Source organism: Filicampus tigris, chromosome 16 (genome assembly GCF_054856515.1).
Source record: "Filicampus tigris isolate MCC_2025a chromosome 16, RoL_Ftig_1.0, whole genome shotgun sequence".
Taxonomy (NCBI): domain Eukaryota; kingdom Metazoa; phylum Chordata; class Actinopteri; order Syngnathiformes; family Syngnathidae; genus Filicampus; species Filicampus tigris.
The window spans coordinates 17,597,199-17,720,663 of NC_141232.1; the positions used below are offsets into that span (position 1 = coordinate 17,597,199).

Sequence of the window (123,465 nt, forward strand, 5' to 3'; positions counted from 1 at the left end):
ATATGATTGGGTTGACTTACTCTTTAAAGACAAAGTTCAACCCAAACATTTTTTTTCCAAGAATGTCTTATGCAAGCCCACTAGTTGAAACAAGGCATTCTGATAAATATTGCGCTTGTGGAATAAGAGTTAATCCACCCGATTTTAGCCCTTTCTGGGGGTGGCCATTTTGTCACTTCTGTCGACTGAAAATGACATCACAAGTTGCTCAGGTAACGACCAATCACAGCTCACATTTTTCTGAAGCTGAACCATGATTGGTTGTTATCTGAGCTGAGCATCTGTGATGTAATTTTCAGTCGACACAAGTGACAAATGGCCACTCCAAGATGGCAACAAAAAAAAAAAAAGGGTGGATTTGCTGCTTCACTCATATTCCACAAATGCAATATCAGAATGCCATGTTTCAAATTGTGGGCCTGCATAATGACCAATCACAGCTCAACTTTAGAAACTAGGTAAGCCGTGATTGGTCGTGATGTCATTTTCAGTCGACATAAGTGACAAACTGGCTGCCCCCAGAGATGGCCAAAAACGGGTGGATTAACTGATTCCACAAACGCAATATTTATCAGAATTCCTTGTTTCAACTAGGGGGCTTGCATAGGACATATTCTTGGAAAAAAAAAATGTTTGGGTTGACATCTACTTTAACAATGTTCAAACCTGGGCTGTTTAACCACAAAAAAAACAAAAACAAAAACAAAAACAAAACACAACAATGTTTTTAATGTTAAGAAACAAAAATTAAAAGAACAGCTAGCAGACATAAATACTTTTTTCCCTCCCATGATTTTCCAAACATGTCAATTTAGGAGGGATAAAAAGGTTTTGACCTTTGTATGCAGTCCCTCGCAAAAAAACAAAAGAAAAAAACTTCTAGTTATCTTGCAATGATTAAGAGAGAATCTTTGTTAAGGACTTCAAAGTTTTTTTTTTATTTTTAGGAAACGTTAAGGGTCCCGAGGGAGGACTAGATTCTTTACCGGTGGTGTTCATTTCCAAACTGATAACTTAAAAAAAAAAAATCCTTACTAACAAACTACGATTGGGGACACCTGTCTTTGAATACCCATGTAATCAAAGCACAACACAAGTCCTCGTGTCTCTGTTGGTGCTTCTGTTGTACATGATGAACTGATTGTAAGTGATTACATAGAGAAGGCTCCATCAACAGTTTTTTATTGAAAATGAAGAGTGGTAGTGGGCTTAGGCAATGCTGCCAGCATTTGATGCAATCCTGGGCCAAAGATCAGCACACTCCTTGGCTACTGGGCCAGTAATAGCAGATCCTGGGGGCATAAAAAGAGAAATAATTCACAACTCTCACACTTCATTGTCAGACTGCATTTCCATTTAACGCCCATTAGAATATGGATAACCACAGAGTGGGTACATGTACCTAACTTCCCTGCTGCACAGAAAAACTGTACCCGCATAAAGACAGGCAGATCAAGCAAGCATGTTCAGTCAACAACAGTACAATCAGCCACAATTCAGCTCCGATATAAATGTTGCATGGTCATTACCAAGTTACTTACAGACGATGTTTGAATAAGAACGAACTACAAACAGGCAGTTGCCTGCCTGTGGCTGGGGTATTGCATCATGCAGCCACACGCGTAAGGAGGAGCACACTCAGCAGAGAGGAGAGGAAGACAATTACGACCGAATACATAAATACTTTTGGAGACTTGGAAACATTCTCCATGGTCGGGGATAAATAAAAGACATATTAAAGCGATCTACAATCGTTTTGGTGAGTTTAAAGTTATCTTACCGTAACTTTATTGTATGCTACATGTAGCATCGTAGCTCGGTGGAAATGATGTGTACTAAGCGCACAATTTCCTCCCAAAATGCGACTTACACTCCAGTGTGACTGTTTTTTTCCTATTATGCATTTTATGGCTGGTGCGATTTATAATCCGGAAAACACGGTATGTATTTTTTTTTCCCCATCACAAAAAGTGTATATATGTACTGTAATGACAACTGGTCTTTAACCTGAATACTTAGATGTTTCATAGGCTGTTGCTGCTGAGTGTTTAAAGATTTCAGTGTCTTAATTTACAAAATTGAGATATTTATTGTTTGTGTATTTTTTATTCTGGTGTAATTTCTTAGAGTATCACCCGAATAGTTCGATTTTATTTTTTTCAACAAAAAAAAACCTACCGTTTACTTGTCATCAAAAAAAAAAAAAAAAAAAAAATCTGGGTTTTTTGTACCGTGGGAGCGTGATGTGGACGCAAGGCTACACTTTTATTCTTTTTAATCCCTTCGGCGCTGATTAGTGGGACGTCGGCGTTGATTAGTGGGACCGTCCACAGTAGCATGCCGCTGATTGATGAGCGTGGGGGTTAACAGCCCTTTAGAAAAACGGCAGGTTTGACGATCTTGAAATGAGGTTGTCTGAGATTGCGATTTTGGTCCCAAAACGATAAATCGTTCAGCCCTATGCAGCAGGCAGAACTTTGTCTCATCACTGATTGAGACAGCAGAAACTGTTTTAAACTACCATCTCACCCACAGTGATGACCTCTATATCCTCTTGCGCGACAGCTCACACTTGTCACTGATCAGACAAAGCAAGTGCTTTTAGAAGAGGGTAGCGTGTGTGCAGGCACCTAAAACATCCTTTATTTACAGGTGAACTTAATTTGGCCGCTAAACTTCAATCTTCGCCATGTTTAAGTACTTTTTGAACAACTTGCTGTTCTCAAGCCAAGGAGCTTAACAGCAAAATTCACAATAGATGCGTGGTCTATGAACATTTCCAAGTACAACCACACCTATTGCCTTACTGTGACTCAGTCACTATCTGTAGCAACTTGCTGATGACATTGTCAGCAAGCTCAGTGTCCTCTTCCCTCTGAGAACATCCCATTAGAAGCCTCACAATGGCAAGGTATTGTACTGTTGATACATTTTAAGTAAGAAAGTACAATTAAAATCCCTTGTAGCAGTTAAACTGCCATTAGGTACTGAAATTAAAATCAAACACCTAATAACTGAGTAGGCTTTATACTGAATACAAACAGAACATATACAAATGGGGGAAGAGAATGAGAACTGAGAAAATAGTTGGACAAACGTACTGGGCGAATGGGGAAGGTGGGGTTAGCTTCCAACTTGGATACTAATGTCCTTATCAAAAACACCAAAAAGATATAAAGGCACATTAACTGTTAACAGGCACAAACGACAATATGCGCTAGGCCAATTCAGCGCTTGCTAATGCTAACATTAGTGCATGCCCATCAGTAACAACAGGAGGAATTTAACCTAACCAATAAATGAACACTAAACATGAAATGGCAATGCCACTCACCTCTCATGGGCGCACACTGGAAAAGGTACAAAAATACCTCACTTCAAATACCAACACCTTTGACAAGTGATAAATCTCTTAACAGTGCCCCACGCTTAAATTGCTTAATAACCTGCTCGCAGCACAGGTCACTCCCTCTCTCACTCACCCGCAATGCCAGGAGCCGAACCACCCCCCGCGTCCCCAAAGATTTCTCAGCGGATTTGCGCTCATTTTGAGAATATTCATTTTGGTCAGTAAAAATAGGAAATCCGTTCATCGGAAAATTCTCATGCTTGATACATACATTTCTGCAGGCACACACATGCACGAAATAAAAATGACTTAAAAGCTGGCAGTTGCATGTGAGCCTAAGGAGACTGCTTTTAACATCAAAATTGAAAAAAACTAAAACAAAAATACAACCCACCTTTCATTTCCCCTTTATTATTTACAATGACACCTGCATTGTCCTCAAAGTAGAGAAAGACTCCATCCTTTCGCCGATAGGACTTCCGCTGCCTGATCACGACCGCAGGATGCACTAGGGAGAGGGAACATTATTTAATTTAGTTAGGGTAATGCTTAAGAGCAAAAACAAAACAATTCACAAAGTTTTTGCATATTGACAGTTAATCTGCAATAAATTAAGTTACTGATTTTGCATTTGGCCCATTTCAAGTAAAAGACTTGCTTAAACTAATCCTAAAATAAATACAGTTGAAAGCAGGTGCAGGTGAAGCATCTATCACAAACAGACTTGTCATAAATCATGATTCTCAACTGGCGTGTCACAACCCAAAAGAGGACTGGGAAAAAAAAATACCCGAAAAGGTCGTTTTGCGTGGCAAGTACGTGTAGCAATCTAGCACCGTGATTGTAAATTTACACTACAGTTCAGAGGCATGATAGTCAAGTATGCTAGAGCAGGGTTTTTCCTACATTCAAAATTGAGAGGCTGCTGCTTCCAGCTAGTTGTGTGCCCGCCTCCAGCCAGAGCGATTGATATTGCTCAACACAGTGCGATTGATTTCCCTCAGCGGCAGCAACGTATTTTAACTGCAGTTGCAGCGTTTGCTACTATGGAGGCGGTATATGAGGCCTGCCCAACCCGCGCCTCGCGAGCCGCATGCGTCTCTTTGCCTCACCCTTTCGCTGTGAACTTGCAGCGCACCGTTGTCAACCCCATTCATGTGTATGTGGTGATGGGCGGCACCACAGAATGGAACGTTGCTGGGCGGCGCTGTGCATGCATACTATATCGACTGCCAAGACTCTGTCATCGGCAACAGCAACCCTCTCTGATTTCGAACAGATTCTGAATACTTTGGCATAGTTGGTTATTGTATGCTTTGTACATTTGTGCTGTTTTAGATTCGACCAAGTTGTAGAATTTGAATGTTTAATTTGATAAATAATGGGTTGGATTGTTCTAGATAATTTGAGCGGTTGATAATTCGCATGCTGCGATTGGCTGGCAACCAGTTCAGAGTGTATCCCGCCTGCTGCCCGTAGACTAGGACAAGCTTCAGAAACGCCTTGTGAGAATAAGCGTCTTGGATAATGGATGGATGGATATTTCGTATGGCTCTTTTTTGTAGTTTATAGATGGGCTGAGCATTTGTTTTATATGTATTTCCCCAAATCTCCATGTAATAAGTCAGGTATGGCAGAAATAATGAACAGTATAATGTGTACTATTTTATATAATTTACTATTTGAGATTTCCAGCATAATTTTGCATCAATAATGCCAAGAAATTTTATTTCATTAACTCTTTCAATTTCAATTGAGTCGACGATTGTTTTGACTTGGGGTTTGATTTGAGTGGTGCCAAAGGCTATACATTTTAATTTAAATTCAAAGACAATTTATTTGTACTAAACCGTTGTTTTTTTTTTTAAACACATTTTATTCATTTTCCAGAGTAGTCAGAATCTGCTCTAGATTTTTTCCGGAACAATACAATTTATTTAATTTTAAAGACTTAACAGAAAAAGCAGATATCATTGATATATTGTATCAATAGGAACCAAGCACAGACCCTTGGGGAACCCCGTGAGTTATCTTCAACTGGTTTGATTTTACGTTGTTTAACTGCACATAATTTCTATCATCTAGGTAACCTTTTATATGCCAAACCTCATATACCACGTGTCTCTAATTTTTCCATTAATATATTATGATCTATGGTGTCGAAAGCTTTTTTTTTAAGTCTATGAAAATCACAACAATAGATTTTTTTTTTAAATCTATGCTAGTAGCAATTGCTTCCACTAGTTCCATTAATGAGGTGGACCCAGTGTTTCCCACAGATTTGAAATTTACTTGGGTCGGTGGACGGGCGGGGCAAATTCTTTTTTTTGTTTTTGTTATTTTACGCTTCATATCGTGTATTCTAGTTAATTTTCAGAGTAAAAATTGTTACATTACTCAGCGACGCCACATTTTTTGCACTTATTTTGTATTCAAATAGAACAATAATAAAATAAAGCTGTCATTGGATCGTAAGAGAAAAAAACTGGATGGGGACAGCGAAAAACAAACATACTGAGCCTTAAAACATATAACACCATGTTGTTTGGGATGTTAATCCACAATCCCAAAGCACAAAGTGCTTTGCAAGCATGAAGTGCACAGTCTGGTTGACAGAATTTGAATGACCACATAGCAGAACAGCTACCACAATCTTCATCGAAGGTGACAAAAATATTCATGAAAAGTATGGTGTGATCGACTTACCCCAAGTATGGTTTAAGTTAGCCTATTGAGACCATTCAAACATGGTCTGTAGTTGAGATTTTGCACTTTTGAGGGAGGTTTGAATGTAAACTCTGCGAGGCTTCCTTGCAAAGACAACAAACCGCACCGCGGCAGCTTTGGATTTTGGAGAGGTGCGGCGGCAACGCGGCTGCGTAGGTGTGGAGCGCTCCACGAGAGCGACGAATTCGCCAACTCGTCACATTTTGCTACGCGCCGCAGAGGTCTAAACCAGGCTTGAGCGACGGCGAATTAACATGACATGCGGTATCTTTGGTCGCAACCAGTTTTGTTAGGGCTGCTAGATTATGAAAAAAAATTGTTTTATTATTTTGGTAATAATTGAAATTGCGATTATTTTTTGCTACAAAAAAAAGAACAGGTTTAAACATGCAAAAAATATTAAGACAAAATTCTTTGAAACACTATAATTTAAGTTCCCAACAACATAAAATAAATTATTCTAAAAATTTTAAAAAGTGCAAATGTACAAATTAAAGTATGGTTTCCTTGTATAAACAGTGCATTAGAGTTAAGTTGCTAATCACTTATAAATTGCCAATGTAGTAAACTGCTTGGAATAAAATGCCAATTTTGACAGCATAACAGACATGCTAATCATTTAGACCTTTGTCTGAAGTCTTTTTTCTTTTGTTTTTAAAGTAATATTTATATAAAGTAAACGAAGTTAAATTTACTTCTGATAAATTATAAATTAAATATGATGGCTGGGTCAAACTAATTTAAATGGTGACTGTTACATACTAGTCTATACAATACTTCTAAATTACAGTAGGCCATATATAAACTGCATTATAATATGACCAATAATATGTTTGCAAATTGCATTTGAAGCAATTTGAAAAAAATAATCACCAAAATCTGACTTCATATTATAGACTACACAAGAAATATAACTTAAGTCACAGTAATAATGTTTACCATGGTTTCTATTGCTGTGCTAGTAAAAGTAGTGTATATTTGCATAAAACATGTTATTTAAAATAAATCCCACATGCCGATGGCCAAGTGGAGTCTGTGCCCGAACAATAGATTCTGTTATGTTTTTGTGTCCCGAACAATAGATTCTGTTATGGTGTGGGAAACATTTTGGACCTTTTTTCTCTGAAACCATATTGACTGTGATATTGGTCTATAGTTTGTGAACAGATGTTTATCTCAACTTTTTTATATATTGGAATAACTTGCAGTTTCAATTTTCGACTGTAAAATACCAGTTTTGAAGGACAGGTTACAAATCAATGTATTCTATCATATATTTTTTTTATTAATATATCAATGTTAAAACATCTATTTATTAATATGTCAATGTTAAAACAGTCAGTGAACTTATTTTTTGGACTTTTTATTTTTTATTCTTTTTACAACATTTAAATACTTCTATATCATTTACAGCACTAAGGATTATGGTATGGGAATTATTCAATACATTTCTTTCATATTTATTTGTTGGATCATTGCTAGTGTACTGACAACTTGAATAAAATAATTAAATTCATTTGTTATAGGTTATTTTGTCAAGAACTGTTTTTATCTGCTATAAAATATTCAGGATAGTTAGTTTTTTTTAAAACCATTATTATATAATTTACTATTCTCTATGTTTCCTGTGTGGTATTTCTATTTTGTTCTAATAGTACATGGAATGTTCTCGCTTGCTTGTTCTTAAAAGATTTACTAGTTTATTTCTATATTTCTTATAATTTCATTCAGTTTCTTTAGTTCTTAATTTTACATGCATTTTCTATTCACGGTGTCATCCATGGTTTATTAAAGTAGTCATCCACCTCATCCCTCTAAAATGGTCAAAGAGGATGGTTTTTAACCTGAATTTAAAAGCATTTAAAATTGATTGGTATGGTTTGCATCTTTATTCATTTATATTCAATGTGATAAAGGATATCAGCAAATTGGGGCACCTTATTATACACAAGTACAGAGAAAAAAAAAAAATCAAGGGTGATTTTGGGAGGTGCATTATACAAGGGTGGGTGTTATTCACAAGATTTTACGGAATTTCATATTTTTGAGGGTAAAGTTCTGGATTTAAAAATTTCAATCTCCCAAAATTATGTCAGTTTATACTTTTCACAAATTTATCAACTGCTATTTGATTAAGTTAATTAGTTCTGTCTTTGTGCATGTGAAGACCATTCTTCTGAGATGACTTACCAGAATTAATATGCAAAATTATGTCAGCCGTCTGTGAGAACTGACCACTCTGATTGGCTGTTCGAACCAGAAACACCTTTACATTTTATTTCATGATACGGTGACTGTGGATGGTCTGTTTAAAGGACTTCTTGGCCATGTTCAACACTTGGAAAAGTTAATGGATAACTATCAATGTGTAGTCATGAGAGCGTGCGTGCACATCCTCACACTTACAGTACACACGCTCGCATAAGCTCTTGAAGTTGAAATCAACCCAAACTTTTTTTCTTCAATATGTTCTCTGCAGTAGTTGAAACAAGGCATTCTGATTAATATTGTGTTCGTGGAATATGAGTTAAGCAGCAAAATGTAACCATCTCAGGGATGGTCAATTTGTCACTTCTGTCGACCGAAAATGGCATCACAGTTGCTCTGGGCTCAGATAACAACCAATATGGCCCAGCTTCAGAAAACAGGTGAGCTGTGATTGGTCGTTACTTGCGCCCTAAGCAACTGTGATGTCATTTTCAGTTGACAGAAGTGACAAAATGGTTACCCCGAGATGGCTGAAAAACAGGTGGATTTTGCCGCTTCCACAAACGCATTATTATTCAGAATGCCTTATTTCAACTAGTGGGCCTGCATAGAACATGTTCTTGAAAAAAAAAAAAAAGGCATGGTTACGGCCATTTTAACCCCTCTAACTCTCCCCCCTTCTCCAAATCGCATCTTTTGCAATTTGAAAATTAAAATCTACTACATCGCAATGTCGGTTCAATTTCGAATCATTCAGCCTTCATAAAATACTAGTATTATCATGTTATATGATACAGCACTGTCATTCTACTTAAGTTTCGCCAGTGTTTATTGATCTATTATCGAAACGTGGTAGTGCCAGTATTGTTTATCAATTGGTGTATCCCTATTCAGAAATATTTACATCTGCATCACGATTCACTTGATAACTTCTCCCACTACTTCATCACCGTATTTTCCGGGCTATAAGCCGCACCGTTATATAAGCCGCGTCCACTCAATTTTTAGAACATTTAGGAAAAAACCTTAAATAAGCCGCACCTTTATCTATATCTATGTTGAAAACGTTTTGAATTACTGCATTTACAGAACGATTATGAACTGTAAATGTACATGTACCTGAGCAGATTCTTTTCCAACAGTGCCTTTTAACACTGCAGCATCGTTGCTGATTAAAACAGAAGAGAACCAAGAGAAAATAAACAGTACTTATCTTCATTTCACTGCAGACTGCCGCTCCAGTTTGTCAGCTAATGTCCACCAGACTCCACCATCTATTGTTCTACTACATTCTACATATGTACCTGTCTTGTTTTATGTGAATAAAGCCAGCCAATCTAACACACGACGTGCTAAATCAACAACAGCATTTCACATGGAAACAACAGAACAGACATAGTAACATTAACCAATCGCATTCATGTGCACATCAGGGACCTCTAGGAAACATAAAATCAAAGCATTACAGCACCTAATGCAATAACCTAGTCTAGGGTGCCCTCGCCTGTTGAACTCCTCCACCTTCAGTCACATCCAGTTAATGGGAAATTTATTGTATTGAATTGTACTGTCATTGCTGTTAGACACCCCGAGCGGCGGTAGAAAAATCCACAGAATAGCCGCACCGGACTATAAGCTGCATGGTTGAAAAAAAAAAGTTGGAAAAAAGTCACGGCTTATAGTCCGGAAAATACGGTAATTAAAAGTGACAGCCAACAGGAAGAGATTAAACAGAATGCAACAGGATTTGTCTCATCACTGATTGAGACAGCAGAAACTGTTTTAAACTGCCATCTCACCCACAGCGGTGAACTCGATATCCTCTTGCGCGACAGCTCACACTTGTCACTGATCAGACAAAGCAAGTGCTTTTGGAAGAGGGTAGTCTGTGTGTCTTCGGTTTGTGTTAACCCATTAAGGCCTAAGGCGCCTAGCGAAACATCCCCCCAAAAAAACGGAGGGCAACTTTAGAATCATCCTCTAAAGCAGGGGTGTCAAACTCAGGTCATTGGGGCCGCCCTCCTGCGTGTCTTACAGGTTTCCTCGTCCAACACACCTGATTCAAACGATCGAGATCAAGATCATGGTCCTGCAGAACTTGCTGATGAGCTGATCATTTGAAACAGGTGTGTTGCAGCAGGAAGAGATGGAAAACAGGCAGGACAGCGGCCCTCGAGGACCGGAGTTCGACACCCCTGCTCTAAAACCTCAGGTTTTCCCGGAAATTCAACAAGTACAATATAATTAATATCTCAGCCCCTGTAGCAGATAGAAACATAATTCCAAAAGAATTTGAGATGTGTGGCTTGCACATAGCAACATAGTTTACTGTTTCAATCCAAAATGTGAAAATGTGTCAGTGCGAGAGAAGCACTATTATCAATTCAAAAAAATATCAAATGTTAATTACTATTCTCGATTCTGTTTCAAGGCCATCGATACCATTGTTGTCTACAAACATATATATTAACTATATATTAAGATCGACCTGGATCCACTGGTTCAAAGTCCACAAGCGCGTCGTCTATATCACTACCGTCACCTATTTCAGAGCTCCGGCAATTGTCTGCGTCCGCCATTACTGTTCGAAAAAATTCCGGGACATGTACATTTGTTTAAAAAATATATATGAAAAGCTTTATATCTTAATAAACAAAAATACATTAGTCATATCAATATGGATGAAATAAATGACATCTTAGTCCAGTAATCTGTAACCATCAAGAATGAGCAGGGGTAATTTCTTTTAATACCATTTGGTAGTCGCAGTTGTCTTGTGTTTTCATTGGTGATCTAAAAGTAAATATATTCTCTTGCTGCAAAACCAATACACCATTGGGTACTAAGGAACTAAAGAAGGTATAATTGATTAAAAATGGTCACATTTTGTTTGATCACAGGTCTTTCGGAACCAATGACGCAATGAGTAATTTAGGACAAACTGGTATCTAATCCAGTTAAACCCAAGTAAAATTAAAATAAAATAAAACAAAAACAAACACCCTGTGTATTGTTAGCATCATTTTATTTGAACTCACCCTTCTTCCTGAGCTCAGGCTTGCCTTTCTTGACTGTCGCCATCACCATGTCACCCACTCCAGCAGCAGGCAGACGGTTAAGACGTCCTTTGATGCCCTTCACGGAGATGATATAAAGATTCTTGGCACCTTATAAACAAGGACCATGAGAATTAAACTGGGGATTTTATGGGGCATTGAAAAGTTAAGCAGAAAAACAAAATACTGCATATGGGTTAAAACTTTGTAGTACCTACACTGTGCTCGGTTTGATTTCTACCAAAACACAAAGCTTTCTTGAATTTCCCAAAATGACAATCTGTAAAAACGAGTTCAGTGCACCAAGACCTTTAAAAATCGGATAAAAGGTTCTAGAGAAATTGAGCTTTTTGTGTGGAGAAGAATATTGCCTTTTTGGGAATGCTTTTGTTTTATAATATACTGAAAATCTGGTCCAAAAATGCACCTGTAAATTAGAGTAAGAGTGTAACTAGGGCTGGGGGACAAAAAGTGAACCAACTCAGTTGAGTCACTGTTTGCATTGTTTGTTAAAGCTTGGTTCACACAGCAGGGTAATCGGCCCGATTTTAGCCTTCCGACAACCGTAGGTCGGCCCCGATTCTCGTAATGGCTCCAAAGATAATCTTATCAGATAATCCTGCCATGATATATAATGAGGGAAAATGGTATGGTTTGATTTTAATATGGATCCAAGTGATGCTTGGAAAAGGACCCTTGAACGTGTGCCGCGGAAGTAAGGCTGCATTTCATTTAATATCCACTTGATAGACGCGGTGAGTCGGCTCATTTTCACTCATGGCTTTAAACCCGTAAGAAGGCGTTTTGTGAGGCACGATGTGGGCTTCACATGAGCATGGACTTTGAAGTACTTGGCTGCTACCAGCTTGGTTTTTGTCCTCTTAAATCAACGCATGCGTTAAATTAGCATTTGAATGTACTTTTTACGTCATATTATGTGGACGTGAGTGTGCTACAGCAATATAAGGTATAATACAACTTGAGCAAAGCGGTTCCTGGGAACTCAAACAAGCTGGCATTTTTTTTTAACCTCCTGTAAAGTTGTGATTTTGTCACGAGGATTTCACCTGACGGCGGCGGCATGAAACTTGGCACACACATCAATCACACTTGGCCAAATAATATTTTATGAGTTCATTGCGCAGTTAAAAAACAAATGGCTTAGTTGCACCCTCTACAAATACTTGAAGGGGATGTCAACCCAAACACTTTTTTCAAGAATATGTACTATGCAGTTTGCAGGCCCATTAGTTGAAACACAACATTCTTTAATATTGCGTTTGTGGAATATGACCTTCTCAGACAACACAACCTTTTTGTCGTTCACAATGGCCGCGCTTCAGACTATTAGATATCGTTATGTGTCTTGGACCGCGTGAGACGTCAGACTACACGTCCGTCACCTACTCATCCGCGCCCAGTCATTGCGTACTTCTGTCAAAATTATGTCCATCGGCGTGGGTCCGCCGGGCAGGCGGGACAAGCAGCTGTGTTGTCATATCGACGGAGGTATTATGTACATGTGTTTGTTCTCTGCTCTGAAAAGGCAAAAAATAAAAAAGACAGACTATGGACCTATTCCTGGATGGTAGTGAGAGGACAGTATCGACTGTCTATTCTCCAAAAATAAGGTAACAAATTTGTTTAATGACGCACATTTGCTAATCAGCTACTGGCTTCGCAGTTGGCAAACATAGCATGAGTTGAAATGCTATTTCCCTCCTACTGCTCGTTCCTTTTTTCCGGCATTTTGATTGTTTGTATGTTCATGATACGCCCAGTCTCTCGTCATAAGTAGAAAGGCACTGTCTTCCTATTGGTCAACGCTGAAGAACCAATCGAAGGACGACGTAGGACATGTCACACTATGCGGGAAGACAAAAATTAAGACATGCTAGACTTTCGTCGTGAGGTGTGTAGTGTGACATCGGCATAAAGAAGCAAAAGCCACACGTTTTAGCCATCTCGGGGGGTAGCCCTTTTGTCACTTCTGTCAACTGAAAATGACATCACAGATACTCAGGGCTCAGATAAGGACCAATCATGGCTCAGCTTCAGAAAACAGGTGAGCTGTAATCGGTCGTTACCTGGGCCCTGAGCAACTGTAATGTCATTTTTAGTTGACAGATGTGACAAAATGGCCAGCCCCAGAGATGGCTAAAAACAGGTCAATTAACTCTTATTCCACAAACGTAATATTAATCCGAATGCATTGTTTCAACTAGTGGGCCTGCATAGAGCATATTGAAAAATATGTTTATGTTGACTTCCCTTTAACAAAACAGCCCCGGTTGAACATTTCACAAAGCACAAGTTGGAGGCACATGTAACAGCCCAAGCCCTACAAAAAGTCTCTGGAGCCTTAGTCTAAACTCAAAAGGAAGTTGACCATTTTTAATTTCTATTTAAAATTTTACCAAAATATTTGGCCTTTTATAGGTCGTCATATTTTATCAAATTAGCTTTTAATCAGATGTACTTCATTTTCATAAGTCATGCCAGAACAGCAATGTCGCCAGGGACCATTATAGCTGCTTTTAGCTAGTTCATATTGTAATATTTATATATAAAATGTGCTTTTTACTCGAGCTACAAGCAGCAGTTTTTTTTTTAATCTATTACTTTATACAAGCCAAGTTGTGTGTACTTTAAGACATTTGCTATTTTGATTGTACTAGATCATTAGTTCAAGCATACCAGTGTTGTCGGCGCAGTTAATAACCGCTCCCACTGGAAGACCCAATGAGATTCTGAACTTTGCTCCGGATGAACCCCCACGTCCTGTAAAAATAAACATTTTGTTCAGCACACAATACAATCAGTATTTCACTGAGTAGCAAGACACCTAAAATATGCATGAGGAAAATATGTATATGTACTTTATAATTACTTGACAAAAAACGGTTAAGTCTCCAGGGCATCCCCACCCACCAATTGTGAAATGAAGAAAATCTTATCTGTGCTTTCCAAATTACTTTAACAGCTACACACAGTTCCTCCATTTACGAGTTGCCAGCTTTGCTGGGTGAAAAGCCATCATTTTTCAAGGAGCAGAGTGACAACACGAAGACGCTACCGTGTCAAAACCAAAAGGCTCACAGAACTGTAATTTTATCACAAGTAAGCCTCATACAACAGCATTAGCCTCTGCAGCACATATAGTACAGGGGCTAAATCAACGGTGAAGTATTTTACTTTATTTGCAACCTCTCTGTTTCCATGTTAGCTACTCCCATGAAATCCTGACGAGGACATTAACTGCAGAGGAGGATCAAATATTTGGAGGAATTCTCATTTCTCTGCAACTCAAACGTCGCCATTTCAGACGCATCAATTTTAGATGACTATGATCACAAATCAATCGCCTTCATGAGTGAATTACTACAATCACACCACCAACTCAAATATGATCAACACTGCGACTCTAGACCAGGGATGCCACAAACTATTTTGCCAGTCGACTAATCACCAACTATAGTCGCCATTCGTTGATTAGTCGGATCAAATGTAAATTGAGGTATATCGCACCAGCAAGTAGCTGCTCTAATAACCATCATTAGCTTACAGCTTGAAGTTTTTAAGGTATGTACACATTAACTATAGAGACAAAAAAATAGTACATTCAACTTTTATCAAACTTTGCAGCTTGAACCAACATTCATGACGTTTATAAATGAGGGAGCAACTTATATTGAAGGCAATACTGTAGCCTTTATTTTTTTCCCGCTGTAATTGTTTGGTGCATTTTAAAATGAAACTAAAACTATACACAGAGTTGTAATAATACAGTGCAGCTATCTATAGTAGGGCTGCTCAATTATGGAAAAAAAATATTAATTATTATTATTTTGGGAATAATTGAAATCACACTTATTCAAATGATCATTTATTTTTTGGTAGAAAACAAGAAAATTGTAATGCATGTAAAAAAAATAAAGTAGGGCTGTCAAAATTAAAGCATTAACTATGGAGATTCATTTAAATTTAATAAATTCATAACATAATCGATAATTAATTTAAGTCATCGACGGGTCGTTTATTTATATATTTATGTAATTGGTGCATTACTTTTCTCTTGAAACAGCCTCGTTTCCCCGCTGGCTGTTTGCCTGTCTAGGGCGCACATGCGCAGTTGCGGTCATCCGGTTCAGTACACAGGAGCATTGTGGGTAGTGAGGCGGTGTGTCATGGCTAGTTAGCCATGTGTGGTGTTATCAACAGACTCCTAAAGTTACGGCAAATTTCACCCACAAATACTTACGATGCAAACCTCCCTTTCATGGCAGCACAACGGGGATTCTCGAGAAAGGAAGCACGTTGTGGCTGATGTTTTTTTTTTTCATTTCTGACACGTTCAGTCGTGTCTGAAGACTAGCTGTAGTTGGCACACTGTGTGTTTGAAAAGGACACAATGTCCTTTTTGCTACGCTAACATATTGTAGCGTCTAACGGATTAAGGAGGCATTAGACATGACATCGAAGCAGAAAGATCTCTTGCGAACGGAGTGATGCATTCATGAGCTGGTAAATTCCAGTACTCAAATTAACAAAACATGACATAATTGCAACATACTATATTATAGTACAAACAAAAAATAATTTAAAAAATACTTTTCCTCCTAATAGTTAAAGACTTTTCCCCCTATTGCATTGATTGTGCAGACCAATTTACTACTATTAAATATTAGTGAAGAAAAACAAAACGTTTGGGATAAAGGTTAAATGAAAACAAATTAAATTATTTGAGTTTTCTTTAGCATAGTGCTTTTTCCTCATTTACTCCTGATTTCACTACCTTCTATATTTAAAAATAATGCTTGGTGCCAAAGAAGAGTGAAATTAGTTTTCAAGTATTTCTTTTTGTACAATTGCAGCCAAAACCTATAAGGCCACAAAATTTACTTCAATTTAATCTGCACCATCATTTATGAACATCTCAGAACTGCTGGTACAAGTTGCAAAGTTTAATCAAAGTTGAGTGTTGTATCATCTCATTAATTTGTACATAGATAAAGAATCAAGCTGTAAACTGATTATTGTTATATAAGAGCAGCTGCTTTCTGGTGCGACATGCTGCAATTTACATACGATCCGATTAGACGACTAATCGCGACTACTGTTGGTGATTAGTCGACTACCAAAATACTCGTTCGTGGCAGCCCTAATGATGAGTTGAGTGAGTGATTTAAGAAGTGAATTCCACGTTTACATATTATGTTTCATGAAATGAAGTGACGTGTAGGAAGTGGTAGAGCCACTATATTATTGTTTTTCGGTCTATATTAGGAGTTGAGCGATTAAGAAGTGGAGTCCACCTTTACATTATGTTTCATGAAACAAAGTGAAATGTAGGAAGTGGCAAAGCTACTGATTTGTTTACATTTCTGTGACCTCACTTCAGTTTGTGCCTTTACCCTTACAGTATAGCACGTCTGTTTACAACACACCTGTGTGGCAGAATTATGTTGCCATGGTGAATGCTTCCCAAATTGCACGTCAAAATAGATAAACTCTTTCATATGAATTAATGCTTCATATTACCTGAATTAATGCTTCATATTACCTTTACCACAGTATTCTCTAATGCATAAGAGATCTGATATTGTTTGTTGCAATAAAGATTTATTGTTAAAAATTACATTAGAGAGAGGAAAAATATATAAAATATATATATATTTTTAAATCGCACCTCATATCACAATCGCAATTTTTAGGGAAAAAAAACAATTCGATTATTTTCCATAATCGTTCAGCCCTACTCGCTGGTCAATTGAAGCATGCCAATGACACGCCGCGGAATCAACATTTGCACAACGTATCTCTATACAAATTTCCCGCAAGAAGCAGCTTTGTTTGCATGAGCTAGCACAAATAATTCGAAATTTTAGAATCGTGTCATAAACTTAATTTATCTGGAATGCTCATTTTACAGCATTGGAAGCAGCATTAAAGTCTTTTTCTTTCTACGTATGCCTAGACACGGAGTTTACCGCGAGGCCTCTTATGCAATCCTAACTGCTATACAAAGGAAGATAAATCAAATAACAACAGAAATAACCGAATTATAGCTAATAAAGTTGATGAAATACACAACAACTAAAAAATATAACCCGATGGCAAATTGTAAATAGCTAATGAATACGGATTGAACGAGACATTTTTCATACCTCTCTTCGACATGGCTGCAGTAGGGGGAAAAAAGGGCGAGGGCAGGAGGAATTGTGGGAAATAAAGTATTCTTCATCCGGGTCGTGTCGGAAACTCGTGCTGCTTTCAGAACCTCGGAAAGAGCAGCCCTTTAATGTGATTTTTTGGTGACTGCTGTATGAACGTAAGAGGTCACAACATAGTAGCAAACGATAAATATGAAGTTGTTGTTGTTTGTTTGTTTGTTGTTTTGATTAGAAACCGTTAGAAAAATCGTGTTTGCTTGCTACACAATCACAAGGGTCCGTGCCTCTTTTGGTCATTGGATATGTCGTTGGGATACAGATAACAAAAATAGAAAAAAGACCCGTTATTTGATTTTCATTTAAATATTGAAACACCAAAATTGAAATCTAGCTTGATTTTCTATTTTATTGTCTGGAACGAGTAAGTAAAAGTATAGAACAGTTTGATTTTCAACTTTTAAATCTAAAACGAAATTAGAAATATACCACTAGACACAACTCGAAATACGGCATGTATATTTTTTTTAGATTCGCGGAAGTTGTCACTAACAGCATTTCTCCTACTGACCAGGAGATAGCAACAGCGTAGCGCCTGGAGACGATATCGTGAACTGACTGTAATGCTCCATTTGCTCCATCAATTACCATAACTTATTCAAACGCTAACTACACGTATAGAAAATTGTTGGTATCACTGATAAATAAATAAATAAATAAATTAATTAATTAATTAATTAAAAAAAAAATAAGAACATGTGTAAAAAAACAAACAAACAAACAAACAAAAATCACAAAAACTTCCTAATGTAATCACAATGCATTCATTCAATTTGTGAAAAAAGCTTGGTGGCAGGCTGGCAGTAATGATGTTTTACTTTTTTGTTGTTGTTACCCATTCTGCATTATTCTATTATCTTGAGACTTGTGCTTCATTGTCATTGTGTTTTAACTTCATGGCCATTGTGAGTTAAATTTGCATGAACAATTTTGACATCTGGGTTTACAAATGCCGCACACCTTTGATGGAAACCTCAGTGTCTGGTGTCCTCAAAGCAGCACTGGGCAAGAATTAATAAAACATTTTCACAACTCTTTTGATGAAACATTGACTTACAGGTAGTTGAATGGGAATTTGTCATGCCCTGCGGAGGTGTGTATCGTTTTTACTGGCACTTAGCAACATTGAGGAGGATGGGGTCAACCCTGGCACACACAAAAAAATACAAATGTCCTGAATTGCTTTACGGCATACTCACTTTCTCCTTTTGCTATAGGGACGGAAGTCGATTCAAACGTCTACACTCTATTACTGGTGTCATGGCAGACACCAAAACAAAACAAACAAAAAAAGTATTATTTAAACTAAATTAGATTCATTACCTCTATCATCTTTCACACAGCCACTGGAAATAGAAATGTAATTCAGTCCAATGTGCAGGCCAGCGAGAGCTCAGGATTTCACGACACTACGCGCTTGCACGCGTGAGAAATGTGGTTGACTTTTGTCAAAACACTACCGTTTTTGTCCACATGAAGCCGTCATAATCAACAATGACACAGTGTTGCTTTAAAGCCAAGTGTTATTAAATATCCCATATAGCAAAATAGGGGTTAATCAATGTTGAAAACATGGTTCGGTTTAAGGATTGAATCTACATTGAGCCCTAAAGTCAAAATTATACAGAAAGCTCAAGGTTGATAAAATGGTGAGTCAATGTTTGCTTTTCAACCATAAATGTTGATTCAACCATAATCCAAACCACAATCTTCATGCACATTTTAGTTGTTTTTATTTATTGAATCAATGTTAAGGAAACAGTATTGATTCAACCATCATCTCAACTGGTAGTGGCTAAGTATCTTTCAGCCACTGAGGGTGATTAGACATGGTGTCAGAAATCTGGGCATGTCAAGGGCACAATTGCAGGGACTGGAGACAATTTGGGAAATACAACTGCCAAAAGTAAGATAATCCAATTATAATAATATGCAAATAAGATACAGGTTTTTTTTCCGCTGTTACTCATAACACGGTTTTAGAAAAAAAAAAACGCTCCAGCAGGCAAAAATGTGTTTCCCCCCACTTTTCCCCATCCATTTTTAGATATGTTACAGTACTGTACACTGTAATATCCTCGTTGCCTCGTTTTAGCTCTGATGATTTTCATGCAGTATTTCTATTGTTTATCGCAGGCAAAAGACGTACGGGAGATTGTTGTCCTGCCGATTATTCATTCATTCATTCATTATCCATACCGCTTATCCTCACAAGGGTCGCGGGCGTGCTGGAGCCTATCCCAGCTGTCTTTGGGCAGTAGGCGGGGGACACCCTGAATTGGTTGCCAGCCAATCGCAGGGCACACAGAGACAAACATCCGCACTCACAGTCACACCTAGGGGCAATTTAGACAGTCCAATCAACTTACCATGCATGTTTTTGGAATGTGGGAGGAAACCGGAGTACCCGAAGGAAACCCACGCAGGCACGGGGAGAACATGCAAACTCCACACAGGGAGGCCGGAGCCGGGATCGAACCCACGACCTCTGAACTGTGAGGCGGACGTGCTAACCAGTCGACCACCGTGCCGCCCCCTGCTGATTAAGTTTTCTTTAAAAAAACAAAAACAAAAAAAAAACTCACAGACCCATTCAATTGTTTTGAGTTTGAAATGGGGTTATTATTGTCAATTTCTTCACTCTTTAACCATTTCATGCAAAGTGGTCACTACAGTGGACAGCTATTTAAAAGTTGCTTTTGCCTATATTAATTAATCTAAAAAATATATTTATTTTTTAAATAACAACATTAAATCATAATTAATGCATGGAAGGGTTAAAAATATTTTTTTAAATTTAGATTAATTAATATAGGCGAAAGCAACTTTTAAATAGCTGTACACTGTAGTGTCCACTATGCATGAAAGGGTTAAAATCATTTTTGTTTTGGCATCTTTTCAACATGCCAAAAGTAAATTAGCCAGATAATGATCTTTAAATAAACCTCTTCCGTTAGCATCTTTCCCGTCACGCACGGACACTTTTTTTTTTTTTTTTTTTTTTGGAATGGGGTCGGGAGCTGACAATGTTTATGAATAAGGCCGGAGGGTTGAGGCCGGAAGGGTACCCAGGTCGGACCGGACCGGCAAAAAACAAAAATTAAATAAGTAAACATAAAAAATGCCAGGGGGTCCTAAATAAAAACTAAGACTCATTGAAAACATTAAAATGGGAACACATTTTCACAGTTTTAACAGATTTCTTATTCTTACAACCAGATATAGATCCATCTCTTTCAACAGCCCACAAGATGGGTTTTGATTTTGAAAATTTACATTTGTGAATATAAAACTTTGTAAGAACAATACAGGATTAATTAAATAATATTCTTTTTCAAATGACACGTCATAATTAAAAAAAACAAAAATATGTTCTGTAAGGGTGGCATGGTGGTTGACTGGTTAGCACGTCCGCCTCACAGTTCAGAGGTCGTGGGTTCGATGTGGTGTGGAGTTTGCATGTTCTCCACGTGTCTGCGTGGGTTTTCTCCGGGTACTCCAGTTTCCTCCCACATTCCAAAAACATGCTTGGTAGGTTGATTGAACTCTCTAAATTGCCCCTAGGTGTGATTGTGAGTGCGGATGTTTGTCTCTGTGTGCCCTGCGATTGGCTGGCAACCAATTCAGGGTGTCCCCCGCCTACTGCCCGAAGTCAGCTGGGATAGGCTCCAGCACGCCCCGCGACCCTTGTGAGGATAAGCGGTATCGATAATGAATGGATGGATGTTCTGTAAAGAAAGTTCAAAGTTACATAAGATGTCCAAGATGAATCTACAAATGTCTTGCCACAGTTTGCGAATATATTCACATTTCCAGAATACTGTAGGTGTATAACAATCTCAGGATGGGAGTCACAGAAGGCACAGATCAGTCCAATATTACAATTAAACTAAATAAAAAGGATCTCACAGGGTAACATCGATGTATAATTTTAAATGAAACTTCTTTCACCTTATTTACTAGAAAATATTTTTGAGGCAGGGTCCAGAGTTCTCCGTTCATCGAGCTTCGTCGTCCCCCTCCCGCCCCGAGCAAATGAGCGTCGAGGTAGCCATTTCCAGTCCAGGAGGGGGCGTTGATCTGGCTAAAAACTGTTTGAGTATCCTTAAAAAGAGAAGAAGAGGTGGTTGCTGTGTCACTGCTGGTTACATTGGGAGTTACAGTATTCCGGAATTATGAGCGTGCTTTTTACGGTTAGTACTCCTGTTCACCATTTTATTCAAACGTACACAACAGAACAGTTACAATACAAAATGAATATATACATAGGTATTCGCTAATGCCCGTCTACCGTTATATCAATGACCCGGTGCGAGTTCATGGTCAATTGTGTTATGAAAGTACTGATGATGCACGTTTCTCCAAAGGCGAAACATTTTAAAACCAGGAAAACGGACAACTGTGAACCAAGGCATTTCCATAACACAACATGGCGACAGTTTGAACAACATCTGGCCCATGTTAAAATTATGGTACGTTTTTTTCCCCATTATACCCAAGGTCTCATACAGGAAAGGTCCTGTGGTTGAGCGAGCCACTGTTCTACATAAATGCTGAGGAATTGAATGTCAAAGTCAAGTTAATATACCTGCTAATTTAACAACAAAGACAATGGGGTGTTTGCGTTTATGAAAGTGACGTCTTTACTGTGTGCTCTGCAACTAAAATGTGCAGCTCATCGTAAAAACCTGTGAAACCACTACTCATAGTTCTTTTCAGTGGTGTCAAAAGTTTTCACGTAGAAGTAGAAATATTTAGGATTTAGAAATACTTAAGTAAAAGTTGAAGTATCAACTCAAGCTTTTTGATTAAGTAAAAGTACAAAAATAATGGTTTCAAAACTAATTCCAGTATATAAATAGTGCAAGAAGGGAAAATGCATTGAATCGGTATAGTCAAGTACAAAACAATGTTATTTTCAATATGTTCTATGTACCTTTATAGTCTAAACATCGTTTTTTTGTTAAATTAATCTGGCATTCGTAGAATAATAATTAATGAGATTAATCCACCCCACCCCCAATTTTGTACTTCACCTTATGACAGTCCTTCTCAAATAGCAGAGCCTGCACCCCCCTCCCCGCCAAAACCGTCGATACCAGGGCTACCTGTTTCAGCTGCATGTATGCCACCATCTTTGGGTGTGTACAGGCCCACCCAGATTGACAGACTGCCCACCCAGTGAGATTCATGAAAAAATATATACTTTTCAATTTTTTTGTAAATTATGAAATTATTTTTGAATTTGTGTTTTCTTGTTTTTTTTTATTTTTATTTTTTTTATTTGAATATACGATGTGTTGGGATAGGAGGATTGTGCTCAGTGAGAGAAATATTCAGGCCCACCCATTAGCCACGTCCTGGCTCCGCCCCTGATATATGCTCTTTAAAAATGATCACATTTAGGTCTACAACATAAATACAGTGGATCCCGCATAACGCACAACTTAAAAAAAAAAAAAAAATTTCAAGTTACGCACTTGTTTTTTTTGTTCCTTATGTGAACCGTCTCGGCATGGATGAGTAGACAGATCAGTGCGTTGCTTCTTGTGCTATTAATCATCATTGGCTCTGTGTGTAATGCATTTCATAGTTGTGCTGTTTTTTTTTAACTCTTTAATTTGACCTCAGAGTGACTTAAAGTTACTCTTGACTGTAAACGACCCGAAAAATCCACATAAATCTAGGGCTGAAAGATAAATTGCATTTGCAATACAATCGGAATTTGAGAGCGCGATTTTGTAATCACGATGGCTGCGGTTTAATTGACAGCGGAGGGGAGAGGGGGATTCACCGAATGCTAAGATAACGCTGCCTTGCTTGCTTTTATCCGCCCTAGCTTTCAGCTTTCTAAGATGCTTGATCCTTTTCATATCGCATCGTTAAAACTTCCCACGTGTGGAAAAAAAAGTCACTGTGTACGTGTGTTGTCTATTTAGTGATGTTCTGGCTGCCGTCCCTCCGGCCCGGCTGGATGCCCATTTTTGGGGCGGAGGGGTGAGGAGTGACAAATTTTAAAAAATGGCTGGACTAAGCATGGCCGGAAGTGGATTTTAGTTCGGCCCATTAATCGGCCCTCATGCGTGTGACGTGGTCGCGAGGCGGCCAAATTTCATCTCAGCCTACTCGGTGAAGGGCTTCATTTTAGGCTTCTTTCTACTCCCGCGTCGGCGCGAGCGACAACTGCTGTTATAGGGATTATGGTATTGCCCCCCGGGCCCCTCTTGTAATGGTATTCCCCAGTTGCAGGTGGGGCGCGGGTTACATGATGTGACAAGAAGGAAATACAAACACGCTTGAACGCATGTTGCTGTCTCATGTCTCTTCTTGCACAACTGCCGCATTAATTAAGTTGACCGACGCATTGTGCTGTTGGCGGGTCTGTAACACATGCCACGCACACATCAGGAATTGTTGCTGCTCTGATTGGTCCATTATGTCACATGTTGCGATGACATACAGTTTCCCACACAGAGACGGATGTCCCACGCAGCTCGTTGCTGCTGCTGCAACTACTCACCCACGTTCCCCCTTCCAGATCGTTTTCGCAATAAAATTAAATGCATCGTCTAGTCATCTCGGTCCCTTTGTGGTTATAGCAGGCGCGAACGATATCCATTGTTGTCGCTGTCTTTTTGAAGCGACGGCCCCCCGACTTGTTTCAAAACAACTTGTGTCCACGAGTATATTCAAGCTGCGCGCCGCGCAGCACTGACTCAAGGATGACGCTGGCATGTCAAAGTGGAATTCATGCACTTCTGCCGTCTTCCCATTTCCGGAAATACGCCATAGCAAACCTGCTGTGTATCGTGGTTTGCTGGTACGCTTTTGTTTTGAAGGTGAAGGAGGGGAAGTGTGGAAAATAAATAAGTAGCTTGTTGACTCGACTTTTGGTCGGTTGGAACCAAATAATTATACAATACGACAAATCCAATCTCGGGTCTCGCAATGGAAGTAAGCACACGCAGTTGGGTAGGTAGTAAAGTACTAGTGGCGCATTTAGAAGCGTGTTTGAAGCATGTCCACAGCGGGTTTGAATAGTAAATTAGGCAACTAATGATCCTTAAAAAGCCTCTGCTTTTAGCATCTCTCCCGCAGCGACGTCCATCATGGACGCTTTTTTAAATTTTTTTTTTTGGGCAGTGGAACGGGGTGGCGGCAGACAATGTTTATGAATATGGCAGGAGGGTCGCGGCAAAAAAGGGTCAAGTGCCTGCCCAGCTCTGCGTGCACACGCAGTCACACACAGACGATAGTGTGCGGCTCCTTGAGCTACGACAAATAAAAAGGCATCCATGCAAAGTTTTCAAGCGGTCAAATATTAACTCATTCACTGCCAGACATTTTCAGACCCTCTTTTACCCTAACGTTTGAAATTAAAAAAATATATATATATAAATAGGTTGCTGGGATTGAATGGCTGGACTGTGAAAAGACGAAGAAGAAGTAAATTTGTCAATGGCAGTGAATGAGTTAAGAGGATGAATTTCGCCGTATGTTCCGAACCAAAAGACAGATGAGACGTTGCCAACTGGTAATGCCCGCTGGTGCTTGATATGATGTCATAAGTAGGCATTATCGTACTTTTCTTAACAGGTGGCGTGTGTTATATTACAAGTGTAGATAGGGTAAGCTATAATTTTATACATGTATGTTTTTTTTAATCCATCTATATGATAAATTGAGTGTGTGATTTAACAAGTGCAGTCCAGGTTAGGCTGTGCAATTAACCGAAATTCAATTACAATTTCCATTATTACACTCCGCGATTACAAAATTGGCATAATCGTAAAAAATCGATTATTAATACTAATATTGAGTTGTTTTGAGGCATGCGCACACAAGTTACTCCGCCGCCCTCTCCAAGCAAGCTAGCTTGGCTAGCCAGCCAGCCAGTCAGCCAGCCAGCCAGCCAGCCCACACCCCGCACTCCGCAAGTCACACTGCACACACTCCTACTCAACGTTTTAACAGAGTAACAGACCTAAAAATGGCACAAGACCCGCCACAGCACTGACTTGTAAACAAGCAAGGCAAGTCGAAATCGCTTATTTCGTTACATTTTGGGTTTGCCGTGGAAGACGGTGAGCAAAGACGTATAAAGTGCAAGTTGTCTCTGCATCCACCAGCAACACAACAAATCTATTCAACCATTGTTTGGTTTACAATGATGATGCACCAAAGCAAGAAAACACCGAGTTAGATTTGGCATCGTCCGCAACACAAATCACAGTCATTGAAACACTGTACGCAGCAACTGCCACCCATCAACATCGGAGAGACACAAAAAGATAACAGAATCTATTGCCCGGACAAGGCTTCCAAATGTTAAGGGCACGAGGGATTTATTTTAAATAACATATCTAATGCAAATATACACTACTTTTACGAGCACAAAAATAGAAACCATGCTAAACATTATTATTGTGACTTAAGTTAAATTTATTGTGTAGTCTATAATGTCATGTCATGTCATCTTCCAAACCGCTTATCCTACATAGGGTCGCGGGGAGTTGCTGGAGCCTATCCCAGCCGTCAATGGGCGAAGGTAGACTACACCCCGAACTGGTCGCCAGCCAGTCGCAGGGCACACATAGACACTGTCACTGAGCGGGAATCGATCCCACGCTGCCCGCACACAACTCAGGCGTGTGTACCACTACACTATCAGCGGACGTAGTCTATAATATGAAGTCAATTTTTTTGTGTTCATTTTTGTTTCAAATTGCTTCAAATGCAATTTGCAAACATATTCATTATATCATTATCATTATATTGTAATATAGTTTATATATGGCCTACTGTAATTTAGAAGTATTGTATAGATTATGTACTAGTATGTAACAATCAACTTAAATTAGTTTGACCCAATCAGCATATTACATTTATAATTTATCAGAAGGAAATTACTTTAACTTTGTTTACTATGTGTAAATATTACTTTAAAAACAAAACAAATAAAGGCTACAGACAAAGGTCTAAATGTATAGATGAATTGCATGTCTGTTATTCTGTCACAATTGGCATTTTACTCCAAGCAGTTTACTACTAATTTTTTTTTAGAACAATTAATTTAATAAATGTTGTTGGGTTCAAAACGAACTTCAATTATTATAGCGTTTCATAGAATTTTGTCTTCATATTTTTTTACATGTTTGAACCTTTTCTTGTTTTGTAGCCAAAAATAAATAATCGATTGAATAATCGTGATTTCAATTTTTGCCAAAATAATGATTAATATTTTTTTCATAATCGAGCAGTCCTAGTCCAGGTTTACATATCACGTTTCATGAAATGAAGTGACGTGTAGGAAGTGGTAGAGCCACTGGATTGTTTATTGGTCTATATACAGTGGGTGCGGAAAGAATTCAGAACCCTTGAAATTTTTCACTTTCTGTGTCATTGCAGTCATTTGCCAAAATCAACTAAGCTCAATTTATTTCTCATTAATGCACACCCCATCTTGACAGAAAAAATCAGAATTGTAGAAATTTTTGCAAATTTATTAAAAAAGAAACACTGAAATATCATACAGTCATACGTATTCAGACCCTGTCCTCAGTATTGAGTAGAAGCACCCTTTTGAGCTAGTACTGCCATGACTCTTTTTGGGAATGATGCAACAACTTTTTCACACCTGTATTTGGGGTTCCCTTTCATTCTTCTTTGCCGATCCTCTCCAGTTCTGTCAGGTTGGATGGTGAACGGTGGTGGGCAGCCATTTTCAGGTCTCTCCAGAGATGCTCAGTCAGGTTTAGGTCAGGGCTCTGGCTGGGCCGGTCAAGCACGATCACAGAGTTGTTCTGTAGCCATTCCTTTCTTATTTTAGCTGTGTGCTTTGGGGCATTGTCGTTGTTGAAAGGTGAACCTTTGTTGTTGAAAGGTGAACCTTTGGCCCAGTCTGAGGCTCTGAAAACCATCCCCACAACATGATGCATCCACCACCATGTTTCAGCTGCAGGGACAGGACGACTGGTTGCAATTGAAGGAACGATGAATGCGGCGAAGTACAGAGATATCTTGGAGGGAGGAAAACCTCTTCCAGAGTGCTCAGGAGCTCAGACTGGGCCAAAAGTTCACCTTTCAACAGGACAATGACCCGAAGCACACAGTTAAACTAACAAAGGAGTGGAGTTAGCCCTGACCTAAACTCGATTGAGCCTCTCTGGAAAGACCTTAAAATGGCTGTCCACCAACGTTCTCATCCAACCTGACAGAACTGGAGAGGATCTGCAAGGAAGAATGGCAGGGATCCCCAAATCCAGGTGTGAAAAACTTGTTGCATCATTCCCAAGAAGACTCATGGCAGTACTAGCTCAAAAGGGTGCTTCTACTCAATACTGAGCACAGGGTCTGAATACTTACAACCATGATATTTCAGTTTTTCTTTTTTTAATAAATTTGCAAAAATGTCTACATTTCTGTTTTTAATGTCAAGATGGGGTGCTGTGTGTACATTAATGAGAAATAAAATTAACCTTTTTGATTTTGGCAAATGGCTGCAATGACAGAAAGTGAAAAATTTCAAGGCGTCTGAATACTTTCCGTACACCCACTGTAAGAGGTTGAGTGATTAAGAAGTGCAGTCCACCTTTACATTATGTTTCTTGAAAACAAAGTGATGAAGTGGCCAAGCCACTGATTTGTTTACATTATTGTTGTAATCTGCACTTGAGTTTGTGCCTTTACAGTATAGTATAGTATAGTATATACTGTAGTATAGTATACTATCAGTATAGTATATATAGTACTTATGTTTACACCACACCTGTGTGGAAGACTTATATTGTTATCTTACCAAACTGCACATCAAAATATTTAATACATTTATACTTGTAATTGTAGTGGATAAACTGTCTTTTATATCAATTAATGCTTCATTTTGCCTTTACCGCAATATTCTATAATGCATAACAGATCTGATAGTTCATTGTAATAAAGATTAATTGTTAAAAAAAAAGACATTAGACAAAGGACCTTGGGGGGAAAAACAATCACAACTCATAACGCAATCGCAGTCTTTAGGGAAAAAAAAAATCGCCATTTGATTATTTTCCATAATCGTTCAGCCCTACTCTTTAGCCAGTGAAACAAAGGAGTAATACGTGCATGCAAAACATTTAATGTGTTATGAAATGTCCTCGACACTGTTGCTTTGTCCAAATGAAATGTGGGCAACGTGTTCCATTGGCAAATTTAAAAGCAGGCCACAAAACACATGTAGACTGGCCAGGCTAACTCCGATGCATCCTTGAGGACCCTGCCAAGGGTGTAGAACTGGTCCACCATTTCACGACCAGGACGAAAACCACTCTGCTCCTCCTGAATCTGAGATTCGACTTCCCGATAAACCCTCCTCTCTCCACTGGATGTGATTCCCTCATTTGCTCCTAGTCTTTTAGTTTTACACCTGATATAATAAGCGTATCGTCCAATATCTATAGCTCCAACATTGCAGACAAACAAAAACAGATCACGTGATTTGTACAACTTGTACTCATTAGGGTCGCGGTTGAGCTATAGTAGGCCGGGGTAAATTCTGTGTTTAAAAAAAAGAAAAAAGTATTTTTGGTCTGTTTTGACTATGTGTGCTGGTAGGCTATATTCATTCCTCTTTAAGACGGCCGGTGAGGTGCGTGTGTAGTCACATGACTCCACCCATCCAGTCTGAACAAGAAGGGAAACAGACTGTAAGGAAATGGCTGAAAGTTCATAAGAAAATGCGGCTGACACAACTGAAGACGAATTAACGTTAACCAAAGTTGATCCTGTTGCGTTTGTCCCGAAAAGAAATTTGACATCTGTCGTTTGGAAATATTTTGGGTTCCACAAAGATGATGTCGAGCAAGAACACGAAATGCAAAGTTTGTTTGAAAACCGTCTTAACCACCCAAAGCAACACGTCCAACCTTTTTCACCACCTACAGCACAACCATGCTGTTGAGTTTGAAGATGTGTGTAAAGCTCAAATTGAAAAGCAAGGTTTGAGAATTGCCATCCCCAGACAGCAGCTCATAACGGAGGCATTTACAGGACCGACACCATACTAGAGCTCGTCTAAGAGGTGGATAGAAATAACCAACGCGATAGCCTACCACATAGCTAAATATATAGCTCCCATGGCTACAGTGGAGCGCACAGGGTTAAAACGGCTCATGAAAGTAGCCGATAAGAGGAACACCATACCATCGCGAAAATATTTTTCACAAACTGTGCTTCCCAGTATGTACAACACTGAGAGGGAGAAGGTCGCTGCCGAGATTAAACATGTCAAGCATTTTGCAGCCACATCCGACCTGTGGTCAAGTCGCACCATGGAGCCCAATATGAGCCTGACTGTGCATTACATAAACGACAATTGGCAACTGCGCACCAGAGTGCTCGAGGCGGCATATTTTCCTGATGATCGCACAAGGCCTGAAACTGATGCTCTCTCCATGGGACCTCAAAGAAGAGAACCTGGTCGCCATCACAACTGATATTGGTGCTAACGTTGTCAAAGCTGTAGAGCTCAACCAGTGGATTCGGGAGCAGTCCTTTGGACACAGATTGCACCTGTCAATCGGTAAGTGTGCACATCTAATGGGGATATGTTTTGGTGGTGACTCAGCTGACTTAATATAAAATATTAAATAACCTACTGTGTTACTAGCACATAAGAGCTACAACTGTGTGTGTGTGCCATGACTATGACAATGACTACAATGTAGAAAAAACATTAAATGATGTCTTATCAGCATAAAGTATCATTCAACAGTGTAGGTATAAAATGACACTTAAATGGCTACAACTATTTTTCTGTGTGTGCTATGTTCTGTGTGTGTGTCATTGTACAATGTAGGCCATATTAAAATATTAAATTATGTTTTATCAGCACATAAGAGCTACAGCAGTATAGCTTTAACGTGAACGTGTTTGTTTCAGAAAACGTTCTGAAAAATCAACCCGCTCTGGATCGGGCCACAAAAATCTGCAAAAAGATCGTCAGCTCCTTTTCCTACAGCTGGAAGAAGAAGAAGGCGTTGCGCAAGGCACAGAAAGAGCTGAACCTGCCACAACACAAGCTCAAAACATCATGCCCCACCAGTTGGGGATCAATGCAACTGATGACTGCAAGGCTTCTTGAGCAAAAGAAAGCCATCACATAGGTAAGCTATGATCCTTGGTACTTAATTTTTTTATGTGTTTTACTGGCTGGACTCAGATGCTGATTTTAGTCTTTACTGTAATTGACTAAAAGTTGAAAAGCGCTGTATAAATGTATTATTATTGTTACAGGTCCTCTCTGATGACAGAGCATCAAGGCATATTGTTCCAAAATGGTCTGACCTGGATGTGTTGGAGGCCGTCAGCAAAGCTCTCGCTCCTCCGATGTTATTCACAGACGCCCTGTCGAGCGAAGAGTATGTGACAATTTCATCCGTGAAGCCTGTCATACACATCCTCCATTCACGAGTGTTGACTGAGGAAGATGATGATGTAGAGCTGACTAAAGCCATCAAATCTGACATACCTTGATGAGATGTTCTCAGATCTCACCACTGAAGAACTTTTAGAAACAGTAGGAACAATGTTTTGTTAATCCCAGATTCAAAGCATCATACATTTCTGCAGACCATGTCTCTGCCATTCAGGAGAAAACAAAAATGGAGATGGAGTCAGACCACACAGGACATACCGGAGGGAGCACCGTCACCGACTCTCAGCCTTCTGCATCTTCATCAGAGGCAAAGAAGCCAAAGAAATCATTTGGATGCTTTTTCAAAGGAAGTGAGGCAGCCCCCTCAACTGCACCCACTGTGTCATGTCAGCAAGCAGTAGAAGCAGAGCTGAGCAGCTACTCGGTGTCCCCTGTCCAGGGTAGTGAGGGAAATCCACTAGATTGGTGGAGAGAACATCATGCACACTTTCCCACTGTGAGCAAAGTGGCAAAAAGTACCTTTGTTTACCAGCCACTTGCTCCCCATCCGAGCGGGATTTCAGCACTGGAGGAAATATTGTAACATGCCTCAGAGCCTGCCTGAAACCAGAAATGGTAATCATGCTAGTGTTTCTTAGTAGTGCGTAGCACATGTCACAGCAGCCATGAGTCAGATTCACATCTACAGATGTGCTCCTTTTTGAACTGCACTGTTCAAGCCCCTTCTGTTTGTAATCATCAGTGTTACATTGCCATTTTAGCACATGGGCCATGGCAATATTTAAAATGTTTGTTAACCCTTAGATGCATGAGTGACTGGACCCTATACTCTTCCATAAGTGGGTCAAAAATGACCCATATTAGAATCAATGTGTTTTTATGCCATTTTTGTCATTTTGGTTAAGAAAAATCACTTGTATAGTATTTAGTATTATATTTAGGACCACACAACAATGATTTCATGTTTGAAAAATCTTCATTTTTTTCCCTTTTAAACATTTTTGATGTTGCAACCTACGTTTCTAAATCTACTACACAACTGATGTTTTCCCCCAGATTCTTCTGAACTTCTTCCCGTGGTTCTCTCCCCGTGTAAACTATACCATCTATTGCATCATAAACCCAGATGATCTTTAGGCCGTACTTGGCAGCTTGCTTGGCATGTACTGTAGAAACTTTCACCTACCCCTGAATGGCACAAGCTGGCCATCCACAGTGACACAATCACTGGGGATGAATCGCTTTTTGCAGTTGACCAGGAATAAGTCCCATACATTGCGGAATGTTGCCATATGGTCTGTTACCAGTCAGAAGGCTCTGGTCCTCTGATCATCCAAGCGCAAGGTATGGTGAATGTCTGCAAATCTCCAAAAAGCCATAAAGGCCTTATACATGGGGATATGTAGAGAACTCCCAAATAGCTCGCGGACTGATACATCCCAGTTCTTCTCACTTCCTGCAAGCAGGGTCAATCCAATGAAGGTCATAAATTCATCTTTTTTCCATTTTTTTCCAAGGTCATATTTCCATTCTTTTCCTCTAGCTGTTGCTACTCTACATCCATTCAAGTTTGGTCACTTCATCACCTCTTGTATTATATCATCAGTGATAAAGAACTCCCATGCATCTTCTGGTGAGGCAGTGGTGCTAAGCCCTTGTGCAGGCCCTGACTGACTTCTGAGGGTGTTGTGGCTCTGTGGTCTGCACTGGTTGGGAGGTAACTCGCTCCAGTAAAAGCTCTTCCAACTCATTCTGTTGGACATGATTTGGACATTTCTTCTTCAGAGGACACATAAGAGAAATTTTCGGAATCAGATTGATTCTGTTCAGTTGTATTTCCACTTCCACTTCCACCTGGACAATAGTCATCAGAAATTTCAGACTCAAAGAGTCCAACCCCGTTACTGGCCGCCATCATCTAGCATCTGTAGGACTAAGCTCTGTATCTAGCAGCCATGACACATTGGATGAGGAAACATAAAAGTAATGTGTCCAATAGATCAATATGTAGCTATATTAATAAATACTCACACACACACTGCATATAGTAATGTTGGCTAACTCTAGTTATGATACATCAGCACCACCTGCTTTGTCAGCACGGCCAGAAAACGTTTTTACATATACACTAGTGATGAAGTAGGCTAATATGTTGACAAACAATAATAACATACTCTTTCACACACCAATCAGGAATGACACGCACACACGCTAACGTTAACATAATGCATATACTGTTAGCGATCTTTGTTAGCTAGTTATAAAGTAGGGTAATTTTTATAAATAATAATAACAACAATCATGACACACACAATATTATATGAAGATAATACTTGTCACATGTCAGCTCTTGCTGTGTGAAACGATCTTCCTGAAGGGTGAAACGTTTGATACAGTCTGTGTGGTTCACAGTTCATTAATTTCTGACAGCCAAAGTTGATAAAAGTTGATAAAAATCAATGGTTCCCATTGAATTCCATAGAAAATGCATGAGGGTCATTTTTGACCCACTTATGGAAGCTTGGGGTAGTAATACAAAAACTGTAATTTCTTAAAAGGTAAGTTAAAAATGTGAATGGCATTATATCAAAAACATGTTTTTTGAGGAATACCTGGAACATGAAATCTTAAAAAAAAATTAATTACGAAGATATTTAAAGAAAACAACCTCACCGGGTCATTTTTGACCCACTTATGCATCTAAGGGTTAAAAAGATGGAAAACATTGCCTACCTTTCATTTGGTAGTATTTATTTGCAGTTCTTTATTGGTGTTGCATTGACATTTAAAAAAAATCATTTTGTTTACAAGTCACACTACCTACTTTGCACATGGCATTATTTATATTGCGTATAAGAGACATTACCCCCCACAAAGACATTATCACCTTTACACAAATACGTATAGACCTTTACGAAACAAAAATCCCACAAGAAGAGATGTCTCACGAGATTGAGTCCGCGAGAACGAGACGGGATGAGATTTTTGCAAAATTTTCTATATAAAAAAATACCTAATGTAATTTTTTCAGTTTTTAAAATGTTTTTTATCGAACAGACTGCAAGAAAATTAATCATCTAGCTCTAAAGTGCAAATGCAAACAGGAGTCACTTTCGTTACATGCTCTCAAATATTGCTGCAATAACAGCTAAAGCTGAGATCTTTCCTCTTACTGAATACTTTGACAAAATCCAACTGTGCTCATGGGGTAGTAACTCAATTGTATATAGTGTTTTATGTTAATTTATTGGCTTTGTTTATTTACATTTTTATTTATATTGTATATATTTGTTAATATTTATTAATAGATGTATCACTGCCTCTTATTGTTTTTTTTTGGTTTATTGTATTGTTTTTAAAGTGCTTTGTTACAGCTCTAGCAGTTATGAAATGCGCTAAAATTGTATTGTATTGTAGAGTTCAATTTGTTTCTCAGTCGATCTTCAACAAGAGGAATGTCACTGGGTCTGTGTCAAGATTTCTGCAATTCGTCGTAGTTCTGGGTTCCTCAGAGCTGCAGATACGGCACCCCGCTGCTCTAGATCGCGAGCCATTATGTCCAAAGAGTTGTTCTAGCGGGTGATTACGTCCATAATTAGTTTGTACGTGGGCAGCTCGAGCTTTTCTTATTTAGACGTCAAAAGTGCTGCTGCTGTTGAGCATCGGTGAAAAAAAGAAACTATACGCTTGACACGTCTAAACAAACATGATACGCGGCCAACTTTGGACCAGCTGTACTAGCGTTGGGTTCATTGCCTGCACGATAAGCACTTAATGTGTGGCTCAAAGCCAGCCTCACGTATCGCCACATCCGTGTTGTGAGCGTTGTCGGTCACAACAGCGACTCCGCGATTTGGCCTCGGAAGTTCCCATTCGGTGACAGCTCCTTTTAGGACATCGGCTATATTCACCCGGACTCCAAAACACAGTCAAAAGAAAATAGATCTCGTGCTGTGCAGGGACGAGAAATCTTGTGGTGTTCTAATCCCTCGAGATGGCATCCCTAATAATAACAATAATAAATTTATTTTATAATACACTTTTCATCAGGATAATCTCAAAGTACTACAAAAGTTAAAAGTAGTGTTGTTGCGATACCACTTTTTGACCCCGATACCGATTGTGCTACATGGCTGTGCAGTACTGGCCAATGCCGATACTGTACCGATACCGCGCCTTTTGAAAAATCTAAATATAAGCGCAACTTTTCTTGTAATTGTGAAGAATTGCATACTCACTTGGATGTAAAATTATTCATATTTAAGTCATCACTTGAGAAGTATCTGTAGTAATATATATATAAACAGAGAATACGTGTTGAATAAACAGCCTATTTTCATATCTCTTCGTGCTGGTGAGAATGAGACATGGGCTGGAAATTGACATGAACGTGCATTTGTTATAAAGCAAAGTGCAGCATTTGTACATATAAAATATATTCAGTGATTCTTATCGACTCCCGACTGTGTGAGGTCACATATGTATGCTGCCTGAGGACAGGTGGTCGAGTGAGTGAGATAACAGAAGCAAAATAGTCGCTAAGTCCGTTTCATTTCTAAAAATGGTTAACACATGTGCTGTTTATGGTTGCTCTAATTGGTCAGTTAGAGATTTTATTTTGCGATACCGGCAGTGATTCCAATTAGCCGGAGGCAAAAACAGTTGAATAAAAGTTGTTTGAAAGAAGACGTGCACAACGGCTCTCAAATCTTTAACGTGACCACCATCACAACATACAAGGATATTCTCTGATCATTTTATATCAGTTTTCTTTTTTATGTGCGGTTGGTCATAAGATAATCTTTGATTGTAAATTCGAGGCAGACATGATGCTTACCTGTTTACATACCCATTCAAGATTTAGTTCGCATTGCCGTTCAACACTAATCTGTTAATTATGTAGGTACACACGTTTTATACGTTTATGAAACATTATAGAACATTTTTCGTCTGTCTTGCACACATTTTCACTCAAATCACAACTCTTTACACTAAGTCTAGTTCAGGGGTGTCAAACTCATTTTTGTCGCGGGCCACATCGTAGTTCTGATTTCACTCGGAGGGCCGTTACGACTGTCAACCCGTGTAAATGTATGATCATCTTAGACACAAACAATTGATGGATCACTAGTTTTTAAATCAGAAGCCATCGGGAAGATGTCTTTGTTAGCAGTTAGCAAGCTAATGCTGGCTCGAATAGCTTCGACAGGTCACAAAGACGAGTTCATCTGGACACAAACCTTTGCCAACATCATTCCCCCATCGGGAAGATGTCTTTGTTAGCAGTTAGCAAGCTAATGCTGGCTCGAATAGCTTCGACGGGTCACACAGACGGGTTTATCCAGACACAATCCATTTCATGAGGGAGGTTTTGCACCATTAAAGTAGTGATCGATGTACTGTGTCAAACGAAAGCAACATATTTTTGCTATGGGACAACAATCCAGCCAACATGCCCCCAAATTAATTGCAGTCTCTTGACAGCATCAAAGTCCCCACAAGCAACTGCCTGCAATGTGGCAATGTAATGGACAAGTGTCCTTATAGCGAACTTTTTCACCAAACTAGACATAAGTAGACCACTACCAATGGATACGGCTCCTCTTATACTTTCCTTCTGCACCCGCTGCCTTCAAAGAATGATACCAATATTGATAACCGGCATCAGCGCTTTATTTGGTAGTACTCGCCGATGGCGATCAGGATACTTCCTGATACCGGTACCACATTAAAACACTGGTATCGGTATCTGCAAGTACTTACAAATAGCGTGCCGATGCCATTTCGCGATGCTGCACTAGTAAAGAATGTTGAATGCAGCGCTTTGTATCTTGCTCCCTGCTGCTTTTTCATGTATGTGTGTGTGTGTGTGTGGGGGGGGGGGGCAGTGGGGTATAGGAGATATAATGTCGGCTATATTTAACTACTTCAACATAGAAACTCCAGCTAGAGCGATAGTTGCAAGGGGCGGAACCAAAGTGGCCAGGTTCAATACGGTAAGCCTGATGCAACATTTGAGAACGAAACATGTGAACGAGCACCAAGAGTTTGCGGCAGCGGTGGCAGCGAGCATTAACAAGGGGAATTGAACAACAAACCCTGCTCTATTTACATTGAATGCAGTGCCTTGTATCTTGGTCATTCACGACACTGGTGTGTGGTGACTGTTCAGTATTAGCCGTCGCTATTGGCCCAGAGCGGACGCTCTTAACCAATGGCGGGGCTGCTTTTTCATGTTGAGAGAAAAAAAACAGTGAGGTACAGGAGAAATAATGTCGGCGGCGATATGGAACTACTGTACTTCAACATAGAAACTCCAGCGAGTACAACAGCTAAGTGCAAAATTAGCGGTGCGAAAGTTGCAAGAGGTGGAACTAAAGTGGCCAGGTTGAATACGTCAAACCTGATAAAACATTTGAGGACGAAACATGTGAACAAGCACCAAGAGCTTCCGGCGGCAGCGGCAGCGAGCATGAACAAGGGGAATGGACCGCAACAACAAACCCTGTTCAATTTTGGATTGTGGAGTTGAACTTGTTGGATTTTTCTACTGCTTGTTTTTGGTTTTGAAAGTGGATTTGGGAGCGAAAGTTGTTGCGATGGGTCACTAATACTCAAAACAAACTTTTATAATAATGTCCTATAGCTTTTATAATTAATCCGACACAATCTCTCTCAAAGATACCTCGCGTATATTATTTCTTATTTTTTCCTGTTTCACAAAGGGTTTTAAGTCTGAACAACCCATGATAGCAATGGTTTTACATCCAAGTGAGTAGGCAGTTCTTTAGAATTACAAGAAAAAAAATGCTCATATATATCTTTTTTTTTCTCTCTCAAAAGTCTGGTATCGGTACGCACAGCTAGGTATTGGAATCGGTATTGGGGCCAAAAAATGGCATCGGAACAACACTAGTTAAAAGTAAACACAAACATACATAGTCGGAAAAGCAACAAAATGACAGGATTCAAATCATATTAATAATTAAAAGTTATATATTGTAGCTTCTGGGTGGACTTGAGAGGTATCCCGATGCAGAGTTCGTCCAGCATTGAGGAAATTGGCATGTGCCAATTGTTAAGCTGTTGGGAGGAATAGAGCAGGATAGAGTCTTGATATATTGCTTAGGCTGTAAAATAATGTTTTGCACAAGTGTTTTATATGGGCTTTGAAGGTCAGATGGGGTTAGAACCTTACTCCAAGGTTTGTTGCTGAGAAGGAGAGGGGAATGGCTTGTCAAAGGCAAGTTGAGGTATGACTGAGGAATGAATCTAATGTGGAGTACCAACAAGGAGTGCTTCCGTTTTACTGCTGTTTAAATGGAAGGAGTTGTTGTTCATCCATGCCTTGAATTCTTCAAGGCAGGAGGTGAGAGATGACAGTGCTATGGAGCGGTTTGAGGCCATTTTAATGTAGAGTTAAATTAGTACAGTAATATATAAATATGTACAGATATGCAAACCGAATTTTAAAAATGAGCCGAACATTTTGTGGTTCTGGTTGTTGTTCATTTTCACTCCAAAAATATATTCATATTTCTTCTGTCTTGCTTGCTTCTTGTCTTTTAGAGGGTGCTTCGAACTGCGGGACAGGGCCTGAAATTGGCAAGATCAATCCACTACAGTCCTGCATGGAGAAGTCCTCTAATACCCATAGTTATAGAGCAAACGGTCAGTGAAATATCCTCCTGCTTGGAATTACTTTGTATTACATGGTAGTGTTGTCACAATAACATACTTTTGACTTCAATACGATACCTGCATAAAGTACCGCAATACTGGTGCTGATATGATACCAAGGCAAACCCTTAAAACATCAGTAAAAAGCAGTGGAATAATAGCTCACGCCTAAACAACTTCAAACTTATTTTTAATTGTATCAGCTCAATCAGTATATATAGGGGGTTGTTGTTACACCTTCAGGAGCACAAGTGACTTTAAAAAAATCAAGATAAGAACTAACAAATATTAGTCTCTGTTGCAAATGTGTGTCTCTGTTAAAGGTGTTGATTTATGGAATAATTATGAAAATGACTTGACAAGTTGTGAATCACTGCAGTGTTTAAAAGGAAGTTTAAAAATATAGTGTTACAAAATTATATAGATCAAGTAAATATGAATATATAAATATATATATATATATATATATATATATATAAGATAAGATAAGATAAGAATGCCTTTATTGATCCCACAGTGGGGAAATTTTCGTTGTTACAGTAGCAAAGATATAGGTCACACAGGGGCGGCGGCTTAATGTGGCCATTAATGTATAACATTGACGGCAAACATTTAGAATCAAACCTATGTAGATATACGCAGTAACATGTGTATATACACGTGTATACACACCAACCTACATCTACATAAAAAATATGAGGAACACTCATTTCGGCCTGTACATAGTACAGAGGAAAAAATACTCTAAGTGACAGTGCTGCAGTGCTGTAGTGAAATGTAAGGAACAGCATTGGATAAAAATAAAACTAGACTAACAGTAGTGGGGAATGTTGAGTATTGCACGGTATTATGTAGTGGGGAATATTGGGTATTGCACGATATGAGCTCAGGTGCAGGACTGCACAATTGCACTAATGACCGCCAGTTTGTAGAGACTACACAATGTTCTTGTTAAAGAGTCTGACAGCAGCAGGCAAGAAGGAACGGCGGAATCTCTCCTTTGCACAGCGAGGGTGTAACAGTCTGTCACTGAAGGTGCTGTGGAGTGCTGTTAGGGTGCCCTGGAGGGGGTGGTCCGGGTTGCCCAGCATTGATGACAGCTTGGCCAACATCCTCCTGTCCCCCACCGAGTCCACAGAGTCCAGGGAGCAGCCCAGGACAGAGCCGGCCCTCTTGACCAGTTTGTCCAGCCGCTTCTTGTCCCGGGCCGAGACGCCGCCTGCCCAGGTGACCACTCCCTGGAAGATGACCGATGCAACCACCGAGTCATAAAAGTTCCTGAGGAGTGTCCCCTGAACCCCAAAAGACCTCAGTCTCCTGAGTAGGAAGAGTCTGCTCTGACTCTTCCTATAGAGGTTGTTGACGCACCAGTCCAGTTTATTGTTCAGGTGAACACCCAGGTACTTGTAAGTTGAGACTCTCTCAACATCTGTTCCCCGGATATTCACTGGTGCAGGTGCAGAGTGCTGGCGCCTACCGAAATCCACCACCATTTCTTTGGATTTCCCCGCATTGATCAGGAGGCGGTTCTGCTGGCACCAGTCCACAAAACCCTGAGTAAGTTCTCTGTACTCCCGATCATCTCCGCCTGTGATGAGGCCGACAATCGCAGAGTCGTCAGAGAACTTCTGCAGGTGACAGGTAGGGGTGTTGTAGTTGAAGTCCGAGGTGTAGAGGGTGAACAGGAAGGGAGCCAAGACAGTTCCCTGTGGGGCCCCCGTGCTGCAGAGGAGCACGTCAGACACACAGTCCTGTGTTCTCACATACTGTGGCCGGTTTGTGAGGTAGTCCTGGATCCATGTGGTGAGGTGGTGCGCCACCCCCGCCCGCTCCAGCTTGTCTCCCAGTAGTGTGGGCTGGATGGTGTTGAAAGCACTGGAGAAATCAAAGAACATGATCCTCACAGTGCTCCCCGCCTTCTCCAGGTGGGAGAGTGAAGTGTGGAGGAGGTAGATGATGGCATCATCCACACTGATGCCAGGCTGGTATGCGAACTGGAGTGGGTCCATTGAGGAGCTCACCAGGGGGCGCAGGTGGACAAGGACCAGTCTCTCCAGGGTCTTCATCAGGTGAGACGTCAGCGCCACTGGTCTGAAGCTGTTGAGCTCCTTCGGGTGGGGGGTCTTTGGCACCGGGACCAGGCAGGATGTTTTCCATAGCTGGGGGACCCTGCCCAGCTTCAGGCTCAGGTTGAACATGTGCTGGACAATTCCACACAGCTGGTCTGCGCAGGATTTGAGGAGCTGGGGGCTGATGCCATCTGGACCCGCTGCCTTCCTCGCCTTCATCTTCTTCAGCTGGTTCCTCACCTGAGATGTTGTGAAGGCCAAGGCTGGACAGGAAGGAGTGGTGGCTATCTGGTGTAGCTGGGAGCTGGAGTCTGTGGAGAAAAGAGGGGAGGGGGTGACACGCCCAGCAGGAGGAGTAGGTGGAGACTGCAGCAGGAGAGACTGAGTGGAGGCAGGCATCTGATCGAACCTATTGAAAAAGAGATTCAGCTCATTTGCCCACTGCAGGTCCCCCTCAGTCCGGGTCTTGGGTTGTCCGTGGCCTGAGATGGTCTTCAGGCCCCTCCAGACTCCCCTGGCGTTATTCTGCAGCAGCTGCTCCTCCATCCTCTTCCTGTAGGACCTTTTCCCCTCTCTGATCCTCCTCCTCAGCTGGCGCTGCACAGTCCTCCGCTCCTCTATGTTGCCTGACGCAAAAGCCCTCCTCTTCTCCTTCAGGAGAGCTTTTATGTCTGGTGTGATCCAGGGTTTGTTGTTGGAGAAACACCTTACTGTCCTGGTGGGTATGGTGTTCTCCATGCAGAAATTTATATAGTCTGTAACAGTGTCCGTTAGACTACTAATGTCTTCCACGTGAGCATCGCTGAATACTTCCCACACAGTTGTGCTGAAGCAGTCCTTTAAGGCCTCCTCGGCCTCTCCAGACCATCTCTGAACCGTGCGGGTCACAGCTGGCTGCCTGCGGACCAGAGGTTTGTACACAGACTGGAGAGCCACCAGGTTGTGATCAGCTTTGCCCAGCGGGGGGAGGGGCAGTGATGTGTATGCCTCCTTGGTGTTGGCATAGAAAAGGTCCAGTGTTTTATTGTCTCTGGTGTGGCAGGTGACATACTGTGTGAATGAAGGCAGAGAGGAGGAAGGGGAGGCATGATTGAAGTCACCAGAGATGAGTACCAGGGCATTTGGGTGCTGTGTTTGTAGCCTGCTCACTGCTGCAGTCAAGACATCACAGGCTGTGTCGCTGCTGGCAGCTGGTGGGACGTAGACGGTCACCGCGATCACGTGACTAAACTCTCGCGGGATGTAGAATGGCCTCATGCCAACAGCTAGCAGCTCAATATCCCTGCTGCAAAGCTGCTCCTTAATCGTGATGTGCCCAGGATTACACCATCTATCGTTCACAAACACAGCCAGCCCTCCTCCTTTCCTCTTTCCACTCTCCAGCGTCCTGTCCGCGCGTATGATTTGGAAGCCGTCCAATTCTACGACCGCGTTCGGCGTTAGCGTTGTTAGCCACGACTCCGTGAATAGCATCAGGCTAGCCTCCCGGAAGTCCCTCTCGTGCCGGGTAAGCGCCGCTAGCTCGTCCATCTTGTTGGGGAGCGATCTAACATTCCCCATGATAATAGACGGGAGGACGGGATGGTATCGTCTCCTCCTTTCCCGGCGTTTAACCCCCGCACGAGATCCCCGTCTCTTCCTCCTCAGATCACGGGGGATATCGGGTCTCGCCCCGGGAGCCGGCGCATGGCTAGCACGGAGTGCTAACAGCTGATTCCGGCTGTAAACAATGGGGGCTCGGCTCCGAGCCAAGTCGCCGGACACGATCGCGCAAAAAATAGCAATCAGCAGCAGCAAGAATACCGCAGTTTGGGTGTCCATTGCTACGCAAGTTACGACTATCAATTATACGAAAAAGGTAGGAGGTAGAGTAATATTAAAGAACAAAAACACACGAAAAGGCTCACCGATGAGCCGGAGCTACTGTAGCGGGCTGCCACTCGCGCGGCGCCGGAAGTCGAATATATATTTATGTCAAGTGATTAAAATGTTTAATCGTAGTTGATCGCATTTTTTCATAGTTAACTGATAGTTAATCGCATATTTTATTTATTGTAAAAAAAAAATCCCTTGATTTTTCTGTCCCATTATTTTCTTGAATTTTAATAGCCTTAAGATGACTAAGAGGATTGGTTTTCTTATGCAAATACTTTATTAAAGCGAAGTCAACCCAAATATATTATTTTTTAAAAATATGCTCCATGCAAGCCCACTAGTTCGAAACAAGGCATTTTGATAAATATTGCGTTTGTGGAATAAGAGTTAATCCACCTGTTTTTAGTCTTCACTGGGGGTGGCCATTTTGTCACGTTTTTCAACTGAAAATGATATCATAGTTGCTCAGGGCTCACGTAACGACCAATCACAGCTCACTTGTTTTCTGAAACTGAGCCATGATTGGTCGTTATTTGAACCCTCAGCGCATCTGTGATGTCATTTTCAGTCGACAGAAGTGACAAAATGGCCGACCCCTGAGATGGTAAAAAATGGATGGATTTTACAATTTAACTCATATTCCACAAACACAATATTAATCAGAATGCCTTGTTTGGCCTAGGGGGCCTGCATAGAACATATTCTTGAAAAAAAATGTTTGGCCCCCCGTGAGCCGTCACCTTATCGTGGTGGAGGGGTTTGCGCGCCCCAATAATCCTAGGAGCTACGTTGTCTGGGGCTTTATGCCCCTGGTAGGGTCACCCATGGCAAACAGGTCCTAGGTGAGGGACCAGACTAAGCACGGCTCAAAATGACCCTTTATGATGAGTAAAATTAACGGACCACGTTTTCCCTCGCCCGGACGCGGGTCACCGGGGCCCCCATCTGGAGCCAGGCCTGGAGGTGGGGCTCGATGGCGAGCGCCTGGTGGCCGGGCCTGCACCCATGGGGCCCGGCCGGGCTCAGCCCGAAAAGGATACGTGGGTCCCCCTTCCCATGGGCTCACCACTGGTGGGAGGGGCCAAAGGGGTCGGGTGCCGTGTGAGCTGGGCGGCGGCGGAAGACGGGGACCTTGGCGGTCCGATCCCCGGCAGCAAAAAATAGCTCTTGGGACATGGAATATCACCTCTCTGGCAGGGAAGGAGCCTGAGCTGGTGTGTGAGGCTGAGAGGTTCCGATTAGATATAGTCGGGCTCACCTCCACGCACAGCTTGGGTTCTGGTCCCAGTCCTCTCGAGAGGGGTTGGACACTCTTCCACTCTGGAGTTGCCCAGGGTGAGAGGCGCCGAGCAGGTGTGGGCATACTTATTGCCCCCCGGCTTGGCGCCTGTACATTGGGGTTTACCCCGGTGGACGAGAGGGTAGCCTCCCTCCGCCTGAGGGTGGGGGGACGGGTCCTGACTGTTGTTTGTGCTTATGCACCAAACGGCAGCGCAGAGTACCCACCCTTTTTGGAGTCCTTGGAGGGTGTGCTGGAGGGCGCTCCACCTGGGGACTCCATCGTTCTGCTGGGGGACTTCAATGCTCACGTGGGCAATGACAGTGAGACCTGGAGAGGTGTGATTGGGAGGAACGGCCCCCCCGATCTGAACCCGAGCGGTGTTCGGTTACTGGACTTCTGTGCTCATCACGGATTGTCCATAACGAACACCATGTTCAAGCATAAGGGTGTCCATATGTGCACTTGGCACCAGGATACCCTAGGCCGCAGTTCGATGATCGACTTTGTAGTCGTATCATCGGACTTGCGGCCGCATGTTTTGGACACTCGGGTGAAGAGAGGGGCGGAGCTGTCAACTGATCACCATCTGGTGGTGAGTTGGCTCCGATGGTGGGGGAAGATGCCGGTCCGACCTGGCAGACCCAAACGTATTGTGAGGGTTTGCTGGGAACGTCTGGCAGAATCCCCTGTCAGAAGGAGTTTCAACTCCCACCTCCGGCAGAACTTTTCCCACGTCCCGGGGGAGGCGGGGGACATCGAGTCCGAGTGGACCATGTTTCGTGCCTCCATTGTTGAGGCGGCCGATCGGAGCTGTGGCCGCAAGGTGGTCGGTGCCTGTCGTGGCGGCAATCCCCGAACCCGCTGGTGGACACCAGCGGTAAGGGATGCTGTCCAGCTGAAGAAGGAGTCCTATCGGGCCTTTTTGGCCTGCGGGACCCCGGAGGCAGCTGACGGGTACCGGCTGGCCAAGCGGAATGCAGCCCTGGCGGTTGCTGAGGCAAAAACCCGGGTGTGGGAGGAGTTTGGGGAGGCCATGGAAAATGACTTCCGGACGGCTTCGAGGAAATTCTGGTCCACCATCCGGCGTCTCAGGAGGGGGAAGCAGTGCACCATTAACACTGTTTATAGTGGAGATGGGGTGCTGCTGACCTCAACTCGGGACGTTGTGGATCGGTGGGGAGATTACTTCGAAGACCTCCTCAATTCCACCGACACGCCTTCCGCTGAGGAAGCAGAGCCTGGAGACTCTGAGGTGGGCTCTCCTATCTCTGGGGTTGAAGTCACCGAGGTAGTCAAAAAGCTCCTCGGTGGCAAAGCCCCGGGGGTGGATGAGATCCGCCCGGAGTTCATAAAGGCTCTGGATGTTGAGGGGCTGTCATGGTTGACACGTCTCTTCAGCATCGCGTGGACATCGGGGACAGTGCCTCTGGATTGGCAGACCGGGGTGGTGGTCCCCCTTTTTAAGAAGGGGGACCGGAGGGTGTGCTCCAATTACAGAGGGATCACACTCCTCAGCCTCCCCGGCAAGGTCTATTCAGGGGTGCTGGAGAGGAGGGTCCGTCGGAAGGTCGAATCCCGGATTCAGGAGGAGCAATGTGGTTTTCGACCTGGCCGTGGAACAGTGGACCAGCTCTACACCCTCGGCAGGGTCCTCGAGGGTGCATGGGAGTTTGCCCAACCGGTCTACATGTGTTTTGTGGACTTGGAGAAGGCGTTCGACCGTGTCCCTCGGGGAGTTCTGTGGGGGGTGCTTCGGGAGTACGGGGTACCGAGCCCCCTGATAAGGGCTGTCCGGTCCCTGTACCACCGATGCCAGAGTTTGGTCCGAATTGCCGGCAGTAAGTCGGATTCGTTTCCTGTGGGGGTTGGACTCCGCCAAGGCTGCCCTTTGTCACCGATTCTGTTCATAACCTTTATGGACAGAATTTCTAGGCGCAGCCGAGGTGTCGAGGGGGTCCGGTTTGGTGGCCTCAGTATTGCATCTCTGCTTTTTGCAGATGATGTGGTACTGTTGGCTTCTTCAAGCCGCGATCTCCAACTCTCGCTGGAGCGGTTCGCAGCCGAGTGTGAAACGGTCGGAATGAAGATCAGCACCTCCAAATCTGAGACCATGGTCCTCAGTCGGAAAAGGGTGGCGTGCCCTCTCCGGGTCGGGGATGAGATTCTGCCCCAAGTGGAGGAGTTCAAGTATCTTGGGGTCTTGTTCACGAGTGAGGGTAAGATGGAACGGGAGATCGACAGGCGGATCGGTGCAGCGTCTGCTGTGATGCGGACCCTGTATCGGTCTGTCGTGGTGAAGAAGGAGCTTAGCCGAAAGGCGAAGCTCTCAATTTACCGGTCGATCTACGTTCCTACTCTCACCTATGGTCATGAGCTGTGGGTCATGACCGAAAGAACAAGATCTCGGATACAAGCGGCCGAAATGGGTTTCCTTCGCAGGGTGTCCGGGCTCTCCCTTAGAGATAGGGTGAGAAGTTTGGCCATCCGGGAGGGACTCAAGAGTCGAGCCGCTGCTCCTCCGCATCGAGAGGAGCCAGTTGAGGTGGCTCGGGCATCTGATTAGGATGCCTCCTGGACGCCTCCCTGGTGAGGTGTTCCGGGCATGTCCCACCGGCAGGAGACCCCGAGGACGACCCAGAACACGCTGGAGAGACTATGTCTCCCGGCTTGCCTGGGAACGCCTTGGGATCCTTCCGGAAGAGCTGGAGGATGTTGCTGGGGAGAGGGAAGTCTGGGCTTCCCTGCTGAAGCTGCTGCCTCCGCGACCCGACTTCGGATAAGCGGGAGATAATGGATGGATGGATGGAAAAATGTTTGGGTCGACTTCCCTTCAATTGTAAAAACAAGCATTGGATTCAACTCACGCGAACAGCCCCTCAGCCCTTCTCAAACTCACACACGCACGCGTGCGTCTTTCAGCTGTTACTAAAAGCATGCTACTGAACACCAATTGAATGCTAACCTTGTCTTGCTTTTGAGAGTAAATATATATGACAAACACAACGCAGCATTTTAAGGGCAAGCAAGGAAAGTTTATGTAATCTAAGCAGCCTATGTAACCATGGGATGTATATGTATGTACAGTATTTATGTATAGGCTGCAGCTACGTATGATCTAAGCTAAATATTAGCTGGATATGTGCATTCGTGTGTTGAACTTGTTGGTTCAATGTTGCAAGTAGACTTACTCAGCCGATTCTGACTTTGGGTCATGAGCCGCATCGCGTCATTCTATGGCTAGGCGTCGGCCGAATGAGCCGGGCGGGCCAGATGACCGACCCCGTGAAAGGCGACTGCTGCCACCGCGGTGTCATCGCTGCCGCTGCACACGCTTGCCGGCCGGGACGAAGCGAACCGAGGAGCTGAGCGCGAGTTGGGGTGACGTGATATTGCTACGTAGCTTCGGAGGCAGGAGCCCGAGGCTGCGCAGATGCGCGCACACATTTTTTTTTAATCGGTCGTACTCTGTTCGTAGCTCTTCCGCGCGGCTAACTAGGAATCGAAACTCAGCACCGACATTCTAAAATCTGAACGGTTCCTGGTGAACCGGAATGATGGAACTGATTCCACTCGAATCCGGGGTTTCGGTCCCCACCATAAGCAAGTGACAACCGTGCATGTCTGCCGAGCAATTCATCCTCATCGTCAATATTTTGAAGCAGATGTAACGCCTCCTCTACTCTAAAGCTTTTTTTTTCAAGATACATGTATAGATCATGGTGACCAGTAGCCTTTATCAATGCAGCCGCTGGTTGCTATGGAAACCTTAATCACGCAATCAAAAAAATTGAAGGCGTCAAAAGGGGGTTCGATTAACTTTGAAAATAATGCGCTAAATTGACAGCCCTAATACACATGTTCAATTAAGATATGAATCTGGTATAAGAGTGTTTGTTCTATTTGGGGATCTTTTGAATTTAAATAGCCTAATAGTGGAATAATTTGATATGTGAATTAGGGGTAGGACTAGATAAGTATTGTACTTCTTCCTACTCCCTTTGAACATGTAAACTGAGTTGATCAATGACATCTAGTGATGATTTTTCTTTTTCTTCTTTCCTTTCTTCAAAATGTGTTTTTTATCTCATAATGTGTTTATATGTTCAATCAATCAATCAATCAAATGTATATATCATCACTGCCCTGTGAAAAACACTTAAGTCCAATTTTGGAATTTAAAAAAAAGAATTCACATTAATGCGATACCTATTACACAGAAAAAACATTCACGTACAAATAAGAAAATTGAAAAAAACTGACATACTGTAAGTGTTTTTCACAGGACAGCGGCGATATGTATGTATGTACAGTGGTACCTCTACTTACGAAATTAATTGGTTCTGGAAGAAATTTCTTAAGTAGAAAATTTTGTAAGTAGTAATTTCCCATGTAAATGCCCTAATCTGTTCCAAGCCCCCCAATATTAAGACATAAATGTTTTCTAAAGCATAAAAATGCATGAAAACGTGTAACAAATACATGTTTCAATTAGATTATTGCACAATAAATCAGAGTTGTGCATAATGTACAAAAACAAAGAATAGAGTAAGGAATAAAAATGATGGTCGTTTACCATTTAATTGCTGTCCTCATTGCGTTTTGCCCTCTTTGGTTCATGTTCTCTCTCAGAAGTGGTTTTTGCCTGGCGTTTTTTAAACGACTGATTTAATAACGTGGCGACTGTCGATACATTACGGTCATATTCTTTGGCGAGATCAACCAAACGCATCCTCCTTTCATACTTTTCTATTATCTCTTGCTTTGTTTGTATGGACAAAAAAACGATTTTCTCGTTTTTTTCTTTTCCTCGTTTCTCATTCACGTAAAACTATCGGAAGACCTCATGGCCCGAGGGGCGAATGACAAGGACGCTGCATCTATCTATTTACCTGTCGATCCACACACATCAGGAAGATGCAAGGCTAGCCAATGGCAGAGCAGCTATGAGTATGTTGTGTTCAGTAAACTCTGGAGCTGCGAGTAGCAGCCCATACTGCGAGCATCAACCCCATACTTTTGCCTTTCGTATCCTGAAATTTCTTTCGGAACGAGAGGCAATATTTTCGTGTTGGGGCGTTTCGTAACTTGAAAATTTCGTATGAAGAGACGTTCGTAAGTAGAGGTGCCACTGTATGTATGTATAAATGTATGTACACTCAACAAAACTATAAATGCCACACTTTTGTTCTTGCTCCCATTTTTCATGGATGAATGCAAAGGTCTAAGACTTTATCATCATATCTCTCAAATATTGTTCACAAACCAGTCTGTGATAGTGAGCACTTCTCATTTGCTGAGATAATCCATCCCACTGAACAGGTGTGCCATATCAAGATGCTGATTAGACACCTTGATTAGTGCACAGGTGTGCCTAAGACTGCCCACAATTAAAGACCACTCTGAAAGGTGCAGTTTTGTTTTATTGAGGGGGATAGGGGGTTTGGGGGTTTGACTCAGAAAACCAGTCAGTATCTGGGGTTAACCACCATTTGCCTCATGCAGTGCATAGAGTTGATCAGGTTGTCGATTGTGGGCTGTGGAATGTTGGTCCACTCCTCTTCAATGGCTGTGTGAAGTTTCTGGATATTGGTGCTCAGAAAGTAGTAATATAATAATAATAATAATAATAATAATAATTGGTGAAATTGGTCCTGATACCGGTACACAATGTTGTATACGCGGATCCAGAGCATCCCAAACATGCTCAATGGGTGACATGTCCCGTGAGTATGCTGGCCATGCAAGAACTTGGACGTTTTCAGCTTCCAAGAATTGTCTACGGATCCTAACAACATGGGGCCATGCATTATCCTGCTACAACATGAGGTGATGTTCTTGGATGTATGGCACAACAATGGGCCTCAGGATCTTGTCACAGTATCTCTCTGCATTCAAAATGCCATCAATGAAACGCACCTGTGTTCTTTGTCCATAACAGATGCCTGCCCATACCATAAACCCACCACCACCATGAGCCACTCGATCCACAACATTGACATCAGACAATCGCTCACCCACACGACACCACACACTGTCTACCATCTGCCCTGAACGGTGTAAACCGGGATTCATCCTTGAAGAGAACACCTCTCAAACATGCCAGTCACCATCAAATGTGAGCATTTGCCCACGCGAGTCGGTTACTGCGATGAACTGGAATGAGGTCGAGACCCCGATAAGGACGACGAACATGCAGATGAGCTTCCCTGAGACTGTTTCTGACAGTTTGTGCTGAAATTCTTTGGTTATGCAAACTGATTGTTTCAGCAGCTGTCCGAGTGGCTGGTCTCAGACGATTTTGGAGGTGAACATGCTGGATGTGGAGGTCCTGGGCTGGTGTGGTTACGCGTGGTCTGCGGTTGTGAGGCTGGTTGGATATACTGCCAAATTCTCTGAAACACCTTTGGAGACTGTTTATGGTAGAGAAATGAACATTCAATACACAAGCAACAGCTCTGGTTGACATTCCTTCTGTCAGCATGCCAGTCGCATGCTCCCTCAAGTCGCATGCTCCATCAAATCTTGCGACATCTGTGGCATTGTGCTGCGATAAAACTGCACCTTTCAGAGTGGCCTTTTATTGTGGGCAGTCTGTGGTACACCTGGGCACTAATCATGGTGTCTAAATAGCATCTTGAAATGGCACACCTGTGAGATGGGATGGTTTATCTCCGCAAAGGAGAATTGCTCACTATCACAGATTTAGACTGGTTTGTGAACAATATTTGAGAGAAATTGTGATATTTTATCTGTGAAAATTGTGAAATTTAGACCTTAGAGTTAATCTCATAAAAAATGTGAGCAAGAACAAAAGTGTTGCGTTTATATTTTTGTTGAGTTTATGTATGTACTGTATGTATGCAGAGCTGGGCACTTGACCCTTTTTGCCGGTCCGTCCTCCGTCCGTGACCTGGGTACCCTTCTGTCCTCGTCCCTCCGCCCTTATTCATAAAAATGATCATCCTCTGACCCCGTCCGTCCCTGTCCTTTTAAAGCACTTCTGTCCTTACATGTCTGTCTGTCTGTCTGTCTGTGTTCGTACGGGTGCTTGAAAAGCTTGAAAATGCTTGGATTTTAATATTGTGTTTTCAAGGTTTGAAAAATGCTTGAATTTTGGGTGAAGTTCGTAAATGATTGGAAGTTGTTGTTATCCTTTCGGCTTTTCCACTCAGGGGTCGCCACAGCGAATCAATTGCACACTCGATTTGCATCATTGATTTGGCAAAGTATTTTACGCCGGATGCCCTTCCTGACGTAACCCTATCAGCAGGGCACACACACACAGACACCATCACTGAGCGGGAATCGATCCCACGCTGCCCTCACACAACTCGGGCGCGTGTACCACTACACTATCAGTGACTCCTTGTAAATGATTGGAAGTGTTCATCATATTTCTCTGCAGTTTGTCTCAATAGGCTAATTATAAAATGGCGTGGACAAATAAAATAAGGGTCCTTAAAAATGAAAGCTTCGCTGTTGATTGCAGATCTTCTCTATGGCAAGCGGATATGATCATACAACGCATATCGCATTTACTTTGAAGAGCGCCGAACGGTGTTCAGAATGCCACTTTTTATGCAGAGTGGCGTCCAGCGTCACTTTTGACAAACGCTGAACAGTGTTCGGAATGCCGCTTTATTTGCCGAATGCCGACTGCCGTTTGAAGAGACACTTAGGTGAGCTTAACATTGGCACTTATAGCTTTTCATGTAAAAATGACATCAGTACTAAAGTGATTTGCCCCCCCCAAAGCTCTGTAGTGATTTAAGGTCTTTTTTGTGATTAGATTTACAAACAAATTGCCCCGCCCCCTTTTGGGGCGTAGCTTATGTTATGCTTTCAGTCTCAGTGGTCTATGTCACGGGAGGGAGGCTAGCGTGGTAATATTGCTCGCTTTGTCAGTTCTGTTATTTACAACGGCGACCGATCGCCACCAAAATGCAAATGCACATTACTACACTTGTCCACTTCAACCTGTGAAAGTATAAAAGTGTTCTGCACAATGTTTGGATTTATTGACATAAAATGTGATCTCATCATGATCACCTCCACAAAATCAAAAATACCATGGCAATTGCTCCTCCACTTCCATAAGATGAAGCGGACAAGAGCATGAATGCACACACGAATCCCGACTGGTCATATTTTGGACATTTAGCTACGCTAAACTCGTGTCAACTCTCAGGAGGGAGACGGCGGCTTGCAGCGAGCAACAGGCAGATTGGAGCTTTAGAGCTTTTCAGATTTGGAGCCACTTCCCTCCCTGGCTAAAGGTAGGATAATAGGACGGCTATTAGCAACAACTGGCTTCAGGTCGTTAAAACAAAAAGTGATAGCACAACAACATTAGCTCTTTACTCTGCGTCCAGCCTGCGTCGATCTTCAAGTCGCGGGGTTGCCTCCCAAGCAGTCACGTACGTTGTCCGACAGAGAGCCGCCAGAGAGTGCGATAAGCCCTCATCAAACAAGCGTCAATGTTCAGCGAACAAAAAGTTCCAGCGAGGCTGATCAATACCACAATCCCTATAACAGCAGTTGTCGCTCGCGCCGACGCGAGAGTAGAAAGAAGCCTAAAAAGAAGTCTTTCACCTAGTAGGCTGAGATGATTTTTGGCCGCCTCGCGAGCACGTCACACGCATGAGGGCCGATTAGTGGGCCGGACTAAAATCAACTTCCGGCCATGCTTAGTCCAGCCATTTTTTAAAATTTGTCACCCCTCACTCCTCCACCCCAAAAATCCCCAGGCCGGAGGGTCCGACCGGTCCGGCCCAGGGACGGACTGCCCAGCTCTGTAAATCAGCCACAGAGAGGTTAATCCTTTTGATATGTTGAAGTGGGCATTAGTACAGATGTCCACATAATTTTTGGTGCCAATTGATTGCCGTTTTTGGACGTTATAAGCAATGAAAGTACAATGATTTCCAATGGAGAGTTTGGAATCGGTTCCTCCCGGGACTCTGGCCGAACAAGGATAGAACAGTAGGGTCCGTTAACGAGAGGCGTTAATCATGGAGTCACTTATTTCCTAATTCCTCCAAAATGAATGGATAAAATAGAAAATGGCAACTCTTTTCGTTTTCCTGATCAAAAAATATAGGAAATGAACTTGTTAGTGAAAACATGGCCATCCCGGCCCCACCGTCCCTTTAACTTAAAATGCTGTTCCGAACGGCGGTGTCTTATATGGTAATGAGGAGCTAATGAGCTCCGCCTCTCTCTGGCAAGTCCAGACAAACCGTTTGATCGTCACTGGATTTTAACAAGGAGGATTTAAATTGTTTTCGTCGACTGTCACAGAACAAAACGGTGCTTTATTGTACCACTGATGCAATGTATGGATGAATGAATCTTGTACCAGTCTAGTCGCACATTAAAAGTTTATTTGGCCACGGAGATGATGTAATTGTGATAGGATAAAAACGCTAGTTAGCAGTAGCTTGAACCTGTTAAAGTGCTTGCTCATTTGTTTGCATTAGTGCTAGTCATCTTTACCAATAGTTTTGAGTCAAACCATTACATAAATCAAGACAGCAGCTGATTACATCATTCCCACCGAATGCTGATAAACATCTAATCTACAACTACATTGATAGTTGGTGTGATTATAGAATGTATTACATGGACAGTGCCTTGTAAGCATAACATCTAAAAGTTAGCCATGTTTTTTTTTTTTATATAAAAATGGCTTAAATTTTGTTTAAAACAACATTAGTTTTCGCTTTGTTTTTAGACAGGGGAAGCGACACACAAACAAAACCCCAGTGTACTCTCCTCCAACCTAACCAACATTTGAATGTTGTCGGACTCATTTACCATAGGTTACTATAATTAATTTTTTCTTGTGTTCTTCTTCATTTCAGGGCAGAGGAGAACGAGCTTATGACATATATTCTCGCCTACTTAGAGAGAGAATAATTTGTGTAATGGGTCCCGTAAGTGTCTTGCTTTAATGATTTTCTTCAGATGTTTTTGTTTTGTAATATGCTTTTATGATGGTTGACAGTATATTCTTTATCCCTGCTGAAATTGCCACCCCGTCTAAGATTGATGACTCTGTTGCCAGTCTGGTTATTGCGCAACTGCTGTTTCTTCAGTCTGAAAGCAACAACAAACCAATCCACATGTACATCAACAGCCCTGGTAAGTAATCAGAGATCTTCAAGTAATTCTCATTATTGTCACATTGCAGGGACATTAGAAGCAAGTACTGTTATTGGTCTTTGAATTGGACGTTTTCAGAAGGAAATTTTGAACTGTCTTTCCATTTCATTGCTGATCACTACTCCAGTGGTCCCACTGCTGCCTTAGTTTCTTTAAACTTGCGCTCCTGTCTTGTGTGGCTCATGTCAAAATACAAATGAAAAAAAGAATTCAACATTTTGTCAATATTAATGTTGAAACGTGCAAAAATCTAATGTATTACTGCTATCCAATTATTTGAATCCCATTGTAAATTGCATTTACATGTAAAATGTAAAGACTCTTTTACATGGGCGAGAAATCACGAGCCATTTTTTATTCCCACTGTATCAACACCTTATTCCCACCAACACGTCTTCATGTGAGGAAGCAGTTTTGGGAGTCTCTGGGGCGAAGATTGCCATGGTGCTTAAAAAGGTCCGCATTGGGAGGGCCTCTCGGGCGTATGACATTTGACCAGAATTCCTTAAGGCTCTAGATTAGGGATGTCAAACTAATTTTTGTTGCGGGCCACATCATAGTTATGGTTTACTTCAGAGGGCTGTTATGACTATGAACCCAAATAATATGATATGATATTATCGCCTCCAGTGATGTGCGGTCAGGGGCGGCAAGTGAGGCTCACTAGAACTATCTGCTTAACGTCCTCTTCATGTGAAGAGTTTAAAAAAAAAAAAGGAAAACCAAGCCACAAGCCCTTAACGGCAACACTTAACAATAAAATACAGAACCTACCTAAATTGTTAGAATATTTTAATTTGCAGTTCTAAAAAATTATGTATAATTATATTGTTTATTTTCATTCCAGGTGCATAACATATTTTGAATGTGTAGGTATGAGAATGAACAAAATGCTTTGGATTGAGGTTAAATAAAAACAAAATAAAAAATCAATTCATTTTAATTTGCTTTAGTTTCTTTAGTTTTCTTTATCACAGTGCAATTCCCCTTATTTTACTCATATAATCTAACTCCCTTCTACCTAAAAAAATGTTTGGTGCCCAAGAAAATTGAAATATGTTTTAGTATTTCTTTGAGTATTTATAGGTAGTTTCATAGTATTAGTTCAACTCAGCATAGTGTATAGTTTTGGGTTCTATTTTAAAATGCACTAAATATTTACAATTAAAAAAATTAAGGCCACAGTGTCACCTTCAATTTCAATGACTCCTTAATTTATAAACATGTCAGGAATACTGGTGCAAGCTACAAAGTTTTAATACAAGTTGAATATCCTATCATTTTAATTGTCTGTATTATTCATTTGTACATACCTTAAAGCAGGGGTGTCAAAGTCAAATGTAAGGAGGGCCAAATAAAAAATTTTGCGACAAGCCGAGGGCCGGACTGATAGAATGTTCATTGAAATTGTTTAAAATGTCCAGATTGGTTCGGGTCCTTCGCACCTGCTGATGATGTCACGCTTTATATATCTGTAAAATCTTTCTTTGCCTCTATGCTTGTCAACCCCCTGACTGTTGTGCTCATATGTTCAGAGTTACTAAATGAAAAATAAGTAAGTACATTACTGCTACTTTTGCGAGGCAGCTCGTACGTCACTTCCGCTTACGACCCGAGAAGAAGCCGCTGCCCGTCTTGTGAAACAAGATCAGTGGAACGTTTGCGTTTCTCCTGCCAAACTAGAAACAATTTTCTGGTTGGCTTGGGCTGCAAGATTGTATGAACTGTACATAATATGAACTAAAGCGGAGAGGATCATATCATTGGTATGATGTCTCCGGCTGACTCTATTTTAGAGTGGCAAGGTATGGATGTAGGTGCTCCTGTCAGAGAACACAGGCCCGTATTCCACTTGACACGTCTATTTACTGTGGTCTGCAACAACACAGACAAAGAATAACCTAGCAACATCGTGCAATGCATATCCATTAGTTAACAATATGCCTAAACATTACAATTCACTGTATTAAGCAATTAAAGAGCCAAACAATACATACAGTAACAATACACATCCACACGTTTCATCACTAGAATAGTAATAATTATAGTAATAGTAAGCCGAAATAAGTAACTAGTGTTCATCAATGTGACATCACTCACGAGAACATATCTAGGCTATTATGTACAGCAGTTACCTGACACGAACCTAAATGATTAAACTCACCTTTTAACATTTGCACACAACAACAAACATGGTGAAACACAGGAAATCTGCAACTACTGCATTTGCTGGCACGAACAAACTACTAGCTAGCTGTGTCGGAGGAGGAGAAAGAAAAGAAACCACGTCTCTCGCTATCAATACTTAGTGATCGAGGAGCGTTCAATGCCTGATCACGGGGTGGGACATCTCAGTACTTCATCGAAACTCAATGAAAATATCAAATGCCAATAATTACTAATAATAAAACGTGAGATTTAGTTAGTAGAAGTATTTCTTAATAAAGTGTGTTTTACTCCGAATAACTTTTCACCACAATCCGATTCTGAAAGCCACGAAAAGTGACGTGAAGTCTTGAGTCAGCATGTAGACGACCGAAGGACGATCCTCGCGAAAGTAGCGGTAATGTTTGTTTTAACAACAGCCAGGGGATGGCAAACATAGATGCAAGGAAATATGTTACAAAAATAGTGTAACGAATTGGGTTGTGTGTTGTGGTCGAATTTGTGTGACGTGACATTTAAAGCCAAGTGGGGAAGAAAAGAAAAAAAAAAAAAGCCCCAAAAAAGATGTGTTGTTTCCGAGGAAACATGAATGCATTGTGCGGCTCGCTTGATGGGAGGGCATGGCAGTGACAGTAGCGGAGGATGAAGAGGAGAGCATGACTGAACAGTTGTCGTACTGTATTGGCGTCGGCTGCGGCCCACAGTAGCCGGTTGGACTAATAAAATGTGATAATTAAACTACATCTGTGTTCTTGGAAGACGCTACAATATATTTTAAAGCGCGGCGTCATCAGCAGGCGCGAAGGACCCGATCACTTCTGCTACCCACACCGGCTTGCTGCGGGCTGCGGGCCAGATCTAATAATAAAGCATTATCATCCCAGGGGCCGTAGAAAACCTTCTCACATCCGGCCAGCGGGCCTTGACTTTGACATTTGTGCCTTAAAGAATTAAAGCTGTAAGATACCGCTGGTCATATAAGAGCACCTGCTTGCTGGTGCGATTATGCCGCGATTAACATATGACCCCATAAGTTAACTAATCGCGTCTACTTTTGGTGATTAGTCGACTAGCAAATAATCGTTTGTGGCAGCCCTGCAGGAGAGCACTCACAGTGACCTGGCTTGCAGTTCTACGTTTTACTGCTGCTAAGTATGGCCAATGCGGTGGCGGCAGGAGGGCCAACCAGCCAGTCTTGTTCATGTTAATAAACATAGTTTTTATGCTTGTTTCAAGTAGGGATGTGCGCGACTAGTCGTTTAACCGTCTACGATTTATTAAATGTTTTGGATTTTACTAGTTAGTTAAACACGGTATCACACATCTTGTTCCACACGCCTCGGCCTCTGTAAACATGCTGAGCACCAAGAGAGAGAATTGCTCCCTCCCCCCCAACCGCCCCACCCCTGCACCCACACACACATAGTAGGGGGCGGGGACACCACAAAAAAAAAAAGCACCGTTTGGCAGTACTGTATTTTGACGCAGCATATGACAGTGGGCATGGCGGCGGGATCAGGCAGACGAGCATGAGAGCGTTTGTTCCAACTAGGCGCCGCATGCTCGCCGCACAGCAGAGATTACCCAACTAATTTGTGGAATGACTGCCCGCGATATGCTGCCACTTTATTTTGTTAAAGGCAAAGGGTTCGAAAAATGTATGCTGTATATCGAGCCTGAGTACGCGGTGCCAAGTCGTAAAACAATCACGTCCCAACTCGAGAGTAGCCATAACCAAATGAAAGAGGAGATGCTACGAGCGTTTGAGCGGGTCAACTATGTGGCCATAACTACAGGCGGATGGACGTCCATAGCCACCTAATCTTACATGACTATACCGTGTCATTATGTGGACGAAGGACATCTCCGCTGCTGTGTGCTTCAGACATGTGCCTTAGAGGAAAGACACACAGCTGTAAACTTGACTGCTCACCTGCAGAGTGTGATGGGTACGTGGGCACTATAAAATAAAGTCGTTACCTGTGTGCATGACAATGCAGCTAACATGGTGCTAGTGAATGATCCCCTGCTAGACTGGGACTCGGCACCATTACTCATTACATTATTCATAATAAATGCCATGCATTGCATTGGAAAATGTATCATAAATGTATTTCTCTTTCAATTGTTCACCTTTATTCAGTCAGTTGTTGTTACATCAATAGAATTTAAATTAACAAACTGTCCTGAATGTTTGGGCAAAATAGCCCCTAAATACACACCTTTGCTTTTTAAACTTTGAATTCAATATGTATTAAAATTAAAGTTTTCTTCTTTATAGACTAGTCGCAAATAAAATTTGAGACTAGTCGGCGGGCAAATTAGTCGAAATTCTCATCCCTAGTTTCAAGTATTATTTTTATTTATTTTTGTATCCCTGTGGTATATAAATGGCATTGAGTATTGAGTATTTTCCTGGGTATTGATATTGAGTTTTAAATTTTAGTATCGTGACAACCCTATGACAGACTCTTGTCATGTACACAAAATGACACGATAATAACACGTGGATAGGATTTCACCCAGTGTAATATAAGGCTGCTATTTCAACATCTCGGATGACATAGCAGGACCTGTGTGCATTGTTGTCTGGTCTGGCAGCCACCACAGGCACTGGAGGCAACATAAACAAAAGCGGGGCTGCCGAGATGTGCTAACTAACGACAACTTTATTGCACGCTTGTGACCCTGGTGGGCATAGGTGGTTCAGAAAATGGATGGATGGGTGGATAGCAAACTCTTTGACACTGCACTGTGTCGTTACTGACAAAATGAATACTTGTTGGAAGACAAACGGCCACGGCTCATTGAAGTGCAGCTATGGTAAGTGATATTTTTAATCATCTGTTTTATTTGGCCACTGAAAATGTTTTCACATGAAATTGACCATTAGCCACAATGTCAATACTGTACACTTGTACGCGGCGCGGTCGGATGTGTGGACCGCTGCGGCTAACTTTGTCGGTTCTGCGTTCCTTTTTCTGTAAATAAAACGGCACTCATAAAAATCACTAATGACCTTCTCATGGCAGTAGATTCTGGACTACTCACTATCCTTATCCTTTTCGATCTGAGTGCGGCCTTTGACATGACCTGTCACTTCACCCTCCTCAATAGACTGTCATCCATTAGTGTTACCCATACTCCGCTCAAATGGTTCACATCCTACCTCTCTGGCCACACTCATTCATTCAGCTTAAATAATTTAAGTCAGTTCTTTCCCCTGTTACTACATCATCATCTACCTTCTTCCTCTTGGCAATATCTTCTGTAAATTAAATGTTAATTTCCACTGCTATGCTGATAACACTCAGCTCTACCTCTCCACAAATCTCTCATCTACTCTCCCACCCACTTCCCTCATTGACTGCATTGCTGAAATAAAATCCTGGTTCACCCTTAACTTCCTTAAACTAAACAGAAACAAAACAGAGGTTCGCCTCATTGGCACTAAATCCACATTATCCAAAACAAGCAGCTTTTTATCACTATCGACAACTCTTCTCTCACACCCTCTCCTCAGGTTAAGTCTGTGTGTCATTCTTGATAGCACACTATCATTTCAATCACACACCCGATCAGCTTATATCCACTTAGGTAACATTAATCATCTCCGTCCCTCTCTCACCCGTCACTCTGCTGCCATCCTGGTCAACAGCCTCGTCATATCCCGTCTTGGCAACTATAACTCCCTTCTTTTTGGCCTCCCCAAATAAAGCCCTCCATAAATTACCTAGTCCAGAATTCAGCTGCCTGCATCATCACCAGAACCCCCTCTATGCACCACATCTCTCCTGTTCTCCAGCAGCTTCCCTGGCTACCCATACAATCTCATATCCAGTTCAAAGTTCTCCTGTTGGCGTTCAAGGCCATCCACAAACTCTCCCCCTATATTTGTCTGACCTCCTCCATCTTCCCTGTCCTTCACACACTCTCAGATCCTCCTCATCATTACACTTGTCTGTCTCATCTGCACGTCTAACTACAATGGTGAGCAGATCATTCAGCCGATATGCTCCTTGCCTCTGGAATGCTCTCCCACCCCACCTCAGAAGAATTGCCTCATTCTTTCATTTCAAGTCCAAACTTAAAACACATCTCTTTAAAGAAGCCTATTCACTATAACACTCACCTGTTTATGCAATTTCAATCTATTTTAATTTATTTTAAAAGCCCTCTTTAGTATTTTCCTGTTAGTTTCCTTTATGAATTCATGTTTTTACGGTGACCTTGAGTGACAGCAAGGTGCTTTGAAATAAAATATATTTTTATTAAAATTGAAATATAGACTATAGAGCTGCCTGATATTGGAAAAACGAAAGAAATACATTTTTTTCATGCGGCAAAATAAGCAAGATCAATTTGTTCTTAGCTAATTCATTGTAATTGCCCTCGATAATGTTCGACTATGGGGTGGCGATTTAAGTTTGCAGCTGACTTGTCGAATTCAAATAAAAGCATACAATTCCACAAGAAAATTATGTCTTTGTGATATGCATTTTGCATAGGCCAATATTGCACTATTGATATTTGGTCAATATATTGTGTAGCCTTAATAGGCTAATCTGTTTTGGCTTCATATTTTTATATCTGACTCCACACACCTGATTCAAATGGTCAAGATTGTTATCAGGCTTCTGCAGAGCTTGCTGATGAGCAGACCATTTGAATCAGGTGTGTTGGAGGAGGGAAACATCAAAGACATGCAGGATAGTGGCCCTCGAGGATCAAAGTTGTCCATCCCTGCTCTGCAACATTGCGTGGCCACTGCCTCTGAATTGGCAGGCCAGGGTAGTAATCTCACTCCAGAGAGTGTTTTCGTAATACTGGTGATTGCAGTCCTCAGCATCCCTGCGCGTAATACTGGTGATTGCAGTCCTCAGCATCCCTGCGTAGGTCTATTCATGAGTCCGAGAGATAAAGTTCCGTTGGAGAAGGTGAAGGTGGTCACCCATGTCCCTGCAGCAGCCACTGAGGTTTCAGGTTTCATAACAAAGCGAAGTACACACACCGATTTTATTTTGAATGTGAGTGACCCAAAACATAAGAATAAAAATATTACCAAGACTTAGTTGTGAGAGGCAGCATGATGCCACACAACATCCAGACTAGGGCTGTTCGATTTTGCCTAACAAGAAAATCCCGATTATTTTCTCTCATACCCGATTTTACGATCACGATTTCTTTGTAAAAAAAAAAAAAAAAGAATTAAGGAAAAATTAAGTATTTTGAATGTCTTATTTAAACTTTATTTTTCTTTCTTTGAACTCAAAATGCCAATCAATTTAACTCAATACACAGAACAATCCATTGGAATTAACAACATTTTACTTAAACAATAGATTTCAGATCTGTTCTTAAACCAATAATGTAAGAAGAAAGTGCATATACCATCTGAAACGAAATCAACAACATGAGAGAAGGTAGACAGTCAATTCTGTAAACCAAACAGTTTGTCAGCAAGTCATTTTGCCAACCAGCTAGTGACTAGCCTTTCACCTTTCTCCCTGGTCTTACTTGAACATAAATCAATGATTAGTGCAAAACTGTCACTCAATAATACAATGCACTGTCAAGCTTAAAAATACGGATGCACCGGGTGGCCAGAGGTCCGTTGTAAAGAGAAAAAAAAAGGGACGCCTTTCAGACGTTGAGTTACTTGCTCGCGGGTTGTATTATATATGCGGGGCACACACTACACTACAGACCTATATTTGCCCGATTTATTAAATAAACGCTCACTTTCCTGAGCAAATAGCAGAATCGCCGGTAGCCATGGATGGTGTTGTAGTTTTTTCCGGTTTGCGTGCTCGTGGGAGGAAGCGGAAATGCAGAGGAAACTACGGTGGCTTAGATGCACCAAAAATAAATAAAAATCGAACGTGCTGATTCAAACGTTTTTAACATCGTTTTATCCAGAAAGTTCGGTTTCGGTTCAAAATCGCTTAAAGGGACGGTGGGGCCGGAATGGCCATGTATTCACTAACAAGTTCATTTTATATATTTTTTGATCAGGAAAATGAAAAGAGTTGCCTTTTTCTCATTTATCCATTAGTATTGGAGAAATTAGTAAATAAGTAACTCCATGAATAACGGCCCTTGTTAATGAGGAGAATAACCGCGCCCCCTAGCGTTCTATCCATGTTTGGCCGGAGTCACGCGAGGAACCGATTCCAAACCCTCCATTGGAAATCATTGTACTTTTATTGCTTATAATGTCCAAAATCGGTGATCAATTGGCACCAAAATTTATGTGGACATCTCTACTAATGCCCACTGCAACATATCAAAAGGATTAACCTCTCCATGGCTGATCTATATGAGGATGAGGAAATGTGGAAGTCAGCAGAGCTACATAGATTTAGGCTGGGACGAGCGCACACTGCTTCTTTGCTGATCACAGTTAGAACGGGTGAGGCATCAAACACCAGCCCGGATATTTACAGAGACTGTAAATGAGTAGGGGGAATGAGTAGACGTGCACATTTATTTGGATGAGGAATGGACCCAATTTTTCGACTTAGAACGCGCCATCCAATTTGTAAGATAACAGTCGAAATGGCACGATCCAATGCGGCCACACTCGTCTGTGCAGTCAGCCTCGCCGAAACTTTTTGTTCGCTGTTCGATGAGGGCTTTCGTCACTCTCACGCCGCTTCACTCAGGCAGGTTGCGGCTGCAAGCAGGGACACCGCACGCAACTGCTTGCGAGGCGACATGAAGACACAGGCTCATCTTCACCTCCACACGCTGGGCGGACAGTAAGGAGCTAATGTTGTTGTGCTAACGCCTTTTGTTTTAACGGCCTGAACTTAGTTGCTGCTATTAGCCGTCCCAATCCTACCTTTAGCCGGGGAGGGAAGCAGGGGGCTCCAATCTGCCTGCTGCTGCTGCAAGCCGCCATTTCTCTCCCTCCTGAGACACGAGTTTAGCGTCGCTAAATGTCCGAAATATGACCAGTCGGTGATCATGATGAGATCACGTTTTATGTCAATAAATCCAAACTATTGTGCAAAACAATTTTATACTTTCACAGGTTGAAGTGGACAAGAGTAGTAGATAAGAATGCCTTTATTGATCCCACAGTGGGGAAATTTTCATTGTTACAGTAGCAAAGATATAGGTCACACAGGGGCGGCGGCATAATGTGGCCATTAATGTATAACATTGACGGCAAACATTTAGAATCAAACCTATGTAGATATACGCAGTAACATGTGTATATACACATGTGTATACACACCAACCTACATCTACATAAAAAATATGAGGAACACTCATTTCGGCCTGTACATAGTACAGAGGAAAAAATACTCTAAGTGACAGTGCTGCAGTGCTGTAGTGGAATGTAAGGAACAGCATTGGATAAAAATAAAACTAGACTAACAGTAGTGGGGAATGTTGAGTATTGCACGGTATTACAGTAGTGGGGAATATTGGGTATTGCACGATACGAGCTCAGGTGCAGGACTGCACAATTGCACTAATGACCGCCAGTTTGTAGAGACTACACAATGTTCTTGTTAAAGAGTCTGACAGCAGCAGGCAAGAAGGAACGGCGGAATCTCTCCTTTGCACAGCGAGGGTGTAACAGTCTGTCACTGAAGGTGCTGTGGAGTGCTGTTAGGGTGCCCTGGAGGGGGTGGTCCGGGTTGCCCAGCATTGATGACAGCTTGGCCAACATCCTCCTGTCCCCCACCGAGTCCACAGAGTCCAGGGAGCAGCCCAGGACAGAGCAGCCCCTCTTGACCAGTTTGTCCAGCCGCTTCTTGTCCCGGGCCGAGACGCCGCCTGCCCAGGTGACCACTCCCTGGAAGATGACCGATGCAACCACCGAGTCATAAAAGTTCCTGAGGAGTGTCCCTTGAACCCCAAAAGACCTCAGTCTCCTGAGTAGGAAGAGTCTGCTCTGACTCTTCCTATAGAGGGCGTCTGTGTTGTCGCACCAGTCCAGTTTATATAGTAATGTGCATTTGCATTTTGGTGGCGATCGGTCACCGTTTTAGACAACAGAACTGACCTTTCGAGCAATATTACCAAGCATGCCTTCCTCGCATGACGTAGACCGCTGAGACCGAAAACATAACATAAGCCAAATAAGGGAAATTTGTCAGTTAACCTAATCACAAAAAAACACCTAAGATCACTACAGAGTCTTTTGAGGTGGGCATTTTAGTACTAATGTCCTTTTTACATGCAAACCTATTATATAAGTGCCACTGTTAAGCTCACCCATGTGCCCCTTTAATCGAGCAGCCCTAATCCAGACTGTATGAAAATATAAAGTAATAGTGGTAGAAGAAATAGAAAAAGCTAGACCAACAGTTAGCTTTTCTGGTAACTACATTTCAATTGAAAATTTGTCATTTTGTCATTATGTGGTGACACTCAGCATTTTGTCTGTTGGTGTAAAGGCTAGTGACGATCAGCATTATGTCTGTAGAAGGAAGACTGAGACATTTGCGGAAAAGATCCCCCTGCCTACAGTCTACACATGGTAGGGGCTCATTGATGTTCCTGCACTGCTTTCAAACCTGCAGGTTGTGAAGGGCAAGTGTATCAAGAATGCTATCAGAAAATGTCATGTTGTCTATGAAGAAGCTGAAACTTAGATGTCATTGAATATTCCAACAAGACAATGAGCCAAAATACTGTATGTCTCAAAAGTGGATCTAGGCTTTGTTTCAGAAGAGTGTCAGTGTCATCTGGCCCATTGGAAAGTCTTTGGTGGGATTTAAAGAATGCTTGGCTTTGTGAGACCCTTGTCCATTAGGAACATACTAAACTTACTCAGGAACGCTGGCAGAAGCTGGTGTCCGGGTAGGTATCATGTTTGCAGTAGCTCAAAAGAAAATGTTTTTGTGTGGATCATACAAGCTATTTAATTGATTAAAATTTGCATATCAATGTAATTTACATCCATCCGTTATCCACACCGCATCGAACCCATGACCACTGCACTGTGAGGCGGACGTGCTAAACCAGTTGACCACCTTTCCGCCCATGTAATTTACATAAATATAAATATTGCAACTGTAAATGTTTGCTGTACCCTCTTCACTATTTAGCAAGTTATGAGCCAATATCTAGTGGAATGGTGTAAACCACATTAAAGCAAAAGCTTTAGGCATAAAAATGGATTAATCAATTGATTGTTTCTGAAGAATGCTACTGATTGTTTATAATATATGGTTGTATTACCAAGGCTAGTATTGTTGAATAGCTCTTACTCTGGTTAAAAAAAATGGAAAAGAAAATATGTACATTTTTATGTATTCACTGCTTTAAGAAGGTTCTCAATTCCCCTAGGTGGTGTGGTAACAGCGGGCCTGGCTATATATGACACCATGCAGTATATCCTTAATCCCATCTCCACTTGGTGCGTTGGTCAAGCAGCGAGTATGGGTAGTTTGCTGCTGGCAGCAGGGACAACAGGCATGAGGCATTCATTACCTAATGCCCGTATCATGGTCCACCAGCCATCTGGAGGTGCTAGGGTAAGAGATTTCATTACTAGGCGATTATCTGAGACTGTTAGTGATCAAATATTTGATACATCTTACATTGCAATGGAATTATTCTTCTGTTCCAGGGTCAAGCCACTGACATCGCCATCCAGGCTGAGGAGATCATGAAACTGAAGAAACAAATAAACAATCTCTATACCAAACACACTGGGCAGCTGCTAGAAACCATTGGTAAGGTTCCTCTGCCACATCTGCTCTCTCTGGGTGGTTTGGGTATAAAATGTTATGGTTTCATCACATTTGCAACACTTTTTTGCCTTTTTTCCTGGCTTCCCAAGCTAATTCTTAGCAAGCATTAGCATTGAGAAAAAAAACAATCCTAAAAGATTTCCTTTACTTGCAAACAATTTCAAATGGGTTTACATTGTGGAAGATTTTGAAACGTTCTACTGTCTTCATGGCAAAACATGCACGTTTGTTCATGGAGTTCAGGTCACATGGCGAATGGTCGTGAGGGGCAGACGAGTGAGGAGTCTGCTTTCTCTGGTGCGATACAAACCTTTTTCACCACTGTTGATGGTAAAATTGTTGTGGAAGAGAAGTACCGGTATTTTTTTTTTTAGTCGTTAAAATTAAGATGAGCTTGTGCTTTTAGCTCTCTTGCATACTTTGACAAACTCCTACTTTGTATGGCTTTTAAGCTTATAGTCACTGTCCTTATGAAAAACGCTTATGTCCAATTTTGGGGGAAAAAAATAATTTTCACGTTAATGCGATGTCTGTAACGTGGAAACACCATTCACGTAAAAATAAGAACGTTTTAAAAAATGGACATAAGATATGCTAGTTTTTCTGTGTATTTGTGGTGTTGCTGTTTTTGTTTTTTTGTTACTCTTTTTTTTTTTGTGGGGTTCCCATTACATTCAACAAAAACTGTTAAAATGTCCTGTGTTGAACTTCATATTTTTGTTATGATCAGATTTTTTTCCCCTACCATGTTGAAAGTGAAGTTGGTAGGAAACACTACTCAACATTTTTTCCCTCAATCTCATTTGCGTAAAAGTTCATGCATGATATGCACGTAGCTGGTACCTCGCTTGCCTTATGTCATCTGTTCAATCGCCGCGTTCAGAAAAGCCCTTTATCATATGTGCAACAGCGTACGTTAAAGTGAAATCAAGAGGAGACAGGATGTGTCTTTCAGTGTTAATACAGTAAATGCCCTTTATTGTGTGAAGGCGAAGGCCTTAACACATCAATCAATCACATTTTATTTATATAGCACTTTTCATACATAAAAATGCAACTCAAAGTGCTTTAAAACATTCAAAGCAAAACACAGATAATTAGAAAAAAAAAAAAAAAAAATCCGTTCATGCCCTCCCTCCCAACAAACCCAAGACAGATATCCATTAGTACATCAGCAATCCTTCACACACACACACACACACACACACACACACACACAAAGTGCACAACCTGATAAAATGTGTTAAAAAGACATGACAAGGCACAGAGAAACCATATGAGGAAAGGGTACTCAAGGGGAGCTCTCCGCGCCGAGGGGAATGACAGCCCACGGCCACAGGGGCGCCACCACCATAGAGGCCCGGATTAGACAGGCGGACCCCACACAAAGTGTAGAGGCCGCCGGCCACCCAGACCCAAGGGGTCCCTGCGATGACAGCCCCCGCGGGAAGGGCAGCCACTCCTCCCTCAAAGCGGAGGCTCCCCCGTGAGAAACACTGGAGCTAAAAGCTGACAACGGCAGAGAGCAACAAAACTAAAAGACAGAACAGTAGTATAGTCTAAGAACTAGAATCAGTAAGATAAGATAGACAAAAAAAAAAAAAAATATCTTCAATCAAAAGAAAAGATAAATTATTTAAAAGTTGTTGAAAGCCAAACTAAAAAGGTGTGTCTTGAGCTTCCTCTTAAAAATATCAACAGTCTCTGCAGACCTGACGTCCTCTGGCAGGCTATTCCAAAGGTGAGGACCAAAACGGTATGTTATTCCTACACTTTAAACGTATTATTCTATTTTATTCCGACCACTTTCGATGTGCAACTCCTTCCACATTTTTCATCCGATTGACTTCATTTAAAATTCAAAACATTCATAAAATTTATGCCTTCTAGGGTAGTATTTTTTTCCGTTCCCCAAATCTACCGTTTCCCCAATATTTCCCGTTTTTCACCCCAAAAAACCCATTCATTTCCAATGGCATATTCAACATTTCCCATTTCCACCATTCACAAGATTCAACTCATTCAACTCAAATTGGTAAAGCTTTTCAGCACACCCACAATTCCTACTTCTCCAAAATTCTACTTATTCACCTGTAAAAAAACCACAAAATTCCACCATTCATTCCCATTGCCATATTTAACAATTCACATTTACATCATTCCAATTTGAAATGGACAACATTCATCTCATTCAACTCATATTGGTCAAGCTTTTCAACACCCCCCAAATTCCTATTTCTCACACATTCAACTCATTCACCCTTAAAAAACCCACAAAAATTCACCATTCATTTCCATTGGTACATTCAACTTTTCACATTTACATCATTCCAATTTCCACAAATTCGAGTTATTCAACTCATTCAGCTTACATTCAGCTTTTCAACACCCACAAAATTCCTACTTTCCACACATTCAACTCATTCACACTTAAAAAAAAACCCCACAAAAATTCAACTATTCACCATTCATTCCCACTGGAACATTCAACTTTTCGCATTTACACCATTCCAATTTCCACAAATTCAAGTCATTCAACTCATTCAATTCACATTCAGCTTTTCAACACCCCCCAAATTGCTACTTTCACACATTCAATTCATTCACACTTAAAAAACCCACAAAATTCAACTATTCACCATTCATTCCCACTGGAACATTCAACTTTTCGCATTTACACCATTCCAATTTCCACAAATTCAAGTCATTCAACTCATTCAATTCACATTCAGCTTTTCAACACCTCCAAAATTCCTACTTTCCACACATTCAACTCATTCACACTTAAAAACCCCCACAAAAATTCAACTATTCACCATTCATTTCCATTGGAACATTCAACTTTTCACATTTACACCTTCCCAATTTCCACTAATTCAAGTCATTCAACTCATTCAACTCACATTCAGCTTTTCAACACCCCCAAAATACGTACTTCCCACACATAAAACTTATTCACACCTAAAAAGCCCACAAAAATTCAACTATTCACCATTCATTTCCATTGGCAGATTTACCTTTTCGCATTTACACCATTCCAATTTCCACAAATTCAAGTCATTCAACTCATTCAACTCGTATTCAGCTTTTCAACACCCCCAAAATCCGTACTTCCCACACATAAAACTTATTCACACCTAAAAAACCCACAAAAATTCAACTATTCACCATTCATTTCCATTGGCAGATTTACCTTTTCGCATTTACACCATTCCAATTTCCACAAATTCAAGTCATTCAACTCATTCAACTCACATTCAGCTTTTCAACACCCCCAAAATTCCTACTTTTTACACATTCAGTCTCCTTCACACTTAAAAAAACCACAAAAATTCACCATTCATTTCCAGTGGACCAGTGTTGTTGCCCCGTTGTCTCCCCAGTGCGGCGACCATCTTGGACAGGGACACTAGCGAGACTGGGGATACTCACCCCGAGGTCTCCCCAGTGCGCAGCCATCTTGGAAAGAGACATTAGCTAGACTGGGGATACTCACCCTGAGGTCTCCCCAGTGCGGCGGCCATCTTGGACAGGGACATTAGCTAGACTGGGGATACTCACCCCGAGGTCGCCCCATGCGGCGGCCATCTTGGGAAGGAACATTAGCTAGACTGGGGATACTCACCCCGAGGTCTCTACAGTGCGGCGGCCATCTTGGACAGGGACATTAGCTAGACTGCGGTTACTCACCCCGAGGTCTACACAGTACGGTGGCCATCTCCCAAAAGTATTGGGACACCCAGAGTTTCCATCCCCAGGTGTCCCTAATGAAGCTGCAATGCTGTTCAAATGTATTGGGACACCCAGAATTTTCATCCCCAGGTGTCCCTAATGAAGCGCCCATTTTGTTCAAAAGTATTGGGACACCCAGAATGTTCATGCTCAGGTGTCCCTAATGAAGCGGCCATTTTGTTAAAAAATATTGGGACACTCCGTTTTCTCATCCCCAGGTTCCTTCCTCCCCGAGATTCCTTGTTTCCTTCCTTCCTTGCTTCCTAGTGTCCTTTCTTCCTCATTTCTTCACCTCATCCTATCCTTCTTACTATTTTGCATTCTTTTTCTTTCTTGCTTGTTTTCCATGCTATCTTGGTTCCTTGCTTCCTCCCTTCCTTTGAGTCCATCATTCTTTGTTTTCCTTCTTTTTTTCCCCTGACTGCCTTCTTTCATTGTTTCCTTACTTCCTCTTTTCTTGTTTCCCCTCTGATTTTTTTCAAGGTCATTCAACTTCATTCAAATTCATTCAACTTCATTCAAATCCATTCAACTTCATTCTACTTCATTCCAACGCATTCCATGGATTCCATTCAGCTTCCATCGCTTTCACGCACAATTTCTCCAAAAATTGCATTCTCTAGTTTATCAAGGCTTCCTCCATTGTCCGTATGCCGCCATAATAGCAGTAATAATAGCTTGCCAGCCCCTCTCCTATTGGAAATGCTTTCTGACGTTACAACGACGGCACATCCGTTAAGTAGAATGTGTCAATACGAGACGATTTTCCGTCGTGGCAGACGTCCCAGTATGCGCAGCGCCGCCCAGCAACACTCTATTCTGTGGTGCCACCTCACCCGTAGCACATTCATAATGAATGCTGTTGACAACGGCGCGCTGCAAGTTCACAGTGAAACGGGCTTTAAGAGCCACATGAAACTTGGCAAAGAGCCGCTGGTTGGCAAGGCCTGATATAGCTCCTCCATAGCGGCGCACGCTGCAACTGCAGTTAACAGACACTGCTGCTGCCGCAGAGCAGTGCCGCTGTTGAGCAATATCAATCGCTCTGGCTGGAGGCGGCTGCCTCGCAAATTTGAATGCAGGAAAAACCCTGTATATAAATGTATATATGTATGTATGTACGTAACGTATTTTCCGGACTATAAGTCGTTCCGGAGTACATGTCACACCAGCCATAAAATGCATAATAAAGAAGAAAAAAAACATATAAGTTGCACTGGAGTATAAGTCGCATTTTTGGAGGAAATTGTGCGCTTAGTACATATAAGTCAGCACTAACAAGCCATGAGTAATACTGTGTTAATAATTTCACACATAAATCGCTCCAGAGTATACGTCGCACCCCCTGCCAAACTATGAAAAAAAAACACGACTTATAGTCGGGAAAATACTGTATAATGGAATGTTCACATTGAAGACGGCAGAGGCATTCATGTTGGGTTTGACAGAAAACTTACACTGGGCCTTGTAAGAACCCTTTAATAATCATGTTCAATTGCAGTAATGTGTTAACATATTTCTATGCGGTGATATTACAAATAACTTCTGCCACTGAGAAATGTGAGTCTTTAAATTGTGTCTTCCAGAGAATGTAATGGAGAGAGACCGCTACATGAGCCCCATGGAGGCCCAGGACTTTGGTCTTATTGACCTGGTCCTGGTTCACCCACCTCAAGCTGGTAAAGATGAGCCCGAGCTGGTTCAGAAAGAGTCTGGCACAGCAACTAGTCCTGCTGCAACCCTGGAGTCTCCAGCACTTGACAATGCCTCAACTGGGACACCCCAGCCTGGCCCGCACACAAACCTGAACCATAAGTGATCATAGCAGAGTTGTCTAAATTCCATATACCTTTTGATTATTAAACATTTTTAATATTCTAAGTTGGCTTTCTATCCTTTCATGCAGCATCAATTCCTCCTTGTCTGTGTAAGAACCATGCAGCCGTCACGCATCTGAAAATATATGCAGTAAAGCCGTCACGCAACTGACATTACGAGATGTAGTAAATCTAACATCAATTATTTTTTGGGTTGTAATGAAGTCAATTAGAATAAAATAAAATGCTGTTTTGGTTAACAGTGAATGGAGACTTTGTCTCTGAACATTAAAATATTATAATAGTATGACTGCTTTAGGCTAATCTGTAGAATTCAATTCACCTTTAACCCAAATGATCCCTGTAGAACCCAGGTCCAACTGAGATTTAGAATTTCAATTTATTTATTTTTTTTTTTACATCCCTGGGCCCATGTCCATTACGAATCATAATTCAGTGCACCCCTGCATACTCGCGGTTCGGCACAAACGATTCACCTTTTCACAATTTTTTTTTTCACTATTCGCGGGCCATCCTGGTCTCTATCCTCCGAGAAAAGCGGGAGTCCACTGTACAGAGAGTGTCTCCAAGTGACACAATTATCTGTGATCTACAATTCAATCCTTTGTAGACAAAATATATTCATTGAGCATCTTAATCCTTAGAAATGCTCCAAAGCTTTGTAATGAAAAATGGAGTGGAGAGTAAGACTTGTAGATGTACACACAGTGACTAGGCCATGGGTCTCTAACCTTTTTTGAAACTGAGAGCTACTTCTTGGCTACTGATTTGTGTGAAGGGCTACCAGTTCCCTCGAGCCATCACCTTATTCTGGTTGGAGGGGTTTGATTGTCTCAATGATCCTAGTAGCTAAGTTGTCAGGGACTTTATGCCCCAGGCAGGGTCACCCATGCCAAACAGGTCCTACGTGAGGGACCAGATACCCTTATGATGAATATGAAAAACGGATCCAGTTTTCCCTTGCAGGTTACCAGGGCCTCCCTCTGGAGCCAAGCCTGGAGGTGGGGCTCGAAGGCAAGCGTCTTTGTGGCTGGGCCTGCACCCATTGGGCCCAGGCGGGCTCATTTCCCTCCCCATTGTCTCACCACACCTGGCAGGGGACAAAGGGGTCGGGTTCATAGAGAACTGGGCGGCGGCTAACAATGAGGACCTTGCCGGTCCAATCCCCAGCTACAGAAGCTGGGGATTGGACCGTAAAATGTCACCTCTCTGGCACGGTAAGAGCCTGAGTTGATGTGAGAGGCAGAGAAGTTCCAACTAGATATAGTCGGACTCGTCTCCACACACAGCTTGGTACCAGTCCTCTGGAGAGGGTTGGAATTTTTTCCACTCTGGAGTTGCCCACGGTGAGCGACAAATTAAAACATAATTTACTAATATTTACTACAAATTTAAAAATATATATTTTTTTATGAATCTCACTAGGTGGGCAGTCTGTCAACCTGGGTGGGCCTATGCCCATGGCTCCGCCCCTGCCTGTGTTTATGAGTGACAAAAATTTCAGTCGTGTGTATAAGAGCGTTCCACTTTTGTGTATGAAAACATTTCGCTAGCGTGTATTTAAGCATTTCACTAATGTATTAGTGAAAGCATTTCAATAGTGTATGAGTGCATTTCACCTGTGTTTATGAACAACAAAAATTTCAGTAGTGTGTATGAGAGCATTTCATCTGTTTTTATGAGCAACAAAAACGTCAGTAGTGTGTATGAGAGCATTTCACTAGTGCACCTATGTCAAAGTCAAGGCCCGCGGGCCTCATCTGGCCCGCGAGAGGGTTTTCTACGGGGCCTGGGATGATGTTTCTTTATTATCAGATCTGGCCCGCAGCAAGCCGGTGTGGGTAGCAGAAGTGATCGGGTCCTTAGCGCCTGCTGATTGACATTTAAAATATATTGTAGCGTCTTTCAAGAACACAGATGTAGTTTAATTATCACATTTTTATCATCAGCAAGCGCGAAGGACCCAATCCAATCTGGACATTTTAAAATATTTCAATGAACATTCTATCAGTCCAGCCCTCGGCTTGTAGCAACATTTTTTATTTGGCCTCTTGGCCCTCCTTTTTTATTTGGTCCATTTGACTTTGACACCCCTGCACTAGCGTGTATGAGCGCATTTCACTTGTGTTTATGAGCAAAAAAAATTTCACTGGTGTGTATGAAAGCATTTTAGTTGTAAGTGTGAGAGCTATTCCTGAATTATGTCCCTCATATCAAGCAGAGCTGCTGATTGGTGAACATGAGCTGCGCTACTGGGAGCGCAGCACACTCCGCCTCTGCAAACACACACACACTCAGAGTTGTGCTCTAGAGTCAAGCTTAATTTTCGAACACGCCCCAAATCAGTCTTTGACCTAATGACGTCATCCAACAACAGTTAAGGAAAGGGGGCATAAAAGTTAGCATATTTTACGTTCCGACGAGGCCCTTAGTCATCATTTGCACTTCAAATACATTTGTTTTATTTTTCGGGCACAAATCTGATTCCATACCCTCCCTGCAAGTGAATCGCGCTCACATCTGCCACCGGAGTTAAAGTAACAAGACTTGTTTTTCAAGAGCCACCGAGAAAAAAAACAAAAAAAAACGTCCCACCCACTCGATGTTTATAGTAGAACGAACTACAACACCCGGAAATAACCATCATTAATGTTTTATGTTTCATTAATGGCGGATTCCAAGAACTCGACAGGCGTTGAAGTCCCCAAAACAGGTTGGTGAAATATCCAGCATTTATTCAAGGCTGTCTGTTCATTCTAACGTCGATTTAACACAAACGAACTTCACTGTCACGTCGGACCTTTCCGACATCCGACTCGGAAACGTGCTCTTGAACGCCCCTTTGAACTGAGAGCTAGGTCCGTGTTGCGAAGTCGGAACAAATAAGGACCCGAGCTCACAGATCGACTTCAATATGACGTCACTGAACAATGGCGACCCCGATGGAGACGCGGACCCGAATGGCAAAACATAATTTAGAAGAATATAAACTTATCTTTATCCCTCTATATTCATCTGTCAGACAATGCCGTTGTTATGCATTGTTACTTGTTACCTTGCATCGTCTGGATGTGCCGTTTGACAATGTCGTTTGCTACTGCAGTGGCGCGGGGAGCGTCCGGGCTAATATTGATTTCAATTGTTTCTATACTTCAGTTAAATAATTATAAATATTAAGCATGCGGTCCTGTTTGCTCATTTCCACCACCTTTGCGAAGCAACGCCGCTTTGTTTAGATCCGGGATCAATTTTTTGGGTACTTGATGTCATTTTTTTCAGTCTTTTTATGTTGATTTCACTTTTCTGACAACCTACCGGGGCTGTGTTTTATTTATTTATTTATTTATTTTCGTTTCAAACTTTATTGAATAAAAACAGCAAACAAGATAACTATCATATATTCAATTCCAAAATTTAAACATAAATCAAAGTTATATGATCAGGAAATCCAATTAGTAGTTCCATTGTGATATCACTATTAAACAAAATAGTCTCAACAAAAAAAGAAGACAATAAACATAAAAAGTAAAGCACAGTAAAACAGGACAGCTATCTCTGGATATTTGTAACAAAGGTTTTATAGGGGAAAAAATAAATATCTTACTGCTTTTCTTATTGTTAATTAATTTGATAGTGTTAAATACAGAATTCAACTCTAATGGGAAAGACACAAATCTGGGAGGAGATCTTGAAAATTCCTGTTTGTGAATAAATGGCTGTGTCTTCCTTGTTTGGGCCTTTGGGTGAAGTTTACGTCAAGATTTCAGTTTCGTTCGAGCCTCAGTCATGGTCGCATTGAACTCCATGCCTTAGCATTACTGATATCTAGTGGTAGAAATAGTGCACAGCACATATAGATAGACTGGGGCAGGGGTCGGCAACCTTGAAAGGGATCAGAGAGCCGACAAGGTCTGTTTTTCAATAACACGATCAATTTATGTATTTTTCTATCAGGAAAATGATATTAGCTTGCGTTTGAACTTTTATCAATTTGTTGTGGAGAAATCATTATAATACTAACGTGTTTAGGAACGCCTCCAATTAATGAGCAATTTCACCACAGCCACTCCCCTCCCTCTATGCCTTGTGTGACGTCACAATAGGGACCGATTACATTTTGTCATTCAGTCATTGTAAATAACGTCGCTAATATTGTCAAAATAACGGGGATCAATCGGCCCCAATACATGTGGACATATCTACTTAGGCCCACTTCAACCTCTGAAAACATCACAAAACATTTAGCCTTTCCTTGTCTGACCAAAGAAAGAAATGATCAGCCGACATGCATCTGAGGTGCACTTGTCACATAGGTCGTTTCATGTCATAAGTCACCAATATACTCAAACACATTGCGTGCTGAGAAGCTTTTTCGTTAGCTGAATTGCTCATAGGTTGTTATAGATTACATTTAAAGTGTTAGCTTGCCTTACTTTTTCTCCGAGGTCCACCCCTGCGCCACCTATCCGAAAATGAGGTGCGCTAAATGGCCATACTCGGCTGAAGGGACGGCCTCGCTGGAAGTCCGGTGCTCTTAAATCTTTCCAAGTCCAAATTTGACATTTCGACAAGCCGACCTCCGAGGCTTGTATTTATCCGAAATTGGCGCACACGGGCCGACCCACTCGCACGGTGACGCCGCTGTATCTCTAGCTGGACAGAATTAAAGTGTTCGCCACGAGACCTCCTCTGTAGCAAACATGGTGCTCCTTGCTGGCTGACTGTATGGACAGTAAGAAGATCTCCTTCTGCTAAATTTGACTGTTAACAATCAAAAGCTAATTCTGCCTCAACTAGCCGCGGGCGCTAGCGGGAGCCACCAGCCATGTCTGCTTGGCTGCTATGGGAAGATAACAAAGCATCACTAAATGTCCGAAAACTACGATCAATTGTCACTAAAATTCATATGCACATTCCTGGTATTGTCCACTCTAACCGGTAATTTTTAAAAAAGGATAGAAAAAACGATAAGCACAATATGTTTTGATTTTGTGGAGGGAGGTGATAGTGTTTTTTTCTCATAGGAGCTCACATTTGATGTTAATAAAAATTAAATATTGTGCCGCTTTTATATTTTCACAGTTTGAAATGGACAAAAGTAGGGAATGTACAAATGAATTGTAGTGGCAATTAATCACTTTCAGGCACTAGGTGACAACAGAACGTGACAAACTAAAACAAGGAACAACACGGATCAAGCCTCTCTGCGATGACATTGACAGCCTGAGATGGAGACCAAAATAAATCACGCTCCAAAAGTGGGCGTGCCAATTTGCGGCTTTAGTCATCACAAAAAAGCCCATAAATCACTACAGATTCTTTTAGGGGGGTGGATTTTAGTGTTGACATAAATTTTTCATACAAACCTATTATATAAATATTGATGTTCAGCCCAATAAAGTGTCCCTTTAACACTCAAAGAGCCATTTCGACCCAGTTTCCACAGAAAAGAAAACACTGGGAGCCGCAAACACTTTTTGACATCTGAAATGTTAGCCGATAGATATCTTTGCACTTGTAAAATAATGTGTTGCTTATGAAATCCATGCAGTCCATCCATGTTTCTGAAAATTCCATTTTATTTATTAAATGAACACATTATGAACTCTTAAACCAAAAAATAAAAATCGCAGAGTTGAAGGTCTCTTTCAAATGAATTAAAAAGCTGAACTTAAAGGGACGGTGGGGCTGAGATTGCCATGTTTTCACAAACAAGTTCATTTTATATGTTTTTTGATGAGGAAAATGAAAAGAGTTGTCATTTTCTATTTTATCCATTCATTTTGGAGAAATTAGGAAATAAGTAACTCCATGAATAACGGAGAATGGCTGCGCCCCCTAGCGTTCTATCCCTGTTCGGCTGGAGTCACAGGAGTAACGATTCCAAACTCTCCATTGGAAATCATTGTACTTTCATTGCTTATAACGTCCAAAAACGGCGATCAATTGGCACCAAAATTTATGTGGACATCTCTACTAATGCCCACTTCAACATATCAAAAGGATTAACCTCTCCGTGGCTAATTTATATGAGAATGAGGAAATGTGGAAGTGAGCAGAGCTACATAGCTTTATGCTGGGACGAGCGCACACTGGTCCTTCTTCTAAAAAATAAATAAATAAAAAAACACTGCTTCTTTGCTGATCACGGTTAAGACGGGCGAGGCATTAAACACCAGTCAGGATATTTACAGGATATTTACAGAGACTGAAGTGGGAATGAGGAGACGTGCACATTTATTTGAATGAGTTATGTCCCCAGTTTTTCGACCGACAACGCGCCATTCAATGGAACTTAACAGCCGAAATGCGTTCCAATGCGGCCACACTCGGCTGTGGAGTCGGATGCGCACGTTCAAGACACCCCCAGTGTTCGATGAGGTCTTACCTCACTATGACGCCGCTTCACTCTCGCAAGCGGTGTCGTACAACGCACGCGACTGCTTGGGAGGCAACCCCGCGACGCGAAGGCGCAGGCTCATGAACACCTCCACACACTGCGCGGACAGTAAGGAGCTAATGTTATTGTGCTAACGCCATTTGTTTTAACGGCCTGAAGCTAGTTGTTGCTATGTACTATTATCCTACTGTTATCTGGGGAGGGGGGTGAATGGGTGGGGGGGGTGATGAGTTGGGGGATGAAGATCCATGCTTGCCTGATTGCTTGCCCACTGCCAGTCACCGTCTGCCTCCCAAGAGTTGATACGAGTTTAGCGTCGCTAAATGTCTGAAATATAACCAGTCGGGGTTCGTGTGCGCATTCATGCTCTTGTTCGCTTCAGCCTGTGTAAGTGGAGAAGCGATCGCCACGGTATTTTTTGATTTTGTGGTGGTGATCATGATATCACGTTTTATGTCAATAAATCCAATTGTGCAGAAAACTTTTATACTTTCACAGGTTGAAGTGGACAAGAGTAGGAATGTGCATTTGCATTTTGGTGGCGATCGGTTGCCGTTTTAGACAACTGAGCTGACAAAGCGAGCAATATTACCACGCGTGACTCCCTGACGTGATGTAGTCCGCTGAGACCGAAAACAACATAAGCCACGCCCCAAAAAGGTGCGGGGCAATTTGTCGTAAATCTAATCACAAAAAATACCCTTAAATCACAACAGATTCTTTTGAGGGGGGCATTTTAGTTCTGATGTCACTTTTACATGCACACCTATTATATAAGTGCCAATGTTAAGCTCATCCAAGTGTCTCTTTAAATGATCCATCTAGCAAAAAAAAAACGCTTGAATTTAAAAATACAAATACAAAAAATACAAATACAAAAAAAGAGCACTATATCACTGAACAATGAAAATTAATATTTGCAAAATACCTGCCTGAATATTTATTTTACCTGGTTAATGGGACTTCTGCTCCTGAACCACTGCGCACAGCGTCTGCAATTCAAGTCACTCTCATCTTTACACAGGACTGTAAGCTTTTTTGAAAAAAAAAAAATCAGATTTGTGTGTGTAAGATTTCATATCACATTATAAAAGCGACCTCAGTCTCTTTCGTGTGTGAACATAATGCGTCCCTAAAGTGATCCGCATGCGCAGAAGAAGAGATGACGTCACTCACGACGTAGTGTTTACCAGAGCTGGGCATTTTATTAAAAATTTGTACCTGGAAAAAAAAAATGTACTTGTAAAAAAAGGAAAATTTGTACCTGTAGAAACGACAACTTATATGTGTGAAAAAAAACCGACTTGTAGTTGTGGGAAAAAAATTGTACTCGAAGCAAAATTTAATTTGTACTTGTGGGGAAATACTGATTTGTACCTGTATGTATGGCAATTTGTAGTTGAAGAAGTCGCCACTTGGGGTCACAAGTGTTTTTCTGCTACTGGACGCACACGTGACTTTTGCACCACATTTACCTACCATGTGGAGCAAAAGAGATTTGTACTTGTAAGATTCATGATTTGTACTTGTACACGAGACGTGGGTGCTGGGGGCGGGGCTAGGTGAAGTGCGCCATCTCGACCAATCAAGTGCGACGGATTTGGGCGGCTGAAGCTCAACTTCATTGGTTAACCTTGGTCGCCCAGCGGGAGCGCGCACGCTGGAGCACCCTAACCACCACTTGGCGACCTATTTTTTTTTTTTTTTTTATTTTTATTTTTTTTTTTTAATTGAACTTCAAATGTACAAAACGTATTGGCATAGTACAATGTTATTATAAAACAAAAAAGGTAACAGACAAGCCTCAAGAAGGGTCACAAGACACCATCATAAAATTAAAATAAATAGAATAAACAATAACCAATAAAGAAATAAAAGAAGAAAGGAAGGGGCACGCTAGGGGTTTTTGGCAAGGTTCAGCTCCTCTACTAATCTACACAATGTCACAGCATTTTTCTTTATCATACATTTCAATGATGAAAAGTAATGACACAGTTCTTTATGGAAAACAAAAAATTTAGGTTGAGATTTGATATCTATTTTTATATATAAAATCTTTTCCGAGAATTAAAAGTTTGTTAATTATTAGGTCATGGGTTGACTCTTTGACAGAAATACCATACAAAACATTTTCTTTTGACAGAGTAGAAAGATTGGGCAATTTAGGGAACAACCAGTCATACAGATCTTCCCAGAAGGCATTAACAAATTTACAGTCATAAAATAGATGTTCAGTTGTTTCAATGTCTTCATCACAGAATACACAGTTGTTGTGGTCCAAGTTGAAGCGATTCCTTAAAAATTCAGACGATGGGTATACCCTATTGAGAATTTTAGAATGAATTTCCTTTGCTTTGGGGGGAATGGGGAATTAAAAAAAAATTGATCTCAAACTTTGAACTTCTTTTTTGGAAAAAAAATTGTAAAATTGAAATTCGGTTTGATGAGAATGGATACAGTTCTTTAACAAAGAATTGTCGGATTATGACATTAGGTATATTAGGATCCGTGATATTGTGTCCATCCACCAAAAGTAAAGGAAGTGAGGGGTTCACCTTACTTTGAAACAAATTATAAGACATCACAACAACAGATTGAGGAATTGCTTTGATAATATTATTATATTGCTTTTTGTCAATCAGGTTATACTTATTACAGAAAAACTCAAAGGGTAAAATGTTTCCAGTATTATCCAAGAGGTGCATCACTGACCAAATTCCTCTCTCTAACCAGTTCTGCTAGAACAATGATTTCTTTCTAAACAAAATGTATCTACAATTCCATAATGGGGTGTTGTGGGGACTAAAATTGTTTTTATAAATCATTCTCCAGTAAAGTAGAACCTGTTGATGGAAGGTGGACAATTTGATAGGGAGTTTATTTATGTCAAAGTCACATCTCAGTAGGAAGTCAAAACCTCCTAATTGGTCAAAAATATAATTTGGGACATGAAACCACAAGCTGTTTTCATTCTTCAAAAAAGATCTTAACCAATTAACTTTAATGGTACCGTTTATACAATCTATATCAATGGCTTTAAGACCTCCTTCTTCATAATCTTTAACCAACGTACCTTTTCTAATGTAATGTGTTTTTCTCATCCAAATGTGATTAAAGTTAGCCTGATTTATTGATTTAATTGCTTTTTTTGATAGTGACAGAGAATAGGCCGGGTAAATGAACCTGGATAGGCATTCCATTTTTGTAATAAAAATTCGACCAATGATAGAGATGTCCCTTTGAGACCACAGATTTAAAAGCGATTTACATTTGTCGAAATTGTTCCAAACATTGAGATTATTTAGAGTGTCACTATCCTTAGTAATGTGCATGCCTAAGTATTTAACCATTGATTTTACAGGAATATCATTTATTGTTTTAAGAGGAGACTCATGAATTGGAAATAGAATGCATTTTTTAAGGTTCAGTTTTAAACCAGATGCTTTAGAAAAAAAATCAATCGTCTTGATAATTTTAGAGACCTGGTCACTATTTTTCATGAAAATGGCTGTATCATCAGCAAGCTGGCTAATCACCAGCTGTCTGCCGAGTACGGCCAATTTTCAAATTCTGTATTTTTAATAAGAATTGATAGCATTTCTGCTGCTGCGATAAAGAGTAGGGGAGAAATGGGGCAACCTTGTTTAATGCCTTTATTTATCGAGAATCTTGGACATGCACCCTTTGGTAGAATGATAGTACTATTCGTATCCTTATAAATTAATATAATTATGTTGATGACGTTTTCTCCAAAACCAAATTAGTTCTAAAGTACTGAATATGAATTGATGTTCAATCGTGTCAAATTCTTTAAAGAAATCTAAAAATAAAATAAAACCCTCTTCTTCAATTAAATAATTGTATTCAATTAAGTCAAACACCAATCGTAAATTATTATGAATCGATCTCCTTTTATAAACCCGATTGTTTGTCTGACATAATTTGAGTAATGCCAGATTTCAATCTGTTTGCGTATATATGAGTTAAAAGTTTATAATCATTATTGAGTAATGTTATAGATCTAAAATTATCTATTACTTTATGGTCTTTTTCAAGTTTAGGGATGAGTGTGCTTATTCCTTGCTTCATAGTAGTTGGGAGAGTGAGGGATTCAGATATTTCTCTTAACATATGTAAACAGAGGTTTTTAAGATGTTCCCAAAAATGCCGATAAAAATTACTTGTTAGACCATCTGATCCTGGCGATTTATCCAGTGCTAAGCATTTCATAGCCTTTTCCATTTCTGCCATATTAATGTCCGCCTCACAAACATTTTGAAACACTCATCAATTCTGGGGATCCATCCCTTAACATGTGAAATGAAAGTATCTGCATCTCGGGATGAATAAGAGGATGAATACAGTTTACTATAGAATTGAAAGATTTCTTTAGAAATTAAGTCTGAGTCATGTCATGTCATCTTCCAAACCGCTTATCCTATATATAGGGTCACGGGGAGTTGCTGGAGCCTATCCCAGCCGTCAATGGGCGAAGGCAGACTACACCCCGAACTGGTCGCCAGCCAGTCGCAGGGCACACATAGACACTGTCACTGAGCAGGAATCGATCCCACGCTGCCCGCACACAACTCAGGCGTGTGTACCACTACACTATCAGTGGACGCAAGTCTGAGTCAGTGCATTCTTGATCATCTATCAGTAAGGTCCTTGTAGAATTCCGTTCTTGTCTTCTCTTTTCTAGCCTACAAAAGTTTGATGAGCTTCTTTCCCCTTCTTCTATCCATTTTGCTCTTGATCGAATATATGCTCCTTTGGCTTTAGATATGTAAATGTTATCTAATGAAGATTGCAAAGGTAAAAGTTTTTGTCTGCTATCATCATTTATAGAAGGTTTATTACAGATATTGTTTATTTCTTTGATGATTTCAAGTTCTTTTCTCTTACTAGTTCTGCTTATTAATTTACTTTTTGCGATAGAAATCTGGCGTACTTTATAGTTCAAGTACTCCCATTTTCCTATATAAGTCTCAATATTATTGTCTGTAATCACATCATTTATGGCATCAATTACTTCTTGACAGAAAGGTTCATCTTTCAGTAAATTTGAATTAAATTTCCAATAACCTTTTTTAAAATGTGCGTTTGAAGATATAAAACTAAGCGTAATCATATTATGATCTGTTAGAGGAGCATCTGAAATTGAAACTGCAGATTCAAATCCAGGGCCAATATCTGATATTAGCCAAAAATCAATCCTGGATTTAACTGAGCTATTAGGTTTGAAACACGTATAAATTTGGGAATCTGGATTAGCAAAGCGCGAGACATCTTTCAGATTAAACACACTGCAAAAATCAAACAAAACAGGATTATAAAAATGACTTTGGTATTTAGAAGGAAATCTATCAAGCCATTCGTCCATGACCATATTATAATCGCCACCAAAAATACAATTTTTAGTAGGATATCTCTGGTAAAGATCATTCACGCACTGAGTAATTTCAGAAATCATTTTTTTGTTTTGGTTAAGGCTGTTGTACCCATAAATGTTTCCAAGAATTAGAAAATCTTCGTTTGCTTCTAAGACACAAATTAACCAGTGACCTAATGGGTCCCTGTTTGTGGATAGAATTCTACCAGGGAAGTTGTTCAAAAGTTAAGCCACACCTGCCGACTTATTTGTACCGTGACTAAATACAATTTTGTCTCCCCACTGATTCAACCAGAATTTTTCATCCATATCGTTCGAATGTGTTTCTTGTCGGTGAACACATTGTGCTTTTTCATTTTTGCAAAACAGAAATGTTGATTTTCTTTTAATAGAATTTCTGAGACCCCTAGCATTAAGAGAAATAAATGAAAACTTAGAACTAAAAAAGGGCATAAAAAGGAGATAGAACTATAACTACAGATATAAACGTTAGTTTGAAACTAAGCTCTGTAGTATATCGCCCCTACATAATACTATTAATTACAATGACATTTGTAAAATAGTTCTTGTTAAATATTAATTCAACATGAAAACGTATACTTTAGTAAACTTTAACAAATCAAGTACACAATTAAAAACCCAATCTAACGCATAACCTTCAAATTTAAACTGTAGAAAATTTACCAAACCCTCACTAAACTGCCATATATGCTATAAAACCTTTGTATCAAAATTGAAAAATCTAAGATGAAAATGTAGACACAAAACTGAGCATTGAAAAGATGAGAATTTGACTGCATTTTCTAGACTCCAAAGGAAGGTTCAAATACCTGAGAGAGAAAGGCACATAACATGTTGCATAATGTCGACAATCTAGTTTAGCGCAATCCTGTAGCCGTTAATGTACCCCACGTGACCTCTGAAGTACACATTCTTCCCTGCAGCCCTGACTTGCTCCATCATCGGCCACGCCGCAGCACGAGCCTCCCGGTCAGCTTTGCAGAAATCTTGCTTGAAGTGGATTCCGAGTCTTTGCAGACTTTACAGTTCTTGGACAGCTTCCAGAAGACATCCCTGTAGTGTCTCATTGTGAACTGCATGATGACTTGGCGATGCTTTCCCTCCTCACTTCTTCCAAGGCGATGTACGATGTCAATCATGGTCTCCATCGATGAAGCCTTCTGCGGTGCAATCTTGGACAGGATCTCTATGATGGTGTCTCGGATGTGTTCGTCATCTTTTTCTTTCAGTCCATGTATTTTGAGATTCCAGCGTCTCTTGTACCTTTCCAACTCCAACACTCTTTCTTTAAGTTTCTCATTTTCTTTAATGAGACCTGGCATGTCTTTTTTAACTGCATTAATCATTTGTTTGCATTCTTTAATCTCAGCAGCATTTATTTCCACAGCTTTAGTGATATTGGCCACCATGACGGAGTTTTCTCTTAGCTGAACACCGAATGTATCCATCTTATCTGTTAGCTTTTCTATAGCCTTGACGAGGGCCTCATTTGATACTGCAGGCAGCTCTTGTAAAGATTTTAACTTCGCTAGAGGCTCACCACTTTTTGTAGGAGTACCAGGAGGCTCCTTTCTCTTCCATGCACTTGTGGCTGTAACCTCCATCTCCGAGTAATCGTGGTCACTCCGGTTAGCTTTGTCCGAAGCTGCGCTAGCCATTAGCTTGGTTTGTGGTTTTCCGGACGGCATGTCGGCACAAAATTACTTTCTCGTTCTCAAACTGTATTTGAAGGCAGAGCAAACGTTCACATAGACACTCACTTAAACGTCCGTTCAAGTCTGATATCGAATTTTAGACTTTCCTTGCAAATTTCGGGGCTTTGACGCGAGAGCTTAGAAACGGTGGCTTGTCTGATCCGCCATCTTGCCGACCTCCACTTGGCGACCTTCTATTTGATGTTTGATGCTTCCGGGTACGTACGTAGTGTCTCTTACCGGTTATTTTGGTGCCATGCAGGGATAGAATTGCATCTACCGCTGTGAAATACTACGGTTATAGTACAACAATAGTCAACACGCGTACGCTGGTCCCCTGTATTGGTTAATACATTTCTTAGCTGACCAACAAACGGCTAACGCTAACGCACGTGCCGTTCACAGGTGCACTCGGTAGTAATTACGGTGTGTGTGCATTGACTTCATATTCTTTATTTGAGTTATGCAGAAGGCTAAACGTGCACAAAGTTGTAATCCCGATGTACCGTTAATCGCAGCACTGGAAAGTACTTGCTCTAAATTGTCGTATAGCGCAGGTGACTTCCATGAGTAGCACTCGACGTGAAATTAACTGAATTTAGCTTGGTAAGAAGAAAACCAAAGGGGTTAACGCCATTCTGTCCTTCAGCCTAACTTTTTTTTTTTTTTTTAACTAGGAGCACAGTGGCACATAACCTGGAGTTTCAGGGGCGCAAGTTAAAAATTCTAGGGCCCATGCCACAAGCAGACTTCCATCCATCCATTATCCAAACCACTTATCCTAAAATTGAAAAGAAAAAAAAATATTTTTTTTAAATCTTAAGGGGAAATGCCAACAGAGAACGTAGTCCTGCCTTATTGGCAGACACAATTTCTACAAGAATTACATAAGAGCATTTGCTATTATTATTATGAGTTGCAAAGTGGAATTTGCAGTACAGTATAACCACTACACTGAAGAAATGGTCTTGAGTTTACTCAATTTTATTTTGTCAGTACAAACAGTTGATTGTGCACTATATAAATAAAGATGTACTGTATTGTATTATGGCGGCACGGTGGTCGACTGGTTAGCACGTCCGCCTCACAGTTCAGAGGTCGTGGGTTCGATCCCGGCTCCGGCCTCCCTGTGTGGAGTTTGCATGTTCTCCCCGTGCCTGCGTGGGTTTCCTCCGGGTACTCCGGTTTCCTCCCACATTCCAAAAACATGCATGGTAAGTTGATTGGATACTCTAAATTGCCCCTAGGTGTGATTGTGAGTGGCAACCAATTCAGGGTGTCCCCCGCCTACTGCCCAAAGACAGCTGGGATAGGCTCCAGCACGCCCCGCGACCCTTGTGAGGAGAAGCGGTACAGATAATGGATGGATGGATGTATTGTATTATAGGAAATACGAGTAGTGTAAATGGCTACAGTACTTCTCACTGTGTTGCATGCACTTTTTTTTTTGTCATCAGTTTTTTTCCCACTTACTTTTAGTCTCCCAAGAGGATCTTAAACAGCTCCTCATGTTTTGGGTGAGGTGGGAGATAACCCATGCCCGATATGAAAATGGACGGTGGTGAGAGTGGAACATCCCACTTCAGCAACGTACTTCTGATTGCCTGGCCATTACAGAAATTATACAGAATTTTATGATCATTTCAAGAGGAAGTCAACCCAACGTTTTTTGTTTTTTTTCAAAAAATATATTCTGTGCAGGCCCACTAGTTGAACCATGCCATTCTGATTAATATTGCGTTTGTGGAATATGAGTTAAGCAGCAAAATGCACCCCTTTTTAGCCATCTCTGGAGACAGCCATTTTGTCACTTCTGTCAACTGAAAATGACATCACAACTGTTCAGGGCTCAGGTAACGACCAATCACGGCTCAGCTTCAGAAAAACAGGTCAGCCGTGATTGGTCCTGAGCCCTGAGCAACTTCAATGTCATTTTCAGTCAACGAGTGGATTAACTCTTATTCCACAAACGCAATATTTATCAGAATGCCTTGTTTCAAATAGTGGGCTTGCATAGAACATATTATTGTTTGGGTTGACTTCCCCTTAAAAAGAACTGCAATGCCACAACTGATAGTGGCTTTGGGTTGTTATAGACTGAGGTTTTAATTTTGCAAGTTTAAATCAAGTAGAACTGATTTTGTGATCGACAGTTCAGTTACAGTTTATTCAACATTTGTGCAGTTTGAAAACATTTACCAAGCTAGTTTTTTTGTTTGGCCACACAACTAATTACCCAATTGTCACTTTGTCACACAAGCAAATAAACACTTACTTGTGCAGTTTTTTCTCTTTACTGGAATTGAAATAAATACAGGTATAGCAATGACAAAAAGAATATAAACTTAATACAATACATTGTATTAAGTTTCAGGCCACAATTTTGCATGAAGACTGAAAATTTGACTGAATGTTGGCAATATGGACGGTAATATTCCGTCACATGGGCAATCAATGTAGTAGTGGAGGTGGTTACATGTTTACACAAGTTTTGCATAGTTTTCAGTCATCACAATCCTCATTTGGCCCGTGAACAAAAGTAGTTGCAAAAGGATTATACTATGTTTTTCTTCTGGGATTAGACATATATGTATGTATATGTATGTGTGTGTGTATATATATATATATATATATATATATATATATATATATATATAAAGTCCGCTGATAGTGTAGTGGTACACACGCCCGAGTTGTGTGCGGGCAGCGTGGGATCGATTCCCGCTCAGTGACAGTGTCTATGTGTGCCCTGCGACTGGCTGGCGACCAGTCCGGGGTGTAGTCTGCCTTCGCCCGTTGACGGCTGGGATAGGCTCCAGCAACTCCCCGCGACCCTGTATAGGATAAGCGGTTTGGAAAATGACATGACATGACATGACATATATATATATATATATATATATATATATATATATATATATGTATGTATATATGTATAAATATGTATGTATATATATGTATATAAATATATTTATTTATGTATATATGTATGTATATATATATATATTTATGTATGTATATATATGTATATATATGTATATGTATATATATATATGTATGTATATATGTATAAATATGTATGTATATATATATATATGTATGTATATATATGTATCTATATATATATATGTTTATATATATATTTATATGTATGTATATATATATATGTATATATATATATATATATATATATATATACATATATATATATATATATATATATATATATATATATATATATATATATATGTATGTATAAGTCTAAACTATTGTGCAGATCACTTATACACTTTCACAGGTTGAAGTGGACAAGAGTAGTAATGTGCATTTGCATTTTGGTGGCGATCGGTCACTGTTTTAGACAACAGAACTGACATAGCGAGCAATATTACCAAGCATGCCCTCCTCGCGTGACGTAGACCGCTGAGACCGAAAACATAATTAAGCCACGCCCCTTTTTGTGGCGGGGAAATTTGTCGTAAACCTCCATCCATCCATTATCTGTACCGCTTATCCTCACAAGGGTCGCAGGGCGTGCTGGAGCCTATCCCAGCTGTCTTTGGGCAGTAGGCGGGGGACACCCCGAATTGGTTGCCAGCCAATCGCAGGGCACACAGAGACAAACATCCGCACTCACAATCACACCTAGGGGCAATTTAGAGTATCCAATCAACTTACCATGCATGTTTTTGGAATGTGGGAGGAAACCGGAGTACCCGGAGAAAACCCACGCAGGCACGGAGAGAACATGCAAACTCCACACAGGGAGGCCGGAGCCGGGATCGAACCCACGACCTCTGAACTGTGAGGCGGACGTGCTAACCAGTCGACCACCATGCCACCCTTGTCGTAAACCTAATCACAAAAAAGAACTTAAATCACTACAGAGTCTTTTGAGGTGGGCATTTCAGTACTAATGTCATTTTTACATGCAAACCTATAATATAAGTGCCAATGTTAAGCTCAACCAAGTGTCGCTTTAAGCAGTTAAGTAGGGGCGGAGCTATGGGTGGGCCTGGGTGTGCACTGGCCCACCCAGATTGACAGACTGCCCACCCAATGATATTCATGAAAAAAATATATACTTTTACATTTTTTGTAAATTATTATTAAATTATTTTTGAATTTGTGTTTCGTTGTGTTTTTTATTTTTATGGAATATTGAGAGTGGCATAATTATAGTTATCCAAGGAAGATCTGATCTTCATATTATTCAGTCATTTTATTTGAATATACGGAATAGGAGGATTGTGCTCAGTGAGGGAAATATTAAGGCCCACCCTGATTTTTCCAGGCCCGCCCATCAGCCACGTCTGGCTCCGCCCCCGGCCTTAAGTGCCTTAAGGATTGGAGCATGCTGTCTTCTATCTCCTCCTTCCCTCTAGCGCACCGCTTACACTTCCTTTTTCCTGTATGAAATGTGAACACCATATTTGTCAATAAGCAGATTGTAAAGTTTATGTTTATTACAATATTGACATCACAAAAGGAATCACAAAAAAGTATTAATTTCAGTAGTAGTCAGGGTGAAAAGCATACCATAATTGCATATAGTGTATGTGTAAAAGTTGTTTTTTGTGGTTTTTTTTGGTGTTCTTTTTTTTTTTTTATACCCGGCTAATGGACGGATTTTCAGTGCTTAGCTCCGCGTCCCACCGCTCCAAACACATCATTTGCGCAGCCCCTCGCGCAACTGCGCCTGCCCGCCCGCGCCAACTACGTTAACTCCAATTGAAACGCGCCACTAGAAACGCTCCCAACGGAATTGGTGTGAACGCAGCATAAGAAGCACGCATGAATTTCTGTTTTCAAAACATGAAGTATTTTGTGTTGGTGTTTTAGGTGAAAGAATGGATGGCAAGAGCGAAACTGTGGACCGCTTACGTCTGTCATTTCGTTCTGGCATCACAAAATCGGAGGAGTTTCGTTGTCTTCAGATTTCTAAGTTGAGGTCCATGATCCAAGAGAATGAGGAGGATATTTTAAAAGCTTTGCACAAGGATCTTTGTAAGGTAATTTTCATAATGTGAATTTGTACATTTATACTTTGGATGAGGCAATAGGTCACATACAAAGTACACATGCACCCGATACGTCAAGTCATAAGATGAGACAGGTTGCATACTTTAATTTTTTTTATCTCCTTGTAGAACCAAATGCTAGAGAAATATGACAAATGTACATCAATGTTTGCAATATTTTTATTCATTATTTAATACTTATTTCATTGTGGTTTCTCAACAGCCCAAATTTGAGGCCATTCTGTCTGAGATTGATTTGGTGATCAATGAGCTACACTACACCATCAATAACCTTCAAAGCTGGATGCAGCCAGAATATGTCAGTAAGAATCTTGTAAGTTATTATTTTTTATTTGATTTAATTTCCCCTCCGTGAGACATTACCTTATCCTGGTGGAAGGGCTTGTGGGTCCCATTAATTCTAGGAGTCACCGGGGCCCCTTGTGGAGCCAGGCCTGGAGGTGGTGCTCACTGGCAAACGACTGGTGGCCAGGCCTGCGCCCATGGGGCCCAGCAGGGCGCAGCCTGAAAAGGCAACATGGGTCCCACTTTCCATGGCCTCACCATCTGTGGGAGGGGCCGAAGGGGTCAGGTGCCTTGTGAGCTGGGCGTCAGCAAAAGGTGGGCAGATCCCCAGCTACAAAAGCGATCTCTAGGGACCTGGAATGTTACTTCTCTGGCTGGGAAGGAGCCCGAGCGTGTGTGCGAGGCAGAGTTCCACCGAGACACAGGGGGTCGCCTCCACACACAGCCTGCGGTCTGGTACCAGTAGTCTCGAGAGGGGTTTGAACTCTCTTCCACTCTGGAGTTACCCACGGTGAGAGGCGTCGAGCAGGTGTGGGCGAAAAGTATGCCCACACTGGCTTGGGGCCTTTACATTGGGGTTCACCTCAGCGGACGAGAGGGGAGCCTCCCTTCATCATCGGGTGAGGTGACGGGTCCTGGCTGTTGTTTCTGCGGATACACCAAACATCTGTTCCACCCTTTTTGGAGTCCTTGGCACACCCGGAGAGCACACCCTTGGCACACCCGGAGAGCGCTCCACCTGGGGGCAACCTTGTTCTGCTGGAGGACTTCACTGCTCACGTGGGCAATGATAATGAGAGCAGGAAGGGCAGGATTGGGAGGAACGCCCTCCCAATCTGAACCTGACCAATTTTTTTTTCTTGACTTCTGTGCTCGTCATGCATTGGAAATAAAGAAACTATTTTTAAACTTAAGGGCACTTGGCATCAGGATATCCTAGGCCGCAGTTCAATTATCGACTTTGTAGTGATGTCATCCATCGGCTTTGCAGCCACGTTTAACTAGTTTAGGTTAGCTCCGATGGTTGAGAGAGATGCCGGACCAACCCGGCAGACCCAAACGTATTGTGAGGGTTTGCTGGGAACATCTGGCAGGATCCCTGTCAGAAAATGTCTCAAATCCCACGTCCGGCAGAACTTCGCCTAAGTCCCAGGGAGGCGAGGGACATGGGGTCAGAGTGGCCCATGTTCTCTGCCTCCATTGTTGAGGCAGCAAGTCGGAGGTGTGGCCATAAGATAGTCGGAGCCTGTCGTGGCGGCAATTCCCCAAGCGATGCCATCAACCTGAAGGAATCCTCGTTGTCTTTTTTGGCCTGTGGCACTCCACAGTCAAATACTGTCTGGCCAAGCGAAATGCAGCTTCGGCGGTCACCGAGGCAAAAGCTCGGAGCAGCAGAAGAAGGACTTCTTCCAGCTTCAAGCAAGCAAAGCAAGCTTGAGGGAAACTAATTACGGACATATTTTGTTTCCCGACTTAGGTTAAAGAGATACTTGGGTGAGCTTAACATTGACACTTATATAATAGATCTGCATGTAAAAATGAAATTAGTACTAAAATGCCCACCTCAAAAGACTCTGTAGTGTTTTAAGGTCTTTTTTTGTGATTAGATTTACGACAAATTTCCACGCCCCAAAAAGGGGTGTGGCTTATGCTGTTTTCGGTCTCAGCGGTCTACGTCACGCGAGGAAGGCATGTGTGGTAATATTGCTCGCTTTGTCAGTTCTGTTGTCTAAAACAGTGACCGATCGCCACCAAACTTCTCTTGTCCACTTCAACCTGAACCTAAAAGTGTTCTGCACAATAGTTTGGATTTATTGACATAAAACGTGATCTCATCATGATCACCTCCACAAAATCAAAAATACCGTGGCGATTGATCCTCCACTTTCACAAGCTGAAGCGGACCAGAGCATGAATGCGCACACAAACCCCGACTGGTTATATTTCTGACATTTAGCGACGCTAAACTCGAGTCTCAGGAAGGAGAGAGACGGCGGCTTGCAGCAGCAGCAGGCAGATTGGAGCTTTACGCCCCCCTTCTTCCCTCCCCAGCTAAAGGTAGGATAATGGCACGGCTAATAGCAACAACTAGCTTCAGGCCGTTAAAACAAAAGGCGTTAGCACGCCCAGCGTATGGAGGTAAAGATGAGCTGTGTCTTCATGTCGCCTCGCAAGCAATCGCATGCGGTGTCCCTGTTTGCTTGTTTGCAGCCGCCACCTTCTGCCTGAGTCAAGCGGCGTGAGAGTGACGAAAGCCCTCATTGAACAAGCGCCAATGTTCAGCGAACAAAAAGCTCCAGCGAGGCTGACTGCACAGCCGAGTGTGGCCGCATTGGAACGTGCCATTTCGGCTGTTACCTTCCAAATTGGACTAATTTCTCCCAAATGTATTGATAAACTAGAAAATGACAACTCTTTTTATTTTCCTGATTAAAACATATATAAAATGAACTTGTTAGTGAAAACGTGGCCATCCCAGCCGCACCGTCCCTTTAAGTAAACGCAAACTGTAATAGATCAGACAAAGGGTTCTTTTCAGTTTTTCAGTTTCCAATTTTTAATTGAGAAACCGGAGTGAACGGAAACGAGCCGTTCAACGTAGACAGCAACAGTGGATGCAGGAGGGAGGGAGAGGATGGGGCGTGGGGAAAGGCTGTCAGGCACTGCTGCCCTACACGCGGCCCCCTCCACCCCCTTACTCACCCAAACCATCCAGCACCCCAGAAAATGTACATAGTATGTTAAAAGAAGCGTGTAATTTTATATATTGAACTACTTTTTACTTTTATCTTGTTACATCATTTGTAATAATATGTCCTGGATATTTAGTGCACAAGCCTAATGACAAACAGGGAACTAAGCTTGACAATAGAATCAGCCATTGTATTGAATGTTCCATTTTCACTATGGTGACTACAGCCGTGGCCCAAAGTTTGAGAATGACACAAATATTGTTTTTCACAAAATTTGTTGCTTCACTATTTTTTAGAGATAGACCGATATACTTTTTTTCAAGGCCGATACCGATTATTAGTAGTCAAGGAGGCTGATAACCGATATTTGGAGCCAATATTCATTTTCAGTGAAAAAGAAAATATTGGCATAAAAATCTAAAGGAAAAATTACTCTTAACTTTGTTTTAACGCCTTTAAGCATGTTTATTGAAAAACGCTTCAGGTTTGCATAATGGTGATTTTTTTTTAAAAAAAAGATATTTTTGACAGTATACATCTGTTATAAAATTCTAACAAAAAGTTCAGGGAGCACCCAGAATTGTCAGCATGTCTTAAAAAGGATAAAGGAAAAAAATGAAATAATAGCTCCATGTAGTTTTCCACAGTAAATGAAAATTTCAAAATGACAGAAATGTTAAACTTTCACATATCGTGTTTTGATTTCCACAGTTTTAAATTGATTTATTATCGGCCAGCAGACTTTTGAAAAAGGCCGATGCCGATATTCGTCAAAAAGCGTCAAATATCGGTGCCGATAATCAGTCTATCCTTAGTATTTTTAGATCTTTTTGTCATGTTACTATGACACAATGAAATATAATAACAGGCATTTCACAAGTAACAATTTATTGACAATTACAGTTACGCAAAGAGTCAATATTTGCAGTGTTGACTCTTCTTTTTCACAGTGATGACCCTTCATCACTGTGACCTCTGCAATTTACCCTGACATGCTGTCAATTACCTTCTGGGCCACATCCTGACTGATGGCAGCTCATTTTTGCAGAATCAATCCTTGGAGTTTGTCAGAATTTCTGAGTTTTTGTTTGTCCACCCACTTCTTTGGGATTGACCACAAATTCTCAATGGGATTAAGATCTGGAGAGTTTCCTGGCCATGGACTCAAAATTTCAGCGTTTTGTACCCTGAGCCACGTAGTTATCACTTTTCTCTTTATGGCAAGGTGCTCCATCATGTTGGAAAAGGTATTGCTCTTCACTAAACTGTTCTTGGATGGTTGGGAGAAGTTGCTCTCGGAGGATGTTTAAATTTTGGTCCCATTCTTTATTCATGGTTGCGTTCTTAGGCCAAATTGTGAGTGAACACAGTCCCTGGGCTGAGATGCAACCCCACACATGAAGGGTTTCTGGATGCTTTATTGTTGGCATAACAGAGAACCAATGCTAACGCGCACCTTTTCTTCTCCCCACAAGCTTTTTTCCAGATGCCCAAAACAATCAGAAAAGGGGGTTGAATCATCAGACAAAGTGACTTTACTCCAGTCCTCAGCACTCCAATCCTTGCACTTTTTGCACTCCGCCTTTCTTTTCATCCCTGTTAAGAATTTCTTCATGATGTCTATTGGTTTGTTTACTGCACTTCACATCGCCAGCTCAATGCAAAACAAACCTACATCGTGGAGTTAATACTCGCTGCGCACAATGGGCAATTAGAGCGCCACTGCCAACTGCTGGAGTGGATGTGCATTATTGTAGTACCGCGGAAAAAAAGCATGTTCCCCAGGGTCACACGCGCCCCCCTCAGCATCGCACCACGCCCCCCCAGGGGGTCCCGCCCCACTATTTGAGAAGCATTGGTGTAGATACACTCATAACTGCCTGCTGCCATTCCTGAGCAAGTTCTACACTGGTGGTGCGCCGAATTAAATAGGAGACAGTCCAGGGCGTCTGGGCGCCCTGAAGCCATCTTCACAACAGTTAACCTCTCTCCTTCAAGTTAAATTAAATTCATTTTCATGGCAAAGAGAGACTTGGAAATTTAATTGCAATTCATGTGATCACTCTTCAAAACATCCTAGAGTACATGTAAATTGCCATTGTAAAAAATGAGGCAGTAGACTGAAAATTATTTGTATCATTCTCACGGGCCACGGGTGTTGTTCTTCACAGTTGAGGTGCATATTCAAAATCTGGCGTCCGACCTTAAATGGTTTCTCTTAGATACAAGTTATACAGAGCAGCTACAACATTATGACCACTTGAACAATATTACAATTTTATTTATGGAAAGCCCCATGAAATGGCAGCCATTTGGGAGGGGGGGGGGGGTTGTGTGTAAATACAGCTGTTATCATAATGCAGAACATTTTCTTTACCGCTGTAAACCACAGCCACAATAATATACATTTTCATTTTTAAAATATTTCCTTTTTGAGTGTGTTCTTAAGAACTGGGCATTACCTTTGAAGAGGCAGAATATTTGTGGACCGAGGCAGATGTGGCATTCTCAAGTCTGGTCCAGAATGGACGATGCCTCTCACGCTAAGTCAGCTAGGAAAAGCTACAGTTTCTGTGTGACCGGAAGAGGATAAGCAGTGTCAAAAATAATGTTTCATAATTGTTATGAAAGGTTGTTTTTTTTTTTTACGTCAGAATGACTGTATTTCTGTTGGGTTGCAGGCCACAAAATTGGATGACTGTTTTGTGCAAAGGGAACCATTGGGAGTTGTGCTAATCATTGGGACATGGAATTACCCGCTGCAGCTACTTATCTTACCCATGGTTGGAGCCATTGCAGCAGGTATGATGTACAGCCATATAACTAAAACATAAGTTCATTAGTTCATTCATTAGTTTCATTCATTATTTTTCCCATACTACAATAAAGTACAATTGTACATCCACGACAGTAGGTGGCAGTGGCTGTCAGTGTGTGCGCAGGGTGTATAGGGTCCGTGCACCGCGTCATCATGATGTCATCATCCGCCATGTTAGGAACTACGGTGAATGAGCGTACGTTAAAGGTTGTGTATTTTATTGATTCAAAAGCATGTTAAAAGGCAAGAAATTGGCAGGGCTTTACAAGGATAAATTAGACAGTGAAGCCCAAGACCAATATCTTGCAAAAATAGACATTATACATGGTTTGAATCCCTACAGAATTCCCCAAACTGAGTAGAGCCCAGACCTACTTCTTCCTTTGTGTGCACCAGATATTTTTGTATACCTTGCGTGTAGTGTGAATGCCTACACTTGGGAGCAATTTAAACATTCAAAATATTTAGCCACTCATGTGCAATTTACAAACGGGTAGGTGCAGGACCTGCAGATGAAGGGGGCGAACAATAACAGGGTATGTGCTGTGTGTTTGCTTGTGAACCGTCCACTCAAGCTGCACAAATTTACTTATTTCCTTTTTAACAGTTTATGTGATCGTTGATCATTCCTTCTTTCCTTTTACCTCACTCACTGAGAGCATGCACGACTAAAAGAGAGAAAGCAAGAGGATTCTAAACTTTATTTTTAACATTCCGCTATGAAAATGTACCGAGTATGCTTTTGCCCAAGCCGGAAGGTTGTTTATGGTGAAATGTTTTCATCTTACAGCCGATAACCAAGCCATCCGATTTGGTTTTGACATATCCGAAACGAGGATTCCCTCGGTCTTCCGCCAAGCAGGAAACTTCTAAAACCTCAGTCCATTGTTAAATGTCCTTCCTTTGCGATCATGGGTGGCATTGCTGCACCCCCAACACAGCAACGATTCACCATGTTTACATATTTCATCTGTCTAAATCAAGCGAGTTTGTCTTGCGTAACAACAGTAGTCACGTGGCCTCCAGTGCGCTGCCAGCATGGCAGCTACCCCGGTAGCGACGTCAGCGATGACGTGCCTTGCACGGGCCCTATTTGCTCACCCACAGCACAGAGCAGGAGATACAAAGTGCAGCAAACAAACCCTTATCCCATTAAGGCATGTACGTAACTTTTTTTTTTTTTTTTTACAACATATGTTTGTAGACAACATGGAAAAATATTTAACAGTAATGAAAAGGAAAAAAATCCCTTGGCTCTGTTAGATTTACTTAATTTCTAAATGTACTGTACATTGGTTGCAAAGGGTTCTACAATAAATTGACACCCGCAAGCCTGCCAAATGTTCAAATTCATTTTGGCAGGTGTTGAAAAACCGCCAGTTTGGCTGCTGATGAATGAGACAATTGTGTTGAGATCTCAGACAAAGCGATTTCGTGATTGTCAAAGCTGTTTTTTTTTTAAAGGCTCCTATGCCCAAAGCTCATCAATCATTCGTAGCTCGCTTGCGCTGCACCGCGCAGCCAGGGGTGGTCATCGGGAATTTCGGACATTCCCCAACGGCTGGTCCATTTTAGGGCCGGTCGAAGCCCTCACCGAATAAGTTTTGTCGCATGACAGCCGCTGTATGCACCCGCTCATCGACGATACTATTCAGTGCCTCGCATACAAGAAATTAAAGGGAACACCATACTTGTACGCAGGATTGCTAGCACGTTCATTCCAGAACTCATACAATAAATGGACAATTATTATTAGGCGTGGCAAAAAGTGAAACGTGCAAATGTGCAATGGTAGCTGAGAATATAAGCAACCCAAGGGCTGGATAAAATAAACCTTCTTTGACTTCTTAGGAGGCCTAAACCGACGGCCTGAGGACAAAAGCTCAGACTCATTCATTAAAGCATCTGTAACAGGGAGTCATCATCTCAGATGAAATGTGGAACCGTCTCATTTTTTTATTTTGAGAAAATACAATTGTTGCCAAATCTTTATGAAGATGGCCTCAACATGAGGTTCATTTTATGTGAAATATCCATCCATTATCTATACCGCTTATCTTCACAAGGGTCGCGGGGCGTGCTGCAGCCTATCCCAGCTGTCTTCGGGCAGTAGGCAGGGGACACCCTGAATTGGTTGCCAGCCAATCAAAGGGGATTTATGTGAAATAGTTATTTTTAATTCAAATTGGCACCTGACCCCACATGATAAATAATGACGTAACACAGAAGACATCATTTTTTGTTTGCTGCAGATGGCTAATTTAATTTCGGCTTTAATTTAATGAATACAAGGGGGACTCAAATAGACACTGACATATGTATTTATTTTAAAGTAAGCTTCAAGCTTTTCATAGTTCAAAATGCATAGTTTTGCATGTTTTTGTTACATGCAGAAATAAAATATTCTGTTCTCTGTAGCGTTTCATTGATTTCATAATGGACCACACACAATTTTGTTTTATATGTACAGAAGAAAGAAAGAAACAAAAAACAATATGTGCAGTGTTATCCTCACTTACCTGGTGTTTTTCCCCCCATGTGCTAGACGGCTGAAATGGCTCTTTCAAGTGCTTTAGAGCAATGTTTTTCAAACTTTTTTGAGTGAAGGCACATTTATTTAATTGAAAATCACGTGGCACACCGGCAGCTGAAATTGTGGGGGGAAAAAAAGCTTATTTTAACAATATAAGTGTTATATTGTTTATATAAGCATTTTTAACATTGGAGAATGACGTTATATTATAACGTCTAGAATAGGAATTCAATAAACACAAAGAAAAAAGTATGTTCTAATGTTTCATATTGATACTTACTCAGTGTGAGACATGGGCCTGTTTGGATAAACATGCGTCACTAATTCGCTTGTCTCTAAATAAAGACAATTGGCTACCTACTGCTGCCACCTGCTGGTATAGAAGAGTAGATACAATGATTACGCTGTCAGGCGCTAGACCGCACAGGCACACAAATTAGATAATTTCCCACGGCACACCTGACAATATCTCGCGGCACACACACAGTTTGAAAAACACTGCTTTAGAGGGACCCTGATATGAGATTTGCAGCAACAACAACAACCATCCTCTGGACACCCTAATAATGTATCAAAACACTTTTTGCGAAATTGCGCCTTGTTGTAGAATTGCAGGCTCCACTTGGAAGTTCTACTGTTAGTCTACCACTAAACGAGCGGATTTTGTTGGGTGTGGCCAAGGCTCGCCTGGATCCACGTGCTTCTGATTACAAAATTATTTGGGCGTGGCCAAGACTCGCTTGTACCATGCTAGTTTAGACACTGAGTCTTTCACATCCATATGTGGACACAAAGAAAAGCCGCCATGAATGAACGCAAGCCAATGCTGAGAGCAGCACGAGATCATGAAATACATTTGCAAAGTAGCCTCTCATTCGTCTCATTTCAAGGATGGGAAAGAGACATTGATATAACTAAATCACAAATAGCGTTCATTTATAACTGTAAAGCGTTACACGTGTTACTTACTCAGATGCTTTGAGCTAGCATCAATGGGGCTCAACCGGGCTGTTAGCTGCGAAGCTAACAACTCAGGAAGTTACTCCCAAAATAGACTACATCAAAATGACATCACAAGTCAAGATGGTGGTTAAGTCGGTGAAAACGAACTCTCTGCTCAGTTAAAGCGTTGAACTTTGGGTCGTTGTCAGTTGATTTGTGAAGGTTCTTTTGATTTCAAAATGTGATGAAATGTCGTTTGACTACCATAACAAATCTGCCTGCAAAAGCAAAAGTGTGATTTTAACAGAAATCAGACTTAACTGGTCAAGTGTGAGATGAATGTCCATACTAACAGCCAAAAGGCACTTGGAGTAATGACCCAATTAAATTGCTGGAAGTGGAGTATCGGAGCCAGCACATCTGTCATTGACACAACAGGTAATTTTTTTTTCATTTTTATAATGTTTTTTAAAGATCAGCTTCAATGTTTAAATAATACACATCATTCAGTCAGATCTGCATACGTATATCCTAAGTACTCAGTATACAAGATTGATAACTAGCTGTAATTCTGACAAAATTATAAGATTTATTTACTTTGTTTGATTTAATTGTAGAGAAAAACAAATCATTTATTTAGCGCGTAACATTAACCAGTCTATAGCTTACTGAGGCTAGGTTCACACAGCAGGCAAATGCGACCCAGATCGGATTTTTTTGCCCATATGCGACCTCTATCTAATTTTTTTTTTATTATGGCAATCCTAACGGCTCAATTACGATTTTTTCAAATGCGACCTGGGTCACTTTCATATGTGGTCCTAGATTGGATACGTATCAGATTTTTTACAATGCGACCGCTGTCTGAACGGCCAGGTCGCATATATCTGACATTGACGTCATCTGGAGCGGGGGCAGAGAGGGAAAGTGCTGGCAGCAGAGGATCGAATCTGCAAAGTTGTTTTGAGTAACATTATTGACTTTATATTTTACTCTAATTTAATCCCACTTGAAACATGAACATAAAGTGGACATTTATGGCGATCGTAGTAATTCAGCCATGATTCAAATCGATTCATTTTTTACGCAAATTGATGACATGATGTCATCGTTAGCGATGTCTCCATGAAATGAGATTTTAAAGCCTTGCCTCATAATTTACCCCAAATACTGTATTCATTTCTACCTCCTACCTAATCACTTCACCTGAAATGCTGGACCACATTTACTTCCACAAACACAACGTCGGGACTCGGGAGTGACGTCGTCTCTTCTTCTACGCATGCGGGTTACTTTACATGTGTTCATACAGCAACAGGACCGATGAACGCTTACATCAAAAAATTGGATTTTTTTTTCAAAAAATTCTAATTGATCATTAAGACCTGCGGTGTGAACCTAGCCTTAGATCCTTTTGACAGAAGTATATCTCCATTGTAGTTTTTTTTTGTTTTTCAGGAGTATTCACCAGCGAGAGCATGAAAAACAAGTCTTAGAAGCCTACCTGTACTTCCAATACGCATGGGTGAAGAATGTCTTATCTCGCAACATCCCACAGACGAGATGCACTTTGCTACACATTATATTTGGTCACAAATGAGTACATGAAAAGCTATTAAGTGAATATCTTCAGAATCAATAAATCTTGAATTATACAGCACTTTTCATACAAGATGCAACTCAAAGTGCTTTACATGAGCTAATCATTTAAATATTGTTTCTTACTGTTCAAGTTTGTTTCCATTTATCATCTCGTGTTGCAACATGTTACGGAAAAAAAAGATGCATTTTGAATTTGGAGTTTTATTTCAATGAAGTCACAAAATGTATGTTCAGTAGATCAGGATGCCTCTAATAATACAATAAATTAACTGAAAAGTAAGAAGAGACATGATTGATTGAGCAACACAATTTCACTTCAATGTTCTTTTTACTCCTGATACACAATGCTGTCACCAAGGTTCACACCATCGTTGTCTTGATGTACCCTCTTTTTGGGCGGAGTTGGTATAGGAATGAACCTTTTTCTCCTTTCGACAACAGCAAATCTCAGGAGTTTTAACACTGATGACTTGGAGTCGGTTTGGGTATGGTTGAAGATAGAGGGAATGAGGTCAGCAGAGCTGGGCAGCGACCCTCCGTCCCCACTTTCCGACCTACATATTCAATCGATCCACATGGTCCCGGCCCGGGGTCGATAACATAATCTTTACATCACACGCAGGTGCCGCACGAGCAGACACACCACCAAACAAAGAAAAAATATCCTCCGGAGCTGTGGTGGTTTGGTCTCAGGTTGAGTTATGGCCAATTTCAGAGATTTTTTTACACGATTAAAGTTCTGTTTCTCCTCTCTTTTAGTTTACCCTTGTTTTTGCCCTCCTGGCTAAGAAAAACAGGTTTTGTAAACATCACTTCGAGGAGAGCGGAGTTTTTTTTTTGTTTTTTTTTTAAACTCTATTTATATAATCATGATACATACCTGTCAACCCCGGGCTGTGCTGAATCTTACAAAAGTGCTAATTTGCCCGTATTTTTCTGTATATAATCTTACAAAGTATCTATATATAATCTTACACAGTATTTATCGCTCAGCGGGAGAGGTGGGGGAAACTGTTTACTGTCGCAATCACTAACGGAGATGAGATCGGTCTAACAAAAAACGAGTTTGATTTTTTTTTTTCCCGTACAAAAATTGTTATATGCCGTACACAATTTGAAATGATCAAAAAACGTATAAAATACGGGTAAAACGTATACGTTGACAGGTATGATGATGTTAACTATTTGAAGCCTAAAATATGTAGAAAAGAAAACAATACATTTTTACACACTTGAGAACAATTCTTACCACTTAAAGAGGAAGTCAGCCCAAACTTTTTTTTTTTTTAAGAATATGGCCCACTAGTTTAAACCACCCGTTCTTAGCCATCCAACAACCAATCATAGCTCAGCTTCAGAAAACAGGTGAGCTGTGTGGTCGTTACCTGAGCCCTGAGTAGTTGTGATGTCATTTTCAGTCCACAGAAGTGACAAAAGTGGCCACCCCCTGAGATGGCTAAAAACGGGTTGGTTTTGCTGCTTAACCCATATACCACGAACACAATATTAATCAGAATGCCGTGTTTCAACTAGTGGTCCTGCATGCAACATATTCTTGAAAAAAATATGTTTGGGTTGATTCCCTCTTTAAGAAGTGCTCATTACAAAGCACCGTTTACCCACTTCCTCCAATTGTCCACATCCACACATCCACACAGTAATATGGAATGATAATTTAGTTTCCATGTTATGGTTGGAATATCCAACCACACAACAACTTCTAGGCATGATTTTCTCTGAGCTTTATATGCTAGTCACAGGCAAAAGCATACAATGCGGTGGGCTGTTTTCATGGACTAAGGCGCGTTACATCGTGGGTATTACCAGAAATGCCCGGATTTGTGGAATTGTCAATTGTACGGAAGCGTGAAGTACTACGGAAGCGTGGAGCTGCCAATGTGGAGTAAAAGTATTTTGACTGGCAAATACGTTCAAACATACTCACAAATGCGTTCAAACGCACTTGTAGGCTAAATTGTACAAACTTAGCATTTTTCCCATAATGCCACGGGGTATGACGTGCGCATGCGCATCCCCGTGGCATTATGGGAAACAATGCCTAATGGAAAACAATGTTTACAATGTTTACTTACTTAATTTTCGAACGTATTAGTATAATGTTGGCCAAATACTAAAAAAAAAAAAAAAAGTATTTTTTATTACTTGAGCAAGTCGGTGATTCGCATGTCAATACCATGTGGCATTTTGGGAAAAAAAATGCAGAATGTAATTCATACACTATAATAAAAGATTTACGTTCCTTTTTTCCTGCTGTACCTGCGCAGTTATTTGTTTGTCGGTGAGGGTGGAGTTAGTGATGAAAAAAAATGTGAAAATAGTGGGGTTAGTGACGTTGAAGACTGTTCTACTAAAATAGCCTGTTTGATAGTGCTATTTGAGCTATGTTGATTCAAACAGTCATAAGCAAGTGTATGGAAGTAAATCTGTGCCATCGGCATGTCTGGCATGTCATAGAAGTGGTAGTAGTCCAATGTAATCCCAAACTCCTGACAGTACGTAGGCATTCCCCAACAAGTAGTGGCATTTCCTAGTATTTTTTTGTCTTTTTCTATTCTCTCATTTTTTATTAGTGAGTATTAACGGTTGTTACTGTTTTTGTTTGATGTCTCCAACCAGGAAATTGTGTGGTCATCAAGCCCTCTGAGGTCAGCGCTGCCACAGACCGGCTGATAGCAGAGCTCATCCCCAAATATCTGTCACAGGTAAGGAACATTGAATGTTGTGTTTGTAGCGCATGGAAATTGTAGTCTATGGTGTAGCGAGCGGTTTAGCTTTATCTACGTCTCTTCGGGTGGCTAAAGCCACGATTCCTCGAGCATCCATGAGGTTCGGAAACACTCAGAATGATTAAGTAAAACCTATTTTCTAATCGATCTGTGGTTGACAACTTGCAGGAAGTGACTTGTATGTAATTATAAAACCTATTACCAATGAGAATATGAATTTTAACTGACTCTGAACAATGTTTGCACCCCGATCTTTAAGAACAGACCACAGAAAAGGTTTTCAATGTGTGAAAACTGACGAAACTTGCGGCAGCCTGGTACAGCAGCCCAGTGAGCACATGAACGGATCAAGAGAGGAGAGAGAGAGTGCAACACGGAGGATAAAAAGAAAGAAAGTCAAAAATAAATGAGTCAAAGAAGGAACATTTGGACTCATTTTAATTATATTGATGGCTCTACTAGAGACTGCTGATCTTTTTTTTTTTTTTTACACATTTTAATTTATATTTTTAGGGTGTTTTTCAGGGATCCTGTGTTTCACTTTAAATTTGTTACATATAAAAAAAGCTAAAAGTTTATTCTTGTATTTCATAGTTTATTTGTTGTTGCACTAAAAAAGTAAATATTTTTTATTTACATTTTGTTGTGTTGTGTTTTACAGGGATTCTGTGTTGCTTGACTTTAAAGTTGCTTAGTATAAAAAAAAGTTAAAAGTTTAAATTAGTTAAAAGTTCACTGTAGCGTGAAAAAATAAAGGATATTATAATATAATAGTATAATAATTTTTTTTTTTTATCAATTATCAATTAATTTAGTACATAATGTTACATTGTTATTGGTAATATATCGATTAAAGCAACAAAAAAAATCGGAAGAGCCGTTTGGGAGCCGAGCCACAAGAGCCGAAATTTCCATCACTAGGACAGACACAGCTGGGCGCAAAGTGTGTTGTGCCAAAATACCCTGAAAAAAATCTGTATCGCCTGGCCGCGGAAGCGCACACGCATTGAGTGAAGACGGCGCGACGTGACTATGTTAGTTTTCATTTAAAGACATGAAGAATACATACTTTTGTGTGTTTGATTTGCAGTGCTTTTAGGTTTTGGATAAGACTGGTAGTATTCGTCAGTGTGGTTTTCAGCGTATCATTCACTACAATTTAACACATATACTGTAGTAAGCGATTGATTCCTCCGAAATGGGTGGAAAGCTCTGCGCATTTGCATTTGTTACACCATCAAAGTTATGCAATGAAGTGACCATAGTGAATTTCAGTAATCCAACATGATATAAAATCTGAAAATGATTGCATGAAATGATGTCCCATTTTAGTTCTGTGATCTGTTTCTCTCTACAATGATTTTTTTTTCAAGCCAATGATGATCAATTATTTCACCATCAAAATAGCTGAGTTTGTAATTCGTGTACAGGTGCGTGGGCAAGAAGTGAAGGGGAGGCATTGAACGTCGAGCCTCCAATGACCACACCACACACAACAATTGCAACTCAGGCAATTGGCAGTTGTTTTTATCACACATGTACTTTATTACATGAATGTGCGTGCCATATTTAGTCTTTGTAATCGGCCAGAAAACCGACAGATGTTGGTGACACCAGACACCTAGGTAATTTCATAATAGTGGCATTCATGCCACTGAATATAAAGTGAAGACATTTTTTTATTTAAAAAAAAAACAGAGAAAAAACAACAACAAATACCACTTGTCACTGGTGCATGTATAGACAAATACATCTTGTATACCGCTAAGTACCTGTAGTGTAATTATGTTGATTGTTATGTTACTGACTTCACACATTTTTCATTTGACAGGACTGTTATGCAGTTGTTAGCGGTGGAGCAGAGGAGACAAAGGCACTTCTGCAGAATCGCTTTGACCACATCTTCTACACAGGTTTAGTCTACTTATTACTGTATGTCAGGGATGGGTAACTGGTGGCCTGCGGGCTCTCAGAAGTCCCTTGATTTAAAGCGGAAGTCAACCCAAACATATATTTTTTTCAAGAATATGTTGTATGCAAACCCACTAGTTGAAACGAGGCATTCTGATAAATATTGCGTTTGTGGAATAAATGTTAATCCACTCGTTTTTTGCCATATCTGGGGGCGGCCATTTTGTCTTCTGTTGACTGAAAATGACATCACAACTTCTGACAACGACCAATCACGGCTCAGATTCAAAAAAAGGTCAGCCGTGATTGGCTGTTGTGAGCAATTACATGCATGGTAAGTTGATTGGACTCTCTAAATTGCCCCAAGGTGTGATTGTGAGTGCGGATGTTTGTCTCTGTGTGCCCTGCGATTGGCTGGCAACCAATTCAGGGGGTCCCCTGCCTACTGCCCGAAGACAGCTGGGATAGGCTCCAGCACGCCCCGCGACCCTTGTGAGGATAAGCGGTATCGATAATGGATGGATGGACTATTTGCATAAACTTAATGTAATCATTAACTAAACTAAACTAAATACTTACCATGCATGTTTTTGGAATGTGGGAGGAAACCGGAGTACCCGGAGAAAATCCACGCAGGCACGAGGAGAACATGCAAACTCCACACAGGGAGGCCGGGGCCGGGATTAAACCCACGACCTCTGAACTGTGAGGCGGACGTGCTAACCAGTCGACCGCCCTGCAAAGAGTCAATATTTGCAGTATTGAACGTTCTCTTTAAGACCTCTGGAATTCACCCATGCTGTGTGGTGTGCTAGTTTGATGAAATTATGAGTGACGCTAATTTATTCAACATGGTTGCCAACAGCCTCCCTCTGATTGGCTGGAAGTATTTGCAATCCTGAATAAACACCATAGAGCAGGGATGCCCAAGTCTGGTCCTTGAATGTCCCTATCCAACCTGTTTTTGATGTCTCCCTCCTCCATCACACTTGATTCAAATGATCAGGATGGTCATCAGGCTTCTCAGAGCTTGCTGATGAGCTTGATCATTCAGGTGTGAATTGGGTGTGATGGAAGAGGGAGGCATCTGAAACAGACTTGACAGGGGCTCTTGAGCACTGGACTTGGGCACGCCTGCCATAGGATCTTAGTGCGCTACCGAATCCAGTGTGTAATGCCCAATGAAGTCAAATCAAATGCAGCATTCACATCCTCGTCTGGCAGCATGTTGTGTCGTCATGTGACCTTGACCTTACTTTTCAAGGTGAATGAGGGCCAACATTTTCCGCAACATTTGCACATTATGCCTTAGAGTTTTGGCGTTGTATTCTGAAAATTTCAAGCAAAAATCTTAAGCCGTTACAGAGATATTGCATTTTGAAGCTCATAGACCATATTGTTTGATCACAAGATTTTCCCTTTGCATTTAAAAAAGGGAGCAATTTTATGATTTTCAAATTTTGATATCTCTGCATAACATTTTACGTGTTACCTTCTATTTCATGTTACTGTAAAAATGATGCTTAAACTGTCAACATCTTTTCCAAGTCCTAAGTTCGAACAGTAAAAATATATTAATAACTTAACTGCTTCTCACCTCCTAATACACACACTACATTTTTACAGTAATTACAAAATGGTAGTGACTATTCTCTTGTTTCAGGTTCTCAGGTTGTGGCTCGCAGCATCCTGCAGGCAGCCTCAGTCCACTTGACTCCAGTGACATTGGAGCTGGGTGGCAAGTGTCCATGCTTGATTTATGGAAAAGTGACTATTGAAGCAGTTGCACGCCGCTTAGTATGGGCCAAGTTTTTCAATGCAGGACAGAGCTGTGTTGCACCAGACTATGTACTGTGTTCCAAGGCCACATGTGATGCCCTCCTTCCTGCCTTGTGTGAAACCCTGAAGGATTTCTATGGCAAGGATCCTCAGACCTCTCCAGATTTGTGCCGTATTGTGTCACAGCAACACTGGACTCGTCTGACAGAACTACTGAAGAAGTCCAACGGGAAGGTTGTCATCGGAGGAGAAAGTGACCAGCAGGACAAATACATTGGTGAATTGCTCTTAATTTGTTTATAACCAGGGGTGCACATAAGCAGTGTGCATGCGTACTGAAAATAGTCATGTGTGCTGTAGATTCAATTGCCTCTGTGTGCTTGACCTATGGCTGCAAGAATATTGCAGCCATAGGCGTCTGTGAATGCAGCTCAGGGCTCACAGTCGAAAAGTCCAAGTCTAGTTAACAGCCATAACAATTGCTTCTTATCGTTAACTTCAGAATAAAAAACAACGAAGGCATCAACGTCCACGTACAGTAATAGTTGTGAGGCTTTGAGTAATAGGTGACTGGCTTGACTCGAATGGCAGCGGCAGTGGTGGCAGCTGAACGCGGGGACATCGACAACGGCGCTTGCCCCCTCTATGGCGGTCCAACAAAATACATGAAAGCGATCTGTGGTGCCCGTGACGCCCCTGATAATTTGTTGGCAGAAAGTAGTCTGTGTTTGGCGTTAAAGTGGGAGGGTCATAATTATCATGCAGGGGCAATCGTTTAGTTCGTTGTGTTTTTGAATTTGGTAGACGCTCACTGGGCATTTCTGCCTCGCCCCCAGCACATCTGCAAATTTGGTTACAAAAAGTAGACTACAATTTAGACTCGCTTAAAGGTTTATTTTGCAGTGCAGGTCATCTACCGTGATTGGTGTATTTGATTGAGGCGTAAGAAGACAAATCGGTACTCCTTGGTGGATGTCATGTACAGTATTTCATTCATAAATATGACACTGTGTTGACATTACCTCTGAGTCATTGTAGATCAGTTGAATGGATTTTATCATGATCATCTTAAAAATTTTTTTAAAAGCATCCCGTCACTATTGTTGTGGGGGTATGGGCGAGGTTAATCCATAGTGTCTGCACTACCCCCCCACACTGCCCCATTGCCCTGGTCGACATAAATGTATTGGGTGTACGTTAATCAACTGATCAATAATAGATGCCTGTGCCTGTTCAAGGGGCATCCTGCTGGGAGAGAGCGGGGATTTACTTCAACAAACGTCTGTTCACATCCCGAATATGAAAATTATAACAGATGCTAGCCTCAGTTGTACCTTTCATTGCGGTCATCAGAGCTGGGCAGCACGTCCCAGGGCCGGACCGGGTTAGGGTTAGGCCCGGAGACGCCCATTTTTGGGGCAGAGGGTTGGGGGTGACATGTTAGAAAAAACGGGCTCGACTAAGCAAGGGCAGAAGTGGATTCTAGTCCTGCCCATTAATTGGCCCTCATGACGTGGTCACGAGGCGGCCAAATTTCATCTCAGCCTACTCGAAAGGCTTCTTTAGTCCTCTTTATTTATACTCCTGCGTCGGCGGTGGGGGCGGGGGCGGAACGGGCACCGGTGGCTATAAGTTTTAAGAATAAGGGCGGAGGGCTGAGGCCGGAAGGATACCCAGGTCATGGGCGGAGGGTTGAGGCCGGACCGGCAAGGGTCGAGTTCCCAGCTCTGATGGTCATAACACAATTTAGAAAGCTGGTGGCGTGGACTTTTAGCTCAGCGGTTAGTGCTCTGCGCTTCCAGGCCAGAGGCATGGGGACAATCCCCAAGTTGAGTGTTTTTTTTTGTTTCCGAAATGATGCAAATGAGGAATCCCGCGAGCGTTGGCCGGAAATAGTCTACTTCCATCCCACAAGGGCGCAAAAAGTTGCAAACGCACCATTACGAGAGAAAACTCCATCTATGCGCACAGTTAGATTGCGCTTAGTGCGAGATTTGCGCCTGGCACAAAAATAGGCCTCGCCCTGATTTTATCTTCGGGGAGTAGTTATTCTGTACTGTTTATCGAGGCACGGATAGGTTAATTCAACACTCTAAATTGCACACGTTGTACCATAGATTTAAATGTGAGTGTTTATCCTGGGTGACACTGCAGCCTGCCCAAGTCAATCTAAGTATCGATGTGTACTCTGGCTGTGATTGTTCAAGATTCCTTCAAGCACATTTGTCATGAAGCTAATTTACTTCAAAAGTTCAAAATGCATTCTTTACCCAACTTTGTAGTTTCCGCATTCTTCTTCTGACATTTTTTAACAGTTAAATAAATAAGAATGCATTAAGTTTTAATTTGAAATATCATCACATTTTTGATTTTGTTTATGATATGCAACTTTTGTTTTGAGAAATTGTTTGGTGATACATGATGCTAATGATTTTTGACTGATTGGTGTATTTGATTGAATTTAGAAAAATGCTAAAAATGCTTTCCTTAATAATGGAACACTGTGTGTGTATCATTAATTACTCTTAGCTCCGACGGTGGTTTATGTAGCTGAAGATGACACACTCATGAAAGACGAGATCTTTGGCCCCATTCTTCCCATTTTGACTGTTGAGTCTCTGGAGAAAGCCATTGACTTTGTCAATCACAAGGAGAAGCCGTTGGCCCTCTACGTTTTCTCCAATGAAACCTCTGTAAGGGAACACATCCTTTTATCGTCGTAGTCTTCCGGTGATACAACTTTTTGTGTTGCACACTCATTTTTGTGACATTCCTTCTTTGAGGTAATAAACACAGTGATGGAGAAAACCAGCAGTGGAGGGTTCTGCTCAAATGATGGGATTGTCCACATGACGCTGCCAGGACTACCATTTGGAGGTGTAGGTAGGTGTTGAAAGAATATATTTTCATGCACTATTCAACTAAGGCCAGCAGTGGTTCAATCTAAAGGACTTTGCGACTCAAAGTCCAACTATAGACATTTCAACCTGTTATTTTAGAAAAGCTTGTGAGTCTCTTGAGCACTGTCGATACCTGTAAGCAAGGCTTGTTTTTTGACATCACAGTTGCTCAGGACTCAGGTAATGACCAATCATGGCTCACCTGTTTTCTGAAGCTGAGCCATGATTGGTCATTACCTGAGCCCTGACCAACTGTGATGTCATTTGACATATATATGGCATATAATGCCATGTTTAGGCTAGTGGAGCTGCATAGAACATATTGTTGAAAAGATATGTTTTTCTTTTCAAGCATGCGGCTCGCGAGACGCGGGTTGGCCTCATGTAACGCCTCCAAAGTGGCAAACGCTGCAACTGCAGTTAAAATACGGTGCCACTGCAGACATCAATCGCTCTGGCTGGAGGTGGGCACCAAATTAGCTGGAGGCGGCCGCCTCGCAATTTTGAACGCAGGAAAAACCCTGGTGGAACAATGAACAAAAAAGGACTCTTCCATTGTACGTTGTTTCAGGGACTCATCCAGCTTTAATGGGCCATCAGTGGCTAAAGATGATCAACTTGAATTGACAACGTGTTCATGATCAGGGATGGAGAAAAAAATGCTTACAGGAGAGCTTGAAAAACCATCCCAAAGTTTTTGATGGTGAACTTGGTAGCATGATAGTCATTACTGTTACATTGACTGTTAACCCTGGAAGCACCCCAAGGTGTCTAAAAGCTAGACCTGTCCGATATGCCATTGAATCGAAAGTCCAAGTAGAATTGGACTGATTGGTGAAGAGTGTGGTCCTAGAACAGGGTTTGGCAATTCTGGCAATCCTGCATGTTTTCTATGTCACCCTGCTGCAACTCACCTGATTCAATGATCAGGATCATCATCCAGCTTCTGCAGAACTTGCTGATTATATGATCACTTGAACCAAGTGTGTTGCAGCAGGGAGAGATGGAAAACGGGCATGACACTGGCCCTCGAGCACTAGAATTGCCCACCCCTGTCCTAGAACCCGAAAGCACGAGTGAGTGGGCTACTACAGTTGCCCCTGTCATGAAAAAAGACGTAACTCCCAAGAATTTGTAATGATTTCAAACCTCTATCTTTGGGTTCTCATATGAGCATTCCATCGCTGGCAGCCAGCCGTATGTGGCAATGGGCCCTGCTGGTATCCGCTCACCAGTATGCAATCAAGTATAGGACCTTGGACAAACATCAGAATGCTGACGGACTTTCAAGGCTCCCCCTACCGGTCGCACAGCCTTTCATGTCTGCACCTTATCATCCTGCTACCAATGGGCTTGCAGAAAGGTTTATACAAACTATGAAGCAGGCACTCAAGTCCTCACCAAGCCAGTCTCTAAACCGATGTCTCAGTGCTTTTCTGTTGTTATACAGAAACACACCCCATGTCACAACAAAAGTGTTGCCTGCTTCGTCTATGTTTAAGAAAACGCTCCACACTCGGCTTGACCTTCTAAGACCTCAAAAGACATTGTTCACCATCAACAGAAAGCTCAAATGGGACAATGGGCAAATGCAAAGTTCTGGCCTTTCACAGTTCTTGCACAGTTCATGGTGTTAATTGGATGCCTGAGACAGTTACTGCACAAACAGGTCCTGTGTAATACACAGTAGAAACCCATGATCATGTCATCTGGAGGAGACATGTTGATCAATTACTCCACTCTTCAGGCCCAGGTGAAGACTCACCTCATGTTACATCCTTCAATCCAGAGCCAGAGGTCCTTCAAGAGCAATAGCCATCTCCAGAGGAGCCTCATGAGCCACTTTCAAAAATGGAGAGTGTCCCAGGCACACCTAACCCTGCTCAGGGGCTTGTGTTAGGTGCCCCTAACAATTTAGAACTTACTCTGTTCTCACCAATCAGTCAATGGTCGTACTTACCATAAAAGAAATCGACGACTCCCTGACAGACAACATTGTAAAGTAGTGACTAATCCATTACTTTGGGACAGAATAATCCCCAGGGTTCAATCCGGATTGAGGTAGTCTACCCTCTCTCCGTAGTTAGTGCACCAGTTCTATGACATTGTTAAAGGTTCATTTTTGTTTGCGTATTGAATCAGAGGCCTTGCATACAAATGCCAAGTTGTTATTAAAATGTTGATTTTTACTAAGGGCACCTTAACAGTAAGGGGGTTGTGTATTGATTTCTGTTTGTTGACAAAATGCAGCGATGGCCCTGGGTAATCTGTTTTGATGACGAAACATTGTCGTTTGAAGTTAAACGGCAACACAGACGCAGGTGCAATGCCTTCCCGTCTTCCGTGTCCTTATTTTGTGTTATAATACTCAACCAAAGTTATAACAGGGTGCTCTGGTCCAATTCTTCTCATGCTGCTTCTCATGCTGCTTCTCATGCTGCTTCTCATGCTGCTTGTGGCTCGGGCATCTGATTAGGATGCCTCCTGGACGCCTCCCTGGTGAGGTGTTCCGGGCATGTCCCACCGGCATGAGACCCCGAGGACGACCCAGAACACGCTGGAGAGACTATGTCTCCCGGCTTGCCTGGGAACGCCTTGGGATCCTTCCGGAAGAGCTGGAAGATGTTGCTGGGGAGAGGGAAGTCTGGGCTTCCCTGCTGAAGCTGCTGCCTCCGCGACCCGACTTCGGACAAGCGGGAGATAATGGATGGATGGATGGATGTCATTAGCAAAACACAGAACATTTTTGTGCCTTCTGCTGCATAGTGGTTTTACGCCAAATAAGGCTTTTTCGCCTATAATCGTTGTCTGTGGCCCAGTAGCTGGTCTCAGATGGTGAGAGGGTCTAGTTTCATACCTTTCATTGGTGCTGTGATCCACGGAAGTGTTCTGGTCAGATGACAGTAGGATAGACCTGTTTCTCAGTTCAATGCCTGTGTTTTGTTTCCGTTGTCCGTAAGATGGTTTCCTTTTTCTTGCTGGTGTCAAAGTCCAAGACTGATTTCTTGGTGGTGTTGCGACCTCTTGCATGAAAACAATTTGTTCGGGGTCAGTTCTGGCTGTTGGGCAAAAACTACTCACTTTTATCTTTGCTCACAGCAAATTCCAGGGAGGGGTGGTGGATGGAGCTAGCTGTCTGTTAGCATGCTCGTGTCCACTGTTTGGAGACACTGGTAGCGTGGTCTCATTGCTTGATTTCCCCATACACCTCCACAAACACTTCAAGGCGATGCATTTTTGCTTCCAGCACTGCCATCTTTTTGTGATTTTGTGGTAGTCTTCTGTGTAGGAAGGAGGAATCTTGCCTCTACCCTTGTTGCTACTAGCAGTCTTGTGATACTTAGCAGGCCGTGCTGATGCAGCAATGAAAAATGTTGAAAAAATGTCCCCGCCAGCTGTATTAAAAATGAAAAATACAGCCACACTGATATAAAAAGTATCCAGGAGAAGTCCAGAGAGAGAAAAAAATAAAGCAGTTATCAGCAAAAAGAATGCAAGCAAAGCAGGAGCTGAGAAGCAGGTGTCTTCACATTATGCAAGCAGGAAGCAAGGTGTAAATCACGTCATATAGCCAACTTCGCATGTCCGCGAGGTTGAAGTTCCAATACAATACATTCACCCAATCACAGATGCCAGATAACTAGGGGCGGAGATAGGGGTGGTTTCATGTTGAGCCCCTAGTCTAAAAATAAAAGTGTGAACTCTAGAGTGCCCAGCATGGACTGTATTTTCACTTGTGGCCTTGGCACTTCATCACCAAGCTGCTAAGTTACGCATGTGAATTTGTCAATGAGTCAGGCAAATATGTGCTGTTATGATGACAGTAATTTATACTTAGTTATCCCTTCAGGGGCCAGTGGCTGGGGCTCCTACCATGGACGCTGGGGCTTTGAGACCTTTAGCCACCGACGGGCCTGCATGATGCGTGGTTGGGCGTTGGAAAAACTGAATGGCCTACGCTACCCACCCTACAAAGATAGAAAACTGAGCTGGCTGCGCTGGACAGCTAAGACAACTTGCTTAATCATGTGACAGCAGACAATGTAATGAGTAACATACCATCGCTACATTACTTTGTGGCGTTCTTTAATTTTTAAATTGTTAAGATGATCTCCCGGTCGTGTATTTGGTTATAATCACTATGCTTTTTAGGATAAACTTAATGCTTATGTACAGGATGTATGTGGAAAGTGGTCCAGGAATGTGACATAGAGCCCAACAATGTACTTGTTCAAAACCATGTCAAAATGATATATGCTCTAAATCAAACTTTCCTGCAGTGTGCCCTGAATAAATATTCGCTTGTCCGAACACTATGGTTAATATAATATAATATAGTTTGCAAGCGATGAGAGATGTTGAATGTCGTGGTACTCATTTGTTTCAAATTGATGTATTTCATTGAATGTGCGTGAACAATTAAAAAGGACCTCACGCTTGACACATAGCTTACTCTGTTGTCTTTGAATAAAAAAAAAAAAACCTTTAAAAAAAATTTGAATAGCGTATTTTGCAGCGAACCCATTGAAGTTTGGGTTCAACTTACTAAAATCGTTCCGCTGGACGTATACAGTAAATTACAGTCGAACACCTATTTTTTTCTAGCGACATATCAAATTACGGACAACATAGGACTTGATTAAAGTGTATTGTGTTGCATTGACATTCGGCCAGTTTACTTGCAACACTTGTTTTTGAAGCTGATGCATTTAAGGGTATAATTGGCCCTTAATTGCATGGCTGTGTTGTCATGTCACGAAGAAGACGTCACCATGACGCCACTCAAAATACATTCACACAGAAACGACAGCACAAATCTCAGTCAAGTTGTTTATTTTATCACTCCAGTATGTCTGCAACATTGTAAGCAATGGTGATTAATTGTAAAGGGAAGAAAATAATGACTCTCAAAAAGTGTTTGACCATCCTTTTGGACCACACATTTTGGAGACCCACCCATACATTCTCAATATTTCCCCAATAGAGAATCAATACATACTCAATATTTCCCTAATAGAGAATCAACACCTTTTTGCTGTCGTCTACATTTATTGTACTTTCTTTTTTTTTTTTTGTTACATTACATATTGTTTTCCTTTCAAGTCTTTTAGAGATTCAAATGATCATCTGTTTTTGTTGTCTGTTTTAATAAAGGTGAAACATTACCCCAATGTGTATCAAAATCAATTCATCACCTCCTAATCTTATATATTGTACCCCTTAACCAAACAAGACGCTTGTTGTTTTGGAATTTATTGTTGTTGAATTACAATCACATAACTAGAAGTGGGTGCTTTCACATGTACACTATCCCCGTGACTCACAACCAGTGCGCTGGGGCACATAGGTGTGCCGTGAGACCAAGTGTAGCTGTGGTTGTTAGAAGGAAAACAATATATGGTTTATGAAGAAAAATTGCAACCAAACATGTTTTGGTTACACTGGTTGTATAAAAACAACTTTATAATAGCTTCGCGGGATCTTTCTGTCAGACGCCATGTCAGCTAATGCACACAGCCATATTGGCTTTTTCTTGGCTTCTGAGAATGGGGCCTTGGTGTAGTGTCGTTGAAAGGTGAGTCTGAATCACTATTGGCTGCTGCAGGCAGCACCTGCTCACACAGGATTCTGGTCTATGAAAAAGCTATTGTGGTCAAATCAAGTCAAATTTATTTATATAGCCCTTAATCACAAGAAAGTCTCAAAGGGATTCACATGCCCATAGCTGACAGCATATTAATGACATGCCCTGATTTTAACCCGTAGGAGGGCAAGGAAAAACTAAAAAAAATACCTATCTACTACTACTTTATTTCATTCATTAAATTAAACACTCTTAAATTCCATGACTTAGTTGAATTTAAAACAGCACAAATAATGTATAAAGCCTACAATAATCAACTTTGCCACAGTATCCAGAAGCTGTTCAAAATCAGAGAAGGTTGTTATAGGCTAAGGGGTACAAGTGTCTTTAAAAAAATCAAGGACAAGAACAAACATAAAGCAAATGTGTGTTTCTTCAAAAGGTGTGAATTTATGGAACAATTATGAAATACAAATGAAACGTGAATCATTTTTAGTATTTAAAAAGAGGTTTAAAAATATAGTACTACAAAAATATATAAATCAAGTATAGACAGAGGAAATGAAAGTGAATCTCTTAATTTACTGTCTTTAGTTTTTGGTTTATGAATATGATTATCTATAGACGTGTATAATAGGGGCATGTCTATTTATATTTATACTTTTGTTTTTTGTTTCTATTTATAGCTCTTTACTTTGTATATATGTATAATAAGCGTTTTTAGTTTAGTTGTTATATGGGTTATGCTCGGGAATGTGTGTGTATGTATTTATGAATAACCCACCTTCGTATTAAAAGAACATGATTTCCAATACTTTATAGCGAACAAGGGGTAGGACTCGACAAGTTTTTTACTTCTTCCTACTCCCCTTGAACAACTATTTTGATTTTGATTTATTTTGATTTTTTTTTCTTCGTGTCTTTCATGTTGTGTTTATATGTTCAATAAATCAATCAATCAATCAATCTAGAGAAAAATGACAAACCTTGAGAAGGGACCACAGATGGGAGAATCCCCCTTCCTGGATGATCAGGATGCAATGGTGGAATGCAAAACGTATAGGTGCAGCAATCACGTCTTCTACTTGTTTATTAAATGTGGAAAATTCATCATCATCAACGCAGAGCGAATCTAACTCCATGTTAGCATTTACTGTCAAATGTGGCAAATAAAGCATTGATTACCTGGTTCTTGACTAAGTTCTTGCACAATTCACAGCAAAGAAACAGGTGACAACTCAAGGAAATATAACCAATGCAAATTTTTATTTCAGGTTTAAAGTTTCTTTATTTCTCAGAATTCTTTTCTTCCAGCAAAGAGAAAAAACATCTCTTACCTTGCTTGTCAGAGACGCTTATTTTGAAGGGCAGCTATTTTTAGACACGTTACAAGGAAGCAGTGACCGTTGCAATGTAAGAGATTTTCTGTCTTTACTACAAGTGAAAAATGTATGATATTTCATCAAGATGGTCTACTGTATTGCCGAAATGACTGCTTACGGTGTAGAAAGTGATCGTTGGTGGGGCCACGCAAACACTTCTTGATCATGCCACGATGTACATGAGTTCGAGCGATGGTATTTGGCTGACATATGCAGGTAAATCAGTCTTTTAACTTAAGCATTTTAGTCAGTTTTCTTCAATTGCAAGTTCATTTCAAGAAAAACAAGAGAAGCACTCTATATCGGTCTTCTGCTTGATGCAATGGCCACATGTGCACCAAGCAGCAGCCACTATCCCTGCCCGGCCCGGCCAGGCATCTCTCCAGTACAACGCAGCATTTTCTTTGTCTGACGAATCTGCGGCAGTCTCGCTATTTTCATTGCTGGATTCTGAATCAGAGGACTTTTCTCGCTGAAATAAATATCCACGTTGGCCCATTTCTTCTTGACTCTTGTCAGAATACTCCATTTTATCAATGACTATGTCAACAACAACAATCTGGTTTATCACTAGATAGCAACTGGTGGGTGCAAGGGTAAGTCTCATTCAATGACCTGACATCACATCCGTTTCTAAAATGGCATGTTGGGAGCGTTGTTTTGGAAAATACAACTAGACACAATAATGGGAACACCAGATATTTATCAAACTTTACAGTATTGCTCCATTTCCCCGTCAATATCTCAAAATAGGACAGCAGAGTAACCTTTTAAAGTCTGCTGCAGAAAATGATCAAATTTCACTTATGTGGTCAGAAAATTACTTATTTCTAACTAGGGTTGGGCATTGTTTGAATTTGGACAATTCCGGTTCCAATTCTTCAATTCGATTCCGATTCCTATTGATTTTCAATTCTGAGATTTAAAAAAACAGTTGTTTTCTTGGAGGGGAGTCTGATGAACTTCTCTGTTCTTTAATTTTATGAACTTTTTACTGTTTGTGAACTCTACTATGAATTACTCTACTATGAAGTATAGTATATAATTTGTTCACGAGAGCTTTATTTTGAGATACTCAATACAATGCAATAATACAGCAGTTACTTAAAGCATGCTACTGAACACTGATTTATGGGCTAGCCGCTAAGCAAATGTTGCTTTTCTTTTAGAAAGAAAAAATAAAATATGACAAACTCAAACAGCACCTGATGGACGAGCAAGGAAAATGTATCTAATCTAAGTAGTCTATGTAACCATATGCTGTATGTGTTGTGTATGTATTGTATGTATGTATTTATCAGAGCTGGGCATTCCGCCTACCCGACGGACCGGTCCGTCTATCCATCTATGACGGATGCCCATTTTGAAGGCGATAAACAATAAACTGGAAACTTTACAAAAAAAAAAAGACGGATTAAGCATAAGCGGAAGTGGATTTTCGCCCATCCATGTAATTGTCTATAACCTGACATTGATGATTGTTTCATTTGATGCAGGTAAGTTTGCAGTTTGATTCGTGGATTTGACATCAGGCAGGTTTTTGGTCAGCTAATGAGTTGCGCGATTGCGACAGTGATATTTTTAGACAGTGTGATGTCACATCGCGAACTGGAGCGGTTCAAAGGGCAACATAGAAAGCGCACTCACAGACGACTCCTGTTATTACTGCTTGTTTTCTGCTCGTTTAGCTCAGAAAAAAAAACATGCTGAGTAAACACTGCTGTTAAGGAACTTGCAGAAACGACTCCAGACACTACGACCGTCCACATATGAAGGATGTGTTCTTTATTCGCCAAAAACTCAGAGGGATAAATATGAATGATGGGTCAACTTGTGCTGACGTCCAATTTTAATGGAAGCAAGGTGAAGCCTTCACCTTCATATGTAGTAAACATTTCGTTGGGGGTCATATGGTCCTACATGACAATACCGATCCCTTGCCGGCCACTGCCTGCATCAAAGAGGTAAGACATTTCCATAATTTCCTTTCTTTTTTGCTTGGCTACTAATAAACCTTTTAAAACCTGAATATTAGACGTATTCAGGTTTTTAAAAGCCATGTAAATGCGCGCAGTAACCCGAATATGCCCTTATTGGTTTTTTTTAAATTCATCCGTGGGGTACTCCCTTTCCAACCCGAACATGCATGCATGCATACATTAGTCGGAATATTTCGAATGCACGGGACACTCTGCACATGCTCAACCGCAAGGTTGGTCTTTGTAGTACAGGAGGTGCTTGTATGCATGCTGTTTGGCGCGCAACCCACCAGAAATACACGTTTAGTAATAAACAAAGCATGGCGAAAGCTAGAGTACATATGACACCACACTTTTAAAGCGAGGAGGAAACCGCCTGCTTAGCGTAGATGACGTAAATCGCATCATGCCGTCCATGCGTCACCATTTCAATCGGGTTATTTGAATGTGAGAGGTTACTCTCTCCATTAAAGCCATGTAGGCGGGTTATTCCGAATGGCTCAAAAATCTGAATTTTGACCATAACCATAACAAATATTGACTGCATGTAAACGTAGTCCATGAATGACGAGGAAAACTGTAAAGCCAGACTGTTTTGTACTACTAAGGTGCTCCATAGAACTCCCCAGAATTCCCATGCAGTCCTAGCTCTCCACAACAGTGGAATCTGAAAGACTGTTCGACTATGATGTTTGGAGGGGGCGACGGACGCGCTAATGGAGGCGTGTTTAAGATGATGATGGACCAACCGATAGGCGATTACTATTTGATCCGGCTTGAGAAACAGGCCGATAGACTGACAGCGGAAGGGTACCCAGGCTGCAGACGGATGGCGATAAACAGACCGGAATGTTTTGGTAAAATCCCCCACCTCTGGTATTTATGAAGCGTATCTGCTGTGTATGCGATTACCTCAACATTTGTGTGTTGACTCACAGTTTCTATTCCAGTATAACTCGTTAGCGTTAGACGTAGTTACCATATTCTTACTTCGGGTCCAAATCCGCACCAGTTTTAAGTCAGCTGCTGACACCATGAAGGGCGAAAGCCACCACTGCGTCTGGCGGGCACCGCACCTGGGGAGGTCTGCGGAAAGGGCCCGGGGCACGCCCAGAGTTGCCACCGCGGCCCACGCGTGACCGGTCGGGAGCAGACAGAGGAGCCAACCGAGAAGATGTTTGTCAGCAGTGACGGGCGCTGGCCGAGCTGCCGTGCGCCTGCGCCATGGCTTTGCGCACACACACATTTCCTATAGGTCCTTCTTTGTTGGTCCTTAGTCTGCGAGTGAATTAGGCATCAAAATTCAGCAGCAATATTTTATATTCGGAGCGATTCTGTGAGAACCAGAATGTTAGTTACGGTTCCCGGTTCTTGATGCCCAACACTTTTTATCACAAATAATAGTATATTTGTCCCTATATGCCAGTGACTTATGGTGAGACAGAACAAAAATGAGCTTCGGTTAGATGGCAGAAACTACGAGGTTCATTTAATAAATAAGGTGAATTTTTCGGTAATAAGGACTTCTAATACTAAGCTTACTTTATTTTTTATTTTTTCCAATATAGTCAGCACTGTCACACACTTTTCCCATCTGTGTACAAGCTTCCGTATTCCCTCTGAATAAAAATCTTTGGACTGATGTCTTCTTAGCCAGTTGCTCACAACACTGTCTTCATCCAACACTGCTCCGTCCTTTAAACAATTTAGCCCACTTGTAGACATTTTTTCAGCTGAAACGTGGCACCATACACAGTTGACAGTCTCCTATCAATTTTTGCACCCTTCAGCAACCCAAAATGTGATAACTGTGCAATCCTGGAGCATGCCTCTTGGTCGGCCATCTTTGCTCATCGTCAAAACTCCCAGAGTTTTTTTTTTTTTTTAAATATGCAAAAGAAATTAAATCCAAGTAAAACAGAAAAAAAAGTAAGCTTCTATCTGTATTACAAGTCCTTATACCGAAAAATTCACCTTATTTATTGAATGATAAATATATCATTGATGTGTATCAACTTTTTGTGAGTTTTTTTTTTTAAATTTAAAGAGGGGGCAACCCAAACAATTTTTTTTCCAGGAATAAGTTCTATGCAGGCCCACTAGTTGAAACAAGGCATTCTGATAAATATTGCGTTTGGGAAATACGAGTTAATCCACCCGTTTTTAGCCATCTCTGGGGGCGGCTATTTTGTCACTTCTGTCAACTGAAAACGACATCACAGTTTCTCAGGGCGCAGGTAACGACCAATCACAGCTCACCCGTTTTCTGAAGCTGAGCCATGATTGGTCGTTATCAGAGCCCTGAGACACTGTGATGTCATTTTCAGTCGACAGAAGTGACAAAATGGCCGTCCCTGAGATGGCTAAAAGCGGGTGGATTTTGCTGCTTAGCTCATATTCCATAAACGCAATATTAATCAGAATGCTTTGTCTCAACTAGAACATATTCTAGAAAAAAATGTTTGGGTTGACTTCCCCTTTAAATATGCGTCTTGGCTCAGTAAAGGTTGGAAATCCGTACACTATCTTCCAAAACTGAGTACACCCCTCACATTTTTGCAAATATTTTGTTACAGCTTTTCAATGGACAACAGAAATGACACTTTAATAGAGGGGTCTCAAACTGATGGCCTAGGGTCCATTTCCGGCCCACATGAGGATATTTCACTGCCCTTTACTTGACATGCAACTTAAATGTTAGTGTGGCCCCCATGTTATTTGTTGTCATTGTGTGTGTGTGTGTGTGCGTGCAGGAAGGTTTAGTGGTCGAGTAGTCATGTCCCAACCCAAGCGCTTTGAGTAAGGTAGTAAAGCACTATATACAAGTGACAGCCCATTTAACATTTGTGCTTCAAATTCTGATCTTTAAATTAATGTGCAGAATTTGCATGTCTGAAAATTACATTTTCACGGCCATATATACAGTACTCTTACACCAGGATTATTATAGTTTGGGAAATTGTATTAGTTTTTTTTTCTTTAATTTATTTAACTTCCAGGGCAGCTTTGTTAGCTTTTGCATAGTTTTAGTGTAGTTTTAATTTTTGTTTTCATCTTTAAAAAAAATATGCTTTAGGTGTGTGCAAGATTAAAAAATATATGCTATTTTAAAATCACTTACAACAAACATCCATCCACAAATCAAATACAGGTAGTGTATAACACTGACTTTGAATTAATATAAATGCAGTGCATAATACCGACTCTAAAGATAGACGCATCACAAAAGCTAGGAGCCTTGTTTCCAAAGTTGTCAGCTTCTGAAGTGTATATGTGGCTTGAACTCATGTTGAGAAGTATTAAACTTGGTTATACAGTGTACTTTTTTTTTAAATACACTGTATATATTTTTCCCCCCAAATATGAACCAAAAAGGGAAAGAACTTCTTACCTTGACTTGCGTTTCGGCTGAGTTTGACAAAATCAGTGCAGCCATTCGAGCCACTCGTCACCGAGGAGCGATGTCATCTGATGGCGCTTTTTTTATTGGCTGCTGCTAGATGACTTTGCGATTCACATTAACAGGACTAAAACTCCCAGATGACTGTTCGAACATCCTTGTCCTGGCTAATAGCGAAATAAATGCATTTAAAATCAAACGCCAACGAATCATGTATTAAATGAATTGTCAAAAATGATATGAATTTTGGCTATTATACCTAGTTTGTAAACATGTTCGTTTTCATTGTATTTTGTAAACAAAAATGTTTATTAAATTTTAGTTTTTGTTATTTCATTAGTTTTTGTTTACTAAAATATCCTTGCTCTTGACACAGCTCTGCCGGGTTCGATCTAGACTAGGCGTCTCCAAGTCCGGACCTCTGAGGCCCTATCCAGCCTGATTCAAATGATCAGCTCATCAGCAAGGTTTGCACAAGCCTGATAATGATCCTAATCATTTGAATCATTCAATGAAATGTTGAAACATGGGTTACATATAAAACAGGCTGCATAGGGGCTCACAAATACCAAACTTGGAGACCCCCGATATTGACTGTAGGTTTACATTAGGCCCCGAGCAGCAACCTGTAAAGGCTTCTTTATACTCGCACGGGCAGCGGACACGCAGATTTTTTTTTGTTTTTGAGCAAGCCAACAAAAGAAGTTCATAAGCGGCAAAGCTGCGCACAGTTTGCCCTTTTACTTGCGTGCAACCCGCACGTGTTGTTTGAAAATGTGTTGCAGTTTCACTCCAAGTGAGAGGGTGTCGCTCACCCGATATTGGCCAGGATACCACAGGGTGGAATTT

At 41.3% G+C, this 123,465-nt stretch overlaps 3 protein-coding genes and 1 long non-coding RNA gene across 6 annotated transcripts; 3 read left to right on the top strand and 1 right to left on the bottom strand.

The window, feature by feature from the left end:
• Window positions 1–1,166: 1,166 nt before the first annotated feature.
• On the bottom strand, window positions 1,167–17,591 carry rpl23 (ribosomal protein L23). Its single transcript, XM_086055606.1, has 5 exons — window positions 17,508–17,591; window positions 14,038–14,121; window positions 11,323–11,451; window positions 3,744–3,857; window positions 1,167–1,292 (listed from the first exon to the last, which is right to left on the bottom strand). The coding sequence occupies exons 1-5, from the start codon at window positions 17,518–17,520 to the stop codon at window positions 1,210–1,212; spliced, it is 423 nt and encodes a 140-aa protein (XP_085911732.1). The 5' UTR covers window positions 17,521–17,591; the 3' UTR covers window positions 1,167–1,209.
• Window positions 17,592–21,631: 4,040 nt separating this feature from the next.
• Window positions 21,632–71,555, top strand: clpp (caseinolytic mitochondrial matrix peptidase proteolytic subunit). The gene is made up of 7 exons (XM_086055604.1): window positions 21,632–21,763; window positions 38,560–38,661; window positions 53,760–53,831; window positions 53,943–54,039; window positions 65,536–65,723; window positions 65,819–65,924; window positions 71,261–71,555. The coding sequence occupies exons 1-7, from the start codon at window positions 21,746–21,748 to the stop codon at window positions 71,491–71,493; spliced, it is 816 nt and encodes a 271-aa protein (XP_085911730.1). The 5' UTR covers window positions 21,632–21,745; the 3' UTR covers window positions 71,494–71,555.
• LOC147135047 (uncharacterized) lies at window positions 27,943–31,738 on the top strand. Its single transcript, XR_015090158.1, has 3 exons — window positions 27,943–30,135; window positions 30,495–30,718; window positions 30,849–31,738. It is a non-coding gene; the product is annotated as an uncharacterized LOC147135047 (long non-coding RNA).
• A 2,255-nt stretch (window positions 71,556–73,810) lies between the features above and the next one.
• aldh3b1 (aldehyde dehydrogenase 3 family, member B1) lies at window positions 73,811–115,436 on the top strand. Of its 3 annotated transcripts, none has more exons than XM_086055602.1 (10): window positions 73,811–74,225; window positions 89,862–90,031; window positions 90,264–90,374; window positions 95,721–95,841; window positions 103,572–103,657; window positions 105,513–105,594; window positions 107,256–107,648; window positions 109,901–110,064; window positions 110,155–110,254; window positions 114,122–115,436. In XM_086055602.1, exons 1-10 carry the CDS (start codon window positions 74,162–74,164, stop codon window positions 114,301–114,303), a joined length of 1,473 nt encoding a protein of 490 aa, XP_085911728.1. In that variant the 5' UTR covers window positions 73,811–74,161; the 3' UTR covers window positions 114,304–115,436. The 3 variants fall into 3 exon arrangements, with proteins under 3 accessions (XP_085911728.1, XP_085911727.1, XP_085911729.1); XM_086055601.1 differs by lacking the exon at window positions 73,811–74,225 and adding an exon at window positions 77,804–78,020; XM_086055603.1 differs by lacking the exon at window positions 73,811–74,225 and adding an exon at window positions 88,779–88,917.
• Window positions 115,437–123,465: the final 8,029 nt, after the last annotated feature.

Coding starts and splice junctions, on each gene's coding strand:
- rpl23 (XM_086055606.1), bottom strand. Junction 11,452..14,037: donor TAACTGCGCCGACAACACTG/GTATGCTTGAAC, acceptor CTTGTTTATAAG/GTGCCAAGAATCTTTATATC. Junction 1,293..3,743: donor TAATAAAGGGGAAATGAAAG/GTGGGTTGTATT, acceptor TTATGCCCCCAG/GATCTGCTATTACTGGCCCA.
- clpp (XM_086055604.1), top strand. Junction 54,040..65,535: donor CATGTACATCAACAGCCCTG/GTAAGTAATCAG, acceptor CAATTCCCCTAG/GTGGTGTGGTAACAGCGGGC. Junction 65,724..65,818: donor AGCCATCTGGAGGTGCTAGG/GTAAGAGATTTC, acceptor CTTCTGTTCCAG/GGTCAAGCCACTGACATCGC.
- aldh3b1 (XM_086055601.1), top strand. CDS start 77,858: ATGCGCACGTTCAAGACACCCCCAGTGTTCGATGAGGTCTTACCTCAC. Junction 90,032..90,263: donor TGCACAAGGATCTTTGTAAG/GTAATTTTCATA, acceptor GTTTCTCAACAG/CCCAAATTTGAGGCCATTCT. Junction 107,649..109,900: donor CCAGCAGGACAAATACATTG/GTGAATTGCTCT, acceptor AATTACTCTTAG/CTCCGACGGTGGTTTATGTA.